This window comes from Paramormyrops kingsleyae, chromosome 22, assembly GCF_048594095.1.
Source record: "Paramormyrops kingsleyae isolate MSU_618 chromosome 22, PKINGS_0.4, whole genome shotgun sequence".
Lineage (NCBI taxonomy): Eukaryota > Metazoa > Chordata > Actinopteri > Osteoglossiformes > Mormyridae > Paramormyrops > Paramormyrops kingsleyae.
Genome location: NC_132818.1, coordinates 17,748,495 through 17,860,396, shown reverse-complemented (window position 1 = coordinate 17,860,396; position 111,902 = coordinate 17,748,495). Strand labels below are relative to the sequence as shown.

The 111,902-nt window shown below is 45.5% G+C and overlaps 8 protein-coding genes and 1 long non-coding RNA gene across 13 annotated transcripts; 4 read left to right on the top strand and 5 right to left on the bottom strand.

The window, feature by feature from the left end:
• Window positions 1-16,569: 16,569 nt before the first annotated feature.
• On the bottom strand, window positions 16,570-18,663 carry ndufa4a (NDUFA4 mitochondrial complex associated a). Its single transcript, XM_023829228.2, has 4 exons — window positions 18,504-18,663; window positions 17,572-17,660; window positions 17,365-17,425; window positions 16,570-16,858 (listed from the first exon to the last, which is right to left on the bottom strand). Exons 1-4 carry the CDS (start codon window positions 18,549-18,551, stop codon window positions 16,802-16,804), a joined length of 255 nt encoding a protein of 84 aa, XP_023684996.1. The 5' UTR covers window positions 18,552-18,663; the 3' UTR covers window positions 16,570-16,801.
• Window positions 18,664-20,344: 1,681 nt separating this feature from the next.
• Window positions 20,345-28,370, bottom strand: slc35b1 (solute carrier family 35 member B1). The gene is made up of 9 exons (XM_072704795.1): window positions 27,800-28,370; window positions 27,239-27,342; window positions 26,329-26,459; window positions 25,655-25,685; window positions 23,763-23,923; window positions 23,394-23,520; window positions 21,985-22,091; window positions 21,405-21,558; window positions 20,345-21,301 (listed from the first exon to the last, which is right to left on the bottom strand). The coding sequence occupies exons 1-9, from the start codon at window positions 27,919-27,921 to the stop codon at window positions 21,249-21,251; spliced, it is 990 nt and encodes a 329-aa protein (XP_072560896.1). The 5' UTR covers window positions 27,922-28,370; the 3' UTR covers window positions 20,345-21,248.
• A 789-nt stretch (window positions 28,371-29,159) lies between these two features.
• Window positions 29,160-38,396, bottom strand: LOC111852868 (protein FAM117A-like). The gene is made up of 8 exons (XM_023829204.2): window positions 36,002-38,396; window positions 34,716-34,858; window positions 32,674-32,769; window positions 32,460-32,576; window positions 32,097-32,213; window positions 31,874-31,979; window positions 31,658-31,790; window positions 29,160-30,845 (listed from the first exon to the last, which is right to left on the bottom strand). The coding sequence occupies exons 1-8, from the start codon at window positions 36,117-36,119 to the stop codon at window positions 30,605-30,607; spliced, it is 1,071 nt and encodes a 356-aa protein (XP_023684972.1). The 5' UTR covers window positions 36,120-38,396; the 3' UTR covers window positions 29,160-30,604.
• A 149-nt stretch (window positions 38,397-38,545) lies between these two features.
• rundc3aa (RUN domain containing 3Aa) lies at window positions 38,546-55,985 on the bottom strand. 2 transcript variants are annotated; one of them, XM_023829199.2, is made up of 12 exons: window positions 55,915-55,985; window positions 55,573-55,806; window positions 44,957-45,084; window positions 44,543-44,676; window positions 43,898-43,983; window positions 43,645-43,734; window positions 42,651-42,731; window positions 42,046-42,211; window positions 40,913-41,070; window positions 40,541-40,660; window positions 39,939-40,042; window positions 38,546-39,547 (listed from the first exon to the last, which is right to left on the bottom strand). In XM_023829199.2, the coding sequence occupies exons 2-12, from the start codon at window positions 55,677-55,679 to the stop codon at window positions 39,405-39,407; spliced, it is 1,317 nt and encodes a 438-aa protein (XP_023684967.1). In that variant the 5' UTR covers window positions 55,680-55,806; window positions 55,915-55,985; the 3' UTR covers window positions 38,546-39,404. The 2 variants fall into 2 exon arrangements, with proteins under 2 accessions (XP_023684967.1, XP_023684966.1); XM_023829198.2 differs by having other exon boundaries at window positions 55,573-55,966.
• LOC111852870 (uncharacterized) lies at window positions 46,469-51,119 on the top strand. Its single transcript, XR_002840333.2, has 2 exons — window positions 46,469-46,941; window positions 47,934-51,119. It is a non-coding gene; the product is annotated as an uncharacterized lncRNA (long non-coding RNA).
• A 756-nt stretch (window positions 55,986-56,741) lies between the features above and the next one.
• On the top strand, window positions 56,742-60,217 carry rnf113a (ring finger protein 113A). Its single transcript, XM_023829205.2, has 10 exons — window positions 56,742-56,946; window positions 57,306-57,385; window positions 57,464-57,559; window positions 57,672-57,779; window positions 58,336-58,445; window positions 58,676-58,782; window positions 58,968-59,057; window positions 59,178-59,271; window positions 59,436-59,542; window positions 60,057-60,217. Exons 1-10 carry the CDS (start codon window positions 56,844-56,846, stop codon window positions 60,122-60,124), a joined length of 963 nt encoding a protein of 320 aa, XP_023684973.1. The 5' UTR covers window positions 56,742-56,843; the 3' UTR covers window positions 60,125-60,217.
• A 53-nt stretch (window positions 60,218-60,270) lies between these two features.
• strada (STE20 related adaptor alpha) lies at window positions 60,271-71,940 on the bottom strand. 4 transcript variants are annotated; one of them, XM_023829200.2, is made up of 14 exons: window positions 71,676-71,940; window positions 71,440-71,480; window positions 71,144-71,214; window positions 70,386-70,443; window positions 68,330-68,358; window positions 66,131-66,233; window positions 65,392-65,513; window positions 65,179-65,287; window positions 64,188-64,311; window positions 63,783-63,954; window positions 62,853-62,957; window positions 61,922-62,169; window positions 61,298-61,340; window positions 60,271-61,121 (listed from the first exon to the last, which is right to left on the bottom strand). In XM_023829200.2, exons 3-14 carry the CDS (start codon window positions 71,153-71,155, stop codon window positions 60,966-60,968), a joined length of 1,281 nt encoding a protein of 426 aa, XP_023684968.1. In that variant the 5' UTR covers window positions 71,156-71,214; window positions 71,440-71,480; window positions 71,676-71,940; the 3' UTR covers window positions 60,271-60,965. The 4 variants fall into 4 exon arrangements, with proteins under 4 accessions (XP_023684968.1, XP_023684969.1, XP_023684971.1 ...); XM_023829201.2 differs by lacking the exon at window positions 71,440-71,480; XM_023829203.2 differs by lacking the exons at window positions 68,330-68,358; window positions 71,144-71,214; window positions 71,440-71,480.
• A 3,088-nt stretch (window positions 71,941-75,028) lies between these two features.
• Window positions 75,029-87,908, top strand: LOC111852840 (LIM domain-containing protein 2-like). Its single transcript, XM_023829143.2, has 4 exons — window positions 75,029-75,247; window positions 83,677-83,721; window positions 83,902-84,038; window positions 84,540-87,908. Exons 1-4 carry the CDS (start codon window positions 75,245-75,247, stop codon window positions 84,697-84,699), a joined length of 345 nt encoding a protein of 114 aa, XP_023684911.1. The 5' UTR covers window positions 75,029-75,244; the 3' UTR covers window positions 84,700-87,908.
• A 2,159-nt stretch (window positions 87,909-90,067) lies between these two features.
• On the top strand, window positions 90,068-111,095 carry LOC111852859 (mitogen-activated protein kinase kinase kinase 3-like). The gene is made up of 17 exons (XM_023829186.2): window positions 90,068-91,886; window positions 95,460-95,543; window positions 96,664-96,788; window positions 96,941-96,981; window positions 97,581-97,680; window positions 97,774-97,887; window positions 98,696-98,816; window positions 99,565-99,698; window positions 100,808-100,881; window positions 100,963-101,030; window positions 101,125-101,220; window positions 101,332-101,493; window positions 101,933-102,081; window positions 105,503-105,634; window positions 105,935-106,064; window positions 106,754-106,931; window positions 108,153-111,095. The coding sequence occupies exons 2-17, from the start codon at window positions 95,540-95,542 to the stop codon at window positions 108,379-108,381; spliced, it is 1,857 nt and encodes a 618-aa protein (XP_023684954.1). The 5' UTR covers window positions 90,068-91,886; window positions 95,460-95,539; the 3' UTR covers window positions 108,382-111,095.
• The last annotated feature ends 807 nt before the right edge of the window (window positions 111,096-111,902 follow it).

The window sequence follows — 111,902 nt, the reverse complement described above, 5'->3', positions numbered from 1 at the left end:
TTCCTAAATAACCCATAAATAGGCAGGCTTTTTGAAAAAAAAGACTGATTACGGCGTGATGGCATATTTGGAGTCAATTTACTAACAGATCAAAATGAGAACAAACAGCTAGAATATGCCTGTTTAAATACTTTTTTTATTTTTTAGTGATTTGAACCAAACAATTTTTTTTCCATTATGTGTTGTTCCATCTTCCATCTTTTTTCTAATACTGGGATGATTTTTTTTTTGAACCCACAACCTTGGCATCATTAGCACCACACTAACCAACTTAACTAACCACCCACTGACGATGACAACCAGGCTAAACATTACTATATTAAACTAGTCTACTACCGAGACATGCAAAATAAAATGAGGCTCTTGCTAAGGGTCCCTGAGTGTTTAAACATGCCTTCACAGTAGGCTTAGTGTTATTCTCCGTGCTGTGATACCACAAAATGAGCAGTGATTCATCAAAGATCGTTCCTCATCCAATCTAAACTGGGAACAGCATCTGATAAATGTTTGACGACATGTCATGAGGCTTTTCCAACGTCAGAACAACGCACCATCTTACCCCGAGTACAAATCCCTTAAACCTCGAGAACGAAAAAAGACGCTCTCGAACACACCGACTCTGCACTCGCTCGATCGCTTCCGGCTTGCTGATTCAGGCCAGCATCGCCGCACCGGTCCTGGTGCCACGAGCCGAATTAAGCACTGAAGACCTCTGAGGGCGGAAGCGGGCTGGAGCCTTAGGTATCTGCTTCTCAGCCAGATCCTCACTGCCAAATTTCCCATCGCTGATCTTTACAATTCTACATATCAAAGTAAAACTGCGATTATTACACAGCGAGCACGCCGCGTTTTTAGATGTTGGCGATAAATAATGTAGATATAACAATCAGTTTTGAAACAACCTCTTAGATGGTTCACCTTGTCACCCCCTCTGGGTTGTTTACAAATTGTACAGAACACGGTCAGGACTGAAGACTCAGGGGAACAGTAATGTATTTTGTAATGTATTTTTAATAAGCAGATTTATCAGTACAGTTGGTTAGACCGACTCTCCTAACTTCCCAGGGATGCTCAATGGCTGCAAAATGCAGACGCTGGAAAAAAGACACATCGTGGAAGCCTCCCGCTCCCCACTAGACAGACCCCCTTTTTTTTATAAGCTCAGCTCTCGCTTTGCTGCTATGCTCATATCTTTGCCGTGGCAGATATGCTGCGTTGGCGTCCAGGACTCGAAACTAGTTGTGTCATCGCTGCAACGGGAAAAGTCCCCACCGGCGGCACCGCCAGCCGGCTCCCGCCTGTGACATCCGCACTCTTAGCTAGCCAGGGTGACTCGTCTCCTCGGTATCAGCACTCTCCGTTTCTGGCCTCAAGATGGCCGCATTGACGCCTCAGCGCTCATTCTGTCTTGCACCTAGAGCGTTTAAAAGTGCCAAATCATCACAGGAGCTGAATCAAGGGTCAAACACAGATTCCCTTGCATAAAATTTATCGCTGGTACCAAAATCCCAAAATGGTTCCTTTTGACACTCATGTCGCTCATTTGCATGCACTCTTACGTGCACATAATTCGAATTATTCTATCATTTGCATTTAATCAACAAACATCTGTAAACAGGGATTTTCTGTCATCCAACAATGCATTATATGTTATCCTAAATGCAAATACATCCTCACTTCAATTTACTCAATACACTTTGTTTTTCAGACAGGGACACAGAACCTCATGAAGCTTTTGGCCATTTACTAGTAATATCTAACTGCTTTGTTTTGACATTAAATAAAACCAATCCACTAAAATAAACCTAATATCTTCAGTCACAGAGGGGATAGCGGCCAGTTTACAGGGCCTTCAGGAAACCTCTAGAAGTCTCTGTTAGTACATAAAGGAGCTTAAAATATAAACAGTCCAAGTAATTTAATGGGGGGGGGGGTTACTTTAATACCTCAGATGGTACTCACAGGAGAAATATTCTTTTTCCTATTTCAGTTTTTCCACAAGCTGGCTGAGGGAAAAGGCTGTTATTAATGCCTAAATTAGCCGACAGGACACACGGAGTGAGGGAGAAATATTTGAAGTGAAAGCAGTTTGGACGCAGTAGTGCCGTAGCAAGTATTATGCAATTGGAATCCTAATTGGTCAATAAAGGTTGGAATACAAATTTAGGGCTGGATTGGATTTCACTTTGCGGGGGTCTAGGTGGGATGCATTGGCTGTTTCCTCTGCGCTAACAGGCCAAATCCCCGCAGGCGCTGAATCTCTTTTACCATCGAGATGGAAACCATCTGGAAAGAAACTCTTACCTGCCATAAACTGTCCAGCCAGCATAAAGTCATATTCAATGCAAACGTTTAAGCAGACGTAAATACGCTCGTTTTTCCTGTCATCAGGGAGTCGGAAATTTAACGCAGTAAAATGATTAATATTAAAATTGGAGAAATGTAACGATGTAGTCAGACAAGACAGGGGCACACCTGAAGCTGGCTGTCGTGAGATCGAGAAACTGCAGACCTTATGGAAATGAATAGATGGAAAGGTATTATGATATAGATAAAATAATGTCGAGCTGCGTGCGTGATAAATGGTGTGTGAGCTATGGGACAAGCCCAACTGTATTACCCACAGACTCCGCCATTCATGAAGTATTTACACGATCAGCTCAAAAATAGACCCTTTAACGTTTTTGTTTGTTCCGTGACGTTTTCTTTGGATTTTTGGAAAAAAAGTGTCGCGTCGTTGTGCTAATGGTTGGATGATGATTTTTCCTCCATACTTATGCTTGTAAATCTCATTCTGGATGCGAGCCAACGTCGATAACGCACAGTACAACAACAGCAGCTCTGGTCATTAACGATGCCATTGACATTTTAATTAGGTCTCATTAGGCCACATCAATGCACGGAGGGTAAGGAAAGACAGATTCTGGCGGATCATCTATTCCTTTGGTCTGAGACTAAATGTTACCAAAGCAATTCCATTTGAATTTTTCCAGAGTAAATATGAAACAAAACAACAGATGGTTCTAATATCAAAGGCCTGATTCCTCATAAGGCAAGTCTTATTTTGTTATGCTGCTATCTTTTGCTGGTCTTTATTGGTTTCCAAAATTCCCCAAAGTTGTTAAGCTGGAAACGGCATAAGACCTCCTGGATCGGTTTCCAGGATGGAGGTATGAATTTTACAGATGGCATCTAAAGTATGTCCCTTCAACCAGCACCTTTAACCTTACGCAACACAACTACACAGATCAGCCATAACATTAAAACCACCTGCCTAATATTGTGTATCTTCGTGCCACCAAAAGAGCTCTGACCTATCGAGGCATAGACTCCACAAGACCTCTGAAGGTGTCCTGTGGTATCTGGCACCAAGACATTAGTGGCAGATCCGGTAAGTCCTGTAAGTTGGGAGGTTGGACCTCCATGGTTTGGAGTTGCTTGTCCAGCACATCTCACAGATGCTAGATAAGACTGAGATCCGGGGAACTTGGAGGCCAAGTCAACATCTTGAACTTGTGTTCATGCTCCTCAAACCATTCCTGAACAACTTTTGCAGTGCGGCAGGGCACGTTGTCCTGCTGAAAGAGGCCACAGCCATCGGGGAATACTGTTGCCATGAAGGGGTGCACTTGGTCTGTAACAATGTTTAGGTAGGTGGTACTTGTCAAAGTAACATCCACATGAATGCCAGGACCCAAGGTTTCCCAGAAGATCATTGCCCAGAGCATCACACTGCCTCCGTCGGCGTCCCTTCCTTTCTTAATGCTTGAAAGAGCCATCTCTTCCACAGACAAATGATGTCCCGCCACCCTGATGATGTAACAGAAAACTGTGACTCATCAGAGCAGGCCACCTTCTTCCATTGCTCCACGGTCCAGTTCTGACGCTAATGTGCCCTCCGTACCATCATAGGCACTTTTGGTGGCTGACAGAGGTCAGCATGGACACTCAGGGCGGTTTGTGGTTCTGCAGCCCAATAAGCAGCAAGCTGTGATGCATTATGTGTTTTGACACCTTTTTATCACAGACAGCATTAACTTTTTCAGCAATTTGTGCTACAGTAGCTCTCTTGTGGGTTCGGACCGTAAGGGCTAGCCTTCACTCCTCACATGCATCAGTGAGCCTTGACTGCCCACGACCCCATCGCCAGTGTACTGGTTGGCCTCTCATGGACCACTTTTGGTAGGTAATAACCACTGCATACTGGGAACACCCCAAAAGACATGCCATTTTGGAGATGCTCCGACCCAGTCGTCTCGCCATCACAATTTGGCCCTTGTCAAATTAGCTCAAATCTGTTCGCTTGCCCATTTTTCCTGCTCCCAACATATCAACTTTAAAAACTGTCTGTTCACTTGCCTATCATATAATGGCACCCTTGACAGGTGTCATCGTAATGGGATAATCAACAGTATTCACTTCACCTGTCAGTTGTTTTAATATTATGGGTTATGGGTATAAGGCCTCACTTCAAGGGATATGATCATGTTACAGACATCTCTGAAGAAATCAGTAGTATGTCCTGTAACAAAAAATAAGTTGTCTTGCAGAGAATCCAATATTTTTACAGTTTTTCCATGGGGGGGCTACATTCAAAAGTACATCAGTTTATTAGTTTATTTAAAAACATAAATTTACCTCTAAGTGTAATGAGGTCACATGACTTCAACAATCTCCTCATTACCCCGTCTCACAAACACACAGTTTTGGAGGTCAAATCTCCAGTCTCATCCAGCGCATTAACGCCAACCAATTAACAAAGTAATTGTAAAGTGTGGAAATTACTCCACACACAATGGGCTTCAGGGCAGTTTTCTGGAGCTGCTTTTGGCATGTGGTCACATGAGCTCAGAGTCATCACTAACATTCAGTTATTGGCCGAACGGAATAGCCAGGTCCAGCAGTCATTTACATGCCTAAATCAGAGCAGCAGCCAAAGCTACATTTAATGTTACTTTTCCCAGATGGAAGCAAAACAAAATTCAAACCAATACCATGGTAATTCGACCTCCATGATTCAAGTCTTAAATTGGATAATTGCAAAAAATGTCAAAAAAATGATCATACATTTGAAGCAGTCTGGTTACCCGAGTAGTTAAAGGTCACGACCGCAGCAGGGATATCTGCACCGTCTGGACGCTGCAGTCACGTCCGCCTTCCAAGCAATAAACTTCAACACGTTACATGCCCATGAATAAGCGGGAAATCCACTCCACTCGACCAGAAACCAATCTGTACACCAGCCAGGCACTGGATTAGACCCAAAAATAACACTCTAAGACTGGATGAGACAGAGGCTGAAACAGAAACCAAGCACCAAACAACGACACCCCCCTCCCAATCTCTTAAGCACTTCCTTTAATATACACAAATGCATTTTCTGAATATCACAGCATGCTATCTGTTCCTGTGTTTGTGAATGGGGTGGGGCCCAGGGTGCTATGTGTAGGCGTTTGAAGGAGCCTTTTCCAGCATCATTTTTTCTTTTAATCAAATCAATGGTTACACATCAGGGCTTCACTTCGCGCGGGAATATCTGCCTCTGTCACAAAACAAAGGCATAATCGCGGCTCTGTGACTTGCAGCCTCCGATATGACAAAGAGGTAATCACCCATTTTTTCCCGCCGAAAGCTACCGCGTTGACAATTACACTAAGAGCCGCGAGTTTATTGCCAGATCAAGCTGGCATATTGACTGCGTTTGTACAATACTGCCGAACACCCAGTTATTATCTATGTCAATCAGTAAATACAGTAATAATCGTGATTAAAGGCGTAACCGCGGGACATGTTTTTAAAGCAGGCACCGGTCGTTCTTATTTGTATTTGCCTGATTTCAGCTGGGGGTTTCATCCATGCCGTCAACAGTAATTAGGCAGCCATTCTCCTCCTAATGGATGTGCTGTCTATTTATAGTGAAAACATCTGGCGTGAATAGCTAAAATCGAAGCGATCGCGTTAACCTTCATCGCGGTGGCGCGGTACAGGCGGATTCGGGTTCCGGTCGCCTGGGTCACGGTTTCTCGATCACGGTGCAGTTTTAAAGCAATCCAGCACTACGTGAATACGTTTAAACGCAGTAAAAAAATAAACTGGAATGGCAGATATGGCGCTGTATTTTACATTGCTCTGTGCTGCAGTCATAGCCTGCCACGTGTGGGGAAAACCCGCGCTCCGGCGCGGCGGAATCTTTAATTCCCGAATGCAGGAGGGACGCGGAGCACGAGTCCCGGCAGCTTCCCGCGTGAGCCCGCTGCGGGGAAAAGGGGGCGAGGCTGGCTCAGGGGCTGCCCAGCAGACTGCAACGCGACTCCCCCACTGCAGTGACGTCAGTAGCCGGCAAAAGGCATCTGGGCCCAGGGGGACTCCACATCAAAGCAACTGGTGCACCATTTCATTTAATTCCTCAATCATAAAATTTGTGTTTGTTTGCTGTCTTGTCTGTATGTTTGCTCTACATTCCCTTGCTTCTGTCATCAGAGTCTCCGGTGCCTGCTCTCTCCACGTATTTCCCAAACTCGCCCCTCTCTGTTGAAGTAAATTGCCAGGAGACACCTGATCATCTGATCCCATTTGTACCACATTCAGGAGATCAGAGGACTTGCATACTTTGCCTCCAGCTCATCACTTACTTCATAGTAACCTTAATAGCAACAGAGGCTTTAGCTTAATTGACGGAACTTAAACAATACTCTATAGCCATCTACTGCCCCCATAAGATTTTTAAATTATGCTACAAGAATCCCACACAAACTTTGGTTGCACTCACATGAAAATGAAGGAATGACGACGACTGGACTTTCATGGAGGATATCTGTGCAGACAAATAAATGTTCCTTATTTCTCCATTGAACTTGAATACTCTAACAGCTGTCCCAGAATGTGGTACATTGAGGCATTTACCTAAGACTGAGGTCGCTCAGGTCAGTTAGTTCATAAAAGGCCACAACAATAACAGCAGCGCAAAAGCAGACAAGTTCATACAAGTAAACAGAGAGACACAGCCGGGAAACCTTTTTTTCAAGCTCGCTGTGAACAAGGACTCCTCCCAAATGGCCACCCAGAGAGAAAGTGCTTGATTAGCAGCCTAATCTAGACTGACTCATTTCATCTCTGTTTTTCTTTTGCATTTCTTGTTAGGGTGCTGTGAAGATTGAAACAGAAAAATTAGCGGTAACAAGTTTTGCACAAGTCCAGAATGTTACAATGATGACATTTCAAGAAGAAATTAAGATAATTAGTCATATTAAGGGTCTTAAGGGGCAGTGGTGGGCTAATGGTTAAGGACGCATACTTGTAATTGAAAGACTGCTGGTTTGAATCCTTAACCAGCAAGGTATTGTCCCCAAGTACTGCTCCCTGTGTGCTGAATTAGCTGCCCCCTACTATGTCATTATGTCACACATGGGTTAAATGCAGAGGACACATTTCATTGTTGTTCACTGTGTGCTGTGGTATAACAACTAATCACTTTATATTAAACTTAGACAGTGATCTAATGCACCTGCACTGCATTCATTTACTCCATGCTCAAACAGTTGGAGTAATTCTATGGTCAATCCGAAAGGCAAAAGTCTATCATAGGGAAAATGATTCCTTCGATTTGGTTGGAGAGCCCAACCCATGAACCAGCCCAAGCACTTTATACAGGAAAGATGTTTCCCCCAGGAGTGTCAGTCACCAAGTAGCGATCATATGAGCTAAAACTAAGCAATAACTAGCAACAATATTACAGTGTTCTTCAACATTAGACGGGCTTGATTACAGATGCCTGTCATGGTTTCTGTTTGAGGTGTGCAAGCATGTTGTCAGTTGATTTGCAATAAAACTTATTGCAAAATCTGTCTGGACTGATATAATTATATGGTGCCTGTATTTCATATTAGTGTAAAACCATATGTTGCTGGATTTTGTCATTTTTGGATACAGTCGCAGAAGCATGATGTGAATCGATACTTGAAGCAGATCTAGATCTTATATATTCTTCATGATGTTTGCAGGCAGAGGTCAATGGAAGGCTGATTTCAGATTAACACCTTTAGATTCTCCGTTTAATGAAGCGTTACGTATGTGGTTGTAGCGGCTGGAACTAGCGGATGTTAAACTTAAATATTCGGACAGCCATTAGAACCGCAAGAGACAATTATTCCAACAATTCATCAGACGCTAAATTGTCATTTGAGAAACGGCCGATATTTTAAATCCCGATTTTCAGCAAATAAACAACTCACTTTTTAAAATACTGCTTTTATGTTCGCTTTTCTAGTCCATACATGATTTTCCTAAAATAAAGTATTGTTTTTATCGATATGAAATCCATTTGTGACGATTCGTAATAACGTCTGCAAAGTCGTAATACGAAGTTAAGCAAAACTTGACGGTTAACCACTTATTGCAATTTTGTTGCATGCAGCATATATATGAGGTTAAAGCAGATGGTGTCATAATTGCTTGGCCAAGTGTAAAAATAGACGTCATTCAACATCAGCACTAACCAAAAAGAAACTGATTACTTGAATAGGCTTAAATTTGCCCTCGTGGAGGGTAACACTGAAATAATAATGCACAATTTCAAAGGAATTGTTCGGATTTTTGGGCCGGGGTTAAAATAAAAGAAAATTGCGAGTGAAATAGAGAAATGGCATTTTAAAACGACGATTGGTATTCTGCGGGCGATGCAACCCCGCGGTTCTGCTGTACCGGTAATCGCTTCTGTTACTGCTTGGCCATTTCTTGAAACGGATTGCGAAGTAAGGGCTTGAGTTTCTGTCTGCTTCTCGCCGTCTCTGGAGACACAAGTCCGTCGAGGCAGAAGATTAATATTTTTCACTTCACTCAGCCTGATGTACTTTCTTGAAATTCAAAAATATATATCTTGGCCTATAGATTTGCTGAATAGTAAAACTAACAGTGACGATGAAACAACAACTGTCTGTATAATAGCTGGATCAAGTAAAAAATACCAAAATACGTAGGCTACCTATAAATATATAGATTAAAGAGGTGCTGTTTATCGATTGCATCGATTAATTAAGGCTGACATGCAAGATTCCCTTGAGTTATGAAATTCCAATTTGCAGCAATTTAAGTTAATAATTTACACTACTTTTTTCATGTTATTTAGCAATTAAGTTTAGAGGGAAATTTAACGGTGTGTTCATATAAGTTTTTGTTAAAACGCAACAGGGACGCACCATCCACCAATAGATGACAAACAAAATATAATACCTACATATGTCAAGAAAATAACGTTTTACATTCCAGGGACATATATAGACCCAATCTGTGTCACGACGTGAGGTATTCACAACACGCTCAACACTCACTGACTCAGGGGATGACAGCTAACCATCGTCCTGACACAGCCTTCTTTAATAAATATAACAACGATTGCGGTCAAGCATCTCATCCAGTAGGTTTCTGAGCTGAGCACACGACAGTGTTCTCTGTGTGAGAGACGCGTGTGAGAGTTTTATCACTATTACTGCGATCGCTCCAAGACACAGCTTAATGACTTCGGTGATTATGTTTCACAAACCTGTTTCTTTCAAGATAATGGCTTGATTAAACAATAATGATAATAACGACTGGTGTGATTCAATATGGATGATTTGTAAGTTGCCTGATATTAAGTGTTAGATCTCTGATTTAGGGCATGTAAACACCATATTCAATGACTTTGAGTTAAGGGTGACAATCCAGCTATTAAGTTAACGGGCCGGCGACTTGTTCTAATGTCGCGACTGCTAAGGGAATCAAAGTGCTGTTTACAAGCAATTGAAAACCCCCAGTAGCTCACTTAGCTGAACAGCTATTAGACTACGTCAGTACGGAACAGTGTCAGCAAACCCATTAGCGACATAGGCAGCCGCATAGGGCGCCATTTTTTGAGGGGGCGCCGATTTACAAGTCTATTTAACTTCGTCTCATTCAGGGGGCGCCGAGGGCGAAGCTTGCCTGGGGTGCCCCACGGGCCTCGACCTTCAACCTGCACGGCACTGGTGTGTAATTAAAGGGCTATATCACCATGAATATGTCATGACGAGTTTTGTTTTTGTTTATTTGACTGCTGTTTGGTATTATACCCAATGACTGAGTGTAAAAAGTGCTAAACGGTCCAAAATGTAAAATAATTGTTTTCTGACACTTGTATTCTCTGCATTTGTAAAATATCAGGAATTTTGTCTGTGCCAAGACGAAGTGGTCGCAGTTTTATGCGACTGCATTTCGAGTGGCCATAGCGCACTCTAGAGGCAGCATTGTGCACTGCAACCGTAACATTGTTGGGCGCACCATCTGTACAGTGCGCCGTGCGCACAACGGCAAGTGAGCTTTCGTGAGTGAAAAACGTAGCTGGCGTCAATTTTTTCAGCAAATACTGCAGAGATTTAGTATACGAAATGGTTTTGGTTAATCCTCGTAAATGTAGGTAGAAATCGCCGAACCTCGAAGACCCAGCTGGAATGTATTGAGATTGAAAATACGGGAAAGGGAAGGTAAAGTTTCCCGGCGAGACACGAGGGGTTAAAAGGAAAGCAGGTGGCAGCTGTCTCAGAATGCAACGAATTGCAAATCATATAAACCCACATTCAATTGAAAATATAACAAAGACAACATATCAAGTGTTACAGTTGAGTAATTGTATTGTTTTATGACAGATATATGCTCAGTTGGACTTTGATCCCAGCGACAAGTTTTTTAAAAAGTTGGGTCGGGGCAAAAAAAGACTGGAAAAGTTCTGTAATGCCAAAAAAACACCTGGTTGAATATCTCACAGCTAATTAGGTTAATAGGCAATAGGTCAGTAAGATGACTGGGTATAAAAATAGGCACCCAGTGAAAATGGGGAGAGGTTCACCGCTCTGTGAAAAACCATGTGGGCATACAGTGCAATAATTTAGCAATAACGTCCCTCGACATAATATTACAAAGAATTTGGGGATTTCATCACCTACGGTACATAATATCATGAAAAGATTCGGAGAATTCGGAGAAATCTCTGTATGCAAGGGACAAGGTCAAAAACTAATCTTGTACAGCTGTGATCTTTAAATCCTCAGGCTGCATCGCACTAAAAACTGCCGCGATTCTATAGTGGAAACCACTGCATGGGCTCTGGAACACTTTCAAAAGCCATTGTTTGTGAACACAGTTTGTTGCTCCATCCACAAATGCAAGATGAAACTCTACCATTCAAAGAAGAAACCATATCTAAACATGATCCAGAAATGCTACCGGTTTCTCTGGGCCCGAGGTTGTTTAAGATGAACTGAGGCAAAATGAAAAACTGTCCTGTGGTCTGACAAATAAAGATTTCAAATTCTTTTTGGAAATCATGGACGCTGCATTCTCTGGGCTATAGGAGTAGGACCATCCATCTTGTTATCAGCAGGCAGTTCAAAAGCCAGCATCCGTGATGGTATGGGGGTACATTAGTGTCCATGGCTTGGGTAGCCTGCATACCTGGGAAGGCACCATTAATGCTGAACGATATATATACAGGTTTTCGAGCAACATACACTGACATCTTTTTCAGAGAAAGCCTTGTATATTTCAGCAAGACAATGCCGAATCGCATTCTGCAGGTATTACAACAACATGGGTCCGTAGTAGAAGAGTCCAAGTGCTATACAGGCCAACCTGCAGTCCAGACCTGTCACCCATTTAAAACATTTGTCGTATCATGAAACGAAATATATTACAAAAGGAGACCCCACACTGTTGAGCAGTTGAAATCCTATATCAGTCAAGAATGGGGCAACATTTCACTTTCAAACCTCCAGTAACTGGTCCCCTCAGTTCCCAAACATTTATAGCATGTTGTTAAAAGAAGAGGAGATGCAACACAATGGTAAACATGCCCCTGTCCCAACTTTTTTGAAACGTTGCTGGCATCAAATTTAAAATTGAGCATATATTTCTCTTAAATCAATAACATTTCTCACTTCCAGCATTTGATATGATGTCTTTGTTCAATTTTCAATTGAATATGGGTTTATATGATTTGCAAATTATTGCATTGTTTTTATTTACATCTTACACTGCCTCCGACCGTTTTTGGAAAGGTGGATGTAAGAGCCTTGCCTACCTGGCAGATTGAGAATGGATGGATCTGGTTGTCCTCCATCTCTGCCTCTCTTCTCCCTCTAGGGGCCTATATCGTGCTGGGACCAACCCTGGGAACATACGGGGGATAGACTACACTGGCTGTCCTGCCAAGAGAGACCATTACAAACAAAAAAGGAATTTTGCAGACTCGTGCGTAAGAAACAGGTAAAACGCTTCAGATGCCTTCCGTCAGATACTATAAAAGCTGCAGATAAACAGACGTGATTTACCTGCGCATTCAGACAATTAATGACGGGTGGCCACCTTGAAATTTCCAGTTCACTGTATGTAATGCAGGGTAAATAATGCTACTATACATCAATAGCGGGTGTTACGAGTTGAAAGGTATATCACTCAGCTTGTATGGTTTGCACGATCGAATGTGTTGCACTGAATTTGCACAGATGTGCAGTCCTGTTGGCACACTGGCCCGGGTATGCGCGGAGCGACGCCACGTGACTCCAGAGCGAGCCAAAAAGCAATTAAAACAAGAAAGTGCCTCTGGCGGTTTTGAGGTTCGGCAGTGGAATCTGTACTGGCGGTCGTGTCCCGACTGCTCGATCCACATACTGATTAACAATAATTCTATTTTTTTAAATATAAAACTAGTTAACAATGCGTTCCCTTCTAATCTCTAGCTACCCAGGGTATTCCTCTGTCCTGTTTTGCAAGTTCTGTTCCAATACAGTTTACATGCCGGTCGATGACTGCAAAACAAATGACCTGCGCCACCCTTTGCAAAAAGCTATTTTTCCTTCTGTATATCGCTGAATATAAATGTTCCTCAGGCAATTTCTCATTTCCTGTCTGCCTTCAATACTACAGAACATTTTACATTAATGAGCAGATTTTGTTGTACATCTCATAATAACTCGTATTTGAGTGCGAGTATTTCTACAAAAGTGTTTCTCATACAGTCGAACACGGAAATTCGTGGGACATGCGGAGGGATTTAAGCTAAAATATTCCAAACAACGGAGCTGGTGAGTTACGACGATGCAAGTCAAGTTTTAATTTTTGTTGACAAATTCAAATCAGGTTGATGTTTTGATGAAAGAAACCATTTAATGTAAAGAGAAAGGGCAGAAACAAATTGCGGAATTATTCTAAAACAATGGCTTGCGTCAGGATAGTTCCTGGAGCCAACGGGCCGCCCCTATGCAGACGTACGCTAACAAAGTCAGCGTTTTATCTATGAATATGAATATTTATGCGGTAAAGGTACATACCTTCAATCGAATTAGAAGGATAGCTGAAATTTCAATTAATTTTTTCAGCAATCACTCGCAATTTTAAATTTGATTAGTTAGGGACTTTAAATAGATTTTTTAATGCTTCCAAGGGCCAGTTTAATCCTTGACGACAGCGCTGGCTCGCATGCTGGCAGCTGCAGGACTGGAGTGCAGAGCGGCATCTTCTGTAGTTCGCGTGTGTGATGCCATTCATAAATAATAGGACCCCGTGAGGAGTTAGGGCATGACAGGACTTAGTGGGTCACTCAAGGTCAGCAAAAACAGTATATTGAAGGAAAAAAAGCAGACTTTTCTGGCATTGTGCGAGGCTATGCCCATCATCAGTCTCTGAAACATTTTAACATCAGGATCCAAATTCATGGATGTGAAAACATCCCAGTAGACGGTCTCCAATCCAACCGGCAGCTGTGTGGCTTGAATTCCTGTTAGTCTCATTATCTTCCAACATTGTGCTCAGGGTTTGTGTGACAAAAATGGTGGGAAATTGTGTCTTAGTTAAGGCCAGTCGTTTATGGTAGAGAGGGCTCTGTTGCAGAATCTTGGATGAATCACAAATGAACACATCATCAAGCAGTGTACCTTATTTTCATTTTGGGGGGTGGGGGTGGTAGATACAGCGCCCCCCCCCCCCCTTCCCCCAAGCAGCAGGGGCTGGTTTGAAGTTTAATGATGGCAGCTGCCTGCACGTCCAGTCCACAGGTGCTAACGAGTGGCCACTAACGAGCAGCCACTGTGTGGCGCGGGGGTGTGTACTCCAGCCACAGTGTGTGTGGGGGCCATGTGGGGACGCCGCTGTTAGCCGGGGGGTGGGGAGGGGGCTCGCCTTTGAAGGGCCGCCGCGCTTCCATTTTTCATCAAGCGCCTGGTCGACGGGCCCCGCCAGCTGTTCCATATCCCGCTATTTAAATTTTGACCTGCTTTTCTCCCACAAGGGGGTGGAAGCGAGCATCGAAATGCAGCCTCTGCCACCGGGACCAGGAGGTGCTCCGCGTTGCTGGAGTGGAAGGCATCGAGGATGGAGGTCAGCTACATTTGATCCTCAGACGCCTGGTGGTCTTCCTAGGAGAAAGCCACCCTGAAGATGACTTCACTGTCGTGACATTTTTTTTTTTTTTTTTAACAGCGTCTTCTGAAGCTCGTGAGGCTGTCAGTGAGCCGAACGTGTCCTGAAGATCCGGGGCCGTTCCTCCTCCAAGCCCACGGAGCCAGCCGGCAACTCGATTCTTCACTCAATACTTGCAGCACTGTCTCCTGCTTCTAGTGGACAAAGAAGCGCAGGGATCTGGTTCATTCCAGTTTATGAGTTCTCCCATGAGACGCGCGGAGGGGAGCGTGTCTTGCCAATGAAGGCGGATGGTTCTGTGGAAACGGAGGCACCAGAAAGCTTGGTGGGGGGGGTGAGTGAATGTAAGGAGCAGGTGGGTGATTTCAGGGATCGTTCAGAGCCCTCTGGCACTTTGGGTGGGGCAGCCATGTATCTGTGGCCAAGTTTATAGTTTTGGGTGGTGAGGTAGATGCCAAATCTTTAAGGACACACTCAGTGATGAAATAAGTTGTAAATTTTCAATGAGAGCAGAGTGGGACAAACTGATAGTGAGTATTGAGCTCAACACATGGCATACAGGCTGTGAACGATGCTCCAGATCGATGTATCCTGGAGTGACAGAACCACTGAGCGCCTAGCATGGTGAGGATTAACACAATCTTAAATCAGTCCTGAGGGGTCCAATATGCAGACAAGATCTCACCAGATATAGCTGTTCTGGCTGATTGTAACCTTAACTGAACCTAAACGCTGAGCATTAAGCATTAGACAGTTTGTTAAACTCAGTGTGTGTGTGGTTTCAGCGGTTAAGGATGTGTAACAGCATCTCTGTGCCTTTGGTTTAGCCATAACGTGTCGTATTCCATACCCCCCTCCCTTTCCCCCCCACTTCTCCGGTCATTATTTCCACCTGATGTTTCATGTGCCAAGATGAAGGGGTCAGGCCCGTTCCATGGGTTCGGGAAGGGCGGACCGGGGGCAGCGACACACGGGAAAGCTTTTCATCACAACGTCCACCTGTCCACAGAGGCTCACAGATTCTAGGATTAATGAACACCAAGCCACAATTTTTCTTCTACTACTGAGAAATTAAATCACTGAGTATAACCCACAGGGCTATCATAAAACATCTCTACCATCCTGCGAAAAACGCACATAAAAGAGAAAATGCATCTTGCTGTTATTAAGCTCTCAAAATGGTTTTCCTCAATGCATATTGACCATCTTTTGTTTAGTTAAAACTCAGTCTAACCTTTTTCGCAGGTGGGTGAGTGTGGGTAAGAATTTATCTCCCACACATGAGGCTTACTTGACATTCTCACGCATGCATGTCCCGATCCCTCTTGCAATCCTCGGGCCTGGGAGATTCACATGTTGACCCGCTGACATTTACAACCCGAACACATTTCTGCCCAAGATCGATTTTCAAGGGGATGAAGTACATATGTACTTATTCTAAATCACCTTATTTCTAACCTTGTTCCGGGACACCAGGTGACTGACAGGGGATTGGACAGCATTTGCCAAAAATCTCCCTCTAAAAATGCAATAGCCGCAAGCTTCCTGTCAACCTGCTATTTGTGATCATTTTAGCTTTTTTTGAGCCATCAGAATAAACCTGAAAATGGACAAAACACATTTCAGCAAATTGAGAACATTGTTAAAACTACAGCAGTTCTACCGGGATAAGTTCTGCTAACCCTAATGGACGTTTTCACACACATCAAACACCTTCCCTGCCTGCCGATTTACCAGCAGCATAGACAGCCAGCAATGTCCTTCTAGAGGTGGATCTTCCCTTAAAAACAATTAGATAACCAGCCTCGACGGAACCACAAATCCAATGACTTGCTTAACTCCAAAAGGTGTTAAATTTACATGCATTTCAGTAAAATTCAAGTTGAATCCATTATTCCTGCTGGGTCTTCCCACACTATAAGTAATTCAAATTACAATTAAAATTTAAGCTGCATATTTCCATCTATTAGGCTACATTCAGAAAACCATTGCAAATGCACCTCTTAGCCTCTCATAAGTGATGAGAGGTTGACTTGACAACTGGCCTCAACCAATGTTCTTTAATAGATTTTATTAGATGCTTATTTTAGCAGTAGTTAGGTCAGACTCCCTTTCCCAGTGACAAACACACAACTGCTAGCGTAATTAGGCGGATGTCCATTTTATTTTATTGCTAGACACCCATAAATAAAGGTAGAAAAACACCAGTGGGTCAAAAATGACACCATTTAGCATTCCAAACCGGGGATAAGACCAAGGGTGAACTGTGCGGTCTGCTTCTTGCATCCATTGGGTTGACTAATGCTGGTTATTGTGCGGATCGGCTTCTCCAAGCATCAGTGGTCCTTCCGCACGTAGGGTTAGGAACGGGCCACGCTTAGAAGTCAGGGCCGTTCTTCTTCAGCTTGCTGTAATCTATACTCACAGTGTAGAACTGTGAAGAAAGTGAAAACACACAGGGAACACTGTGATCCTGAACACCAAGTACAGCTGCAAGCACAGCAAAAACCAGCAATACAAATTGACGGGAATAATAACCAGGAGTGTGACAGGGATCGCCAAAGCAGCATACCCAAATTTGGTGCCCAGTTCATTCCATTATTAAAATGGAAATACTGACAAGTGAATGAAGTCACTGGTTCCAATAATTTAAGATCAAGGTAAGATCATCCAATGATGAACAGTTCTCAATGCTGAACAGTAAGCTAAGCTGTTATACTAAAACTGGCCAGTAGGGGTCTAGCAAGACAAAGTTTATCCAAGCAGAAGATCATGCCTGTGGACACCATATACTGAAATACGTCGACTAAGTGAAGAACACTGGCTTGTCTAAATATATATATACCCCTATATATCATTCTTTGTAGGTGTATCATAGGTATCCCCACCCCCACCCCACAGTGACAAAGGGAATTACAGTATAGTTAGGTATTTTCATACCTTGTACTGATCAGTGGGGCCCAGCTTGTTCCAGGGTTCCGGATTGTTCTTGCGGTCCCAACTATACAGTTAACATCTCCAATCAATCATCTCAAAGTTATAAGTGTTAATATTGTATTTAACACACAAATACAGTATTTTTTAATACATGCCTAGGCAAGTGAAGTGTACTGCACTCGCAACACATTACCCCGGAGCAACACTTACCAGACATCAGGGTTGCGCAGGGCAAGACGGGCAAGATACAGGAGGGACATTGTGGTCCCGCCCCCGATGAACATAAAAAGCGGGATCAGCTATAAATAAGACAGACTTTTAGAGTACAACCACCACAAGCAAAACACGACAAATTTTACTGAACACGTTTTAAATGGAACTCCGCAGTTTTAAAGGACAGGATCGCAAAAACACATGCTGTAAACACGTCGTTAATTATAATACGTCAAACTACTATGATTCGTTCCTAAACCAAACTTAAACATGCGCATAACCGCCTGTTCGATTCCATTTCATAAATACAAGTTAGACGGGATTGTCGTATGGCAGCTTACATTTACTGCACTGGCCGTTTATCCTCTTATCTGCACTATTATCCATGTATGATATTATGAGATCATTAAACCCCCCCCGTGAAACAGCCATGACTTACGCGTTTTCTAGCACGGGGGTCCTACTCTCACGTGACTGCTCGCGAGTAGCCAACTAGCTCACCAAATTAGCCATCCGTACTTACAAAATTGTGCTTTTAAATTAGTAGCTTGAAGCCATTTTTAGAACAACCCCACCTGAATATGATACACATTTACATTTATGTAGCAAAACCTTTTGTCCAAACTAACATGCAAGCGAGATTAATATCTACCTTACTCGACTTAATTTGTCAATTAGCTAATAACGACTTGAATTAACCTATATACTGTCGTTCTTCTAATAAAGTTTTCCGCGATGTTAACGCATAAAACATAACTTTTTCAAATCGACATCTAAAGTTTAAGTAACTTAAACCTACTATTTTTAGCTCTTAAATCTGGCAAAACGCTCGTCACACAACAATGCCGTCATAACGTCCGTCTCGTCGCCAAACTCCCAAAGGACCGTCGTTTGTATATAACCACTGACTTCAGAAAATTTGTACTTACAGCTGGGTGATTTCTCATCTGGCGACCAACTACACCTAAGAGAGACATTTTCACGGTGATATAAGGATCGCACTTCCGAAATTTAGACTGACAACCAACTCAAGGAAGGCCTCGGCAGAAAGAAACAAGTGTGTCTAGTTATACGGACAGACACGGGGTCCTTTTTTGAGACGATCAAGTACTACTTCACTTAAATGTTGATAGGATATGATATAAAATAAAAAATGTGTATTTGTGTTAACCTTTTGTGTTAGGTTTTGCGCACAAAATGACCCCATTCTTTACTTTCTCTTCTTTTTTTTTATTCAGGCACTGTTTTGAACACCTAAAACATTTCGAGCTCGTCAGTCTTCCGGTAAACAGATATCTCCCGGCTTTTTAGTTAAATTTGTCAACTACGGAAACTAATTATATATGATTGTTTTTTTATTCATTTACTAGGGCTTTCACATTACTATCGCGATCTGTGATTTTCCAACAGAAATATGCGTGTGCGCACCAGCTTGTTTACAGAGTGTTTTTGATAATGATTTCGTATTTTTTCCCACCACTTTCATTCACTTATCATTTATGACTGATCCTATTTCAAGAACATGCAGGAAATGGCCCCCAGCCATCAAGAAAATAAGGCTTTTGCACCATTAATATTTTTTATGCTGGATTAATTATCACACGCTTGCTCGCCATCTGGGGTGTTTACGGCCAAAAGCCAGCAATCAGCTGATTTGGAAGGCACACGCTAGGAAAACCTCAGCTGAGATTTACAAATACAATTCAAGGCATATTCTTGCCTTCCCAACAGTAGACATAATGTCAATTAAGTAAGTCTAAAACCCTGCTAAAGATGAAGTGCTTCAGTTCGGTATCGTTACATAGATTCAAAAAACTGCAGGTGACTTCAGACAAAATGTATACAAATTTTCATATATTCGTCTAAATGCATTAAACATCCTGTTTGTGTGCAGTGAAGGGACACAATATGTGCTGAGACAGTGCCTGGTCCACATAATTAAATGCAACTAACAACTAAAAATAAACCTGCTAAGTAATGGACCCTATGCTTGTAGTTAAGATGTTTCGCTCTGGCACAGGAGTCCTGAAGCTCATTGTGGGCAGTAGCTCCTCCCTGCAATGCTACAATGCTCACTTCAATAAAAGGCACCCACGTCTGTTCATCTGCAAATGTTACTAACCATGATTCCCACACAAGGGCTGCTGTTGTACCTTCAAATCAAGATCCTTCTAATTAAATATTCTGTTGAATAAATTAGTAAAACTGTAAGCTAGTTTGGGGGGGGGGAGTTAGCTAAGCAACAAAACATTTTTAATTTTGTATAATGCATATTATTTCCTGCTCAATGCACATCACTCTCTCCATCAGATACGCCTGTGGCAGGAATGAGGCAGGCAGCCAGTGGATCCTGACAGATTATATGCCAGAGTGCTTTTTTGTACGAACCCACCTGTACCCACAGTTTGCGTCCAAGTCGACCTCCCTGGTCTAGGATGCCCTCGGGGCTTTGTGTCCATATGGGAACCAGGTAAATGTAGTTTGGCACACGGCCAACACATCCCCGCAAAAACCCTTAATCCGATAGTCCCCCCCCCCCTCCGATGCTGAGGCGTCTTCTGCTTCCCAAATTTCATTCTCTCCCATGAATTGAGCATTAACCTCCGGTAGATACTCACACAGCACAAAAGGGGCAGTGGCACCCAGCCCCACCGGGCCACCACCCCCAGCACCAGTAAGTACACCCTGGCTGACTCAGAAAAAGCTTCAGATTCACATTAAAACCCAAACCAACCACATATATCACCCCAACCATCGAGTCCACACAACATGTCATCCAATCACCTTTATTTTCACTTTACTTTTTTAAGTGCTGACATGCCCTGATGCTGGCAATCGCACACTTTTTGGCATAAAAAAGGTACTTATTCAGAAAATTGTAATATATAGACATCAGGTTGTGCACAGTAAAACAGAGTTCCCTTTTCCGACCAGTTAGCTCCATTGTTAAAATACAAAAAGCAAAAAAATTGCTCAGGATGACAGAAAGGATGAATAACTAAAAACCTATCAGGGAAATGTGACGGTAAAGAACACTAAAAAATGTGTTCAGATCTCCTTAAAGGGCAGTGCGTATACACACAGTATATGTAAACCAGGTGCAAAGACTGCTGATATATCCTGTACTTTTATTACCTTATGTACATTGCCTTACATTTTCTGGGACTCAATTTTTCTTTCTGTCCACCTACCAACGGTTTTCCAAAAGTTGTCTAACGGACACAAAAGGCAATGAAGCACTGATTTAATAAAGGGGGAGGGGGGACCAGAAAAATGTCAGGAGGATACGCTGATGGGAGACGAAGTCCTGAGCTAGTTTAAACATACTTGTAAACTTCCGGTTATGGACTTCGACTCCCAGCAGCACTTTGTGGAAACATTTTGCCCAGCAGAGCAGGGAGTTCCACTGCATGGCAGAGGAGGAGTACATGGGGGGGGGGGGGGGGGGGGTTCCAACTGTCTATTGCAAATGCTCCACAAGTTCAAGTAGGGGGCAAAGCTGCAGACTGCCCTTCATCCTTCATCGGAAGAGGTCTAGAGATGACTGAGGTGCAAGGGAGTCGTGGGGGATCCCACTGGGTGATAGGTATGGGGAGGGAGCATTAAATAGTGGGTGTCCGTCCACTCGAACGCCATTCTGCTCACGCAGACAGGAGCATGTTCCCCCAGACTCCTCAGTGTGGAGTTTTCTTGGGTCCTTTACCAAATTTTGCATCCAGTCCCAGACCTACCACCAAAACAAGATTGGAGGTCATTTTGTGTGGTCTTGTCACACAGGAAGATCGAGGCCGTGTCAGCCCAAGGAGTAGAGGGGCAAACGAGTCACCTACCAAAAAAGACGAGGACGGTGCCAACCCACTGCAGGTTGCTGATCTCGTTGCCGAAGAGGATGACGGACCCAAGAATGGTGAAGAACTTGCGCGTGGTGGTGATGATGGAGCAGGTAAGTGGCCCGAAAAAGACCACCGTCATGAAGATGAAGGTCTGTAAGGGAAAAATTCATCCACATCATCAAAACACAATTATAACTCTTAATGCAACCATGAGGTGCCAATGGGATCAGCAGCTAATTCATGCTCGTGGGAGTTGTCCTTACACAAAAATATTCTGAGGGTGGAAGAGAAAATGATTGGTCCTTTCTCTGAACCAATCAGATTGTAGAGATGATGGGTCCAAGCAATTAGAGGTGGGACCAAGACATCTGATTGGTTGGTCCCACCTCCTATAGTTGCTTGGACCCACCTCCTCTACAATCTGATTGGTTCTTTCTCTGAACCAATCGTTTTCCCTTCCACCCTCAGAATGTTTTTGTGTAAGGAAAACTCCCACCATACCAATTCAAATACAAGATACCTGAGCAAGTTCTTATTTTGATAAGTGTATAGGGGATTCCCATGTGACTCGACCCACCTGGCCAAGGGCACTGGTAATACCAAATAGCAGAATGGTGTAGTAGATGTTAGGGAAGCGTTCAGCGAAGCTGAGGAAATCCCATATCTCCCCTGTCCACAGCACACCTATAAGAACACAAGACAAAGGTCAGGTGACCAATGAGGGAGGGGCTTATGCAATATTAATGCAGGGTGAACAATCAGGGCTATAAGCATCTGGACCACAGTGACCACTCAGCTTTGAAGCCAAATATGAAAACCAATATTAACACACAATTGCCATAAACAGAACAAAGTCACTACAGCTACCCATAATCCTAAAGGCAAATAACTTTTCCACTTATTAATAACTACTTTGGCTGTTAAAATATGACTTATTAATGAGACTTGGGCATAAAAGCAAATTTAAGAGTATGTGTAATACAGAAACGGGGGACGTCATTTTAGCACACACATTAATGGTTAGAGAAATAAATGTCAGCAGTTAATTTTACATTTACAGCAGTTAAAATCTACACACGGCATTATTAGTCGTGTGAATTATAGCGCTTCACAAAAGATCCAGTTTGATGGCAAGGGAACCAGCAACTGACTCTGTACAATTAATGCGGACAATGACATTCAAACGTTTAATTATAAATGAAAAGCGACGGACATATACTGATAGACCAGGAGTGAAGCGCATTTCCAAGCCTCCCTGCGCTGCCGGAGACACGGGCTGATGCTGCCGTGCATCGCCGCTTTATCCGTCAGCGCTTAACACCAAAATGTCAGTCGCCGAAAATGGGAAATGCCAGCGCTGAATAGATCATTCGGGACGCGCCCCGGCGCACAAACAGCAGGCGAAAAATAAAATAGGCGTAACACACACACGATGCTTGTACCGGAATAAAAACTGCATTAAAATTCAAATGAGAGAGAGCGGACGGCCGCCGTCAGATAACAGCTGATCTTTAAACATCCATTTAAAAAAAGCGAAGACCCGGCATCGAAAGGCTAAAGATGCGAAAACGCCCCCTGGTGTTTGAAAGCATGAACAGCGGCTGGCTTTTAACGTCTAATGCAGGGGTGGGCAATCTTATCCACAAAGGGCCGGTGTGTATGACCTTTAGGTCAGCTGTTCAAACCCAGGTGTGAGGACTCTTCAGCCAATCAGTCCCCTAATTAGGCAGTTTAAGCGAGAACCTGCATACATAATTGCCCTTTCTGGATAAGACAGCCCACGCCTGGTCTACCGTGAAACAGGAAAATATGAAAGAAGGGGGAGGGGGGGGCAGGGCAATAAGAGATTTGAGCCTCATGTCTTTAACCAGGTTGTATGTTGCTAAGGGAATATTTTTAACCACCACTAATTCTGACACTTTAAATGAGTCAAAACTATCAGTGAGGATGTCAGAAGGAAATGGCAGCCATTAAATGTAAACGCACTGATTCCCAGCACAAGGATGGACCAGAGGTTGATGTGCAGCATCATGTGGTTGGGTCCAGTCTGGAAGCGGTTCCGCATGTGGTCCTGGGCCACCCCTGTCAGACCGTCCAGCATCAGGGAGCAGACCTGGAACACACCGGAGGGGAGGGGGGGGGGGGGTGCTCAGTCACGCACGATTCATGGAGGCTTAACTTCAGAAACTCAAGCAAAACAGACATTCAGCAGACTAGCATTGGCTGGCAGAGGTAAAACAGGAAAGTGGGAGGGAAAGCATCGGGAGAGGGACTGGGCGAGTTGAAGGAAAGCATCGGGAGAGGGACTGGGCGAGTTGAAGGAAAGCATCGGGAGAGGGACTGGGCGAGTTGTACCAGCAGCATTTCCCCGAAGCCGAAGACGTGGTCAGCGGCACTGCCGCCGCCCTTCTGGGGCTTGTAGAGAAAGAGCGCCACGCCGCTGACGATCAGCAGCACGCACAGGTACTTGGCCAGAGGGTACTTCTTCCTCAGTATGGTCACGCCCAGGATCATCACTGCAGTTTGGGGGAGGCGAGTGAGTCAGATCATGCATGCACACAGAGAAGTGTGTGTGTGTGTGTGTGTGTGTGTGTGTGTAATAAATTCAGTAGAGCGTTTACAGCTTCACTGATGGAGACACAGCTGGAAGCAGTGCACAGCGTCAAGAGGGATGGTGAACCACTTGGGGGGGGGGGGGGGAAGGTTTGCTCTGATGAAGGGCATCAAACAGCAGAGGTGGGAGAAATGAGGCCTAAACATCCCCCCCCCCCCCCCCCCCACACACACACAGCGGGATTAGTACTCGTCATTCACTGTCTGGCTTAACCAATAAACAGCAAGAGCAAATAGGTGACAATGTGTGTAACTGGAGAAATGAAAACACAGGAGGCGGAATTTTAAGCCACATTGTTCACTATGAAATGCTCATTTCTGCCATCACTTAAGATTTAAATATATATATATATATATATATATATATATATATATATATATATATATATATATATATCCATACGCATTTCATAAGGCAGAATTCTGATTAAAATCCCACCTTTATTAAAACAAACCTGCAAATCCAGCTGAATATTGACTATATTTATTCCTCTTGCCTTTGCCACATGCTCCCATCTATCACAACTAGGGCATTTTTCCACTGCACCAAGTACGGTACTTCTGGAACTTTCCCCTTTTCCACTGACTTCCTATCAAGTACCAGTACCAAAAGTTCAAGATCCTAACCAGCTGGGGTACTTTCTTGGCATGAAAACAGTCACAAAAAAGGTAATCGCAATGGATGCATGGACAAAATAAATGAAGAGAGCCAAGCTTAAATTGTGAAGAACAGATAAAAGAGGATCAGGATAAGAAATAGAGTATTTAAATAAGATATGACAGCACCGTATTGGAACATTTTCAAATATCTCAATGTGATTGTTGTAATAATTATTTTGGTATTCATAAAGCAAAAAGGAGTTCAAATTTCTCACAAAGCTGTAGGAGAAGATGATTACGATCATCTCAGTGAACACATGCGGCACTCATGCAAACTAAACTGATATTTATACACATACTAGATAATCTTGAAAGGGAATAATCATTAACACTGCAAAACTTGGAAAGTTTTTTCCCAATGATACAGTAAAATTGGTTTAGCGAAACAAACTCCCTGCGCTACAATGTCCATGCAGAATAGAAGGTAAGAAAACGCCTGATCTTACTGTAGCTCACTAGTGATGTAAGAATTTAATGTGCATAGCATGTGATGCTGGTATTAATATCACACATTGTCCAGCCCTAATATACTACAGTCATTTTTCAAATTTGGTACCAAATACAGCACCTTGCGTTGAGATATCATTCAGCGCCGGTACCAGTTTCTATGCCAGTGGAAAATCAACACCTTTAAGCGCCATACTTTTGGTACCTTTTGCGGCGGAAAAGCACCCCTAGATGGTGCAAGAGAGACAAAATGCTATCCTGCCTCATTGGCAACATAAATGGCTTTTCAACGCCAATATTTTTAGTGTGTGTGTGTGTGTGTGTGTGTGTGTGTGTGCGCACGTACGTGTGTGCGCGTATGTTTGAGAGGAATCTTAACGATTTTTTAAAATTTTAATTGTAAATCAATTCTGATCCATAAGAAACTGGATTCTGCTGGGTTAGGGTCATGAGGGTGCCTGAGAAACCCCAGCGGACACGCTAATTGGGTGTGTGGGTGCATGTGTTCATGTTCTCATGGTCCCTACCTGGGATGGGCTTACAGGACTTCCCCAGCACCTGAGGGGGGTGGGTGGGGGGAGAGAAAGAAGAGAGTCAGGCCCCCCACACAGAAAGCCTACGGGTATAACCAAAGGTGGGGAACTGAAGACTGGGGGGGGGTGGGCACAGATACATAGCCAAGCTGGTTCAGGGAGACACCAGGGCAGCGATTAACTGAGCTCCTGGACGACTGCGTTCACACAAATACACCATCGCTCTGTTACTGACACAGTGATGCACTTATGCAATATCTGGAAAGAGTGTTCCCCAAATATGTTAGCAGACGAGTGGGGAGTGGGTGGGGGGCAACACACACACACACACACACACACACACACACACAAAAGAAAAGTTACTGAAGGGACACGAAGCAAATACCCCTTAAAACCTGTAATTGACTGCGAATCCAGTTGGCTGAACTGATTTTTAATCAAACTGTGAATCTAGGTGGAGTGGTTACCATGCCGACTCGAACTGCAAGACAGCAAATATCCAGGTGATGCACCAGACTCCAGTAATTCCAAGGAAATACCGAGACAGGCAATTAATAGCAGATTAGCCCAATTAAGCCAGCAGAATGGTCAGGAATGAAAGCCAACACACCGCACCACCCCCCCCCCCCTCCCCGAGACGGTATGTGTGGCAGGTGCAGCAAGCAGACCTGGGTGGGATAGTTGACGTACAGCAGGGCGGAGTTACTGGACACCATGGCTCCCAGGTATGAGAGAGAACACGCTCCGTAGAGCCAGCTCTGGGTGTGGTCGGTTTTGGAGCCCTCGAAGAAATGGATCACTAAAAAAGAAAAAAGAAAAAGGACAGAATACAATTCTGTTTATGTCACTAAGGACGGAAGGGCCATCGTACTCCACAAAGCGCTCAACACGGGACCTCATTGTCGAGACATGAGAAATACAGGCATTAACCAGGGAAAAGTTGGTGAAAGTTTTCATAGGAGCACAAAAAAAACATTTAAAAGTTGGAAGACAATGCAAAAAAAATACCTAAAACAGATAAGGGTGGGCCTGTGTCAAACACTCACAAAGTATGCGCAAGAAAGAGATGCAAAATAGTATTGTTGCACAGAGAATGAGAGTAAAACCCAACGGATGTCATGTGACAAACAGAGCGGACTATGAGGTAAAGGAGAAGAGATGCTGCCTTGCTGCAGGAAACACACACCCCATAATAATTACAGTAGGGAGTGTGTGGGAAGCCAAAGACTGCAATTAAACGGACCAGCGTTCCTGTAACCAAGGCCGTTGCCATGGAGTCAAACATTGTGGGGGACCAAGGCTGTATTTATAAAATATTGGAGGGGGGCGACATTGTGAGCACATCTGAATACTGGGGGGACATGTCCCCCCAATACATAATTACGGCCTTGCCTGTACACACAGGGTCTGTAACCTGTTTTTTAGTTAGAATGTTTCGTTTCTCAAGAGCAACCGGCAAAAATGTCCTTTGAAGAACTATCCCTAAAACGATCACATTGAGCCAGAAGAACATACCGGAACTAGAGAGAGACCAGGCCCGACTCGCATTCCTCGTTGGGGAAGGAGCAGTTTACTTACATATCTTGGCAAAGATAGCATTGATTATGCACTGGATGAAGACCAAGGTGGTGGCGAATCTGAACTTCTCCTTGTTGTTCCCGTAGCTGTAGTCGCCCCTAGTACTGGACAGATCAATAATCAGGGTGAGAGACTGAGACTGCGATCGAACAAAAGGGAACAATATCGATGTCATCAGCTCTTATTCGACCAGTTAAGAACAAATTCATCATCAGGCGTTTTTCACAGTGGATCCTTAGGGATCTCAGTAAACAAACTTTAAAATGTAGGGCAGTTACCCAAAACAGCCGGACGGTGCTCCCGTTATGTCAGAACCGAGTGATCAAACTCAGCTCTGACCGAAGCACAAGACTGTCACCAAATCATGCACCATAGACTGGTCCATCTTGCAAATCCTTTCTTACTTTAATACAAACTTCCTACTCAGGTGTCGTTATAAAGACCAGTCACATAAAGGACAGAGGTAAGCCACAGTGATCCATTCGGCGGACTCACTGACATTTCACCCCGCCACCGCATTATCATTATACCGCAACGAATGGAGGTGGACGGACGACTTACATGGTCTCCTGCAGTATCCCGTAATAGAAGTAACAAACGAAGACTCCTAGGAAGCAAACGCCGAGCCGAACTCGCTCGTTCTGAAGCAGCGACGCCTTGCCGCTTGCTTTCCCCGCGGCCATGCCGTCCTCCAGCAGCCCGTCTATGGACACCGAACCAGTCCCGCTGCCCGCGCTCCTCAGCCCCCCGTCCCGCTCCACTCTCACCACTGACGCGATCCCGGAAATGGTGGCACCGTCACCCCACACGGGGTTTCAGATTGGGTCCACTTGAAGGTCCCCGTCGCTAAAATATAAGCACCTTACTAACTGGTCCCCCGCACGGATATGTAAATGTCAGCCTATTCGAATGAAGCGGGATATATATATATATTTGATAAGCTGTTGTGATTCACACTCACGCCTCGAGCCTCGTTTTAATGCACCCGAAATCACGTAACTGGTATTCCAGGTGTGCGGCTCTTCCCCTTCCCCCTTGGGCCACTATATTCCCCTTTAGTGTTCCCCAGGCTCTAGCTTTCTTCCCGGGGAAAGGACCTGTTTTCATGTAGCGTAAAGCGACGTCACCCTTAAACCAGTCAGGACCCATTTCCAAAGCGTGTGGCATCCCTTCACGTTCGCCTGCATGGAGTAGTGCAGTGCACATTGTATACCTACTTTAATACATATCGCCGTATTGACAAGCTACTAACGAGCGCCCAACTTGAAGTTAGATCCAAGCGTTCACATTTTATAAGTTTAACATACACATCGCAGAAGAGATTGTTCTGGACGCTTGATTTCCCAGACCCAAAAAATCTGTGTCGAAAGCAAGTATTTTGGCAATCAGTTTTATTTTTACACCCTTAACGGGATACCACTACTTAAAGCATCACCTGTTTTCTAAGGACTGTGGGCTGTGATTTTAGTTCAGGCATTGTACACGGCCACCTCGACAAGCTGAAGGTCCTCAGAGCAAATAGTCGCTGAATTTTTCGTCGGAGGATGTGGATGTTGCTCATTGGTCTAAACAAGGTAACTTGGGGCAGTATTAAAGGCTGGGTTTAGGCAATGGGCGTGACATTCGGTGTTAGGCACACCCCCTAGTCAAAAACATGTGCCGGTGTTCTGACGAGTTGAGCTACCTATCGAGACATACCATCGAGCCTTTCTGCGCATGTGCAGTTCCACCGTTCTGGGGTTAGGGTAAGGGTTCTAGGGTTTTTTTGGGGGTTAGGGTTAGGGCTATCGATTAGCACTACGGTAGCCTACCTCGAAAAAGTAGCTCAACTGGACAGAACACCGGCTCTATAGATTGGTAATGCAGTCTTAGACAAAATATAGCCAATGGAATACAGAAACACACAGGGAAAAAGGGAAAGTGTGGTGGCAGTATAATTTAATGCAAGTAAATTAATCCGCCCGTAAACAAAACATCTTTGTAGGGTATATGACATTAGTTCTCCGTGAACTCAAGCTGTGTTGTGTTCATTTCCCTATCAATCATTCTTAAGAAAACTTAGAAAAATCATGTTCAATACAATTCTGTATTCGTTTTTTTTTTTTTTTTTTAATACTTAAAGCTATCGTTTAACATTAGAACCAGCGGTGCTCTCATCCACTGTATAACCTACCAAAACAAAAAAACACACACACACACACACACACACACACACACACACACACACACACACACACAAAAAGAGTATTCAGCATTACATAATGGAAGAAAGCACACATAAGTCAGTTTCTGTGGGTTAAGCTGCGAGGCTGGTTGAACAGGTTAAAGAAGAAAAAAACTCACTACAAGCTTTGTGACACTTAAAAGTGTTTGGACTGGTCATGCCACTTCTCTATCAGATGACATGACATTCAGTCAATGTTTAACCTTTAGATTATGACAAATTCCATCTTCAGTCAAATCAGCTACGGATCAAATGTGATTAGGCAATATACATCCAACTAAACAGAAAGGCATCTGCTATATAAAATATTGTGCCCAACCATCATTTAAATGTTTAAAACCGTGAACTGTCAACCATCATAAGTTCAACACAGGAAAGATTTTTATCATCTAGAAAAAAATCCACTAGCAGGCCGACCAGCAAACACACTGACTGGGGACCAGCAGTGAGGGGTCAGGAAGCCTGAGGAAATCCAACATCTCATCCACATGCCTTCAGGCATGAGTTTCTTCTGAAGGACACATTCAGTCCCACGTAGGAGCCTGTAAACGCGCTACGAAGAAGCAGCTAGGAACATCCTCTATCTCTCCCTACTGCGCATATTCACTTATATAGTAGTGTAAGGCGACTGGGTTTTACAGGCAAGAAATATTCCCACTTTAGTGGCAGCTCTACAGGGGATAGATTTGAGTAACCAGCCAGGAACAGACTGAAATGAAAAATCCAAGAAGTGAAAATCCTCCGCCATAAACAAAGCACGCATTTCCAAAAAACAAGGGACAAATGGAGAACTCTCTCGTTTCTCGCCAAGCCACCAAATAAGACACGTGGGTATCAGAAATGGGATACATTCTCTGCTGTTGATTTGATATGATATGATACCGTAAGCTGTTGAGCACCTTTAGTACGCAGAAGGCATGGTGGGCTGCTTCAGAACCTGGCACAGCAACAGCTATGTTGTAACTGAGTCTTGTTACTTTTTTCCATGATGCATCTGCAGGAGCCGATCCCAAGCTGACCTTTGGCCCTTCCAGGCATTGCACTGTGCTGATCCAATGCTGCTGGCCCCTTGCTGGCTGCATTCCCATGAACACATTCATTGGATACTCCCTCCCGGGGGGGGGGGGGGGGCTCCTCCTGGGTCACACGGCAGTGGTGCAAGCAGGGTCGGGGAAGGTGCCCACGCTTCCGGCCACTCCGGGGTCGGCTGGGGCCCGGCTCGCGACGGGCGATACGGACAGGCCGCGGAACAGGAGGTCCACAGAGGGCAGCAGGGGCTTCAGGAGGCTGACGCGGCAGAATGCCGAGCCCCTGTGGGGCGTGAAGTTCACTTTGTTGGGGTCGGGACACGAGTGGAGGAACAGCTGGGCAACAGCAGGAGACCTGGTGGGAAGCAAGTGGAGGAGAGAACGACTAAGCAGGAGAGCCAGAGGTGTGCAATCCCAAAGACTGCGGATGGCCAGAAAAGCCTCCCAGAAAGAGCCCATCTAGCTGGGCTTACAAATCCTCCCCCAATTCCCCATTTCAGGGGGATGGCAGACAACCCTAAGCCCAAGCCTAAACCCAAAACCCAAATCACAAGCTTAAAGGGCATGTTTCCATTGCACAAGGCACCATACTTTTGGTACTTTCCCTTTTCCATTGACTTCCGGTCGAGTACCAGTACCAAAACATCCAGTACCTAAACTACCAAACCAGCTGGGTTATTTTGGTACTTCTGAATATTGGGGTGGAATTCGTAGAAATCCCCCCCTAACTGACTCTCAAATCCTCCAGAAACTGAGATGTGTAAGCAAATGAGCCAGGCTTCTTTAGGGACAGGCTTTGTGTTCATCAGCGTGTTTTTCAGCTCTGCCGATTTAAGGGCGACAGCATTAAATTGTACAGCACTAAATTGTAAAATCTGGAAATTCTGGAAAATTACCCCAAAAATGGAGCACAGGAAGTCTAACTCTAACGCTTTTCTGACATAATGCCTTCCTGGGAGGACTTTACTGTCCCTGACTGTCTCATCCTCCACACTGTTGATTACGCTACGATTGCGCATGCAGATGTTGAGAGTACCACTAGGGGGCAGCATTATGCAACATTGATATCAGTCTGCAACACTTGGCCGCAGATACAGATTTCAGTGTGCTTCGTGCAGCCAGTTATCATGCGCAGACACGTGTGGCGCTGAACACGGACTGACTTACGGGGCCTCCTCGCAGACTGTCACTCTCTCACAGCCCTCGGGCGGCTCCCTCTGGAACGCGTAGGTCTTTTTGGGATGAAGGAAGGGGGGCGACCCCGTGCCCACTGGGGGTGGCGAAGGCGATGGGCACAATGCTGCCGGGGGGAGAAAAGGCACATCTTACGGTCAAAAGGTCAGCTTGGGGGTCGGGAGGAGAAATAGCGACCGAGTAACTCACGAGTATCTCCCAGGAGGTGGGGGGAGGGGGAAGGGTCGCTCTGAGACCCACTGCTGCATCTCTGCATAGGCATGGGTGCCCTGCGTCCATCGGGAACGTCTAGAACCTACCGGAAAAGTACCCAAGCGTTATGTTCCACACAGGAGGGATGTCAAATTAGGGCACGGGCACAGATTCCAAACCCACTGCCCGTAGGGAGGGAGCTGGTGGGTGTGAAACTTACAGAGCGCTGATCTTCGGGCTCCTCTGACACAAAGACCCCCTCCAGCTCCAGGTTGAGACCCTCGACGCTGTGGCGGAGGCGGGGGGTGATCCGGCTGAGGGGTAGGTGGGGGGAAATCTGTGGAGGAGTTGCAGGTCAGGCGCCGAGACTGTGGATCTACTACACAGATTGACTGGTTTTAATTACTGGTGTGTTTGCGGAAACTGGCTGTGCCCAGGAGTTGTCCAGAACCACCACCCCCCCACCCAATCATACAACCTGCCTCTTGTTCATAAATTCAGCCCAAGATGAATAAGCACTGCATTTCTTAGCCCTGACAATATCCAGGTGAAGCCCCTCCCCCCCCCCAAAAAAGAGAAGTACCTGTGTGGCCCCTGGTACAGGGCCCCTGGCAGAGTGCAGCTGGTGGTGATCCCTATCAGGACCCCCCCTGGAGGCACGCTTGGATCGCTTCTGCAGCTGGTGTTTGAGGTTTGAGATCTGTAATGGGGGGGGGGGCAGTACCAGTCACCTCTTCTTGGGGTGGGGTTAAGGAGTGTTACAACAGCACCTTCCTGTGCCGTAGGATGGTCCATACCTCCCTGAGGTGCTCTGCACTGCCCCACGACGCAGAGCGCTTGTGTCCACCACCTCCTCTCCGACCCCGGCATTCCTCCGACCAGGAGCTGGGCGTCTGCAACAGGGAGACCAGCCAGTCAGAAAGCTTGGGTGTGACGACCACAAGATCCAGCCAATCACAGGAAGCCACCTCACAAGATCCAGCCAATCACAGGAAGCTACACCACAAGATCCAGCCAATCACAGGGAGCTCAGAAGCGCTGAAAATGTTCCGAAACTAATCCTGTGGTGGCATCTGATATAAAGGGACACGGTGAGGTAATGAGTTGCTTCAAGACACACAAAATATTTCCATAAAGAATGCTGACACCAACAAGATCTTCTACACACTGGAGCTCCACAGCAAACTAGTGAGTGTAGATCTTGGAGTCCTTCTAAATGAAGGGAAAAAAAATAAGCATGGTGGCCAGAGAGAAAAGACCCCCCCAGGTGGCCAGCCTCAATCCAGATGGGCGTCACCACGACCGTATTATGCATCTGAAGAAGTTCTGTTATGCAAACCATCCACCTGTTGCTCAGTGTGGCTTCCAGTCTCCAACGGAAACTGACGCCGATGAACCGAGTGATGCTTCCCGGCAGTCAGGGGCGGACGTTAGCAAGGCGGCGGCGCCATGGAAACCACAGAATAGAGATGGGCGTGTAGTCATGGGAACAACATCCCCCCTCTGCCTCATCAGGGTGTTGCCCAGCACCCTGGACTCACCTCCACTGCCTGAAGGTCCTACGCTTGGACAGTCCTCAAACGGCTCATGTTCACTCCCCGCTGCCCCGCCCCCATCAGACGTAGTAAATGTAATTCCAGACACCGCCCTTGAAATGCCCCAAAAACTCACCTCCATCCACAGTTCTCTCCCTGGTCACAAACCAGCACCCCTAAAAAAAAAAACTCACTGCCTGTATCGTCCCGGAGAAGCACCGTTGAAGACAGATCAGCACTGGACTTGGGCGGGGACAACGAACAGCCCAACCAGCTTCTCAACCCAGAGGATGCGTTTCTAGGACACGTGGTTCACACCCTAGCCACACAGACAGTCCCTGCCTGTGACGACCAGCCCATCACAGGACAGGCGCTATAAAAAGACCCACTGCACTACAGCACAAGGGTGGAAAGTTCTGGATGACAGCTCCTAATGTTTCAGAGTCTGATACGAGCCTTAGCAGACTTAGGAGGGGGGGGGGGGGGGGTTGGGGTGTTACATACAGTTGATGTAGGTCAGTACAATGAATGGAATGGAATAAACAGCGACACCTAGTGGCCGCCATGCATAGCGGGTTGCAGATTGTTCACTGAGAAATCCGTCTGGCCTGGCAGGGGGTGGAACTGAATGTGTGAGGCAGGGCGGATGGGTAATATATACAGCAAGCTAGGGGCACAGTTGCCCATGGCCCTCAGCCAGAGCCTAAAAGATATCTGAGTAATTAACAGACACACACACACAAGCTTTAAAAAAAAGAAAAAAAAACAAGCAAAAATCACTTCCATATACGGTCGTGAAATTTAAAAACATTTTGAGCAGAATATACGAACAGAAATCTAGAATGAGTTTAGAATTTTTTTTTAATGTTTACCTTTCTCAGGGAGACGGATGGAAAAATTGCAGCATAATTTTTCTCTCAAAAGGGCACCAAGTTCCATAGGTTTTTAAGTAGTAAAAACAATTGAGTTAGAAATTGTTTACACACTAGTTTTGCCAAAGATTTTACCCAAAACAACCTGCAACATTTATTCAGCCATACAGCTGGACTTTACTGGAATGTGTCCGATTCTCTACCTCCCTCAGGGGTTGACCAGCAACCTTCACCTTCAAACCCATGTACCTAAACCACTATGCCACCTGCTGGTCACAACAAGTTTTCATTCCACAGTATAATCTATTTCACCTCTGAAGGGCCAGTCTGATCATTTACAGCTTGATGTGTTGTGTCCACACTTTGAGACAGATATGGAAAGCAGGCCAATGCCAACCCATGGGACCTGCAAGAGGGTACGTCAGCTCTCACCTGCGTGGCCTTGTCATTCACACAGGAGCTGCTGTAGTCGGGTTCCTTTGGCCAGTGGCCCTGAAGGTATGGCATAATCAGGGTGTCAAGGGACAGGGTCCGTCGAATGCTGGGCTTTGGCGGGCGTGACTTGGTCTTCTCAGCTTAAGAACCATAAGAGAAAAACAGAACCAGTAACTCAAGGTAATCTGCTACAATCAAGAGTTTCCGAGGTAAATATGTAAAGATCAGGTTGAGGCATTACTATAGGGTGAAAATACTAACCAGAACAAGATCACGGTTCAAACATGCTGATATATTCCATTTTTAATATAACCCTAACCCGCGTAACCGCTAGAAATCACCGGCTGTTTGGAGAAAAACAATGAGGAGGAAAGAAAATATTCGCTGCCCCGTGGGAATTTAACTGGCAAGGGCAGAGATGCAGGCAGCTGGAGGTGCGGATGTGACTGTTTTCTACCGTGCCACCTTCCTTAGGTGGCCATCGAGACAACAGGTGACGGGCCGGCAGCCAGCGGGTGGCCCGCTGGATTCCTCATATTACACAAGTGACTGAGCCAGCCATCGCTTCAGCGCATGTACGAAGGGGACACATCAACTAAAGCAGAAGGTCATAGAAACAAAGCCTATTTTTTGGACTCGGCTCCTCAACAGATTAGGCAGGACTTGGATGAATGTGTATAACAACTTGTATTTTGGCAGTTAAAACACCTGGTTTCAGCTTCTTCATCGAGTAAAATCACTGAGGAAAACACAAGGAAATAAACACCTCTTTCATCTTTCCCTGAATAACCCCCCCCCCCCCCCCCAAAAAAAAATAAATAAAATAATAATAATAATAACTTACACGAATGAATGACGGCTGTAATACCTTATACTAAAGCTTCAACCTGTGGCATGATTTCGCAGATGGAGGATCTGCAACCCAAGTTGCCCTCACAATTCACGGGTTAATGGCATGATGCTCCGTGCGCTAGTTTTGTGGCGCCGCATCAGCAAATACGTGAAAGAATGATAAGCAGCCTTACAAAGCTGTGCGAGCCGCATGCTGTGCAAAAGGATTAGTGTCGAGATCATTCTTATCAGATCATCACTTCATGTCATTGTACCTGCGTGGTAACCACTTGTGATGGCATCTTATATAGAGATGCCTACACGAATTAACGTACAAATAGTTGACATAAAAACTTGTAAATGCTCCCTTTTATGTGACTCCTCCTTTTCTGGTCTTGCAATTTACTGTTTTTTCCGGTGTCCTGGGCTCCCCCAGCCCTTTGACATTTTACCTGGCCCGGCATCTCGGATGCGCAGCTGCGTCCCGCTCCGAAGCTGGAAGTGCACGGTGGCTCTCAGCGGCTGCAGAGCCGAACTGCCGCCCCGGACCATCCCAGCTCGGCACGACATCCTTGGTAGAGGTGCCTGCAAACAACCTATTCCACAGCCGGCTCACAAATTTCTAAAAAATATATATTTTTGACTGCCTGGGATTTAAATATATTATACGTCTCCCTGTGTCAACCACCCAAAATGCACTTTGTTAGGTACGTGCATTAAGTTTCCTGCACCAATAACAACCGTCTTTTCCACATTAGCAGTTAATAGAAGCTATGCTAACTAGCCGGTTTCTTTTGTGGCGATAACTACGGTTTTAAGATGTTTCGTTCCGGAAAAGAAATGTCCGGATTAGTGTTAAAATGGGTCAGGGCCCGTTCCTCCTACATCATGCAGCCAGTGTAGTAACGGTGAGACTACAATACCACTTCCTAACTGCTGTCCTACAAACTTATAAACTACTTTTCGCTTTGCACCCCAAAGCCTGGTAACTCTCTGCAGAAAACTGACAACAGCCGCATGCTGCCGCCGTCCACTTTACTTGAAAAGGGCGGGGCAAAATGAAATCCACGATTTTATTGGTTAATCGGAAGCTCTACTTCAAGTCCATTCGTCCAAGATCAATCAATCTCAGAGAGAACCACCCCCCAGTCAGACACGCCCCTCCAACTTTGTTCGCAATCTGTCTTTAGTTCGGACGGGCTGCTGCACAGTTAAGTTTTTTTTTTTTTAGGCGTGGGATGATTTTTAAGTTACTTGTCAGCTTTTATCTGATGAACGTACACATACATGCAAATGATCGGGTTTTGTAAAACAACTGAATGCGGAAGGCTTGTTTAAGGTTATTATGAGACTGTTTTAAGGGGATTTGTTATATAGAACAGAACTATTACTTGTTCAATATTTATATTATGTTTTTTACTTTTTTTAAATCAGGCGATTAATATACATGTACAGGGACTCAGTAGCTCAATTGCAGTATATTATAGATTTCTCTCCGTTTCGGACCATAATTTGTTTAATGAAAATGTTATTCTTATAGTATCTATAAGTTCACCTGGTGCGCCATGCATAAATCATTTGGTAAAAGGAATGTAACGCAGCACCCTGAGAAGATAGCTTTTATGAAGGAGGATAGCCCTGGTCTAAAAAACAGAGAAAGTGATCGGCGTATGAGACTTTTAGACAAATTTACATCTTTATTTTGAAAAAATCATAATAATGGTCTGATAAGATGACCGCTATAGAGATGTTAGCTTATTACAAAATGTCGAATATGCATTCTTAAAAAGAGAAAATACCTATCGCTAGTTCCGTTTTGTATGTGCATTTGTATCTGCGCGGAATGCAGCGCCTTTCGGTAAACGGATTATAGTTGGAGTGCGGGACCGATGCGTGGCGGCGCGCGGCCGGACGCGACGCGGTGCACAGCTGAAGGCGGTGGCTTTGAGATGCGAGGAGGTTTATGCATGGGCAGGTTTCTTTCCCCATTTCACGGAACCCACGTATGCAATCTGCATATGTGTCTGAGCCTGCATAAATTTCAGTGCACCCCGAAATCACCAGTTTCAGCTTCGAGTTCAGGGGTTGGGGTGCTGCGGCATCCATGAGCAAAGCGCTCAATCCGGACTGCTACAGTAAAAGAACGAGAAGTGAAATACATTTGCTGATACAGCAATCAGCTACGTAAATACTCAGTTACCAGTTTTTCCCTTAAAAGTTGTCGTCTATATTGCTGCGAGGATATTTTTTTACTTCCTCAGATGAACTCGAACTTTAGATGTATGCACAATTAAATTCCAGAAAGGTTCTATTAAACCTTCCAAAATCTTTATTGCGCAGTTCCCTGTTTCCGATAGCTAGTTATTAAATGAAGATTTTAGTCAAGTACGCTTTTCTGGACGTCTTGGACTGTAGCTGTGACCTAGACCATGCAGTTATTTGCTTTAATACGGGCATCCTGTGTGGTGCAAACAATGGCAGTCAGCATTCTGCTAACAGAAATCACTTGTGAAAAACATACCCGGCCTTAAAAGTAATGTGTGGTCTGAGAAACACCCACACAAACCCGCACAGAAGACCTAAACCCCATTAGGAGCAGACATAAATTCAGGTCACCGTATGTTTAGTAAGAATGTCACTAGGGGGCAGTATATCCAAAATTAAAATCAGTCGCTACTGCATTCGAGACAAAATAGTCAAATATACGGTTGTCAAATTCATTTAAATCCCATATTATGTGCCATTCATGTCTTTGTTTATAACACCAAACAAAACCCAGCTGATGAAATGTGATGGAGGAGTTACAGCCTCACTGACAGAGAAGGTCACCTTCTGACTTGCAGGACGGTGAAGACCCTGGAAAATTGCAACAATTAAATCTGCGAGGAAGTGACGCCCAAACGAACATGAACAATCTTAATCTGAGGCATAACATAGGAGGGAATTTTACGATCTATATTTTACACAAATCACACAAATGCATTTTGACAGTGGCGTATTTTTAAATTGACTCGAGTTAAACTTGAAATGAACTTTAATTTACCACTGCGGTCTGTTACTTTTTTGTGGCAATGAAAAGGGAGCATTATTCATTCAGAACGACAAGGACACCCCATTCTCCAGGAATAAATACATCATAACTAGGGCTAAGAAAAAATATATGTATGAACTAAACAACATAAATGATAAAATAAGATCATTACACAGAACTGGAAGCTGCAGGTGTTCATATACACATCCATGGTGACATAACTGTACATCTGCATATATTTGTATATTAATAACAGGATATGACTATGATGAAACACATCAATGTTCCAGTATGAAGGGAAATATCAGACATGCAGTCAAATAATCAATGGCTATAATTTCGTCGATCACTCAGTCAGAGTAACACCAAGCTGATGCTGAAACTGGCTGCCAAATATCTGGCAAAAAAAAATTAGCCCAGTCCATGTTATCTGGGATACAATGTGACATGAAAAGATAGTGGCCACTAGACACATATTGAGAATAGATATAGTAGGTTCATGGTATCGCCTTATGAATACTGGCCCTGAAGAGTATGAATGTATGTTGGTGTGGGAGAGTTTAATATGGTGCTATGACACTACTGTGTACTGGATCAGATGATGTCATCGCACAGGGAGAGGGCTAAACAAGAAATGGGAGACAATTTGTCCTGCAACATCTGTCTGCCCTTCAATTTATTTTCTTTTCAGAACTGGTGCTTGGGACCATTAGAAGACAAAATGTTCAGACAGTGGGAGGAAAGGGGGAGGGGGACTTTCATTCACCCCCAAGTCCTCGACACATTCAGACCTGACTGTGGTTAAGTGTGCGATTTGGCGCCCCCTAGCTGGGAGAGAGAGCAGGGCTGTCCTCTGTGCTGATGTTCACCAGGCATTCACTGGACTTGAGGCTTGCGAGGGACTTGCAGCTGGGAAGGGAAGCCAAAGACCCACACAGGCCAAGCATGGAGGGCGTGTAGTCTTTGCCTGGGAGAAAGGGAACATGAGCAAATGCTGCAGTGCAGGACATTTTTCTCTCAACTCCAGTCCCTGCGGCTCGATGGACCATAATGGTTTTACATCAGGTCCAGCACAAATGAACTGTGCAGCCCCCGAGGTTCCAGGGCTGGAAATGGGAAACTACAGTGATACAGAGATGCTCAGCTCTCACAGAGATCTGTGAATGCAATAAAAAAGTAAAAATGCCAAAAGTATTTAGTTTGGTTACTTATAGTTAAGGTTAGGGCTGGGTACGGGTTAAGGTCGTCATGTTGGGATTTGAGTTTTCCCCATAGAAATGAATGGAGAGTCCCCACAAAGATATAATTACTAACCTCTGTGTGTGTGTGTGTGTGTGTGTGTGTGTGTGTGTCGGTACCTGTGGAGCACCACACATCACCATTCTGGGGCCCATCAGTCTTCTGGGAATCAGAATTCAGGCTCGTCTCGGTGGACAGCTGGTCCAGACTGTGGAAGCTCCTCCTGCCGAAGCCAGAGCAGCACAGACCCGCAGGCAGTGAGCCCAGCTTGCTTCCCCAGCAGGCAGGGTGGCTATCAGGGGCTTATAGCCGCTAACATGTGCCAACGGCAAGCTCTCTGCTACTAGCAAAAAACATCACCATAACAAAACCAAATTGAGAGCTTCTCTCAAAATTTACAGATGGCACGTTCTGGCTTTGCTGTTGGTATCACTAATCCAGTCTTTCTAAGCCCAGTCCTTGGGGACCCCCCTCCACACAGTCTGCATTTTTGGTCTCTCCCAGCTCCCAGCCAATCAACACACACCTGTACCAGGTATTCAGTGTTCTTGATTGGCTGGGAACAGGGAGAGAGCAAAATGTGGACTGCCTTGGGGTGGGTCTCCTGCGGACTGGGTTGAGAACACTACTACTCAATTTTATTACCAACTTGCACAATTTTGAGCCCCAGCCCCCCAGCCCAGGGTTATGCACAGATAGGGTCTCTGGCCTGAAGACACACCTGCGGAAGAGCTTGACATTCTCCTGATTGTTCTGGCTCTGAAGTCGATGCCACTGATTGACCAGCGAGAGGGGCAGCTCCTTGGCCAGGTGGCTGGAGTCGCAGGGGATCAGCGCCGCCCTGTGGCGAACACAGGGAGTGCGGCGGGGTTAGCGGCCGCTACGGCGCGAGGGGGCGGCACGCTCTCATATGCAAGTATGAGCACGTGGGCGGCAGAGCCTGTTACTAGTGCTATTGTTGGCGTGTTCATGTCTATGCAGGTCTGTGTCCATGTTTATAAAAAAGCCACTATATTAAGGGAATATTTATGTTTTTCATAATAGGGCAGTGGGTGTGCCCTTCGCAATGCATTCTGGGTAACCCCCAACTCACAGCTGGGCCTGCAGTTCCAATACAATGTCTTCCAGTTCCTTCTTCTCCTGCTGGCTCTGCTGCAGCAGCTCGTCCAGCCTCACCCCCAGCCGCTTGTTCTCCGTCTCCAGGTTCTTCAGCTGCGTCTCCCGCAAACGCACCAGCTCCTCCAGGTAGCTCTGTGAAAGTCAAACCCGCAGTCAAACCCGTCACCTCCGCCCGTACGATCCGTGAGTCATACAGCGAGGTGACATTTTTCGATTTTGCTGGTCGCAATGCAAGAAGCAGTAATAAACAGAATATCAATATGCAAGACATCTAAATATGGCACATTCAGATATGGACATCAAATAGAAACATCTAAGAGATACTGCTGTGCGACGGGGAGAAGTTACACAGTACTGCGCAAAAGACTCAGGCAGTCAAAGGAAACAATGTTTATATGATCTTCATTATTATTTGATGTCTGTCAAAGTGTATCAGCTTAGCCATTGGAAAATCGCTCCTAAAGCCACCCCAGTAATAGCTTAGTACCATTAGCACACACCGTTAGGTTAACCAATACCTCACTGAGTTATATAAATTATGGAATGGCTGAGGTGCCCCTGAGGAGGGATTTGGGAACTGAAGCGGCGTTCATCTAGCCGTCCAGCAAGATATCAGGAAGTTTTTGGAGCACAGAAGAAATTCTTGTTAATATTTATTTAATTTGCAGTCTTAATTATGTTCTAATGTTAAATTGTTTGTTTTCTCCTGAGCAAATATACACTTAAACAATATCTTTGACTTCCTCAGACTTTTGCACAGTACTGCATATTAGAGCACAGACAGGCACAGTCACACACAGGACAACATATACTGTAGCATGGCACAGTTACATAGAGGAGACAATGAGATAAAGTGCTACACAGTTTTGTGCAGGATTGAGGAAGTACTATAATTCGATACAGTCAGATGCAGCAAGAAACAAGGCATGTTATGTAGTACAGCACAGTCATGCACAGGAGGGAGACAGCACAGTCATGCACAGGAGGGAGACAGCACAGTCATGCACAGGAGGGAGACAGCACAGTCATGCACAGGAGAGAGACAGCACAGGCATGTCAGGCCCAGTTCGTTCAGAACAGTCACACTGAAGATGTAGCAGTCTCGACCTTCTGGGCGTATACGATCTTGAACTTGTGCTCCATCCTGCGACACTTGGTGCTCCAGCTCTCCTCGTCGGTGACCAGCGGGATGTACGGGTGCTCTGGCAGGCTCTCCTCGCTGGCACTGCTGTCCACGCTGTGCCGGTCATCCTCATCGCTCAGGTAGTCGTAGCTGGAGCAAAAGAGAGCTCACTGTCCTCGATGCTCCAATTCCGCCGTCATACCCAATACCATAGTCACAGAAAGACCCCATGATGCTTGGCTGCCCATTTATATCCATTAACGCTGAACACCATTAGTGACATTTCGGTTTAAAGGACTTGTGGGTACACCAGCAGGGGCCTGTATCACGAAGCTGAATCTCTTGTTTAGCCGGATAACTTGTCGGATATAAGGTAGCCTGAGCCAAATTTAAGCAATCCATTTAAAGTCCATTTAAGTCCATTTAAACTGGGGTACCTTAAATCCGAAAAGTCATCTGGCTAAGCGAGAAATCCGGCTTTGTGATACAGGCCCCCAATCCTCTGCTGGGAAATGACCCAAAAACCACAACCATCTGCTGTCCCTGTGTATCACGAGGACCCACTCAGAAATGGGTCAGCAAATGTCACCTCTGCGTGAACTTCAGGTACGGCGTGTAGTCGATCACAGCCCTGGACTTCCCGTCCAACACCTCCCCTTTCAGGCAGAAGCTGTGGAACGGCAGGTGATGGGGAGTTAATGAGACCAGGAAATCCACCACAACAATAACAACAACAACAACAACAACAACAAACAAACAAACATCATCAAACAACACCATCAGCATCAAACAACACCATCAACAACAAGCAACAACGTCAACATATAACCAACAATAACAACATCTCCTCGGTTGAGGGGAATTAAGCAAATGTGCTGAACTTTAAGTGAAGGAATGAGGAAGTCGACACACATGGTGTTTTTGTAAGAGTCATGCTTGACTACTATTTAACACAAATAACTGCAGGTGTAAGGCCACACTGAGGAACTGGAAGGAACTTTAAGGAGATTTAATGAGGTTTTGCTGTTTTGGCAGGACTGTATTATCTTCTTGAATAAAAGATGGGTACAGAACCTGCTTTATATTTCTAATTGCTTTCTAGTTGCATTTCAGTGCCATCGAAGATATGTAGGTCTGTCATACCAACCCATTTTGACATGGCTAAAAAAATCATCTAGAGCACATTTGAATTACACGTTTTTAGCTTGTGTTTACCGGAAGGACATAGAGTAAGATTTTCATTGCATAGTGGAGCTACTGTTCACTGTGCATATGACTCTTGCATCTTTAACCTTTAGTCCAATTGCAGGCTTTATTAACCCGTAACGACTATATTAAGTCTGACATAGATGCATGATGCCTAAATTTCATTCCTGCAGTAAAAGGTACAACATATCTATAGTGATATATTTTAATGAAAATTGCATTTAGGCAGAAGTGAGACTAAAAACCCTACACTGCAGGCTATCTGAAGTCGCAACAACTGTAAATGCGTCCGAGGTGAATTGCGACGGGAGCAGACGTGGCCGGAACCCAGACGCTCAAGCGGGAGAAGGATCCGTTGGCTGCTATCAGTCTCTCACCTGAAGTCTATGGCGCTGAGTCCGATCAACATGCCCGTGAGGACCGTGGCCTCCTCCCTCAGCATGATGGCGCCATCGTCGTAAAACCGCCTGCATCACATGGGGCAGAGTGGGCGGAGCCGTTACAATGCTGATGCTAACACCCATCGCTACCACTGGTCTTCCGGGTCAGACGTTGGGGAGCGATTAGCAACTCTATGCCGTACAGTGTGACTGACGCTGTCCAAGAGCTCGGGTGTCGTGCGGAAGTCACCTGGTCGTCCGGGTGTCCCTCAGGGCGGTGGCCACATACTCCGACAGCCTCTTCTCCATCAGAGCCACTCGAACCCAGGCCCGGCCCTGCAGGAGGAAAGAGGCACTATTCAGCAAACTTGAGGCAGAACTTCGATCATTGCTGCTGCCCCCTCCAAAGACTACTCCCGCATCCCTTTTATTCCCCCTTCTATAATAATGCATATTTTCCGAGCCCCCCCATGTTAATCAACGACGCCCCGCCCCATCTATCCCTCCTCTCGGTCCCATCGCTTCCCCAATTTCCCGGGAAAAACGTTGCTTCAGCTGCATCAGCCTCTGTGAACCGTGCCACTGTTGACCTCCCCGGGCGGGAGTGTTGGTCCGCTGCGACTGGCACCAGTTGGCGACACACGACACGGGGACCTGGGTTCGGGGTTGGCAGCTTCCTCCCACACTGGTCCTTTAGTCCATGATGGGGTCTTTCCGGAACAAAGGGCCACTGTCCCGGGATAGGGCTACGCTATGTCTGGGGTCTGGTTAGTGGCGACGGAGGGGTTGGTGCGTAGCACAAAGCATGCGTTGGATCGTGTGTGTCCCCCACCCATCCCATTTCACCCCACCACATCAACCCACACACCCCCCCCCAAGCTAGGGCCACCCTTGCCTTCGCTCGTGAAGTGCTGATGTTCTCGATGTTCTCGATGCTTGCGATGCAGTTGTTCTGGACCTTGGTGCATGCCAGGCGGATATAGTCCCAGAAGCTGCGCTGCCCGTCATGGCTGAACCAGCTGCCCGGACCTGGCCCAAAATAACATGACTGTCCAAACACTGGAAACACATGACACTCTGGATAATGTGTAGCTTGGTGGAATTTCAAAGTCAACGTCTCAGAGTCAGTCCTTTGCCATGTAAATGCAAATATACAACCTAAAAAAAACCCAATAAACTTTTATGTGATTGGTCAAAAAATGCACAAAATTATCATCTCCAATAATGGACTTCCCTGACTCTCCTGCAAGTCAAAATCGCAAACAGCCCCCCCCACACAATCCGCACACCTGTGCAGGTGTGACATCACCTGCTGTGCTGCCTTTGAAGCGGTGACTGAGAATATGCTCCAAGATGGCGGCAAAGTTGACAAACTCTTCTGAAGAGTCATCGATGGGCTCTGCTGAGTACTTCTCCAGTAAAGTCTTCACGGAGAACCTGTTGGGTGAAGAGGTAGGCACCATGCTCTGAAGGACACATCCAAATGCAATACGCTGTTAAACACACGAGCTCCTGGAAACCTTCTCATTATCGAGTACATCATTGATGAAGTAGACAGTCCAGCATAGCGTTAACTCTACCGCTGTTCACTTAGCAAGTGGTTTTATTTTTGTAGCATGACATGGTGTCACATGGATGCAATATATTTGCTTAAATATGAAGACATATAAGATCATTAAATTATGTTTAACTCTTTTATAATATCAGTAAATGCCACTGTTTCAAGAAAGTCATTGTTTAAGTATTGTAGTTTTTAGTTTTAGGTTCGCCAATATGCTATATGGGGTAAAAAAAACTTTTATTATTCAATATTATTATATATATTTTAAATATATCTATTATTATATATCCATCCATCTTTCTTAACTTTTTATCATCTAGTTATTAGTACAGTGTGTCAGTGTGCTAGAAAGCAATCCCAGAATGCATAGGGCACCCGGTAGAGACTGGCCTCCTGTCCAGGGCAGGAGAAAGCAGGGGAAAACAGTAGGAGAACATGCAACCACCATACATAGAGAGCCAGGAACAGGAATCGAACCCGCAGCCCTGGAGGTGGGAAGCCACAGAACTGACCACTGAATCACCATGCCATCTCAAATTCGGCACCTTCTCTAACAATCCTGCAGGGGGCAGCCTTTCCGAGACCCCTACCCCAGTCTCCACGAGGAAGGTAAATATGCAAATAAATACAGACGTAAACAATCCTCTAAATAAGTAGTGACTGGAATTTCAAGTTCAGACAGGGAGATTAGCACCACGGGGCAAACTGATGTCACCTACAATGGTCTTGTGTCCAACAATGTCGCCTTTAGCCCTCCAATGCTGTTGCCCTGACAACAAGACAATCGGCCCACTGTGCTATCCGGTAGGCGACAAAACCCCAAGGGTTTCTGTGCCCACTCTAGGTCACATGAAACTATCCCAAGCATTTACGGGATCACGTCTCGCTGCTCGACAAATGCGGCAAAACAGCAGACGGGCCCCACACTCTTTGCCTGCCGATCTGATTTACTTCAGGTTGCGGCTGCAGGGCTGCAGAGCAGGGGATTCGGCTGCAGGTGATGCACTGTACGGGAAACCTAAGGTGATGTGAAGGGCTATTTTCCCCCTGCGCGATGGGCAATACCAGCATCACTGAGGGAAAGACCGCCATCAACTTAGGTAGCACCTCCATCAAAAGAGGAAAGACGACCTTCTCCATGGGCACGTCAACCATCAAGAGAGGAACGACCACCATTTCATTCGGCAAAAATACGTTCCGAAGGGGCAAGACCACATCTTCTCTGGGCAAAGCTTCCATCTTCAAGCGCAGGACCACCGCCTAGATGGATCAGACCTCCACTCCAAGGGGCAAGAAGTCCCAGGAGAAGAGCAAAACCTCCGTCCCCAGCGGCAAGACTACCCTCCAGAGGAGCAGGACATCATTCACCCGGGGCAAGGATACCATCCTGAGAAGCAAAACCACCATCACAAGGGGCAAGTCCAGTGTTTTAAGGAAAAAAACTGTAGTCAACAGGGGCAAGACCTCTTTCTCTATGAGCAAAACCACCATCAGCAGGGCCAATACTTCTTTTGTACTGAGCAAAAGCACAGTTGGAAGAGGAAAGATCACAGTATCGGTGCGCAACGTCACCATCACAAGGGGAACGACCGCCATTTCGGTCGGCATAAACATCATCACCAGAGGCAGTAACACTCAATGGCGCATATACTGGGAGTTTCATTCGTAATTTAAGAAGGGGTTTGATTGGCTGATTGGACCCTCTACTGGCTACATAACACACCAAGAAACAGGTTGGTGACACAATCTTGTTTTTGTTGACTTCTGTTGAATTGCATACAAGGAAAAAGTGCCGAAGCCTTATTTACGACGAAATTAATAAAATGAGCAACGGTACGCAATGTTAGCACACGCTGAATGTCAACGTGATGCCGTCTTTTCTCACACCTACAATTATGTGGCAGGATTTAATAGCAAAGGTACTTTTTATCCCTCACAAATGTGTCTGATGCGCTAATCATTGTGGCTGTGAATATATGCAAATTAGCAGCAGTTTTACCTAGAAAAATTGTGCATTTCTCTATATTAAGCAGCGTATGCATACATCTGCGTACCTGTTAATATTTCATTTCCGAAAGGAAAGTGTTGTCCTGTGTCTGTAAATGCGTATGCACATGTGTAAATAGTGTACGCCTCGAGTTTGATCCAAAATGATAACACTTCTTTACTGATGACCAGGGTAATGTCCCTGGGCAATGCTCAGTGTGGAAGCTCATCTTCAGTGCTTGGTAGAATCACCGTGAAAAATGGTTTCGCGGCCTTGACGCAGTAATAAGAGTATAATTAAGCTTTCGTCCCTTTGGGTAACAACTAAAAAAAATTAAAATTAGTCTTTCTTTGGTACCTTAAAAACCAATATCAGTATATACCTGCACTCTGCTGAGAACCTCCAGGCACAAATTTGGGCCTAAAAATGTTTTAAACAAAAGTATTTGTTAGACGCAGACTCTGAATCAAAGCAATGTACAAGTGAGGCAAATAGCTTTAGCATTACAAACTGTCAAGGAATTTCCAAAGCACAAGTGCAGCTAGGCTGAGCTTCCACTGAACGCCGAGGCTCAGGAGTAGGCAGTATTGGAATACTGGAGAAATACATACTCAGAGGCTCAGGAGTAGGCAGTATTGGAATACTGGAGAGATACATACTCAGAGGCTCAGGAGTAGGCAGTACTGGAATACTGGAGAAATACATACTCATCGAATTTCCCAACTTCTCTCCACACAGCTTTTCTCCCTACAGCTGGCACAGTCTGTGGGATCAGCTGGGTTTGTCCATGTTGTCTACGGCTGTTGGCTGGTTACCAAAACACAACAGCAGAGTTACTGCCCCTGCACCGAAGTCCGCCCTACTAGGGACAGATGTACTATTTTCGTTTTGTTTTTTTTTGTTGGAGAGTCGCCATTATAACTACGGGCAGATAAACAAGATGTTTCTCCAACACGACCCACAGGGCGTCGCCAGAGAGATGGACTCAGGACAAGATAAAGAGCAGAATATGCAGTTGGGGTGGACAGCACTCACACCCCGAGACAGTCGGACATCACAGAGGACCAAGGACGCATAATCCTGGATCACGTGGGGAAGAAAAAGCCGAATGAGAGGGTGCACATTCTCAGTAGGTTTCCCCTGGAGTATAAAGTGAAGCAGTGTTTTTGTGATAATGTACGTTTGTGACGGAGGATGATGGAGTAACAGGAGGGCCAGAGTGTTTATAGGTGTTTATAGTTTATAGGTGGTGTTACTGAAAAAGCAAACCAGACTTGGGTTGCTCATGTGATTTAGGGACAAGGTTTCACAGGATGTTGATCGAAAGATTTGGTAATGTTGTATTTAAGTATTTAAGAAACGTAGTAGGTGATCCAAATTAACAGAGATAAAACTGACATAAACAGGTCTGAGAGTAGCCTGGTTGGGCAGACCAGGTTTAGGTGATTTTAACTAATCAGTGAAATCTGCCAAAATTTGAAATCTGCAACAGGTTAGTCGTTATCGGATTTGATAGTACTTTAAAACACCAGAAAAAAAAAAAAAATAATATATGATCCCATCAACAATACTGGCAGAAAATGTATGTTTTGCCGCAAAATTTCTGCCTTATTCACTAGACTGCCTTCCACCATCTAAACTGCTGTTCAGGTAGAATTTAACTCTGTAGCAGTCAGATATTCCCTATATATGGAGATAATGAGGTCAGGATGAAGACTAATGGATTCATCTACTCTGGTGATCTATTGTGAAACCTGAGTCATAGTTCTGTCGGTAACGCCAGTACGGGATTCTGGGATATGCCCTGCCCTCCGATTCAGATAAAAATGAGCAATTCCATTGTCCACAAAGTTCTTTAACAGGTTTGCAAATACTTTGTGTTAAAACCCAAAAAAATAGGACTGAGTGCAAAATGTGGCCCTGGATTCCAGTCAAAGCTTTATTATTTGTTAAATGACAAAACTGGTGTTGAAAACCCTATTACAAGTCTCCTTATTTTCTGTTCACAGTATGTAATGAAACCTTGTATATATAGCCCTTGTCAGGGTGATTTTCCTTATAGATTTTCCTTATAGATTCAATGCTCTGGTCCCAAAGAGAGACAAACACTCCAGCGCTGCTCCCAAGAGAAAGCTTGAGAGGACCCATTATAGCACTTGTCAACACAAAGACACTGCTGATGTTGGTCTTAGAGACAATTCCTGGGGACTCAGCCATTATTTAGGAGATAAATCACAGCCATTGAACACCAATGGAACAGTCACTTGTAACAGATGATACATTAGCATTCAATGGAGCTTAAAAAGCATAGTAGGGGTCCTCAAAGAACCAGATTCCAGAATGCCAGGTACACACAAAGAAGGGGATTAGTGCTTTCTTCACTTGTAGTTCTTGGAGAAACAGCTCAAGTTATGAACTTATGTAGTCTTGAGCTCCTTTGTGGAGTTTGAATACCGCAGGATGAACTTGACTCCACCCTTGTCATTCGTCAGACTCAGCTAAATAAGCATCTCCACATGCTTCCACGTGACCAAGGGTGAATCTCAGTATCAAAAAGGCAAAGACCGTACTTGTGGTCTTAGCAAGACCAGTCTTGCGAACTTGCCATCTAAGAACAAACTTGGGGTGCAATTAATCATGGGATTGGTCTTCGGTGACGATGCAACCGACGTATCCCTGATATTTTGGGCAAGAACGACATCCAGGGGTTTTTGCCGTCCTCTGTACAGCAGGCATTTCGGTTCTACTGGAATTGGTCTTTGGCGATGGAAGATGACATAAAATGGGTACACGAGAACACAATTACGGCCAAGTACGTACATTGAGATTCACCCCAAATGTGGAGCTTCACATGGTGGTGAGTACTGCAGACTTAAAGAGTGGTTTTTCCTCAAAGAGCCATGAGTTTACAGCCAAAGCCTATGACAGCATTACCTTGGAAACGTCACAAGAGTTCAAAGAATGTTAATGACCTTCCATTCCCCATTCCAAAGTGAAGAAATGGTCAATCACAGTTCATAAAGAAATGCTAGCGATCTGTAAGCTGCTGGCCTCTGACTCTGCAGGGGCCCATTATTCGTTAGGATACATTTGCCCTTGAGGGTCATTGCTTTGGAGATACGCGCGTTGTCTGGCATTGAGATCGATGCTCTTAGAGTGCCAGTTCCAAAAAAGTATCCAAAAAACGGTTCGTCGTTAATTTAAGGACAACAAAACCAAACTTATTCAAGCATTCTTAGAAATACGACATTAATTCTGGAGGAAACTTCGGTGTACAGATATGGTGCTGGTATTGGCAAGCTGAACATTTTATTGATGTACTAAAATGCACACACTTTGCAACAACAGAGTACATTTTGATGATGTCAGCATGCATGTAGCATAGAACCCCAGTGAGGGTTTACCTAACTCTACAAACTAACTTGTGATGCTCTAACATTTCTGCTACTTCTCGGGTGAGGTGTGTTGACATCAGAATAAATATAACGCAAAACTAGCCTAGCGTTGTTTGCAGCCCCCACTCTGATGCCCCCTAGTGGATTAGTGTCAGTCATTGATGGATGGAGCTGGTAATATTAACTGGAGATTCCTATACAGTAACACATAAAATCAACTGACATTGGCAGTATACAAATTCAGTGTACAAATGTCACCTGTATAATAAGGTTTGAGATGTTCTTTTGTACAAACTTGTACAACTGCCTTCATACTAGCTCCTACACTTCCCTTGATTTTGTAATTACCTTAAATAACCAAAATGCTTTATGTATTATTATTATTATTATTATTCTTCAAGTCCATTCCTAGAATCAGATTTGAGGACTTGTGTGATATGTCTGCATGTCTTTCTAACTGATCAATCTGGTTTGTATCGTCAGTCGGAGGTTGTGAGTCTGGTTCTGTAATAAACTTGATTTTATAAGAGTTCATGCCTGGATTAATTAGTCTTGGAGCCATGCTTTGCTTTTTAAATAGAAACCAATCCTCCAGATGAAATCAGATAAGCTCGGAGACTCGTATACTAAGACACATTAAAAAAAAAAGCGGAACATTGTATAAGTATTGCTCTTGCATAACATATAAGAGCAGCGGGGGAACAATGCCATAGATCGCAGTGATGTCACTATCAATTGTCTTGTGTGCAACAATATCTCCATTGGCCATTCAACAGTGTTCCCCGGGGAGCAGGACAACTGTTCTACTGTACTGCTATAGAACATATGGAATCCATTCCTCACATTTCAGAGATTGCAACTGAGTTTGAAGCCCCCTGAGACAAATTTGCAAGCACACAGACTCTCTGTGTCTCCCCCCCCACACATGTACACCCACCTCTCGAATTGGATATTATTTTTTTAATATAGACCAACACATACTCTAGTCCAAAACAATACCTTTATTGTTTACAGTAAAATGTTTTTTTGATCCTTGATTTCACATGTTTTTTAGATTGAGCATGTAGAGACTGTGCATATTATCATAACCACACAACCAAACCAACACACTGGAGCCACAGATAGTTACACGACTGCTGTGTTTCCCAACCCAGTCTTCGGGGACCCACATGGTTCACGTTTTTGCTCCCTCCCAGCTCCCTACAAGACAGTCCACGTTTTTGCTACCTCCCAGCTCCCTACAAGACAGTCCACGTTTTTGCTCCCTCCCAGCTCCGAGGACCTGTTTGGGAAACACTACCCTACTGTATTTGTAGTAAATGGTTCCTACGCAAAATGGTTACAAAACAAATCTTGGTGGCATCCACAACGTATCTTGGTGGTATCCAAAAGATTCCCAGAATGATACATAAAAATTTAATTCACCAGGGTAAAGACTCTTGAAGGACACCAAACAGGTAGTAACTTTTCAATTTCAGATCAGATACATTTAGTATCCAATAATACTTTAAATATATCCTCTATGCATCTGTGTATAGAACGCAAGGACCTCTTCAGTTTCATATTTATTTCACAATCTTGCACATTTTCTAGATCCATTTTCATTGACTTTCATCAAGGTCACAGTTTATATGTGTGTAATAAATAACTAAATCACAGAACAATAAGACAGTTTGTCCAACGCAACTTGCAGGTGTCCAGCAAATTAAAAATGGAGGGGAAAAAAAAACAACCATTTATGTGCAAAATCCCAAAGTATCACATTAGGACACGAGAAACAAGCACCTCACACTTGCTTCGGTCCAGTTCTTAATATAGCAAACATTCAGGAACAGTGCCAAAAAACTGGAGTGATGTCACTACCAATCGCCTTGGGTGCAACAATGTCTCCTTCAACCATTCAAGGCTGTTTCCATAGCAACAAGACAATTGGACCACTGTCCCACCCGAAATGCCGTAACACTTGTGGGCAGATTCTGTCCATTTACAGGACACATGGAATCTAGCCTCAGGCCTGTTCGCGAGGGCGTTTCAGTGTCCAGCAAATGAACCACAATACAGAAGGCGCCGATTCCCCTTCTCCAGCGATCAGACCTTTGTCAGGCTGGGGCTGCGGTGTGGCAGAACCCAGCAAGCTGGCACTGAGAGAAAACTGAGTAACACTGCAGGAAGCTCGCCATCTCCATGGGTAACACCGGCATCACCCAAGGGAAAACGGCCATCTCCATGGGGGACTCCTCCCTGACAAGGGACACCACCACCATCTCAATGGGAAACACCACCATCAAAAGAGGCAGAACCACCTCCTCCATGGGGAAATCCAGCTTTAGCAGGGGCAAGACCACCACCTCTTTGGGAAAAGCTAGAATCACGAGAGACAAGACCAGCTTTTCACTTGGGAAACCCAGCAACTCGAAACGCTAACTAGATCCACCAACCAGATGGGCGTAAGAACGACCGATGCAACCTAGGATGGACAACACAACTGCCGAATATGATAAGGGATCAAAGTGCCATCTAAGCCTGGTCTGTAATTTGTGATTAGTGTGGGGTCAAATGTTCAGGATCCTTTGCTTTGACTACAGAGGAAAATACTGTGCTTCAGGTCAGTGCCATCATCTTACTTCAACAGAGCCTGGGAAGTGCTTGCTGTATTCTGCTGATGTATGCTTGAGACACGAAGCACAGGGAGTCATGCTCTGTAGAGAATTTAACACCTAACCGACGCCGTGTGCCTGGAGGCCAACGTTGCTCCCCGTCTTCATTGTGGTTTTAGATACCAAGTAATCGTTTTCGCATCCTTAGCTACTGACGCTTGAGCTTGTGCTGTTACCCTCACACATTTACTGTAATCGGGCAAATCTCATACACCAGGAAGCTGCCAGTTATAGACAGAGGCAGAACTGTACACAAGACGGGGAATCAACTGTCAAAGTATAATAATCGGCTAATTTAGATAAACGGTAAAAGCGTAAGAAGAAGACGGCCGTAAAAACCACGCCCTCGGCCGGGAAGCGAGTCTCTTCGTCCCCGAAAGGAGATGCACGGACCGCCTGGTGGCGACACCAGGACCTCGGTCCATCTGAAGAGAGATTCACTGCCAAGGAGCCCGATAACTCCTGCTACTGAATGCCCATTTTCAGGTGCATAAATGCCACAGTGAGGAGTATAGCATACAGATTATTTTCTGTTCAACAAGTAACTTTACATCCAAATCCCAATGACTGCTACCATTGTTTGTGAAACCCACAGATTATGCACATGTCTGAATAATATATATTTGTTGTTCTGCTAGAATCATTCAATAATATAATGCTAAGCATTGCTAATGCAGCAAAAAAAAAAAAACAGGATATACATGCAGCGTGTTATTCATGTCGTAGTAACGTAATTATTTTAAATGTCTGTTAAGTCTTGTGTCATAAGGTTTTTTAAACGCGTGTCTGTGTTGTGTTCGAGATTCATTTTCTGTGTCTGTTTGAGCTGCTAAAAAAAAAAGGTTGACTTTGTTGATGGTGTTGTAATCTTTTCCTGAAAAGGTGCTGTGCTTTTTATGCTTGTGTGTGCGACCAGATAGGCTAACGCAGGATCTCATTTGGCGCCAGATATCTCATCTGTGCAATGGCATTGTGAGACGCCGAAAGAGCAGACCATTAAATCCCTTCACAAATCAAGGCATGCCCACTTGTATCTTCCCCGATCCTCTGTTATGGCATCCAGCAAAAATAAAATCGAAATCATGTCTTTTTAAAAACACTTACGACCAATGCTGCTTGTAAGAAAGATTTGAAGAGCAGTGCCGCTGAGTTAAATGACATCAGCCACGATGTCCCCTTCAGTGGCGTTACCATGAGCAGAGCACAATTAGTTCACTGTCTTTCCCAGTAAAACGCTCCCTACAGATTATGTGCAAAGATTCTTGACAACTCCCCAAAGAGGACTGGTATTTAAAAAGTTACAACAATTGCTTTCTTCCCATCCCTATGAAAGAAACGCCTTGGCTTTGAGCACTGTGCACGGTGTAAAGGTGTCAAACATCTGCCCAAACTGGTGCTATGACAGATGCTGTATTCTTGTAGCCGATGACGTCTCTACTCCATTTCGCTATATTGTTTTGTTACTGGGAGGGGGGAAATCACTAAAAATAAAGCCATACCAATGTGCTATTCAGTACTGTGTCGTTATTCATGGGACTACCATATATTGACACATGTAAGTATACATAACTAAAGGTGTCTGCTTAGCCTAATTAAGCGATGATTAAGCAATTATTGAATTAAAGAAATTTCCTCCCGGGAGTAATAAAGCGTATATATCTATTAAATTACTAATGTAGCAGTCAACAAGGGGATCCGATTGTGTTCTTGTCCCAGAAGGACGGCTGTAACAGGAACAGCACAACCAGTACCATTCCCGTTTAGTTAAGGGATACATAGGTCGGATGCACACGCCTGCCTGGAGAGAGCAGCCGTGACGAGGCGGTCTGCGCAGATCGGGAGGACGGGCAGGCGTCCAAAGAAGCGGCGGGCAGGCGCACCGCACGTCACCACCCACCATCAAAGCAGATTCCTTCTGCGTTTCATCATCGCGCAACCAAACATAAATGTTTATGTAAATATAACCCACAAACAGTGCTCGTCACGCGCATTTCCCTACATTACTAATTAACTAGGCCTATACGTGCTACATTTTATATAAATGTTTTTTTGCAGAGAGGGTGTTTTTCCCCTTTCTCCAATTTTCCAGCAAAAATCAACATACATAATTTAAACACGGTTATACATATTTCTGCAACACCATATAAGATGTTCGGTAGCCAGTCCCTTAGCTAGCTACCAAAAATGTCCCTCTAGCAGGGCATACACGGGAATAACTAACGTGTAGGATCATTTAAAAACACAGATCTAGGTCCTCACTATAATAAATGTCTGCCCTTCTGTCATCGATGTTATCCGAAAGCATGCTGCCGTCATGGGCATTACCTGCAGACTGTGATGAGATTTTTGCGCTCCACGGCAACGCTCCGAGAAGATGCCTTTTTAGATGACAGACCCATAGCCATTGCTGAGTGAAGACAGCCCGAATCCATCCGGTGCCGGCAGGGAGCCCCCGGTATCCCAGGACACGCAACTCCTCCCTTGCAGCGGCTTTCGGATGCAACGCTTCAAATGAAACCTCAGCTACCGACAGGAGGAACGACGATGCCACTGATGCCACTGTTGAGGGGGGGGGAATAAGGTATACAGAGTGTAAAATTAGCCACCGAAGCTGGTTTCAACTCTTCCTACAGTCAAGCACGATCCCTGATGATTTTGGAACCGCACCTTAGGGATGCGGACCCTGTCACGCGACGGAAACTCGGCTTATTTGAGCACAAGGTAAGAAAGAGAGGTGTTGGATGGGAGGTGGAGTCCGGAGACAAAGTTAATCCCCAGTTGCAGAATGGCTGTTATTTAATCAATCGGCAAACGACATGATCTGTATCATATTGGCATAATAATATGTATGAAATAATATATTTTATATATAGTACTTGGTGACTATAAAAGACTAATTTAATTGCATTAAGTTTTGTATAACAAAACACAAATGAATCAAACTGACTCAACGAATTGCACTGATGCTTACGTAGATACGCAGTGTGCGTTTGCGCGTTTTTCATTTACATTGAACTGTGGCTGAACTTTGTCGTTGCGCCCCACGGACTTTTCTGCAGATTGGTGTAGATGACAGTCGCAAAGGCATAGGCTGATAGTAACCTGCAGAAGCCAGAGTTTGTTGTGTTTTCCTAACAAATCGTAGCTCGGTGACATTGCAAAGTAGGCTAATTTTAATGCAATTGTTTTGAAATTAAATCATTTAGCTAACTTGTCCTATATTTCCTTAGTATTTTATGAGCACTAATAATCATTTGACCATGCAGACGTGAAAGAAATAGAATTCAACGTGAAATAGCTCATATTTTAATATTATATACTTTATTAAGTAGGCATTTTTTCAATCGCTATCAACACAGTCATTTTGTTGAAAAACCAGTAATTCAGCCGAGCGACGTATTACGCCACAATGCTGCGCTGGCATGTTGCATTGCTCATCCTGTAGGCGGCAGCAGCGCTCCGCGGCGGCAGACGATCCGTCACGGATACGAAGCAGCGAAGAAGAGCGTGATGGCGTGTCGTTTGCTGACGCCAGGCGGCGCTGTCGTAATCGCCGGGCGCTTTTGGCACCAGTGTGTTATTGACTGGCGGCAGACATGGCGGAGTCGCAGGAGGGGAAGTCTACATGTACGTTTTTGTTTAAGAAGTCAACCAAGAAGTTTTCCGCTCGCAAGAGGAAAGCAAGTGACAGTGATAAAGGTATTTTTTCTCTCTTTACGCTTAGGATGACGTAACGTTTTTAGATTTAACACACGTGGGCGAATCATGCGACTCTAAAGAATATTGCAATTATATCCATTAATAATTAATCATATTTCTAATTTTATGAAAAGCAATTGCTAATTTCGCCAGCGTCCTTTATCTGAAGTTGCTACTATCTAGTAACTGCGTGTTTTTATCTGCTTTATCGTTGAGTATTTAAACCGACGTGCTTACGACTTTACATCTAGCTGTTTAAACTGGTAAATTTCAAAGCATTACTTAAAATGCAGATTTGTGAATTTAAGTTGGAAGTGCATGATTTGCCCGTCACCCCGAAGTGTTGTCGGTCCTCCCAGGCAGCAACAGCGATGAGGAGGGGAACAGGGTCGTTAGACGGGAGAAAAAGCCCAGCGTCTCCAACCCCATGATACAGAAGGTACCGAGGAGGCGCCCCATAAGCGTCCCGAAGCCGCCTTGTCTGTCATTTTCATGTTGCCTTTTTCCCTTTATCCAGACAAAGCGGACAGAGAGGGAGGCGGTGAGCTCCAGTGAGAGTGAGGAAGATAAGGAGGCGAAGGTTATGGTGGCGTACAAGTCCACCCGATCGGCTGTGAGTGTTAATATCCAGAAACCAGGAAATGCCCTCAGCTTTGCCTGCTAGGCACTTTTCCCCCCTGTGTGGTTGTGTTTTATAATCGGTTTTCACCCTCCCTCCTTTTTAGAAACCCGAGGGCCCGGAGGACATGGGTGCCACAGCTGTGTATGAGCTTGACACAGAGAGGGACAAAGATGCTCAGGCCATTTTTGAGCGGAGTCAGAAGATCCAAGAGGTTGGCAAGGGTTCTGCTCATAAAGACTAATGTTTCCCCCCTTATAAAACGGGGGATATACCTTTAAATCTTCACTAAAATAATGTTTGTTCTTATTACTCAGAAGTGGAGTATAGGCAAAGTAATGGGTAGGGTTCTGTGCTGGCAATCGGAAGGTTGTCGGATCGAATCCCGTGAATGACAGGAGTGATTCTACTCTGTTGGCCCCTTGAGCAAGGCCCTTAACCTGCAGTTGCTTCGTCCTGGTTAATCTGCATCCAACCTTGCAAGTGGGTCCTCCAGTTCTCAAGGAAAATTTTGGGTTTGGTTGGCACTCCAGTCACCAAAAAAAACTTCAGCATCACTAGTGTGCTGCTGAGGTGTCACCCGCCACACGGCTGCACTCGGGTTCTCGTCCCTGAGGTGGTTTGTCATGTCGTGGATGCAGCGACGCGCTGGTATCAGTGTGCGCTCCTTATCTCCGTCTTACTGCTCAGAAGTTTCCGGTGTGATTTGCACCACTTTTGCTTTATTTTGACCCATTTTTCGCTGTGAATTTTTGGCTGTTTTCTGGCAGGAACTTTCAGGAAAAGAGGATGATAAAATCTACAGAGGTATGAACAACTACCATAAGTACATCAAACCCAAGGATTCCACCATGGGAAACGCATCCTCTGGTATGGTCAGGTACGTCTGGTGCAGTCCTGAACATCTGTGACCCTGTAAAACTGGCCATCTTAGTGTGCTCCTGTTGTGCCTTTCGCTGACATTTTGGGGTTGTATACAGATGCTGATGTGGCAGTTTTATTTTTAGTCTCAACCTTCTTAACCAGGTCTGAGAACTTCTGTTGGGGGTTCAGACCTGTAAGCTTATTACTTGGTCACATGCCTGCTCTTAATGTTTCCACACATGGCAGAAAGGGTCCCATCCGTGCTCCGGAGCATTTAAGAGCGACTGTACGCTGGGATTACCAGCCAGATATCTGCAAGGACTACAAGGAGACTGGCTTCTGTGGTTTCGGGGGTGAGTGAGCTTCTTGGGTTGATTTTATTTTATTTTTTTGCCTCTGGAAGTCAAGCTTAGACACGTGATCTAAAGCGTCACTGCTGTCCTCTAAGATTCAAGGGTTTTATTTGTCACATGCGAGGTATGCGGTCAGATAATGTGCAGTGAAATGTAAGTACCTTTCCACTTTCATATTCTTTCAGACAGCTGCAAATTCCTACACGACCGCTCCGACTACAAGCACGGCTGGCAGATCGAACGGGAGCTGGACGAAGGGCGATACGGCGCCAACGGTAAGTAGCCGGAGCACCTGAGAGGCGTTAAGAAGCTTGTGGCCTCTGACATTTAGCTACGGAGGGATGTCGCCGGTCGCATTCGGTTCTAAGAGGTGTTGGAAAACCGTGCACTTCTAGATGAAGAGAATTACGAAGTGAGCAGCGACGAAGAGGATTTGCCCTTCAAGTGCTTCATCTGCCGGGAATCCTTCAAGAACCCCATCATCACCAAGTAAGACTGTCTCGCAGCTGCTTCTACGGGAGGTTGAGCCGACCTGGCGGCGTGGGCCGTGATCAGTCATCGTAGTACGCTGTGTATGCGGTGGCTGATCGCTGTGGAGGTGGTTGCCAGATTTGCCGTTAAACTGCAGCGTTGACTCATCTCTCTGCTGCCAGATGTCGTCATTACTTCTGCGAAGCCTGTGCCCTCCAGCACTACCGCAAGTCCAAGCGCTGCTACGTCTGCAACGTGCAAACCAATGGTGTCTTCAACCCAGCCAAAGGTAGTGGAACCAGTGTACCCACTTATATAACCCCCCCTTTCCATATAGATATTTAGGGAGTAGAGCTAGTGATGTATATCTTTACATGACTAGAAGGGAATAGCAGTGCAGTAACGCCCTGCTTTATAAATGAGAAACTCTGTTTAGCACTGAAAGTCCATTTCATGTAAATATTGAGTCCTGAGCTCAACGAAGCTTGAGTCTCTAAGTAAAACTAGATTTCTCACCCAAAAAAAAGCAGCACAGAGTGGAACCCACACGGGTAACATCTGCCGTCGCGTAACGGCATAGCTTAGTCTGAGTGCCGTCGGACCCTCTTAGGCCCGCGCCCATCCTTCCCAAGATCCTTATGACTTTTCCTTCACCTCATGTTTTCCATGAAGGTCGAGTGGCCCAGAAAACGATATGGGACATTGACTCCGACCGCAGCCCCACCCCCATGAAGGGGTTTTTTGGACTTTGTGGTTATTTTCCTGTTATATGTTCTGATGTTCCATCTCCATGTCCTACCCAGAGCTGATGGCCAAAATGCAGAAGCATGAAGCCAAGATGGACCAGCCACCATCTGACGAGGAAGATTAGCAAATCCTGCTTTGTGCTTTTACTGCCCCCCGCCCCCTGCTGTAGACATGTTGTACAGTATCCTGCTTTTATAAATAAAGGCCTTTTTTAAAAAAAAAAGTGATGTTTCTTCAGTGGTCCGTGAGGGTCAATTCAACAGGCCAGTGCAATTTCAGCAACATTTTTAATCAGGTACAAGCTTTACTTTCAACAAGGCAAAAAAAAAAAAAAAAAAAAAAACAGGTTCTCATTCTGAAATGTAATCCCATTGTACCCAACACTCTATTCAAACTGTCTCCTTCAAAATGGGTTTCAACATGTGGAGGTTTGAATACTTTGTGCTGAAAGAGTTGAAGCACACTGCTATTCTGTGAACAGACCGCAAACGGAAAGGATCCCCCCCTCCTCCCCAAGGTCCCTCAGTACGGCGACCTTTAGCCGTCCAATCAGGTTCTATTTTAAGACTTACTTAGGCAGCCCCAGAACAAATACTGTGCAATATCGACACACACACCTGACGTAAGTCCCAATTTGGCTGGGACCTTTAATGAAGTCCAAAGGAGTGAAGTGAGAAGAGATAGTCAACACATGACACTGTGACAGGACTTTGACACGAGGAGACTTCTCACTGCTCTCGGTTTGGGGCAGGCGGTACGATGCCAGACCTCAGCGAGTTCACTGCTGTGTCCAGCCTCAGAGGACACTGGCAGACCTGAAGGTTAGAGCTGGTAGAGCAGTACATCCCACGGCGGCCTCCGGACGGACAGAGGGAGAAGCCCTTAGCGTGTCTGAAAGTCCGGAGCTTTTTCCTTATTTAAAAGAAAAGAAAAAACAAACAGGGAGAAGGAAATCGCCCCTGTTGTCAGAAATCCCAGTCGTCCACGTCTAGGTGGCTGAGGCTGGTCTCCAGGCTGGCAAAGCCGGGTGGGGAGTCAGCCGACTGGGCACTGTCGACGCTACCGATGGGCATCACGGGCTGGAGCAGCTCGAGGAGCGACTCGGAGGGGCGATGCTTAATCTGAGAGCGCGGGAGAGGATTAGGATCAGCGGTTAGGGACAGGAACCTGCATGCGGTCCAGCGAGAGGCTCCGTCTCCGACTACCGCGGGTAATACAACGGCAACTGGTCGATAGGAATAACTGAAGCCAATCTATTAAAGGCAGCAGAATGGACCAATCAGAAAGTTCCACTGACCTGCTTGAAGAAGGAGTGGCCAACAAGGGCACTAGCAGAGGGCCTGCAGGGAGGAGAAAGACAACTCAGGTTCTGCATTTGTATCTGATAATTCAGGTCCAGAGAGTAAAAGTCCAGACCGGGATTTTGTTTCAACCAACTAGTGCAGCACTTCAACTATGACTCTTTATGCTCAACTGGTTGGTTGAACCAAAATCCTGGTCTGGATTTTTACTCTCTGGACCTGAATTACCCAGCTCTGCTGGCAATATGCAGATGCTCCTCGCTTTACAACAGTTCAACTTAAAAGTATTTAAACTTCGGACTGGTGCGATAATGACGCAAATTCAGCAGTCAGACTTTTAGATTTCATACGTTCCCAAGCTGGCGATATGCCGTACGATGGCACCATCCACTCAGTCACGCTTCCAGTATCTGTGACCATCGCAAACATGAACATCTCATACACTTTAGCGACATATCACAGTGTTTATTTTCCGTGTAAGCAAACATTTACTTATTTAGTGACTGGAATATGATATATTTACAAGTTTACACCACATAAGACGGATGGGCTGTGACGCTCCATTCTGGGCCTAAGGATGCAGTTTTTTTTTTACAGCATTTTTAAGATGGAAGTGGCACCGTTTGGCAGGATCCCGCTGTAGACACAGCTCGACGAAGCCGTGGAAGTGGGGGCTGAAGGTGCGGTTGTAGGGATGGGCCCCCGAGGAGGAGGAGGAGGGCTCCCCGTTGGCGTGCCGGGCCCCGGGACCCTCGCAGATGCCCGAGTCGGCACCTGAGCGGGATGGCTTCATGCTGAGCTCCTCGGGGGGGATGGTGCTGGTGTCCAGCAGGCAGGGGACGGTACCGTTCAGCTTCTCCAACAGCATCTGAGCCGGGGTGGGGGGGTGAGATCATTGGGGATCCTTTAATTTGGGTTTGGATCATATCTCAGAAACGACACTGCAGAGGTTCAGCACGACTAGACAATTAGATACTGAAAATGGATGGATTTATAAGGAGGCAAGGATTACACCTACATAACAAAATATATATTTTTACATTAGACTATCACACGGCTTTCATTTTTCATTAATTCTAGGACAGTTTGGGTCCATCACGTCAGTTAAATGGGCAGAGTCTGTGCCTGTGATCAGAAGGTCGCGGGTTCGACAGAATAGTCCCGTCTGCTCATCCCTTGAGCGAGGGTCCCCCCCCCCCCTCAGAAAGCTCCAGGAGTGCCAAATAAACGACCTACCACTGCACTTGCATCCCAGGCTTCATTCTCAACTGTATACGTGGGTGTGGGTCTCAAAGGAGAGCATGATGGGATATGGGAGAATAGGCATTCTAACGTTCCCGTATTCGTACTTGCGCACATAGCGAACAAAGCATTTCAAATCATAGACACAGAGTTCCACCAGAGACGGGGGGCAAAAGACCACCAGCATTCAAACAATTTTAAAGCCTACTGAAGATAGCGCCACTGGATACCATGAGGCTCCAGCTGGCACCAGCAGATATGGGGGGGGGGGGGCATGACCATGGCATTGGGCCAATGCTCACGGCTCACCTGCGTGGCTGGCATGTCCTTGAAGGGCACGTGCCCGTTGGCAAGCTCGCAGGCCGTGATGCCCAGGCTGTAGATGTCGGAGCGGGAGTCGTACCCCTGCAGGTTCTGCCGTGGGTGCGGGAAGACGGCGTTAGATTAGCATTTCTGATTGCAAGGCATAGCAATGAGTGTGTGTGTGTGTGTGTACAGCATATTTAAATTAGTGCCAAGTGTGGGTGTGCTAAGTATGGTGAGGATTGTGTTAGAGAGTCAGGGTGAATCGCAATACCAAGAATGCAAATACTGTGCTTGTGGTCTTGGCAAAATCGGTCTTGCGCACTTGCCTTCCAAGAAAGAACTTGGGGCGCAATGAATCATGGGATCGGTTTCGTTTGGCGTCGATGCACGAATCCTTCATATTTGGGGAGGAGTAAGACCAACATCCAGGGATTTTTACCGTCCTTTGTACTTGTGATCTTAGTACTGGAACTGGTCTTCAGCAATAGAATATGGCGTAAAACGAGTACACGAGAACACAAGTATGGTCAAGTACGCATATTGAGATTCACCCATAGTATTTCCGTATGTCAGTACAGACGCTCCTCTACTTACGAACGAGATGCGTTCCGAACGGCCGTTTGTAACTTGAAATGTTCGTAAGTCGTAATTCAACATCATTTTAAGGGTGTACACAAGTACAAAGGACTAGGAAGCCGGGAGTTCGCACGCTACGCTGCTGTGCGGCGGGAGTAGCGGCCAGAAGTCATACTAGACGGAATTGGTGCGCAGAAAAAAAAAAAAATTGTTGCTGCGGACAGGAAACGGGAGCCCAACTAACACAATTTGGACTTACAGTCCTCTTCCTTCGTATTTCTGAAAGTTCGTAAGTAGAAAGTTCGTAAGTAGAGGAGTGTCTGTGAGTGTTTTTATGCAGGCATCTAGCAGGCCTACCTGCTGCAGGACCTCCGGGCTGAGCCAGGGCAGCACCTTGACGCTGTACTGGGGGAAGTCGTGCACGACACGCGCCCGCTGCCCGTGCCGGATCAGGCTGAAGATGCTGCGCAGGCCGGACAGGTAGACTTGACCGTCTGCGGACACCAGCACGTGGCTGGCCTTCACGCTCCTGAGGCACGGGGGGCCGGGAAAAGTGGGGGGGGGGAGGAAACACTGACACTGAGGCTGACAGTATCCACCAGGTGCCGATGCCGAGATACTCCGCCTACATTTCAGGTCGCATCATGCTTGAATGATTGTGCCTGTGCATATTTATACTATCAAACCACTCAGCAAATTCTGCCCGCTTATCGAGACCATTTAACCCCATCCAGACAGAGAGGACGCCCCCCAGTGGCTCACCGGTGCACGTATCCCATGTGGTGGATGTAGTCCAGTGCCCTAAGGACGCCCAGTAAGATGTAGGCTATGGCCTGCTCGCTCATGCCCTCCGTGAAGTGGTTGCTGATCAGATCTCGTGCTGAACCTGTGGTGACAGGGCAGGGAGCGACTTTCAATCGGATCTGTGTGCTAGTCACTGGTGGTCCATTACTTCTGAGACTTCCATTATGGGCAGGGGGTCGACATCATGCTGAATTCTGACAGACATTTTCATCAAAATGCAATTTTTACCACAAACATGGTATTTAAAACCTTTTTCCCCCCTCAATGGAAATATTTTGCTACAAACATCTTTGTCTGCGCACGGACACTGACGATCCCCGATTATAGGAATCCTTCTGCATGGATGATGCTTGGGTCAGCAAATATGCTAACTGCTCTAAATTCCTGGTCTTTCACTTTATTGGGTCACTATTAGCAATCAAGACAGGAGCCTCACAACATACAACTCTGGGGAGAAAAAAATGAAGAGACCACTCGATATTTAAAAAAAATCTGCATTCTTAAATCCTGGTTTAATCCTGGTTCTGCTGGCAGAGGCTACACTGCGCGTCAGGCTGCTTCCAGGCTCAAAGTTACTAAGACAGCAGCACACAAGAACAAGGCGAAGCTGGAGACACTGGGAATGACCAGGAACCAGTCAGGTAGAGGGAGGAAGAGAGAAGGGCTCCTAGAAGCAGGACTGAAGACCCACAAGCAAGGAAGAAGCCCTTCAGTGAAGAGCAGGGAAGAGCCAGGCTGGAGTTTGCAAAAAATGTATATTTTACTCAGGCAAATACCCATAAATTGAGAAATGAGTGAAACTCATACCTGTAAGCAAACCTACTGAAACAATATCAAATGAACATTTTTCACTGTACCGGTGGCATCACTCCGTAACCAAAAGGACCATTCGAAGGCTGTTTGGGCCACCTGGTGACCTACGACCTATGACCCGGTGGGCCTGCCTTACCATAGGCCATGAAGGGGGTGATCACCCACAGCTCATTCTCTGCTATGAAGACGCTCCTGTAGGATAATATGCATGGGTGGTGGAACAGCCTGGACACATGAAGCTCTCCCTGGGGGGGCAGAAGACATGTCAGGGTTCCTCCTTGAAGCAGCAGCAGGGATGGGGGTGGGTGAAGTGGGATTGGGTCACCGCAAGAGAGCCAGTCTCCCGAACCTCCAGGTAGCTGACCATGTCGTTGGTGCAGGACTCCAGGTTGATGCGCCGGATGGCCACATGCTCGCCCGTGGGCCGATACCTGGCTAGGTTCACCGTCATGAGGTCTTCCAGCCCCCTGCCTGTAGGAACACGGGCTCCGTTACTCCGCTTAGCATTAGCGAACATGTGCATGACAACGGAAAAATGGTCAACACCCTTAAAAGCTGATCATTTGCTGAAATGTACCATAAGAAGTTCATGATATTTCAAACCAAGGGAGGCCAATCCTATCCGCAAAGGGCCGGTGTGCAAACAAGCTTTTGGGATAACCAATAGGTCAGCTGCTCAAACCCAGGTGTGGAAACTCTTCAGCCAATCAGTCCTCTAATTAGTAATCTAATTAGGGATGTTTTAAACCATCACACCCATTACTTATTGAGCTCCTGTAGATCAACTAGATTTGATTGTGCTAACAATGCAAGGATCATGGGTTCAAATCCCAGCTCAAAGAAATTGTAACCCCTCCCTCTACTGTAAGTCACTTTGGATAAAAGCATCAGATAAATGAAAATTAATTAAAAAAAAAAAAAAAAAAGTTAAAAACTTTTCCAAAGTGGGCTGGACGACTTCCAAAGTGGCGTACAACTGAGGAACATGGTCAGACGATCCCTGGGGGAATTGGGGGTTAATGACTATTTCAACCACGAGATTTGAATCGGCGACCTTCTGATGACGGGTCCTGCCCACACACACTCACCGATGACAGTGAGGAGCTCGTAGGCAGAGCTGTCAGGCATAAAGCTGCCCATGGTTCCCCGGGGTGGGAAAGAAGTCAGGAACTCGCTGCTGTCTTCATGGGCCTGAGCAGGAAGAAGGAATGGGGCGGAGACATAGTTATGCAAGGCGAGCACCTATTGGCTCAGGTTACTTTGATGGACATGACAGGGAGGGGGAGGTACACAGCCCAGTGAGCTGTCGCATTAACGAACGCAGCTTTGGTCTTTGGATTTCCTACTATGTGGTGAGAGAGAAAAATACACCAAACTTTTTTTTTTCTTTTTCTTAGATTCACTGTTGATGGTTTTGTGTGCTCAGATTTAGATGTGGTCACAGTGTATTTTCAGTGTGGTCCCCAAATGTCACAAACTCTTAAACACATGCAGTGAAAGGCAGACTCCTTTCAAAGTGCATCATGGGAATTGGAGTCTTAAACTTTCCACCTGGGAAGTTTCAACATTTACATCACTCCATGGTCAAGGCAATCCCAACACATTAGTACAAATACAATAACCATCCAGTACATAACACATACTCCATCATACAAGCCAGAACAAGTATCTCACTGTTACTGCACAAACTTATTTCCAAATAAGGATTAAAAAAAAATAATAATTACAAGCTGTCGTCAAATTGCAGCCACTCCAGAAGACAAGCATGCCCCCTAGAAATGCATTTACGACACTCCCAAAGCTCCCCCCCTTCCACCATTACAGCAATAAAGTAAAACTACGATTCACAGTGAAGAGGGATCTTCAGCGTCGAAGGATCATCCTCGCCTTCCGGGCTGGAATTTGACTGAAGAAGCAGCCATTTTTATTACAATCATTTCTTTTTGTTGTTTTTTCCTTTTTTAAATAAAGCAGACAGAGGACAATGCAAGAGTTCCCTGTGGCGAGCGTAGTTAGGCTGCTTTAACCTCTCTAAGGACGCCCGAGAGTTTACCTGCGACTCAGCGGTCAGAAGCTTCACTCCAGTGCTCTCGTGACACGCAGAACACCAGTATAGGCATAATGGTTTCATACTTAGTATGGTTAGGGGCTCCCAGGGATCACCACGACAGAGGACAGAGATTAAAACATTACACGGAGGGAGATGGGCGGCCGGCCGGACAGTGCGGGGACGCCACTGGCTCTGGCACTGCATTACAGTGCGGGGACGCCACTGGCTCTGGCACTGCATTACAGTGCGGGGACGCCACTGGCTCAGGCACTGCATTAGTGGGAATCAGGAGTCGAACACCAACACGGGGCGTCACCCTCTGGGTGACAGTGCACTTTCCATCTAATATCAGAAACGCTCAATTCTTGGAAGAGGCCCTTTTCCATTGACCATTGTCAGCCATCTGATAAGTACAAGCTGTTCAATGCTGTAATATTTCTAAAAGCACTAAGAAAATTTTAACTCCAGAGAGCAGCTGATTCATGTATTATGAACTTTAACTGCATCTTTATGAAGGACCAAAGTCCCAAGGGTATAAACAACCAACCCCTAATATATGGGTAGAAAACTGATCCTTTGAGAAAAAGAGGGGGGGGGGAAACAAGAATTAAACATTTTTGATGCCTCAAACACTGACTTTTTTACATTTTCATTAACTTAAGCATTTTGTAAAACCATGCCTAACAATATTTTTGCTAAAGAGTAGCAGTTTCAGCACAGAGTGTCCTCCCCCCCCCATGCTGAAACTGGCCAGTCAGTTTTTTTTGAGGATTCTTGTTGCAGGAAGACCACCTCAGAGACAGGGGGCAGTCATGACAGCACCAGCGAGTTAGAAGACGCTGAACCCATAATGCACTGCAGCAAAGACTCTCTTAGGCTTGCTGGGGTCCCAAACACAAAGCCAGTTCTGCTCTTGTGTCTTCTTAAGTCTGAATCTCCAGATGCCCACAGGTTCGCCTAGGATGCCAGTGGATCTGGGCGAGGGATTTCAGGAGTCACAAATCATACAGACGCACCCCCCCCCGCATCCCGGAAGAGTGCAACCACGATGGTGGAGAGAGACCAATGGGACAGGCTCGGGCACAGGAAGCGCATACAATGCGATGACATCCATGCATGGGAGCAGACAGCCACGGGACGGGTCTCTGATCACACACGTAGAAAGAAAAACAATGCGGGTTAAAATAGCAGGGATGTGGGGGGGGAGAGAGAGAGAGAACTGGAAGTCTGCACTTACTTTCCTGTGAGAGCTTCCCTGAGTTTGCTCTGGGGTGGAGAAATCAAACCAATGAAAGAAAATAAACAGAATGCAAGAAGGGTCCAGGCTTCAGTGAGGGAGGCCCCTCCCCTTAGGTCCGGACACACATCTATATACTTACATTCCTGTATGGAACCACATGTAATTACTTTATTCTCTATGTGCAATGCTGGCGCCCATGTTTCTTAACTCTGGCTGGCTGGATTATTCCACAGTTAAGAAAGCGTCACTTTCAGCTAGTTCATGGCACGTGTTTCACGTGGTCTGGGCTTTGGGTTCTCAGAACTTCGGGACAACGTTACAGGTGCCAGAAGCCAGAAGAGCGGGTGCTGCTCAACTGGCAAGAGGACAGAGAGCTTAAAATGAACAGTAAGGAAATGGCTGCAGCAAAGATGGAGGGAAAAATGCTCAGAGAACCTCAAACCCTGCCAGCTACATGCGTAGACAGGGGTACATTTTATATACTCAGGAATGCAAAATTACCAATACAGATTAATGCGACAGGTTACCTTGACATCACAGAAATAATTGTACTGAACCGAAGCTCCAATTTACCCTGAAGTCTCACAAAACTGGAGGGTACAACGCCCTTCTTACCTGAACGCCCAATGAGATTTCAAGAGACAAATAGGCATTCATACAGTGCGGGTCACTTAATTGAGTCACTTGAAACACTCATTGTCTCCTCTCTAATTCAGCAGTTGTACACTACCATGGGTGCAGGAAGCAGACAAAAAGCTTGCATTTAAATCAATTTTAAAAAGCACATTGGTGAGCATGCAGCAATTAAGCAATGGGGCACAGCCAGATGTGGATAAAAAAAAATGCACAAGAAACACTTTGCTAGCCACACAATCCACCGCCCTCTCAGAGTCTGCCAAGTCCAGTCCATGGTCACCCAGCACAAAGACACACAGAAAGGAATTACGTTACAGCTGATAAAAACCTCAATATGTGGAAAAATAACAACTTACCACAAGGACGCGTTACGTAAACACACACGGGCGGAAGTGATGTTATGTAAGGTCGTTACGACCGTGAACAAATCACTAACCCAAACTGTTCTAGCCACACTTTTGACACAGGAGTGTTTAAACTTAAACTTTTTGACAATTTCCTTTGTAAATCCCAACTACTGCATCTCCCCCATCGTAGGAGCAGTGCAAAGACCTAAATTGTCAAATTGTATGTTGAGTTTGATTTCAATGGAATTATTGAAGAAGGTCAGAGTCTTCCTATATGCAAATGGATCTCCATTTAAAAATCAAAGACGACAAATATATATACATAATCTCATATATAAAGCAGTGAGCATGATCACTCCTCATGTGTAGGACTGAGGTCTCTCCAGTGTTCCACCCTTTGATGTTTGTTTGAAGAGTGTAATTTAAATTCCTAATAAAGCAGAAGGGAGTAACTTCTGAGTAACCTGGATTCACTGTGGCCTTACAGAGACGGCTGCTAGCTGTGCACGTAAATAGCACGCTAGCACTAAATGGGGCAAGTTCCATCCTTTCGGCTTCCAGTCGGCCAAAACACGAATGACAAAGTCACCGCACTTCTGAGCCCAGTTATCCGAAGCATCTAGAAACTTCACAACCGTCACGAACACAGATAAACAGGCCGGCACAGCAGATCATATTAACACACCGACTGTGGTCACAGACCGGATGGACAACATGCAGTATTTCAGATGACACAAAAAAGAAACGGTCTCGAATGGCATTAAATCGCCACACTGCACGACGAGAGAGAGGAAAAAAAGGACACTTCCGAAAACAAAGCTGACACTGAACACAAACGACAGCACCCAGGTTTTGCTTCTCTAAATCCACATGGCATACAGAACCGACATCGACACCGCCGTGTCACATCTGTTAACTCACACGGGGCGGGGCTACTGTAAGCGCAAGACGACTGATTAAGAAAAGCCGCAATGTGGCGCGTCAGTAGCCGGGCACCTTGGCGAAAGCCAGCACTGAGCCAATGAGGGAGCGCGCAGCTTGGGACCTCGGCCGAGTGCCGGCGAACTCACCTCCGAATAACTCCAGATCCCTCAGGCTCTCCACGCTCAGCTTCTCGGAGACCCAGCGCTGAGGTGGGAAAGAAAGGGGGGGGGGGGGAGAGAGAGAGACAGAGAGAAAGTATGTGCTTTTTTTAATATTCTCAAACAACTGATTACCTGTCTGGTGTCACTTTTACGTACAACATTACAGAAGTCAGAACTTTACTTATGATTGGTGATGGAGGGGTTTCTGTCCCACAGCATGACAAAAATAAAGCCCCACATAACGGTCCTCCCCAACCCAAAAATAAACAAATGCATACAGTGCAGTGCAGGTGCTGAATGAGGTCAGATTTACGAACCTCTCTTCACATAGGATAATAAAATAATTCAAAGTAATCCCAGTTATTATTATTACTATTATTATTAATAATAGTAGTGGTAGTATAATAGTAGTAGTACTTCATTGATCCCGAAGGAAATTCCAAGTTACAGCAGTACACACAAAAAGTGACACCACTGTACATGTACAAAAGACACTGTACAAAACTAAATTGCAATGTGCAGAATAAAGTGTGCAACATTTAAATACAATACTATTCTAGAGGGGAGAGGGGTCTGGGGGACACTTATTGTAGCATTTGATGGCTGCTGGGGAAAATTATTATTATTATTATTATTATTATTATTATTATTATTATTAACAAAGGTTCATGAAAATTATGATTTTTGATTAATTGACCAGAATGGTTCATAGATATTCTGCAAGCAAAAAAAATGTAGCTTACCAGAAAAGACATGGATCCAGTCTATTATAATGATCTACAGCTTCGGAAACTTCATCAAGGAGAAAACAAACCTGCCGGTGACATATTTAAAAACTGCTCACGTATAGAAAAATGAAACGGATTAATCGTGCAGACGGTACCGAGGCAAACGTCTACAAAGTAGAACAGCATGCAGGGTATGCAGCTGAGAGGGTTGGGTCGCCTTACTGTACCATTACGCTAAATGCAGCTGCTAGAAAAAAAAAATCTGAGTTTCAAAAACGTCAAAATATTTCAAATGTGATGCAGTTACGTACCTAGCACCCAGCAGCAGCCAAATGACTGACTGCAGACCAGCCTGAACAGGGGGATAAAGCAATCGCTATTTAATTAACTAATGAGCGACATAAACAGATGTTTCCTGTACTGTATTTACATATCTAATAAAACCTGTTGTAATTTATAGGCAGCCCACCATTCCCCCAACATCTTTTAAGCATTATTTTCATCCTCTTTACAAATTATTCGCTCACTAGACACCTATTGCACATACCTTTATAGTTGGATGCTGATTAAGAAAGCGCACCGTGCTATTTACTTATCGGTAATGCGAAAGCTTTCCGTTCGCAGCACAAAATACTTCCTTTTTCTCAAAAACACCAGACGTTAAAAGACGCGACTCGCCGGAGCAATTCTTAATCAAACGATAATTATTTTATTGGTCGGATTACGTAAAAATGCGGGGAGTTATTCCCGTCCGGTGCTCTGATTGGCTGTAGTATTTTGCAACCGCAGCGGCCCTGTCGCGCGTCGCACGTGTATTGCGTCTCTGGCGAGCGTGTCGACGACGTGATGACGACACAACGCAGACTTTGAGGGTTAAAAAGCCGGATGATGCTTGTGAATTTTGTGGTTTAGTGACGGAAATAATTATTTGTCTTTTTTAATGACTGTGAAAATAATTTGGATGGATGTTGAAAATTTTTATAAGACAAGATTCTTTGTTACGTAGTGTTAAGCAATGTTAACATTTTGTAGTACTTTTCAACAGCATTGGACAGGAATGTTTTTTTTTTGTTCAACTTCTGACTGTAGTTGCACTAGAGAAGTTTTAAATACATAATTGGTAAAATTCTGAATCGAATTTTGTTCATTTTTTCATGAGTTAAAGGACTAGGGCAACACAATTGGTAAAATGAAGAACAGGAAAGCAGTTATAAAACACATGACATTTTTTTTATTATATATGCAAGTATGATTTAAGTTAGGATACCAACCTAATGTATGTACATTAATTGAATTTTGGTTATTTGTTCAATAAAAATGAACCGTTTACATCAAAAAGAAATAAAACAAACAAAAATCGGGTGATGCAAGTGCGCTTGCCCTGATAAATTGTTCTAGGATGGGTGTTATGGCTTTGATCGCATTGTACTTTACGGCGTTGTTGGTCGAAAAAAACTATCTGCAAAACTGTAAGGTCTTCCGGCTTAACGGGGAGTTTTTGGATCCTACTAGCTATAGCGGAGCATCAGGTCAGCGCGCTTTGTTTCGTCGTGTCTGTTTACAGTGAACAGGTGTGCAAGTGGTATCAGTAATTATTAACCGTATTAATGCGACACGATAGCTGTGGTAGTAAATTTTAATGTTTTCTGTGGGCGTTTATCTGTGGCGAGGGTCTCCTACAGGTGCAGCGGCAGCGTTTCAGTTTTAATGTATGAGATCCAAACGAGCACTGCGCAGAAGCTGAAGAAAATTATTAGTAGGCCTACTTTATGATGCAGCTAGTCTCTTATAGATATAGAACCCTTATTTTTACCAGGGCGCTTTGTATGATGTACTATTGAGTTTTTATGGCCCGGTTGTTATGTTTCTGTTTTAGAAAATGTCTTTAAAAAATAAACCAGAATTTTAAACAATTTAGAGATTTATGTTTCATTTAAACTGCTTAAGATTGTTTTTCTGCCAATTAAAAGTTAAAAATTAAGAAGGAAGGAAGAATGGAATAGAAAGTGATTACGCTAGCTCTCAATTGCGAAGCTTTGTGGCACAGTTTCCTCTGCAGGGGTGTGGTGTTGTGGCTAGTGGGTGCAGCACATGCTTAGGCAATTACAAGTGAAACGGGAGGTGTAGGTAACCCTTTCACGCCTGAGCTGAAGGTAATAAACGCCAAGACGGTTTCTAAAATGCTCAGCTACTTTCTGACCTGCTTTGAGAAAGACGTTGGATTTCTAGTGTTTCACTTAATGCTCTAAGATTCTGTGTTTTCATACACTTTGATATGCCTATCTTTTGGTGCTCGAAAATGAGCGCACGCTTTTATTGGTCATTGTAGTTGCCACTCTTTGACACCAAGTGGCAGCATGCTAGTAAATAGTCTTCCCTGTAGACAGTATAAATAATGTAAACTTTTAAATTGACACAAGCAAGCAATATGCCGGTGATGCCCTGAGGGCAGTTATTAAGGCTTTTCCCCCGTGTGTTTACGGTGTTCAGTGTTTACTATTCGTGTTTAATGTTACTGTCAACAGGAGGCATTTACGTAAACATTTCGAAAATAAATGTGAGCGTTTTAAAATCCATTTGTCTGCCTGGGAATTGTTGCTTGGAAACCAACTTTATGTGTTTTGTGACGCCCACAAAAGTGCAAATTTATGATAACTGAATATCAATGTATACTTTGGTTTTCCTATAATAAGCCAAACACATGACGTACTTTGGGTAATGAGAGCAGTAATTTACCATGGTGCTGGAAACTTGACTGCATGAATAACTATCTGCTTTGCTGCAGAGATTTTGCATTTTTTCCAGGCTTCCGTCTCTGGTGCCTTGTCTCCACTGCCACACTGGGCCACATGAAAACTCGTCCACCTCTGAATAAATCTCTGTACCTGGCTATACTGGTGTAGTTTTCTGGTCAAAAGTTCAGAAACATCCTTAGAACAGAGCTAATGTTTCCCATGCTGGTTGGTGATGCCTACTCAGGCCCCTTCTCTGCTTTCTGCCCTGGATGCATTTACTAGCACTGCCCCCCCTTTTTGAAATGAGAGCTATGAACATCTTTCCATGGACTGGACCTGGAGGCCAGACCTCTGCTCTTTGGTCGTACTGTGGAAGTTCAGCTGCTGGTCTTCACATATAAAGTGTTCTCCAGTTCGATATCTGAGTTCTGTATCTTATAACACATTATTTATTCGAATGGACTAAATCTATGTGGGTCCAAGACCATATCCCAGCTATGTTCCCTACCCACTCATCCTATGCACGATCATGGGGGCCAGAGCCTATTTAGTTGGCCTGTGTCATGTTTAGAATCGTGTTATAATAAATGGACCTCTGAGCCGAAACAGGGAAATCACTGGACCAAAAAATACATATCACTCTGTACTTTCGACTTAAATGAAAACGAGCTTCCCCAAAGTTAACATACAAAAACAACAGACAAATAAACCACACTGTTATTTAACAATGTAATTTAGCACAACAAAATGTTGGGTGGTTCAGTTAGTAGATTATGCAGGTTTTTTTTTCCAGGTACTCTCGTGTCCTCCCGGTGTCCAAAACACGCAGTAAGGCAACTTCGGTATCACTAAATGGTCCGTAGTGAGTGATTGTGAGTGCGCGCGCAATGGGCGTGCATCCAGTCCAGGGTGTACCCCTGCCTAGTGCCCTATGCTGCCAGGAGTAAAGGTCTGTACTAAGTGGATGGAAAATTTATGCAATTTAACGTCTTTTTCATATACATCTATTTAAGACGGAAGCACTACATATACGTTATAAATTCCTTATTCGGAGCAAATTACAACAAAGGAAACAACACACACTGCAGTCCATCTTAACCTCTTTCGTCACACAAGGAAAGCGGCGCGCGGGGGCGGAGGAATAGGAGACGGGGAAGGGGGTGGTTATTCCGACCAATGGCGAACAACATCCTGCTGATCAAAAAAAAAGAGTACAAAAAAAAAAAAAAAAGGGATCGAGCAAGTCTAAGAAATTGATTCATTTGAGTGGCGAGCCCTGCCGGAAAAACACAGAGGGAAGCGGATCGAGTGGAGCATACGAGGCGGACTGGGGCACCGTATTGTTTTTATACAGACTGCCTGCCTTGATAAGGACACACAGATGGTAAGTGGGTTTTCGGCCTCCCCGGTGTGTCTACAGCGATGCGGATCCGCGCAGCCCCCCTTCCTCTCCTTTGTAAAGGGAGGTGCTGCTGGTGTCCATTTATCTGGTTAAGCGGGTCGCTGGCTGTCGTTTGGCCGGAGGAGCGGCTCCTGCGCGCTGGGCGATGGAGCAGGGAGCAGATGTTTAGGATGCACAGAAACCCAGGGGTGCACGATGCGAAGCAGTGCGACTGATGCATTCGGAATATCCTGTACCTGTTTAAAGTAAAGTTAAAACGGACACCGGTTTCAATTACATCTCAGACAATAAACAGTAGCTCAATGCGGACTTGTTTGGGTGCACGCCTTTCCCGGTAGGAGGGAGGGATGCATTTGTGCTATTGACACTAAATCTGTTTTATAACATGCCGACTTGTGATTCTCGGGTTTGCAAATTGCTCTGCATCCCGAACCGCCCTCGGCCGCTGGCGCGGCTGCTGATGCGGCTTCCAGGCGTTTAACTCGCCCTTTAATTAATGCATGATTTGGCTTTTAAGGCTATACTGCAGCATCGCCTAACAGTTACATAAACGGATGATCTTACTCTAACAATGTGCCAAGTGTCCAGGTGTCGCGACATTTTTTTTGTTTAAATATTATATAGTAAATTTCAATTTTGAGTTTTAAATTGGCTTGTCCCGTCTCAATTCGGATTTGATTCGATTTCAAAAGATCGTACCAACCCGTGTAGTTTAGGCATGTTCCGCTCCCCCTTGTAGCCTAAATATCAAATTCGTTCAAGGAAAACCAGTTAGGAGAATCGGAGTCTGGTGATGGTACAATTTTTTTTTTTACTTAGACCTTTAAATTAACAAAAAATCAGAATCTAGTAACTTAATACATTTTGTTTTAAGTTTTCCAGACGTCATGCAGTAAAATGGAAAACACGACGCCGCGACTGGCACGCAACAGGACTGTTGGTTTGTTGGTTTGCCCAGAGGGCACTTTCAGGACAGAAATCTGATGGCACCAAATCTGGGACGTATACCCTTTTGAAGTATTGCCTATTGAAGTATACCCTTTCAATTAAACTGGTTTTCCCTGTTGCTTTACTTATTTTGTGTTATTCTGTTCGAAAGTTCTGGAGGCGATCTTGGAATTTGGTGACGTCAAGCTAAGCCACTTTTTTTGTTTAATACTTTTCTGTAGTCTGGGTCCAGTTCCTGTAATACTGCGGAGGTCCTTCAAATCGATTACTTTAACCCTATCCATTATTGATTGGGAATTGACACTCCTGGGTTAGATTGGGGTATGTAATGGAAACTCTCTCTATAAATGATTTGTATCCTGAAGGATTTTGGTTTAGATGGCGTGCCACACAATTTGGAGAATGAGGTAACCTTGAATTGTGTAGGTTATTCAAATGGATTTGGGTGTTTTTTAAATAGATTGATGTCATGAGCCACGTTGTGGTGGAAAGACATTGGTTTGTATACAGCTAAACAAATCAATTCTTAAAAATTTGCTTTCTGCTTTGATCCTACCCACAGGAACCTCCGGGAGTCAAAGTTGATTTCAGACATCGTGTGTCTCTTGAATTGACTATCAGGGGTCTTACTACTCTGTGTTTTTTTTTTTTTTTTTTTGTCTTGACTGGGCCATCTGCTTACCTTATGCAGAAGTGATTGGAAATTACAAGTGGGGCTTTGTTGATTTGGGGTGGGGGGTAATCTGTGACTGCTCCAGCCAGGACCCAATGAATGCAGACTTTATGCCGAAAGACTAAATGTCCTGAAAATGGAGGTGTTTTGTTTGAGTCCTTTGACAGGAAGCATCTTATGAATGATACAATGGAGTCAGTTGTTTTCAAGTACAGATGCTCCCCGGGATTATATGGTCTGTGTTACGATATTTTGACTTTACGACAGGTATGTTTTTCACTTTCAGTACATTATTCAATAAATAACATGAGATTCACATTTTTATAAAATAGGCTTTGTGTAATGATTTTGCCCAGCTGTAGGCTAATGTAAGTGTTCTAAGCATTTTTATGTTAGGCTAGGTTATGATATTTGCTAGGTCAGGTGTACTGTATTAAAATGCATTTTTGCTGTACAGTAGGTTTATTGGAACGTAACCATGTCATAACCCGGGGAGAGGTTGTCGTAGATTCATACATTAAAGTATTAGTAATACTAGGATACTAAAATCCTAGGAATACTTACAAACTTATTTTGTTTTTCTGGACCAGTTTTACTCTGAGTTGTTCATCCTATTTCCTGCTGTCTATTCAGCAACTACAGCTGCTCATTCACCTCGGGTTTTATTTTTGAGAGAGGTGATAGTTTTATTCTTGCTCAGGCATTTGTCCCCAGAGGCTTTTCATTTTTCCTGAAAAGTAATAACAAAAATCTCTACACTATGTGCATGTCGAAACCCATCAGGAAGTTTCAGTGCTGATGAAGTCCTTTCGAGAGGATAGTCGTTTCATTATATGGTCATGTTCGCATAGTCTGCAAGAATAAGGTGGTATTTTCATGGTACGTGCTGGGGAGGATGAGTTCTTTGGACTAACTTTTTAGTAGTAGGACTATGTACACCATGATCTGCTCTAAAAGCAATATTATGGTCTTCAGGTACTGTATGCCTTAAACTCATTACATCCCTTATCAAAATTTTTACAGTCGTGGCAGCTGTGGACAACACTTTGATTTTTCGTTATTTAATGTTTCAAGGGGAGATTGTCTCAAATCACAGCAGCATGTGCTAACACTCTGTGTCACCAAAGAGGAACTGAGGCTCAAAGTTAAAGCTGACCAACAGGGATAGACTGACATTAGACTGGTAGGTTGCTAAACGCCGTTAAAGGGTACCCTCAGATTTACCACAGAAATGAATCGGCACCTCTGAGACCCAGACTCGGTGAAAATATGCCATTATTTTAACAAATCTAATGAAGTACGGCAATGTGTGGCCATTTGCAAACCACCTGTATCCAAGATCAGTGCACAAAGATGTATAATCTGATGTAAGAAGCACTAAACCTGTACCCTTGAGCAGTGGGGTAAATAATACGGTGTGAGTATTAAGATTTGTGCTTTTCCTACATCTAGATGGGTTCAAGCTACGATGTCTATGGCTAAATGAGGATGCTGAGGGATCCATAATGGTACAGGCAGCCATTTTGTGGGCGTCACTAAGTTTGATGATTGTTAGTCATGGCAGGACATATGTGACCATTTTACAGGGCTGGGGACACCCTCTGGACCTGGTGACATTCCCAAATTCCATGATGATAATGCCTCTATGCGGACTGCTAAATAATTGCAGGAGTATTTTATGAATGCTGCTCAAGTCTGATTCCACGGTTTTCCCCAGTCCCTAGACGTAAACATCACTAAACCTTTATCAGAAGATCTGGAGTAACAAGTACATTTTCACCTCCTTCATCCCTCAAAATACTGGACTCTCATTTAGATTCCCAGTTTCCCAGGCCTTCATGTACAGATTCTCCTACCAGACTTGTCTCAGTTCCTTAGCCTAATCAGATGCATAAAGAATGAGAGCCCTTGCCAGAGGCAATCCCTGTGTACACAGTACCTGATTAATATCAGTTAAATTCTCTGAAGTCCTGCTTTGTGTAATCTGAGGGGTGTTTGATGCTATCCATGCTTGCAGAAGTTTCTCTTGCCTGTTACTACTAAGGAATGTGAATTCTACGGTGTCGTCTGCAGCAGAGATGGCTGCGTGCTTTTAATGTCACGTTCCCCGTACGTTACAAACGACACGGCACTGAATTGAAAATGGCCTTTGAGCTGCTCATTTGTTGCACTAACGTAATTACTCACTTCTGCAGGGCTTTTAGCTCTTGTTCTGTGGCTCTTTTCTCAGTTTCAGATCCTTGTCTGTGACCCGTGCCTCTCTTAAACCTCAACAGCAGCTTTACTGGCAGGATACAACCTCAATTAAAACTGAAAATCATAACTGCTGGGAATCAGCAGCTTTTGTAAGGTGACACGTGTTACCCCAAATGCTGGCTCAAGAGAATTTTCATTTCTTTCCTTGAGACTTATTTTCTTTCAGGTACAATGTTGACAGCCATCTTTGCATCCACCTCTGCATTGTTGTGGTTTTGCTCTATAGGAGGTTCGTGGGGTCCGTTTAAACGATGTAACCACTTCAAACCCCATTTTGGAAAAAAAAACCCTTTTGCTTGTGAAGGGATGTGAGGTTGTGGGTGGGATGATGTTTCTGTTGTGTCGTGGCTCATCTTTGCATATTCTCACTCTTTATCCTCCTTGCATTTTATTATTATCATCATAATTATTTTTAGTCTAAAGTCAATATTCTTAATGTAGCAGATTTGTTTCCCACCTATCGAATTTTAAATGTTTACAAAGACAATGACATTTTGCCTGTGTTTCTTTTTCTTAACACCACAAAACAAAATCTAGATCTGGACATATGGCTGCGTTCTATTTACTTTGGAGGTCAGATCTTTGGAACTGGGAATGATGTCAGACACAAGTTAATGGAGTTCCAGTACAGAAAGCCCAGTATAGCAATACCAGGATTTACCAGCAGGATTTCTTGCATAGCCAAATAACTTGTAGGATTTAATTTACCCATTTTAAATGGACTTTATCTTTTCACTTACATTTGGCCCAGACTACCTTAAATCCGACAAGTTATCAGAGTAAGCAACATTGAGATATTGTTCAATTGGAAACTCGGGGTAAAGCAAGATGTCCATTTTTGAGTCCCGGCTTTATTACGAGGATGGATGTATGAATGCACATTTCAGTGTTTTGTCACATAGCTTGCATTTCTTTGCTGTAGAAAAGTTCAAGCTTGTCAGTGGTGGAATGGTGCCCCTGCGGGACGTGTCTGTGCTTGTATTCACAAACCCCCCCTTGACATCTATCCTATGCTGCCCCCTGGTCTTCCGCATTTGGCTGATTCTCATCGTCCCTGTCCCTGCAATTCCCTTCCGTTGATTGGCGTTGCCACCGTTAGCGGTAATCCACTGACTGTGTGTGACGTACTGCTGGTCAGCTGATCCATTCATCACGATGCTTTATGCTTACGTCCATCCATTTCCCACAGCTATTTTCTAATCGACTCAGGGCAGTTTAGAGTGTGTTCATCTATATTGCATGTCTTTGGACTAAGGGAGGAAATTAAAGCAACTGACTGACAAGTGAGCAGATGCAGGTAGGAATCTGACCCCTACTCCCAGAGGTTTGAGGTCGATGGTGCTGTTTAGCTGCTAGTTACCAGTTTACACACCAGAGTACATGTTAGTTGAAACCTTATGACCCTACACTAGATAAACAGATAAATGCATGGATGTTAGGTTAAGTACAAGGATACTACAGTAGGGGCATTCCTGGGAATTACACACTTATTGTTTATTTGTCAAACTACTCATTGCAGTGTTGCCAGTGTTTATTAACTGCATTTTCTCCAGTTTATTACCCTTTTTTATGAATGAAAATCAGTCGCTTAAGTGGATATCCTCTTATTACAGATATCTTATTCCAGTCAGTAGATGTTTAGCTTCTTATTTGATGCAATACTCTGAATGTATTTAATGTTATGTCACCTTGTGAAAGTTTATATGTCCCCATGAGGTACACCTCGTCATTTTTGACCTAATGGTTGTGCTGGTGTGGAGTAGAAGGCTTGGGTGGGTCATTCCTTCAAGTTAGGTGGGGATCGGGCAGGAAGTAATTGTGGCTAGTTTTCACAGTGTGGTGGACTCTTCTTGTTTGTGTGTGCTTGCATGTAGCACTGCTCCTCAGCAATGAGGAAATCGTGTTCGGTCAAGTTCCTTCATGTCGGAAGAAGAGCTCTTCCGTCCACGTTGCTCAAGTTTCGACATGCGAGAATGTCCGGTTTGTTGCATGCAGTATACATTTTGTTCTTGTCTTCTTCTTGAATGTCATTAGTACATGTGTCACTCTTACAGTGGCATTGTGCTTCATATAGGAAGCCTTCTGCCACATTTAATTAAAACGCCCTGGTTCTGCTGACGTGACTCTTAGTCATTTTACTATCTACATCTACAGCTGAGTCACAATCCCTGGCCGCCTTTGCGGATCTATTCTGTTTTGTTAGGCCAGCTGCTGGTCGTGTGTGAAGTCCCCCCCCCCCCTTTCATTCTGGAACCTCAAGATGCAATGGTAACCTCTTTGCCAGCTGGAGCACTGGCAAACCGCTTGCCGTGTGTTGTAGGGGCAGGTGCTGCACGCTGTCTTTGTTTGGGGAATAGCTAAAGAACTTTCAGGCCCCCTCCCTGCGAAGAGGCATTAATAGCCTGATTTTCCCCCCCAAAAAAAGTGGATGTGTGCACCTCAGTTAAGCGGTCAAGGCTGACTCTCGCATAGTCTGCAAATTTATGAGTGGACAAGACAGAAAATTTGCTGTCACATTTGCATGATTGAACTAAATATCGGTAGAAGGAGCTGCTTCTTCCACGTTCATAACCCAAAAGCTTTTTATATCTTTGTGGTTATTTTAGATCATTCTCTGTTTTGTTCAAATAAAGACCTTCCCATTTAACTTGGTTGCTCTAATACTGTACTGGCTATGGCTGGAGATTCGATGAGGAACGTAGAGTGATTTTTGTCTCTCTGAGGGTACAAGAGTGCATTGCATTCTGGGATTTGAAACTTGCTGTCTCAATATATGTGGCTGCTGCAGGAATCGCAGCTATTTAGCAGAAAAGCATTAAAGGGACATATCCCAGGTGGTTTGTTTTAGCTTGTCTGTATCAAATGTTTTCACTAAGGGTAAAAAAGAATTTGACGTCTTGGTCCCAGGTGCCATGATCATCGTCATGGTCGTCTGATGTGCTTGAAGTGGAAAATGTGGAAACTTTCATTGTGACTCAGATATCCTGGACTGGTCGTCCTTCGGGACACAGTCCACATCCATGAATCAGACTGTTTAACGGCCCAATAGCAAGTCCAGAATAAGAAAGGGGAAGCGCTGTTTAAGGCCCTTTTAAAAATAAACATGACCAAATAAAGAGGTTGTGTCCTGCGTCTTCAGGGAGTGTTATGAGAATCGGACGGAGAGACCGGCAATAAGTCTGACCCTTGAGGTCATCTGAAAAGCTTACTGAGACCTTTTGCCCCACGGTCCATGTTTCTATCCTAACCTCCTATTTAGGGTTTAGAGTGTTGGACACACAGAAAAATAGTATAAAGGCAGTGCCTATGATGTGGAATTCATTGTATTGATGCAATGGTGCATTAGTCTTCATTAGCTTGGTCTGATGGAGCTTGCATTCAGCTCTGGATGCGCATTGATTTTTCCTGTTGCTGGATATTAATCTCTACTCCTTTGTTGCTCTTTTTTTATTGCGGAGCTCCAGCGCTGGTTTGGAATGAAAGGGGCTGGCATTTCATTTGAGGAAGGGGGAGCTTCAGCTGCCATCCAGGGCCCACCAAGAGCTGAGAGGACCTCTGAGAACCCCATTTAGAGCGGCCCTGGAGGGGGAGGAATCTATAGGGCAAATTTAATTACCCCTCGTCGAACAAAGGATTCCTCAGCTAGCCGCGTGCGGCTGTGCCAGTCGACGTTATGTCATCCGCTGTCTCATACTCTCTCACGATAACCAGAATGCTTGAACAAACAATAACTTATTCCTTTCTTATATTGCCCTGTTTTTTGCCGCTTCCAAGGGTGCAATGATTTAATATAGCTTGAATGGGGGGGGGGGGGGGGCTTATCTAAATCTTGTTGCGTTGTGGGCAAGTTCATGCACAACCGGTGCCACGTGACAGATGGTGCTTAGAGGTCCGGGGGGGGGACCTGGCTGTCCTTGAGTGGAGGGTGAGAGGCTCGCATGTTAAGCTCCTGGAAAGGACCACCTCATTGTACATTTTGAGTGCTACGTTCTTCAGTGAATATCCAGGCTCCATTAGGATCCAAGGTTGTGATTGGCCTGGAGTCTCTATCCAAAGCAAATATCCAGCAGGATAAATGTGTAATATATTAATCTGCTTTGAACATAAAGCAGATTAGACAGAAGTAATAAAACGAACATAAATAATGAAATTAACATAACCCAGTTGAGGTGGATATGACATGCTTTGTGTAGAGCAGATTTTGTGGTTGTTTCAGGTCACTCGGCATTTTCATCTGCGGCTTCCAGCATGTCCACATGACATTCTGGTGGGCTGGAGTAGAAATCCGACACTCCGTTCCCTTGGCAATACTGCGATTGACGGGTGGATTTAGTGGGAAGGATGCTGTCTGGGCTGGGGATCGGCTTACTTCTCCGGGAATCGCAGTGAGGCTGAATGGCAGCCAGAAGCAGGGGTCATTCTTTTTTTTTTCTTGGGTGGGAGCCCATCGGCACGTGCCCTGCCTAACACAGGAGGGTGACTCAAAGGCCATCTTCTGATCCTGACCCAGTGGTTTTTCTTCCTCCTGTTGCAGGACGACCGGACCACCCCAGAGGACAAACCTGTGCAACGCTCCAAGGTGAAGCCACCACCCATCAAGTCCCCTTGATCCTTATTACTGAAGCCCACTGTTCATCATGTAATCAAAAACTGTACCCTAACTACAGAAGTGATGCGGAGTAAACCTTCAAGCCAAGTCAACCTTGCTAACCTGAGTGGCGTCTCTTTAACGCGATGTCCCTTTTCCTTTTCGGTTCAGTCCTTCAGCTTTAAGACCCAGAAGGAGATATGCTCGTCCTGCAAGAAGACTGTCTACCCCATGGAGAGACTGGTGGCAGACAAGCTGATCTTTCACACGACCTGTTTCTGCTGCAAGCACTGCAACACCAAGCTGAGGTGAGCCTTGCAGAGCACATTCATGGCCCCGGTGGTGTAGCATGCTTCCTTGGTCTAGCTAGACGAATGCTGAACTGATAGTTTAATGGGGTAGACGTTCTACACCCCAACACTCTGGCTCTGGTTGGGTTTCATGTTGCGCTGCCATTGGTGCGATACCAGAAGCACCTGATTCAGTTTTGCTTTGCCCATCCAGTTAAGCTTCTTGTTTGGCAAAGGCCACACTTGGACTGCCAATGCAGCTGTAACTCCTGTAGGATGCGGTGATTTTAATATGAGTTATTCTAATGGTAATGGGGAGCTGGGGAGGGTGAGTAACAGATGGTCCCCCCCCCCCCCCCCCCAGTTTGTCACAGAGGCAAGCCCCGCCCCCATATAGCAACTGAATATGAAAGTGCTGTTTGAGGAGCTAGGTCATGGCCGAGAGTGCTGGTTACTATACATCCTGACCTGACCTTATGTCCATTGTCCATCACCCCTGTTCTCTTCCCCCCCCTTCAGCCTGGGGTCCTATGCAGCGCTGGAGGGCGAATTCTACTGCAAGCCTCACTACCAGCAGCTGTTCAAGAGCAAGGGCAACTACGACGAAGGCTTCGGCCGCCGGCAGCACAAAGAGCTGTGGGCCGCCAAGGAGGCCGACGGGGTCACGAAGTCCGCGTAGCCCCGCCCACCAGAGGCCCGCCCACACCACTCACATTCCGAGATGCAGGGACACGCCCCTTTACGGGGCCCGCCTGTCATTCCAAACTACTTAGCTTCATACAATCTGTCGTTTATTTAAAAAGGAAGACAAAAAAACATTAATAACTAAGGTTCTTTTAAAACAGCCTTTAATTTTTGCATTTTAATGTAGTATCTCAAAAGGGGTACGAATGCGATTACGTCGTACTTCTGCCTGGCAGTTTTCCTTCATTTTGTACTTTCGGAAACTCGTTTTGCTCAGGTGACCCCTGCTGGAGTATCAGCTGGTCAGTAAGGTTCACGCCAGCAGAAGGTTCCGTAATCTTGGGATATTTTTAGCCACCTTTTTTTTTTTTTTCCCTTTCATTTGTCTTTTTTTTTTTTTTTTTAACTCTGCCTATCCCCATTGTGTAAACAGCGCAGAATTTTTACAGTGACACATCTGGCCAGGGTACCAGAATCAGGGTCTCCCCCTGTCTGTCCTCTTGCTCCCTTACTAAGAAGCAATTTTTGTCTTATGGGCAAAACGGCCAACAAGCAACCTGCAATGACGAAATGGGTTCGTGTTTTCCCCCGCATGATTGAATCTATTAGGGGTAGGTGGTCTTAATCTTCCATATCGCCACACGGGAGAACACTGTTCTTCATTTCTTTTTCCTTGGGGGGGGGGGGGGGGGTTATATTGCCATCTGATGGGGGTCATTAGCTGTGAAGTTTAATCTCTCAACATGCTGGACATCTTTGTGGTTCGTAGTATCGTTGTGTTAGAAATACATTTCTAAAAGGAATATGAAGGCACTGTAGTCTGCTTAGTGAATGTACTGTACTAAAAAGGACTGGCGTCCTACAAAATGGGGCCCATCCATTTTCTTTTGCCGAGGAAGAGACGGGGACTGACCTTTTATCACTGTGACAGTCCCCTTTTTAATTTTCTTGTATCCCCTCCCCCTCCATTAGACTGCAAACTTGGCACTTAATTTACAGTTGTGAGGGAAAAGTTCGTGAACCACTTGGAATTTGGAATCATTGCCTCTTAAACCAATAAATGAAACGGTTTAACTGAATTGGAAAGATGGTTTAAACTGTTACGGAAAAGTGTGTGAACTTGTATTTAGTTACTAGTGGCAGTTCTGTTATTTGCAATATCCTTAACGGAATACTTTATGCTCATCCGACGTACATAGTTGTCGGTATTTTGGTCATTTACGTATGTAAAACTGTTGCTGCATTATGTGTGGGCAGGTCAAATGCATGCCTAACCTCGTTTACCTTCTATTCAGGTCGTTATCCAAGAGGTTCACATTATCTGCAGAAATCTAGATTATTCCAGGGTTCATTAATTTTTTCACAAAGTTGTGCTGTGCTCTAGACAAACCTGGACATACCCAGCCGTACCGCACATTCTGATGATAGGTAAAGGAGTTTGCCGACTCCTTTGTCTCCTACCTCGAATATTTCCCAGAACTTCTCAGGTTAAAGTTTTGGTACATGTTAGGGCTGCAATACAACACCATCAGCCAACAGATTTCCAAAAAATAATAATCAGTATTTTGGTCTATTTCACCGATCGAATGGAATTGCGATACTCACGTTTTAATTTTTGTTTTAATTTCCTGTTTTTGACCACGAATAATTAAGGCTGTTTCCTTATTTACTGTAAACGCAGGGTGAAAATCCAACAGTGAAACAAAACTACGGCACATGTTGAACATGTGAAGTGATAAGTCGAGTATTTTAATTGCCACAGTGCTAAACTCTGCTAATCGGCGTTACGGAAACTTGGGACTTGTGTGGCTTTATGTGGTAATTGTTTAAAATTGCTGGCAATTTCAGATAAGCGCGGGAAAGTGCACCACCTGCTGGATTGGAATGAAACTGCAGACGTACAGTCCCTTGGATAATGGTAATCGAATATCCAAGCTGTTGAAACCCATAATCAGGGGCGGATTAACGCACAGGCTAGATATGGCTTAAGCCTAGGGGCCCCACGTGTGTCAGCCTGCAAGGGGGCCCCCATTGGCGCGGAGGGGGGCGGGGTTGGGGGGCCCACAGACCACTGTAGCCTAGGGGCCTCTGTGCACCTTAATCCGCCCCTGCCCATAATGCATAGTTTTGTGGCGACAAATATGACTTGGATCAGATATATAAACATATATTGGCATTTGGAAGCGGTGGAAGGGTCCAATGGTACATATGGGTACAACAGCTGGTGCGATCAAAATGTACAATAAGCCAAGTGCAAAAATGACATTTCATGGGCATGGATGTGACATCACACGGATTCCAGCCTCTGCAGCACTATGTCCAGCGTTTCCAGTCAAACCGGTCCAAGCACAGTTTGTGGCGATTTCTGTTTCTGAATGCAAAATATGACCACAACCTGTTGTACAAGGCATGACATAGTGTTGACGGTTAAATTCCAGTGTCCCCCGCATTACTGACCCACTGCGTTTATCATATTGACATAAACAATAACAAAGATTCAAATACAGGGCCTTTCTACATAGCTGTTTCACCTCTGCGTGGCGGAGGTTATGTCAAGTCAGCCGCATTGAAAACTGCATTTTTAAGAGTTCTGTAAATACTTCGGAGGCAGGCAGGGTGTTTGGGTTTATTTTTTTGCCATTTTTTTTAAGTATTCCTCCCTCTCAGACTGATACAGCACGTTCACCTTACATTCTGATATCCTGCGTATTTGCTAGCCGATGTATGGCCCCAAGCCTCTTCTGGGATGATGCCTCCTCCTCATTCGAAAAGGTACACGTGTCCCTCCACAGTGGTACCAAAAATGTATGTTTTAATAAAGGCGACAAATAAACAGATGTATCTAGTTAAAGTTGACATTAAATATTTTTTATATCGTTATTTTTTTTAAATGCACGCTGTGTTTTCAGGGAGTGGTGACAAACTGTGAGCCTTTCATAAAAGTGTATCGTATAAACTTGAGCTGTGGAATGATGTGGCCTTACAGTACACAGTCATGGCTTTTTTGGGTTTGTGTACTTTCTTGTATTTTACTCAAGCTGAATTGTGTAGAGGAAAAAAAAACAAGCATAATGTGAAATGTTGTTTCTTGTGTTTTTTTTTTTTCTCTCACCTCCCTTTCCACATGATCATATGATGTCCTGTGGCTATTCATTTTGTGTTTATTTTGTACACGTTTGAAAAAAATAAAATTCCAATAGAGAAGTCTTTTTTTTTCTCTAACCTTACATTAAAATGAGCTTTAATGCAGTTAAACTCATTATCTGAGCAAAATAATATTTGAGTAAAGAAGAACCACAACTCTGTGCCTAAGGGGACATTATTCATCTCTGCCATCTGCATGTTAGTCGACTAAACCTTCTAGCAAAGGCAGATTGGACCATGGAGCAGAAGACACACGATTATCTTGTTGAAGTTTGTGTTCGATATAACGTGAATGCTTACAGCAACGGCCAGGAGAGACTTACTGCTGTTTGTTTTCCAACACATAGGGCTGAGGCCTTTTCCAGGATGCACAGCACACAAAGCTGGACGGAATGCCGTTATCCGTAACATCATTGGCAATGTAGAGATGACACTTAGCCTAACTGCATGTAGTTGGGAACCAGAACCCGCAGAAATAACCCATGTAATGTGAGGGGAACAGGCGAAATGCAGAGCAGAGTCAAGATTTACACACCCCTACCTTGGATGTTGGGCAGATTCTCAAGCCATGACAGGCTAATGCTCACGTGCAAATCTCCTTATTTGAGTGTATTCTTAACAAATCTTTTATTCTGGCTTTCATCCACACACTTCCCAACGCCTTATCCATTGTGGGTTCACAAAGTGTGCTTCTTATCAGCTGCAATGTTTCTAACAGATTTCTAACTGTACTCCTGACATTTCATATTCCTGAGAGTGCGTAGCTACATGTTTTTATTCAGCTTACGCTTGAATCAGAGTCGCATATATTTGAAGGTTACAGAACTGATGGGGGGGGGGGGGGGGGATATAGAAACGCAACCACAGACATGGGAAATGCATGCTTTGTGACATTGTTGTGAATGCATGTGAGAAATACAAATCTGGGGAAAGACAGACTGAACAGAATGCCGCACAATCGACATTTATATGTATTGAAGATCTTGCTATGTGGCACTACAATCTGCCCTATAAGGCTGTCGAACGAAAAATATACAAAATATTCATTTGTATGTAAAGTATTTTACTGCTATAGATTAGCCATTTTTAAAAGGTGGGTAATGGTTATTGTTGCATTTCATTGTTAAAAGGTGATGATTTTCAAAGATGAAGTAGTAAGATAGTGATTAGGAATCTTTCGCACTAATTGTTTACATTCCTGCTTCTAATATGCGGCTGAGGCTAAGTACAGGACAGGGGCATGTCGCTCGCTACCCTCAGGGGTAAACCGATATTTCTATTTAGCTGACACCTGCAGCCAGTAAGTGACACAGAGAGCACTTGGTTACTTGCGTACGAGCGTACGAGTTGGGGCAGGGGTGTGCACAAATCACGCTGCTATCACCGGGGGGTGCACAAATCATGCTGCTATCACCGGGAGGTGCACAAATCATGCTGCTATCGCCGTCATGCCTGGAAGGCAGAGCTCAGAACCGTCAATGTTTTGGCAGATGACTCAACGAGTTTAACTCAGTGATTTATGGCTGTGCTTCATGCTCTGTTCATAGTTTTTTTTAATTCATTATTTTTTTGGCACTGCAGTCATTGGGCAGGTTTTTGCTAGCAGAGCTTGAATGATTGTACACTCCAGACTGGTAAAAACTGGTTATGGGGGGTAATGGCAAGGCCACACGGCTTGCTGTTTGGGTGAAAAAGAAAGCTCAACACAAATCTTTATAATCTGAACAGCTCATGCATTTCAAATCTACTGTCTTAGAAGTTTTATCTCAGAAAGTAATACTGCAGGCTTCTTATTGAGCCGGTTTGAGGAGAATATGGTTTTGAATACATGGAATACGTAACGAACAGAAAGGATAGTTAATTCTAAATCAATTCATAAATCGACGTCAATTACGTAGAAGAAGGTGTCCGTTTTTCCTTAGGGGCACTTGTTAGTTGGGCCTGTAACCTAAAGGTAATAAGAAAAAAAAAAAACAGTACAGGAAGTCAGCATATTCTGCAGTACAAAAATACTCCGCATCTGCTAATACCATTTATCTAAAAAGTAAAAACTAAAAAAGTGAAAGAGTCAATTTTATTGACTTCGAAAGACGTCAGAAATACATAATCGACAGTTCCTCAATATAACGGAGGTTGAGTCGCTTTACGTTTTTGCGATCCACGTCACCAATGTGTGCGTACTGGTGATTCTACGAAGAATTCGTCTCTGGGCGCGTGTATCGTGCGCGCACCCGCGAACGAAATGGCCCGAAGAGCAGCGCGCCCCCGTGCCAGCCTAGCGTCGTTTTACTTTAATTTCTGTCCGTGTGATTAAAGTTTTGACGTTTTCCGGCGACTTTTTCGACCAGGACACATCGTTTAGTGGGACTCATTGGCTTTTATCGGCTTTGAGATTGCTTTTTTTTTTCTTCTCCTTCCCTTTTTTGGTCTTTATAGTTGCGAAGCTGACGGATATGTTTCGGTGACTCTGTTTTTCAGTCGGGGAAATTCACTGTCAAAAGATAAAAATTTACTTTCCGACTGGCGTGCATCGGGGATACCAGATTTCGGGACGGTCCAGTTTAATGGATCAGCGCTTCGGAAGCCGATTCTATCTTATGCCAGGCGAAGGCGGGTGTGTCCGACTCTTATTGAACTCCAGTTAAAATATACACCAATACTTCAATAAATGAGGAAAAGTTGCATGCTTTGTGAAGCGTCCGTTCTCGCGGCAATATTTTCCTCCTCCTCCTCCTCTTGCCCCGCGCGTTTGTGTACCGATGTATATAAACGGACGTCAAAGCGGGGGGTTGTGTAGTTAGCATGCAACAGCATGACATAAACAGTAAAAACTGTTGCGAGCTTCATTGCTTTCAGCAGCTGCAATTAATACCTCATTCTCTCCTCTTTTTTCTGCAAACCCTTCGTATTGCGATGCTTTCTGAGAGGTCCCTTTTTGTGCCCTAATGCGAATTTATTTTAAGTGTTTTTGTAAAGACGTGGACTACTTTAAAGTATCCTATTTCATTAAAGAAATCGGCCTATGTAAATGTATACATACTAGCCATCTATTACAGCGCGCGTAATTAGAAATACACAAGAGTTTGTTTTAAATGAGAACTTTTTCCGTCAGATTTTGCTTTGTTACTGTACACTTTTTTTTGTTGTTGTTACATTTCTGGTCCGGCGCGCCTTTCGTATTAATGCACGGATGAATCTAACGCACTAAGATATTTAACTTGGTTTCAAGCTGTTTTTTCTGTGTACTTAGGATGGAGACTAAATAATCATAACGCGTTTTGCTCCGAGAAGCCGGGGCAGAGCGAGCGGAGGAGAAGGGGCGAAATCTGCAAAGTTAGCAGGAAAACGGGCCATCAGAATCACGGAAACCAGCGCGTCCCTTTTCCTCGCTTGTTCGGCTCCAGATGGATTTAATAAAAGCGACTCGATTCCTTCCAAATCTTTTGCTTTAGATGCGCGTTGCGCCGTTCTCACATGATCGGAGGTTTTTTCCCCCATATATACAACTTTTGGGACATTAGTGTTTCTCCTGTATATATTTTTCTTACAATCTGTGTTTTGAATGTGGGCCAGTAAACATACTGTCGCCTAAAAACGACGGACATTTCCTTTTTCCCCCAAAGTTTCGTGGATTGGTGCCAAAGACACTTTTAAGTTACTTGCTCGTTGTATTTTGTTTTTTATGTTTATGAACTATACGAGAGAACTTTGTCTACAAATGAATGCATATTTTATTAGCGCGGGCAGGCTGTCAGACACGCCATCAGTCATCTGAACGGAGTATATTCATATTCATACCCGAACCGGTCGCTCTTAAGTGGATGTGAGTTTATGATGGCTTTCGCTGCCTCGTCCCTCTCCGGTCACTTGCTCAGCGGAACGCCGAGTGCGAAAAGCGGGGATCCCAAGTGAGGATGAGCTTCTGCAGATAGCGGCTGTTTGTCTTCGGAATCGGGGCTTCGCACCAAACGACGCCCGGCGGAGTGAGCAGCCTCAGCGGTATCGCTGGCTCGGGGGTCCGCGGCTCCATCCCAGCCGGTAAGAGGCTCGCCGACCCAACTCCTGCACGGCGTCCATCCCCTGATTTTATAGTCAATCCATTTTGTAAACGGTAGGCCGCGCATTAGACTACTTCACGTGTATATTTCAGTTAATTCCTCCCGGATCATTAAGATTAACGTTATTGATCCCAGGGGGGAATTCCGACGCATACGGCAGCAAGAACATAGTGCAGAGACGAACATACATATAGGCCAAGCAGACCAGTGACAAAGACAGTACAAACAGTGCTAATAAAGTAAACGTAGTGCAAACAGTTTTAAAAAGTACACAAATAAATGAAATATTCTAAAAAATAAGGCGATGCATGCAAGAACTCGCTTTCATAATAGACATAATAGGAGGAAAATGCTATAAAGAGAACAGAGAACCGGCTTATCATGAAGGATTGCACAGTTCTGCAGCAAGTATTTACTTTGGATTACTCTCGGTGGGTTAAAACAGCCGGTGCCGTAGCTGGACATACCATGTAGTATGATGCCGATATTTAATCTGATTGCATGAATAATGATCAAAAGATGCCGCTTCTCTTAAGTCCCGTTTGATTAAGTGCGTCTGAGTAATTATTATGGGACGCCAGGGATGTCATGCCAAGCTAGAGCTTTTGCATTGCGTTCCTGAAACAAGTGTGACCACATTCTGTAATGTTATATTCCATAGGCCTACTGATTTGGAATGCATTTTTCTTACGTGATTTCTACATGAATGAGATTTTGTCTGAAATAAACTCGCCACTTTGAATCAAGATCGTAAAGGCATTTCCTATGTCTGAAATGTTGGTTGATGCCATACAAATACAGCTAAGGACAGATATTGTTGCAGTATTTACTATGAAGTTGTTAATTGTACAATGCCATAATTAGCATGGTGACATATTCTCTACGGGAAAACAGAGATTGCCATTGACTAGGATTCTTTGTGGTTTGTAGTGCCACTCATCCATATGCAACGTCCCGAATGCTGCGGGTCCTTGATTGCCACCATGTATGAGTGGTAATTCGATGTTGTGGTTATCTTGTTGTCTAAACGTGTACTTTAATTTTTGAGCACTTGTGTCCATTACTAGGAGGGTGTTTGTACTCCTGAAAATGGCACATAAATGTGATTGCTGCAGTAGATATCCAGATGTATAAATGGGTGAAATGTGAACTTCCATGTGTGAACCATCTACAGAGCGACTGCAGTAAATATGGCAAATTAAAGTTTTCCATTCCCTGGGCTGTGTGCAGCTGTGTCCGTCTGCAGCGCGAGTTGCGGGGCTCCCGTTCCCTCGTCTCCTTTCTGTTTGCGGCCCCTTGCCCGTGGACTTTAATTTGGACATCTGGCAGAGTGAATGTTACCCCCCCCCCCCCCCCCCCCCCCCCAGCACCTCTGGCTTTCGCGAGATGCCGTCTCTCTGTTCTGATTCGGGCTCCCCGGGAATATGCTGGCTTCCTATTGGGTCACGTCGCCCCAGCACTCTGCCCCGAGTTGTTCAGCAGTAACGCGTGCCATAAACTCGTGGAAGGACCGCTCCTCTGAAGCAGGAAAGTACCGGAGCTGGGAAAGGAATTTCTAGACTAAACATTAAACTAAACATCTTATTAAAAAAAAAAAAGCTGGCAATGTTATGGTGGAGGTGTAGTCCATGTAAATTTACGTTTATTGGATATGAGATATTAAGGAAAACATGGGTGCACATCTGATGGGGTTCGTGTCGCCGCCCTGCTGGCCGTTTTCCTTCAGGGAAGATTGTGGGGGCAGGCAGCATCACTTGACCCAGCTGTGTGAAGCTGCGACGGAGTGCATGAAGGTCACTTTGCCTTGTAATGTCTAGCTGCTTTTTAACAACCCCCCCCCCCAACCAATCTATTCCCTGTTCTCTGTAGCCTTCTGTTTATGTTGGGGGAGGGCAAGGAGGAGAAGGTGAGTGCATACAGGGCTCTTTTTCATGCACGCGGCAAGAGGATGTGAGGACGGATTAAAAGCTGGACCACAGCACGGTAAATCTCCACCAGGCGGACGTGCCCTGCATTCCCGTGGTTAGGCTGGGGGGGGGGCTAGAGGGCGGACTCCGGTGACCGGGGAGTGGGGGTGACAGCGAATCGAGATGATGCGCACTCCAACGTCTGCATCCGTCTCAAAAATATACACGAATCTGATGCAATAGCTGTCTTTCTTCTGGGACTTGAGCTTGCAACATTTTCGATGCTCCACTGACACAGTGCCACCTACTGCTTAGTTGGGGTGTTTGCACTTGAGTGGCTGGCTGAAGCACACATGGGGCTGTTATTCTATGGCATCCAGCTGGGGCCTCCTGCCATAGAATTACGGTAGATAGACTGCCACCACACTCGACAAATCTTCATCAGTTGTCAGATAACATTCGTCCTGATCATTTCGTACCATAGCAATTCTATATCATTGTATTTCTATCTGTTGTTCGCCCTGCTGTCCTGTAGCCTTGCTTGCGGCTCATGATCTTGACCACAGCCAAGGCAGTGCCGAGTTAGCGGCCGGATCTCGATCCTAATTTTCGCCTTGGAGATGTCGGATCCGGATCACGTCTCTGCTTTGTCACACAGCAGCAAACTGCATATTGGAAAGTTCACTTGTGGAGGTCGCTCAAATATACCCGCTCCCTCAGTGGGGGAAAGAAATAGAGAGATTAATGCCTTGAAATTTACAAAATAAACCGCGTGAACGTGTGATGAGTTTCTGCCTGACATGCGTCAGTCAGATTGAGGAATCGTTCCATTTCCCTTCAGATGCATCCATGACCGATGGAGGTGTTTCCTCTGATACCGTTCATGTCGCTGAATCGTAATCGGATTGTTACCTTCTTGTGTCTCTCTTGGGTTTTTCCCGGTCGTTGTATGAAGAATTTCTTTTAGGATCGGAGGCCAAAAACGAGAGGTTATTGTGATGTGCGAGTCAGATCACCCACTTGGTTTTCAAAATGACGTCGTCCTGGCCATCGCTAAAAATATCACTCATTTGTGAAATTAAATATTTTTTTTTACCCTTTTTCAGTTTGCTTTTTTCGGATGGACAGATGAGCGGACGAAGGTGTATTATTATACGGACTGCTCTGGTTTTGTTTGGTCGTGGTTTGATTTTGACATTACTGTGTTTTGCACGGAGCCTGTTTGGGTTCAGAAGCTGCAGTACGTCATGATTAAAGTGCTGTTATATCCAACGAGCGCCGGAGCCTACAGCCTCATTAAAAGCTGTTGTCTTAGCTGGAAGTGTATAAGTGACTGCGGCTTGCGGCTTGCGTCGAGCATAAATGGCTTTCATTTAGGCGTCTGGACAGAAGCGGATGTTGTGTACATCCATGAAATGCCTGCATTTCAGCCTCTTTCTCCGTCTCTCTTTTTTAGTTTTGGCAATTTATGGCTTATTAATTGTTGCAATGAGTCAAAGGAGCGTCCTCATAAATATGACTGTTCATAGCGTATGTGTGTTTGTCAGTGATTGGCCCGGAAGTGAATTTTGCAGCAGTTTTGCTCTGTGTGTGTTGTACCTGTGACAATGATGATGATGATGAAGAGCTCCTGCTTTCTTCCCTAGGCTGTTAATGGGTGGTGCTGGCGGAACGACCCTCTGAAGATCTCATCGCAGCGTGGGAACGGCGGCCATCCTCTGCAAAAATGAGTGAGTAGTGCCGCAGTGAGCCCATGCAGCATCATTGGCATGCAAAGATAGTGTCTGCCAGGGTTGGTGATCATGTGCATGCACTTTCTGCCAATGAGCTGCTGAAATGGGCGGGGTCAAGCTGCTCAGCCAATTGCATTGAGTGCCTGGAGTCAGGCCCCCCAATGACTTGCTGCCCAGTCGGTCTGTCTGCTTCTGTGCCTCGGAGCTCCGCCTCCTTCCCAGAAAAGCATACCTTAGGCCAGGGGTGGCCAATCTTATCCGCAAAGGGCCGGTGTGTATGCAGGTTTTTGGGATAACCTGTAGGCCAGCTGTTCAAACCCAGCCAATCAGTCCTCTAATTAGTAATCTAATTTGGGAGTTGCAGCGAAAACCCGCACACACACCGGCCCTTTGCGGATGAGATTGGCCACCCCTGCCTTAAGCATTTCGGAGTACTCTCTGAGTTTCATCCGCGGCTCCGTGTGATGTATGTCCGAGCTACGCTAGGAATGTGTTCCCTCGTTCATGAGGTAGTTATCCGATCAAACATGGGAAGTGAGACATTAAAAAGCTTCGCGAGCAGGACAGCCCTCTGGGCTTCCGTTTCTGCATGCATGTGAGTTCCGATTCTGACTTTCCATAATAAGAAAATTAATCCTCAGCAGGCAGAACCACTGCATATTCTTTTTTTCCCAAACACCCTTCTCCGCTTCCTGATTTTTCCATCCCTGGGTCAGAGGTCGTCCCACTTTGAATTGTCTGCTTCACACTTGTCTGCTTGCTCTCTCGCGCCCGCTGGCCTGTTTTTGGCGTGCGGGGGGGGGGGGGGTGTTTTTCTGGGACAGAGAGACAGCGCCACGCTTAACTACTTCCGGGTCGAGTCGCCGAGCTGTCGGTGATGGTGCTCCTACACCCCAGAGGCCAAAAGCAGCGGGAGTATGTCAGTCATCTTCCTGGCTGGGATCCGTTTTAATTGGCCTTTTTTTTATAGGGAGGCGGAGCCACATCAAAGAAACATGGCCCCCGGTTACAAAGCTTACATGCCAAGGCATGCATGTACATAATGCCTTCTGCTAAATCGTTGCTGGTCCTCTCTCCATCTCTCCATCTGCCTCTCTGCCTCCCTCTTCTCCCTCAGACGAGCGACAGGCTCTCCACTCCATCATGAAGGACCTGGTGGCTCTACAGATGACCCGGCGCAGCCAGGCCCCGCCCCCTTTCGACATGGGCAAACCCAAGCCCAGCTGCCCCCCCAAAAGACAGGTATGTCTCCATAGTGCCTCCTGGCTCCTCCCCCACCCTCCGTTTCAGTGCCCCCCCCCCCCATGCCATCCCATCTTAGAGCTCTCTTTGGTCTAATCACACATGTGTGGCACTAATTGATTATTTTTTTTACTGTTTGTTTTTCACCAAAGGATGATGTCAGAATCAAGTTTGAATTTTGTGGGGAACGGAGGTGAGACCCTGGTTTTTGTGTTGGTTTCTGTGTTCTTGGTTCTCGCGCCCATATGTGGTAGGGGGGGGGGGGGAAATGACGTGACGTCGGTGTACGGGAGCGTTTAGGTACGGGTATCTGTTACTGTACGTCACGGTTTAAAAATCCAATTAAAATGCGTGCCGAAGTTTAGTGGCTTTTGGACGGCATGCGGGCAAAGGAGCAGGCCTCTGCCTGTGCATATAAACCCCGTAAAGCATAGAACCTCTGGGTTCGTTACGGTTCCCCTGGCCCATACTTGCTCTTGGGCTAGTATGCGGGGGCGGAACATATGGGAAAGACTGCTGTGGTCTGGCCCGGGACGCCAGAGGAAACCGCGGGAATGCTAGGTGTGCGAGCCGGGCGCTGACTCCTCGTTTGCCGGCAGCTTGAGTGTCTGGATGCTCACGCAGGACCCGCTCGCCCCTAGGGGGCGCAAAGGGGAATGTCACCGAACCGCTTCCTTCGGCGCTGCGCTTCTGCATCGCGGTTATTCTTTCTACATCTAGAGGTTCCCAAATGGGCGTCTGATCCATGCCTGTCTCGTCACCACATGTCACTAAACTCCATCCCTGTGGCAGGATCCTGATGTTTGGACGTCCGGTGCAGTTCGATGAGGTCCGACAGAAGGTCCACGCAGTCTTTGGCCAGCAGTTGGACCTGCACTACATGAACAATGAGGTAACGCCTACCAGGGCGAATCCCCAGGCCTGACACTGAGAGCAGCACGGCAGGGTGATTCTGACCCCTCTGTTATCCCCTCTGGCTGCGCAGCTGTCCATCCCTCTGCGCAGTCAAGACGACCTGGACAAGGCTATCGACCTGCTGGACCGCAGCTCCAACATGAAGAGCATCAAGATCCAGTTGCTGACCCAGGAGCATAATAACGTAAGTGCGGCCTCTATTCCCATGATGCAATGCGTTTTCGTTTTTACCCATACAGATCTTTAATTCATACAGAGGAGGCAACTTCATCATTAGCCAATGATACGTTTTGAATCTGTAAGTGACAGGCGAGGGGACACTCCGAGGGCCAATCAGCTTTCAGCTGGCCCCACCCCTTTGCCAGACAAAGCATTTACCTTCTAAAGGGCAGACTTATTGCTGCTCGTGTGCAGCCCCCACCCCACCCCTGCATTCTTGGGCTCTGCATGGTCACCCGTCAGTCTGCAGCTGCGCAGACACAGTGCCGCCTGCGACGGAGGATCCGCTAATTTACGGCCCAGATGAGACGGGTCCTTGCATGAGGGAAGGAGTGGTTCTGGCCTATAAGCCCTGTGTGCGCATGCTGCGCCAAACCACAGACCTGCGGCGCGTGCCGGTGCGGGGGCGCCGATCAGACAGGCGCCCGACTCGGCACACCCACGTAAATCAGCCGGTCGTACAGTGTACTGAGATCACGATTCAAACTAGCAAACTCACAGCTCTCTAACCCCGACACCCACATGCGGAGGATGACCCAGGGCTGTCAGTCACCTGCTGGTTCAATCCTCCTTCATTATTCACTTCTTATTCCAGGTACTTGTTATAATTGTTGCATGTTATTTATTTAGCAGGGTCAGCCCCTCCCAGCAGCATTTGAGGCTTAAGAGCCTTGAGGGTCACATCCCTCAGCCAACCCTAGGATTCAAACCGCCGGCCTTCCGATCGATGACTAAGCCGCACGCCATGTGACCTGATTCCCCTCTGCCCCCAGGCCCCCAGCCCCTCCCACAGCTCGGTGTGTAAGCAGGTGCGCATCAAAGGCTCTCAGTCTATGGGGGACGTCAACACCGCCTACCAGTCCTCCGAGCCTAGGGGGCGCCACCTCTCATCCAGTGAGTATGGCTCTTGTCTGTCTTTCAACTCTATGGCAAATGGGCTTGCAGGAACATGAAATGGAGACGGCTTCATGCCTCAAATGCGCGCTGTTTTGTACCCAAGTTCTCCTGAACGATTCTTCTTTATTTCTTGTATACTCCCCCCTTCTCTCTCTCCTTCCACACACACCCCTGTCCCTTTCTCTGTCCCGTCGCCGTGGCCCTGGCCCACTCTGACACACGCAGCAGTGAGTCCTTTTCCTTTTCCTGGCCCTCCATCACTGATTGCCGCACAATAGCCGCTGGAGGCTGGCCCATCTGATTGCTGTGTACCATTAGCTAAGTGGGCCAATCAGAGGCCTTGCTGGGGGGGGGGGGGGGTAGTCACTGGGATAAGAGTGAACCGTCCCGATGTGTTGGCTGGTCCGGGAATTCCAGATATCTTGAGAATCTCTCAATTCAATATTGCTTTCAGCACCGTCCAATGAGCTTTAAATAATAAAGCACTGTATGTTGTATTTTTGATAGAGATGTCGTTCTCTTATGAATCTAAAGCTTGCATTCAGGTTTTATTTTTGTTACGTTTTTACATTTCCCCTGCCGATTCCTTCATCCTGTCTGTAGTCCTACAGTCTGCAGTCCTGCTCTTGCAGTCTGTGGGATGCAGCCACGTACGTTCATAGAGCCTCAGACCTTGCGGTTATGGCTGCGGCATGAGTGGTGATCCTGACCGAACCCCGCCCCCACCCCCCCCCCATCTCCGCAGGCTCCCAGAACACGGGCCGCAGCTCACCCCCGCCCGGATACGTCCCCGAGCGGCAACAACGTATCGCCCGTCAGGGCTCCTACACCAGCATCAACAGCGAGGGCGAGTTCATCCCCGAGACCAGCGACCAGTGTGTGAGTGAGCTGGAGACGCGGCCTTGTGATCCCCGCGGACCCCTGCTGTCATATGCTTGAGAGTAGGCTAAACCCGCATAGTTCCAGTAAACATTTACTCACTGAATAGTGACTCATATTATGCATTATATTCCTTCGATTAAACGGGTAGATTAAACGAGGCCTACTGTGAGCTGCGTGGCCGTCGGAGGCCTGCCGGCCTGCTCTGTTCCTGAGAATGTGTACCATATGTGCTGCCGTTTCCTCCGCTTCCTGTCTGTGGCACGGGAACAGCCGATGTTATCTTCCTGTCTCGGGAACAGCCCCCTCCCCCACGGCGGCCCAGGTCAGGTGACCGTGCTCCCGTTGGTACCGTCGGGCTTCCCAGTCATCCCCAGAGATTTGGGGTAGCACCTCCATCTGCCCACCTGTTGCCCCCCCCCCCCCCCCCGGCATGATCTGCTCTGACTGTCATGCCTGCACCAGATTGTACCCTAGTGAGATAGACATGGCCGGAAAAGGCAACGCCCCAGTGTGCAGAGGCGCTGATTAACTGGGGGCAGCAAGTTGAGTGTGACTTCATTATCAGGCCGGGGCAGAGGCTGATAATTCACTGGCGCTCATTAAGGCTTTGCGCAGTGTGTGCTTGGGAAATGAGCTGCTTTCAGAACTGCCCGGTTGGTCTTTCGCTGTTTCGCACGCCGATTTGCCGCATGCAGCCCCATTGCGGTGTATGACAGATATTTCAAGTCTCCCAATCTACAGATCTCTACAGCGTTGCCCCAGCTGTACTATAGAACTCTGGCACAGATATTGCATAGGCGGACTCTGATCATAATCCGGACTGGACAGTAGTTTTCTCCGCAGCCTAATGTGGGCTGTTTACACCAAGGTTTCTCCGTAGGCGGTCAAATCTGGCTTATGAGAGTCACACGTTTGTGTCGCATGACGGAACGATACTGGGGCTAGTTGCCCTTGGTTTTGTGCAGTTAATGGAATTCTGAGCTGAGGAACCCTAAAATGTGAAGATGCAGATTTTTACCTGGGGAGAAAACATGCGGCGGACACTGGTAGCTAAACTCTGGTTCGTTGATGTTCCCTCTGTTTGTCCCCCTTCCCCCCCCCCCCAGGTCCTGGACCCCTGGAGCAGTGCTGAGAACTCCGTGTCGGGCAGCTGCCAGTCCCTGGACAGCAACTCAGACAGGTGAGTCCTGGTCCTCGGGGCTCGGTTAAGTTAGAAAGTGGCTGGTGCAGAGTCCTGACCCCCCCTGCCTTATGCCCACAGCCCATCGCTCAGGAAGTCTCGCATGTACCGAGCCAAGAGCTACCCGGATAACCGGCAGGACCTCTCGGGTAGGCGCCCCCTAGTGCCGGAGTCCGGTACCGTACTATACCGTCCCACGTCGTGCCTAAGTTCACAGCCCGCCCCTTCCTGTTCCCGCTGCAGACCGTGAAAACCACATGTACGACAAGGTGGTGGGAAAGGGAGGCACTTATCCCCGGAGATACCACGTCTCGCTCCAGCACAAGGACCATGCCGAGGGTACGACATGTTTCGGTTAGCTGGTGGAGGAGCTTGAAACGCAGGCTTCATGTCCCACTCTTAGGACCTGAGACTGACTCGTCTACCTGCCTCTCGCCCCTCTTTCCCCAGGTCGGGGTACCTTCCCTCGGATCCGTCGCCCCCAGGGCAACTTGTTCACCCTGGTGCCATCAAGGCGAACCCTCAATGGCAGCGAGGAGAGCCTGGGCTCCGGCTGGCAGCTGGACGCCAAGGGCCGACTTCGGCCCCAGGACCGTACCGTGCCGCACAAGTGTGAGTCAGATCTGTGGCCAGATCTCTTTTCACTGACATTAAACAAATACCGATTTTTACATATTCTGCTCTCCTCTATTGCTGCAGGGTTTTAACTGTGCTATGCCAGGGCAGTGACCTGAAACCCCATTGGTTGTTTTACTTAAACGGCTCCTTAAACATGTGACCCGATTGCATCAAATCCGAGAATTCTAAATGTGCTGAGGACACAGGAGTTTGATTCTCCTACATGTCAGTGTCTTGAAGGACACTGATAGAAGGCAGTGCACCATCCAAGGTTGCACAGTGCTGTTTTTGTAGCGTCATGTGCATGCATGTACTGAAATTAACTGGCAATTAATTAAGCCACTGTGAATCAATGACATTGATTACCCCATCACCCTCTGGAGTTAAGAATTCTGTTGGCCTCCTTAATTGATTAGTTGTCCCCTCTCTACAGCCCCTAGTGCCCCCTTGACGTGGAGGCGTGGCAAGCTTCTGGGACAGGGGGCTTTCGGGAGGGTGTATCTGTGCTACGACGTCGACACCGGCCGGGAGCTGGCGGCCAAGCAGGTCCAGTTTGACCCTGACAGTCCCGAGACCAGCAAGGTGAGGCGATGGCAGAGGCCATCTTGTGTGTGTGAGAACACCGTGTGGAACAAAGGGTAACTGCAGATACTGAATCACAGGTAGCTGCACAGGTGAGTCGTATTCAGGCTGAATGACTAGCAACAGTAAGACCTGGAACCGGTGTAAACTGAAAATTGGCCAGGTTAGGGTTAAGTTTATTTTTTGATACCAAATAAGTTGAAAACTCTTGTGCCTTTATCTCAGATATGACTATTGCGGTACCCTTTGACCTTTTGACCTGAGGAGTTGGGGGACCTCACTTTCATTTCCACTATTGATTGCGGGATTTCACTACGAATCCCCTTACATTTGCCATTCCCGGACTGAAAAATGTTGAATCTGAAGTGTTTTGTACTAGGATTTACGCTTTGCTCCAGTCAAAGTTCTTACTTGCTGGTACCTAGTAAGTGACCTAAGAAATGGCCTGAGATTCCAGAGTGACACAGGGTGGCTCGCGGAGGTTAAAGGTCGACATCTGCATTGTAGACGTGTGAGTCGCAAAGAGTAGAGACCAGTGTCAAACTTTGACGCCATTTGTCAAGCACTGAAACACTGCAGGAAGCGGCAGCCCACCAACAGCAATGGGCAGACGCTCAACCCAGACGGCTTCATTGGCTGGTGCTTAGCAAGGCTGCTGTTCAGAAGCTGCTTGTATCCAAATCCAACACAGACCGAGAACCTGGCGTGAGGAACATGAAACCTGGGTCCTTGAGCAGCGGAAAAAGCAGTAAGGTCCAATGAAGTTGTGTCTTGCATATTTCTACTTCTGGATAGGTTTATGTTTGGGGAAAGCTGAAGGATGCCGTGATGTCTGTAAAGTGTGGCAGAGGACCTCCGACGGGATGGGAGGCTGGCCTTTTCCAGAGGAAGGGGTCCAGTGATTTCTCTGCATTTTTTGGACACTGCCAGTAGCTGTTTCACAGGACCCAGTGGTGCAAACATTGTTCCCTCATGATGTTTCTATAATCTAACATAGCACGCCTGCTACACAAATGAAAGACAGGTTTCCTGAACTCAAAGATGAAGTCAAACTTCGTCAGGCACCAGATCCAAATGCCTTTGAACCTTTATGGAAAGTTCTGGAGTGCGAATTCCTCAACGGGCTAAAGAACTTGAAGAATGGTTCACCATCCCCCCCCCCCCCCCCTGCAGACAGAATGGCAGCTTCCCAATGAGGATCGAAGCTATTCTGACCTTATCCTTATTTGTTACTCGGATGTTCTTACATTGCTAGGGGTGTTTTGTACCAAAAGCTGTTAGTTGGCTGATACTTTGCTATAGTATTCTGATATGCTGAGCTTCTTTCTTAATGGTACTATGTTGTAGTACTGTGGTAATACTGCTTTTAGTAATGTTGCTATGTTATAGTCTGGTGTATTCGGTTCATTGCTTGATGGTACTATGACTAATGGTCTGATGTACAGGGCTTCTTTCTTAATGGTACTATGTTGTAGTACTGTGGTAATACTGCCTTTAGTAATGTTGCTATGTTATAGTCTGGTGTATTCGGTTCATTGCTTGATGGTACTATGACTAATGGTCTGATGTACAGGGCTTCTTTCTTAATGGTACTATGTTGTAGTACTGTGGTAATACTGCCTTTAGTAATGTTGCTATGTTATAGTCTGGTGTATTCGGTTCATTGCTTGATGGTACTATGACTAATGGTCTGATGTACAGGGCTTCTTTCTTAATGGTACTATGTTGTAGTACTGTGGTAATACTGCCTTTAGTAATGTTGCTATGTTATAGTCTGGTGTATTCGGTTCATTGCTTGATGGTACTATGACTAATGGTCTGATGTACAGGGCTTCTTTCTTAGTGGTACTATGTTGCAGCAGCCTGGTATCCTGGGGTCCTTAATGGTTCTATGTTGTAGCCGTCTGGTATTACTGTGCTCCTTTCTGAATGGTACTATTGGCAAGTTTCCACTGACATACAGGAACCGAGCCGTACCCACGCCGTACCACGAAGAGAGACTAGTTTAAAGTGAGCTGGAACCGCGCCGTGTTTCCACTGCAGAAGGATCAGCTTGGTAATGGTGTTGCTGGCTTTGGAAAGTGATAGTGATGTGAAACCAAAGAGACGCTAATTTGCTGTGCACACAGTGTACATCAGGATGTGCTGTAGTGTATGCAAATTTCCGCTAGTACATCTGTGCGAATCGCCGTGTTATGCAAGCATCAAATGCTAGCGGATTTAGCATCTGCTTGTGTAAATTTGCATTACGAATCCATTCCGTTCAGCTGTTCTATAGTGCATTTCTCTCATAGCCTTGGCTTTTTTCTTAATGGTCCGTCATTGTAGTAGTCTGATGTACTTTAAGGCAGTTTATTCTTTCATTAACATGAAAGTGGCTGTTCGACGTTGTAATCTTGGCCTTTACTTCAGGCTTTGAGTGGCGTGAGCCATCCAGTAAGACCAGTGAGGCCCTCAGACATTCCATCAGTGTCTGTCTCCTTCCCAGATCTGTTTACTCTTTGACTGAGGCCGAGATGAGCAGATCTCTGTAGCTCACCCCCCCACCTCCGCGAAGTCGTTTCCTGTCTACTACTGAGAAAACATGCAATGTCACTTCCTGTGCCAGAGTGAGAGCCGGGGGGGGGGGGGGGCTCTGCCACTGGCTTCCCCCCACCCTCCTTTCCTGCCCTGATGCCAATCTGTTATTTTATCTAAATGTCAGTTGTGCCTGGCAGGTTTTCATGCTGGGGGTTTAGCAGACATTTTTCATCCACACGGAATGAGCCAGTGGCTCAACCCACTCCGAGACTGGCGCGAAGGGAAAGCTGTCATGTGATGTGTAGCTTGGCATCGGCTGCTATTTTGAAGAAGCGTTTCGGAGAGTGCCCGCATTTGTAGAGCAATGGAAACGTCGCCCACCTCTAGCTCCCAGTGAGGATTCACCCATGTGGGGTTCAGCCAACCATCATCGCTGTCGAGATGTGTGTGTTCTGGGGGGAGAGGTGTGAGTGCACTGAGCGAATAAATTAAGTCTTTATCGGAATCATTGTGGTGTTTTCTGCTGCTGTGTGGTCTCTGATTTAACGTGCCCCCCCCCACGTCGCCTGATATTTGCATATGTTCTTGGGGATGTGTACGTTTTTTTTGCGTGTCTATGTATCTGCATTCGTGACTGGTCTGCCTCCCTGCTGTTATGTAGCTGCGTGTGTCATTTTCTGTCGGCTCGTTCTGCTTCTGTTTTCTTTTACGTTGTGTCTGTGTGGTCTGGTTTTACTGCTACTTGCTCCCGCTCAGTTTGCCAAAGTGCGCTACTCACTCGATCTTAACTCCCCATCCATTTCGTCTTTTTATGGTTGATTTCGAGTGCGTAGGAGTTCTTCTGTCTGGGCCTAACAGTCACTCACTCACCCCCCCCCATCCCCCCTCCCCATTTTCATAGGAGGTAAGCGCTCTGGAGTGTGAAATCCAGTTACTGAAGAATCTCCACCATGAGCGAATCGTGCAGTACTACGGCTGTCTGCGGGACCATGGGGAGAAGACCCTCACCATCTTCATGGAGTACATGCCTGGGGTGTGTCCCTCATGTTGGGGCTCCATTGTGTTGGTGTGTGGGACGTTCCTGGTGTTGGTGCAGCTCGAAGTGTGTATGTGCATCCATGTTACCAGCACATAACCTGTGTAGAAACTTAGCTAATCTGGATCTGTTGATCCAAGTCTTGGGAGGTGTTTTGTTTCAGAACCCTGGTAGGGATTATTCTCGGAGAGCATGAAATGTAAATGTTGCTTTGAAATCATCAGCTGTATTGATGATGCGGTGTAGCACAGTAAGTAGGACATTTGTATTAACATAACATACTCATCATCTACTCAGGGCTCGGTGAAGGACCAGCTAAAGGCCTACGGTGCCCTGACGGAGAACGTGACCCGGAAGTACACCCGACAAATCCTGGAGGGAATGTCCTTCCTGCACAGTAACATGATTGTCCATCGTGACATCAAAGGTCCCGAGAGTTTTTCTGATTCGTAGCCTGTTTTGAACTCCACGGTTAGACTTTCTAGGTTTTGTGATGTCATGAAATCTGTAAATGCCTCTCTGGTAATTATAGATCAGTATTTCCAATATCAGTCCCTGGGGACCCCCCCGGACAGCCACCATTTTTACCCTACTGGGGCGGTGGTAGCGCAGGAGGTAGTGCTATCATTCGGCAACCGGAGGGTTGCAGGTTCGAGCCCCGGTTCCTCCTGAACCCATCTAAGTGTCCTTGAGCAAGACACTGAACCCCAAATTGCTCCCGGTGTTCAGGTTGGCGCCTTGCATGGCAGCCTTTGCCGCCGGTGTATGAATGTGTGTGTGTATGTGTGTGGTATAGATGGGTGAATGTGAGGCATGAATTGTATAGCGCTTTGAGTGCTCATAGGAGTAGAAAAGCGCTATATAAATGCAGTCCATTTACCATTTACTGGCATCTGGGACGGAGGAAAATGCGAACCGTCTGTGGGTCCACAAGGACTGGGGTTGAGAAACGCTGTAATATACCAATATCATGATCTTGTATCTGTTGCTTTTAGATCTTCTAGGTCTCTGATGCTGCCATTAAACATTCTTGTGTGCTGACATGTTCGAAGTGCTCGCTGTCCAAGTACGAGGTCTCTGTTCCCTGCATAACGTTCTCTCCTCTCAACCCTCTAGGTGCCAACATCCTGCGGGACTCTGCGGGGAACGTGAAGCTGGGCGACTTTGGCGCTAGCAAGCGGCTGCAGACCATCTGCATGTCCAGCTCTGGCATCCGCTCCGTGACTGGCACCCCCTACTGGATGAGCCCGGAAGTGATCAGCGGGGAAGGCTACGGCAGAAAAGCCGACGTATGGTAAGGGAATTGCAACAGTCTGCAGACCAGCCTGTAGGCACTATGAGGGTCTTGCTGAGTGATCCATTACATGAAGATGGCCTGTAACTGGTGGTGGAAAATCTTCACCCTATTGATGACTGTTTATAAATGTTTCATTTTAAATTGCACAATTAAAATTCTATTCATTCATCTTTCCAGTACACCTAATAGAGTGCATGGTGTTGGGAGAGGCTGCACGTGCCATTATACAAGAGACACAAATCCCAGTACAAACAAACATAAATCATATCCTTAGGCTTGAAGTCGGAAAAATGATGTCTGGGCCCAGAATGCTGTAGGTGTGAGGTCTCTGTCTTGAGTTCTCATCCACTCTGATGCACTTGGTAAAATACTGATGCTGCTTAGATAAGTCTTCCAGACCTTTCTAGACAGTTCAATTTTGTGTTTCCTCTTCAATAGTTTCCACTTTGCATTTTCTGCAGTCATTTTCTTCCATTGTTTGTAAACACTGGCACTGATGTGCACTGTCAGTGGTGCTCTGAAGCTGCCATTGAGCGCACTGTACTGCAGTGGTACATGTTCTATTTTTAACAACGTGAAAGGGGTCCTGCTGTAATTCAGGGGCCTAACTGGGCAGCAGTGCCACCTGCCAGCCAGGAGTTCACTTTACCCTGCTATCTGATTGGATGGCGTTTCGTCAGGCGAGGGATGCCATTGGCTGAGGGCCAGTCCCTGTAAGTGGGGGAAAATCTTTCCTACGGTTGGAATGTTCCAAGTTCTCTGTTGCCCCTGGGAGTTGGGGAGGGGGGAACTGGTCCAGAGTGGACCTCACAGGGCCCCCCCATGTGGGCCGGCAGTGTCGTTACTACCCGCAGCCAGCAAAAACACACTTTAATTGTCAATAGCGTATGGGCAAAAGTTTCCACCAAAACATTCCAGCCGCTCTTAAAATAAAATGGCCTGCTCTCTGCAGTCCTGTTCTCACTAAACGCCTGGGAGTTCGACGTTGCTGAATTTCAATGCTCATGTGATGTTTTCCGAAATAATATATGTCGTCCCCCCCCCCCCACCCGGAGGGGATGGCACTTTATAGCTCATTTCTGCATCTCAGTATATTAAGATATAAGGGGATTTGCAGCATGTGACTGACTGATGCGGGGCAGCTGGGGAAAGTTTACTCTAAGTATTTGTTGTGGGTGGGTTTAATGGTTCTGACACCCCTCCCCCCCTTCTCCTCAGGAGCTTGGGGTGCACAGTGGTGGAAATGCTGACTGAGAAGCCACCGTGGGCAGAGTATGAGGCTATGGCCGCCATATTCAAGATCGCCACGCAGCCCACCAACCCCACGCTGCCGTCCCATACGTCGGAGCAGACGCGTGACTTTGTGCGGCGCATCTTTGTGGAGGCCAGACACCGGCCGAGTGCCGAGGAGCTCCTCAGGCACCCCTTCTCCCAGATCCTGTGTTGAGGCTCCTCCCCTTTCTGTTCAGCCCCGCCCCCTGCACAATAAGCCCCACCCCCTCTGACTCCCCTCTCAGGGGGTATGACGCACACCCTCACGAGCCTGCCAGGACCTGGGAGGCCAACTGCCCGTATTTCGACGTGTGTCAGACTGCCGCAGTGTTACCACGGTGAGGGAAGCTTAACCCTCCCACGATGGATGGGACTGGAAGAGATCCGTCCGCAAGCTAAATGTGCCTTGTTGGAATCTGCCAATGTCTCTCCAAAGCTGTGCGTTTACACTCCCGTGGCGCCTTCTACCATTCGCCGAGACGGATGAGAGGAGCAAGGCGGCCCTTGCTCTTCAGAACCCCGGAGGGGTCGCAGTCAGTATTAACCACTCCCTAGGATTAGCATTAGCATTAGCCGTGCGTCCCTCCATCAGTCTGATTGGTGGTGGACGGTGCTGGTTAACTAGCCTGACATGGCAGGAAGATGTGCTGGATTATTGAATGTTCTCAAAAAGGATTCTATGCTTCAATCTTTCTCACCACCGATGGGCCAATCCCATCCTTTTATAACTTATTTTATTGCCGTTGGTTTTGTCACTGAAAGAGATTTCCGTCATTGTCCGTTCTTTTCTGGGCTGGCCCATGTGAGACTCCCCCCCCCCCCCCGGTCCTGAATTGCATCCTATCGCCACACAGCTGCAGCAGTGCCTTCAGTATATCCCAGCTCGAAGCCTCCAACCTGACTGGGTCTTCCAGCCATGTTCCTGTAGGGTCCAATCAGACCGGAGTCCTCACCAGCCACATTTCGGCTCTGCACCTTTTTGCTAACGCTGATGTACCAAAGAGTGTTTCGATCGTGTGAGGGGAAAAGATGATGGCAGAGTGTCCTCCTTGGGGGGGGGGGGGGGGGTTGACCTGGACCTTACCCTTACTGCCCCTCCAGTCATTAAAATAAAATGAGATGGGTAAGGATTTATGTTCAAGTCGCATGAATAATCACAAACACAGCTGCTACTTCATACTGGCACCCAAAAGTGAGCCTCTTAAACTAAAGAACATCATCTATTGTAGCTTTCATGGGACAAAAGCTTGTATTTAGCCCTTCACATAAAACAATGGCCCAGGCGATCTCTAGACGATCTACAGGAGAAATACTTGTCCCACCCCCCCACGCATAAACGTCAGAGCCCGTCATCAGGAAATATCTTGGTATGAATACAGATATGAGTCAGACCTGTTCTTCAGGTGTGTTGGGTCATTATGTAAGAAGCGCTTCTTTGACTTAATTGTGCTTCCATTTGCTCTAGTGCACTTTTCCCCACTTGTATTTTTTGAAAAAATGAATGTTTTTTTTTTGTCTTGGGTTTTCTCACTTTTAAAAAAAAAAAAATGTTTCAATGTGAAGTGTCTTTATTTATATCCCAAATTCATTTAAATTTTTTATATATAAAAATATATGTATAAATATATTTTTTATATATTGACTCTAAACGGTTTTGAAGTCTAAGGACACGTTTAGATATTTGAAAATTAAGAAGTATGGGAAAAAAAAAACTCATTGGAAGCAGCTGGTTTTGCGTAGATTATGCAGTGGGTTATTGTAGTGTAAAATGCAGGAGTGAAGGGCTGCTCTCTTGGTCTAACTGCCACGCAGATCTAGGATGAAGTATGTTACCAGACTTAGATTCTGCAAAGGCGGAACGGTCGGTTCACAATGTCCTCCTGGAATGCAAATTCCATTCAAACCACGGGGACCTTCTTTGTGACCTCATCACTTGTTAATCTTGAGACGTATAGCGCGCACGGAGATGCGCCTCCCATTGAAATCAAATACACCAAGAGATGACTGACTGCTCGTTCCTCTGCTTGAGAATGAGCGAATGTGGCAGACAGGCCACAGAGCGGCGATTCACCCAGTTTGACGACTTTGTTTAGCCCAGGGTTTGTATGCCTGCTGTCCTCTCGTTAGATCCACAGAAATCATGTGATCCCTAGGATTGGACATACCTTCTGACTGTCTCTACGCGCACTGGCTTCTGATTGGCTGAGAGCTGTCTGCGATCAGCCACGCATCAAAGACGCCCCGCAGTGGCTGGAAAGCAGTGTAAAGTTTCTGGATCATAAACGTAGCGACAAGTCATTTCTCATTCACTTGTGAAGTACATTGTATCAGTCATTTTTATTTGGCAGCTTTTAGTTTATTTAAAATAAGCTGATGAAGTTAATGAACAAAAAGATGTCTCGTTTCGGCAGCTAGCCAATCATAATGTTTCAAAGTAAGAAGTAAGAAATTTTAAACTACACAGATTGTATGACTGAAGGGCCTGTGTGCAGTCATGCCCCTGCAGTGGCCACTAGGGGTAGAATTCTAGGTATTAAACAAGTTCTATGGTTCAGGCTAACATAGAGGCCGGCGTCTTGGGAATAGGCCAGCGTAAATGAACTTGTGCTGCTTTTCATTTTTGATGTCCATTTCTTTTTCTTTGACTGGGGTATTCATATCCCAGATCGAACAGGAAACATGGCTGCTAAGTATTTAGAGCAGCTACAATCAGTCTTGTGAATAATCAGAGCATGCCGAATGTTCTGTGCACAGAGAACCCTGGGGTAATCAAAAGATGATGGTAGTTTATATATATAGGAATATATATTTGTATCTCGACAGGACTTGCAGTGCAAAGTCCAGTGTATTAAATATATTTACAATAAAAGCGAACCATATGTTTATTAATTTCTTAATGTCTCGTATTTTTGTTGGTCATACAGTATCTATTCTTAATCATGGTCTGTAGCAGAAATCAACGTGCCCGGCTCTCAGAAGCCTCTGCTTTGATTAATGCCATGGTAATTTTAGAATGCTTGTTATTGGCTATGCTGTATATCACTCGGAAACTGCTGATCGCACAGCCTGACGTAAAGTGCCGTTTCACAATGTCTGTATCGGGTTAATCTGCTTCTAGTGGGCCCTGCAGATTAACAACCCGTGCAGTTGATGTGTTATTGGGGAAAGGCTTAAAAACATGTTGAATTTACCAGCTATTTAACATTTTCCCTGAGATAATTAGCCAGTAAAGTTGTGAATGTTTGTGTAATCCTGCGCAGACCTTGATGCCCAAATTAATCCTTGTGCCCATGAATGCTGTTGGATGTGTGTGTCCTCAGCGATGGGCTGGTACCTTCTCCCATGTGTCCTGTGCTTTGTGGCGTGGGCTGCAGCTTCTCCGTCACGCTGTACTGCTTAATCAGTTATGAAATTTGGATTTCAAGCTTAAACTTTGTTTTCCAGAAGATGCTGCTTCTCCAGTTTTGACCCTGATGTGAGTGAGAGCGCAGTGTTACATTGCTTATGACATTGTGTTTTTCCAACCAAAGTACCAGATTGGCCAGTTGATGTTACAAAACTCTTCCAAAAGCCCACACACTACCCAGTCTCAACCTTTTCCAATCCTGATCAGGGTCTCGACGACTTAACGAAGAGTTTCAGGTTTGGCTAATGGACCAGCTGCGTGAGTAATTAAATCGAACGTGCCTAAAGGAA

Bases quoted from the DNA above. Each gene is read 5' to 3' on its own strand.
- strada (XM_023829200.2), bottom strand. The intron at 65,288-65,391 runs GTTCGGGAGACT...CTGCCCCCCCAG, and splicing joins ACATGGTCAGCTACCTGGAG to GGAGAGCTTCATGTGTCCAG. The intron at 63,955-64,187 runs GTGAGCCACTGG...CCCGTGCCTCAG, and splicing joins CACATGGGATACGTGCACCG to GAGCGTGAAGGCCAGCCACG.
- LOC111852840 (XM_023829143.2), top strand. The intron at 83,722-83,901 runs GTGAAGCCACCA...TTTTCGGTTCAG, and splicing joins AACCTGTGCAACGCTCCAAG to TCCTTCAGCTTTAAGACCCA. The intron at 84,039-84,539 runs GTGAGCCTTGCA...CCCCCCCTTCAG, and splicing joins CACTGCAACACCAAGCTGAG to CCTGGGGTCCTATGCAGCGC.
- LOC111852859 (XM_023829186.2), top strand. The intron at 97,681-97,773 runs GTAACGCCTACC...CTGGCTGCGCAG, and splicing joins TGCACTACATGAACAATGAG to CTGTCCATCCCTCTGCGCAG. The intron at 106,065-106,753 runs GTCCCGAGAGTT...TCAACCCTCTAG, and splicing joins TGTCCATCGTGACATCAAAG to GTGCCAACATCCTGCGGGAC.
- slc35b1 (XM_072704795.1), bottom strand. From the start codon at position 27,921: ATGGCCGCGGGGAAAGCAAGCGGCAAGGCGTCGCTGCTTCAGAACGAG. The intron at 26,460-27,238 runs GTAAGTAAACTG...TTTCTTTTTTAG, and splicing joins TGCTATCTTTGCCAAGATAT to TGATCCATTTCTTCGAGGGC. The intron at 25,686-26,328 runs GTCTGCTTGCTG...CACCCCCCTCAG, and splicing joins ACGTCAACTATCCCACCCAG to GTGCTGGGGAAGTCCTGTAA.
- LOC111852868 (XM_023829204.2), bottom strand. From the start codon at position 36,119: ATGTCGTGCCGAGCTGGGATGGTCCGGGGCGGCAGTTCGGCTCTGCAG. The intron at 34,859-36,001 runs GTAAAATGTCAA...ATGGTTCTTAAG, and splicing joins CATCCGAGATGCCGGGCCAG to CTGAGAAGACCAAGTCACGC. The intron at 32,577-32,673 runs GTATGGACCATC...CCCCCATTACAG, and splicing joins GTGCAGAGCACCTCAGGGAG to ATCTCAAACCTCAAACACCA.
- ndufa4a (XM_023829228.2), bottom strand. From the start codon at position 18,551: ATGTCTCTCTTAGGTGTAGTTGGTCGCCAGATGAGAAATCACCCAGCT. The intron at 17,426-17,571 runs GTAAGTGTTGCT...TTAACTGTATAG, and splicing joins CTGCGCAACCCTGATGTCTG to TTGGGACCGCAAGAACAATC. The intron at 16,859-17,364 runs GTATGAAAATAC...CTTTCTTCACAG, and splicing joins GCCCCACTGATCAGTACAAG to TTCTACACTGTGAGTATAGA.
- rnf113a (XM_023829205.2), top strand. From the start codon at position 56,844: ATGGCGGAGTCGCAGGAGGGGAAGTCTACATGTACGTTTTTGTTTAAG. The intron at 56,947-57,305 runs GTATTTTTTCTC...CGGTCCTCCCAG, and splicing joins AGCAAGTGACAGTGATAAAG to GCAGCAACAGCGATGAGGAG. The intron at 57,386-57,463 runs GTACCGAGGAGG...CCCTTTATCCAG, and splicing joins CCAACCCCATGATACAGAAG to ACAAAGCGGACAGAGAGGGA.
- rundc3aa (XM_023829199.2), bottom strand. From the start codon at position 55,679: ATGGATTCGGGCTGTCTTCACTCAGCAATGGCTATGGGTCTGTCATCT. The intron at 42,212-42,650 runs GTGACATTTGCT...CTTTTGCTCCAG, and splicing joins TACCTGAAGTTCACGCAGAG to CTACGACTACCTGAGCGATG. The intron at 41,071-42,045 runs GTCGAGACTGCT...TGACTTTCACAG, and splicing joins AGATCGTATACGCCCAGAAG to AGCTACCTGGAGGAGCTGGT.